Source organism: Trichomycterus rosablanca, chromosome 3 (genome assembly GCF_030014385.1).
Source record: "Trichomycterus rosablanca isolate fTriRos1 chromosome 3, fTriRos1.hap1, whole genome shotgun sequence".
Lineage (NCBI taxonomy): Eukaryota > Metazoa > Chordata > Actinopteri > Siluriformes > Trichomycteridae > Trichomycterus > Trichomycterus rosablanca.
The window spans coordinates 40,062,225-40,164,480 of record NC_085990.1 but is presented as its reverse complement, the minus strand read 5'-3'; the positions used below and the strand labels follow the sequence as shown (position 1 = coordinate 40,164,480).

The 102,256-nt window shown below is 38.9% G+C and overlaps 3 protein-coding genes across 3 annotated transcripts; 2 read left to right on the top strand and 1 right to left on the bottom strand.

Annotated features, from left to right (window-relative positions):
- Positions 1-679: 679 nt before the first annotated feature.
- lars2 (leucyl-tRNA synthetase 2, mitochondrial) lies at positions 680-77,554 on the bottom strand. Its single transcript, XM_062992108.1, has 21 exons — positions 77,513-77,554; positions 69,479-69,719; positions 65,954-66,085; positions 60,289-60,380; positions 57,205-57,265; positions 56,053-56,142; positions 53,772-53,915; positions 43,780-43,887; positions 42,530-42,689; positions 41,190-41,294; positions 36,945-37,057; positions 35,399-35,679; positions 26,735-26,833; positions 23,883-24,020; positions 22,754-22,857; positions 20,468-20,650; positions 19,163-19,332; positions 12,911-12,988; positions 11,703-11,814; positions 5,075-5,202; positions 680-1,176 (listed from the first exon to the last, which is right to left on the bottom strand). The coding sequence occupies exons 2-21, from the start codon at positions 69,710-69,712 to the stop codon at positions 997-999; spliced, it is 2,712 nt and encodes a 903-aa protein (XP_062848178.1). The 5' UTR covers positions 69,713-69,719; positions 77,513-77,554; the 3' UTR covers positions 680-996.
- A 15,486-nt stretch (positions 77,555-93,040) lies between these two features.
- Positions 93,041-93,940, top strand: LOC134310504 (transmembrane protein 158). Its single transcript, XM_062992107.1, has one exon. It carries the CDS (start codon positions 93,114-93,116, stop codon positions 93,777-93,779), a length of 666 nt encoding a protein of 221 aa, XP_062848177.1. The 5' UTR covers positions 93,041-93,113; the 3' UTR covers positions 93,780-93,940.
- Positions 93,941-98,669: 4,729 nt separating this feature from the next.
- On the top strand, positions 98,670-101,203 carry LOC134310679 (uncharacterized). The gene is made up of 10 exons (XM_062992307.1): positions 98,670-98,795; positions 99,328-99,408; positions 99,504-99,602; positions 99,702-99,749; positions 99,835-99,915; positions 100,009-100,146; positions 100,294-100,343; positions 100,432-100,501; positions 100,581-100,667; positions 101,138-101,203. The coding sequence occupies exons 1-10, from the start codon at positions 98,670-98,672 to the stop codon at positions 101,183-101,185; spliced, it is 828 nt and encodes a 275-aa protein (XP_062848377.1). The 3' UTR covers positions 101,186-101,203.
- Positions 101,204-102,256: the final 1,053 nt, after the last annotated feature.

Below are 102,256 nucleotides of genomic sequence, written 5' to 3'. Positions count from 1 at the left end.
AGACACAGCAGTGCTGCTGGAATTTTTAAATACCATGTCCACTCACTGTCCACTCTATTAGACACTCCTACCTAGTTGGTTCACCTTGTAGATGTGAAGTCAGAGATGATCGCTCATCTATTGCTGCTGTTTGAGTTGGTCATCTTCGAGACCTTCATTATTAGTCACAGGACGCTGCCCACAGGGCGCTGTTGGCTGGATATATTTTTGGTTGGTGAACTATTCTCAGTCCAGCAGTGACAGTGGGGTGTTTAAAAACTCCATCAGCGCTGCTGTGTCTTATCCACCCATACCAGCACAACACACACTAACACACCACCACCATGTCAGTGTCACTGCAGTGCTGAGAATGATCCACCACCCAAATAATACCTAATCTGTAGTATATAATGTATAATGTAACAGCAGCTCCAGTTCCTTCCTTCATTCGCCCAAGATGCGACAAAACGTGCGCCTCACGCATCGGCCTCTTCAGTCACCAGAGGGCTTGTAAAAGCTGAAATCATCATTCTTTCCATGATCCTCACATGCGAGGAACCAGCCATCATCATCACCATCATCATTATATAAGTAATATTTTTATAAGGTTATGTAAGGTTATTTTTATAAGGTTACTAATATTATATAAAATGTCACAAAGAATCAATAGTAAGCATAATTTAAAATAAATGTGCTATAAACATTTATTCATTCCATTTAACACAAGAAAATGTTATTTTCATACATGACTCCATGGCAGGTTTCCAAAACCCGCTAGATTAACAATGCTAAAGCAGCACAATTATCCTTATTTGCTTGTTGGGTATTTACACTGTATAAAATAACTGTAGCTGTAAAAATAGTCGCTGCATCATCTTCCTCTTAATTTGAAAACAGCTGCATCATTCTTCATCAACTCTTCAAGTGCAACATCTTTAGCTCCTCACTTATTCTTAAGTCTGAAGCTTTAGCAGCTCTTTCACCTATTCAGATCAAGACGCATTAGTCTTTCAATGTTTAATCTTCTACCAGGAAGTTGATGAGAGCAGTCCTAGGAGAGAGTATAGACTTCTTAATGACCCTGTCAGCAAGGAGTTTCATGCCCAAAGGGCTGCCTAGCACCAGTTCCCGCACCTTTTCAGCATCCTGAGCTACTTGTCGAGGTACAGTGACACTTCCACATGCCTTATTGTTAATCTGTCGAAGAGAGAGATTAAAACTTAAATTAAAATTTAATTATAATTAAAAACCATTTACAGAATACATATATGTTTGTAAGAAGTGTACAATAATGGTACATAGCATAAAAAAAACATGAAACATTTTAGATCAATTTAAAAATAAAGACATTTATTTATTTATTTAATTATTTTTCCATTTTTCTCCTGACTTAGCGTAGTCAATCTGTCTTCCACTGCCTCCCTCCCACCCGTGAGCAGTCCCTAGCGGACCCTTTCTTTTTCACCCATGCACTCTGCACATGCACCTCCATCTGCTAATCAGGGCCCTTGCACAGCGTTAGAAGATCCCACCCACATAGCCGGTCATCCTGCCTAGCTGAACGGTGGCAACGGCGAGTTTCGAAACAAGGAGTTCGGAATCTCGGCGCTGGTGTGCTAGCGGAATATCCCGCTGTGCCACCTGGACGCTACTACTCATTTTCTATCTAAACTGAGTTTCTGCATTAGGCTTTTCCCACCTTGACAATAATTGCTTGATAATGTAATACCAACATTCCAAAAAAAAAAACCCCAAAAAAACCAACCCAAAAACAGTTTTATTTCAGGAAGCTCAGGTGGTGCAGCCGTAAATCATGCTAGCCTATTACTGCTGAGATCCAGGGTTCAAATTTCAGCAGTGCTTTCGGACGGTCAAGCATATAAACAGAGAAAGGGAGGATAGGGAATGGTCAAAAAGCCTAGACATTGATAGGTGCACTTGTCAATCGCTCTCAGTGCTAGTCCCAAGCCCAGATAAAATAAGGAGGCTTGTGTCAGAAACGGCATCGATGTAATAACTGTGCCAAACAGGGTATATGAACGAGAATTATCCTCTGTGGTGACCTCTATACGAGAGCAATCGCAAAAAATAACCAAATAAATAAATATATATTACCAAATTAAAATGTTCTATAAGAACCACAGCAAATAAAATATGAAGCTGTCCCTTGACTGTACATAATGATTAAAATATAAGTCATTGTGATTTGAAAATAATAACTGTAGAACCTGACTGTTTATTTCTTTTTACTGCTTACTGTGATTAGGTAATTATTACTATTATTATTATGTTATAACTAATGGCCACAGTTATGAGCAACGCAAACTGTAATTATAGTTATATGCAAACAATTGTGCTAAACTACAGTGTTAAAATATATTGGCACACGGCTCATTCCTGTCATTATAGGTTATAAACTTCCTGCAGACACACAGGGGATTCCCAAAATACCACAGTAATCACACCCAAATGCCAACAGTGCCAGCTCACCTCATTCAGCAGGTTCAAACAGGGCAGAGCTGAAGGGTGGAGGGTATCTCAGCATGCACAAGACAGAGTGTTTAAAATTATGGCGGTAAAAACTACAAAATGCAAAATAAGCTGTCCTTCATATATATGTAAAGTCATTATGACTTTCAGGCTCTGATTTAATACATTTCCTAACAAACACTACAAATAAATGCAGTCTAATATAAATGAATCTGTAGAAAACATAGCCTAAATTAGGTTTGGTTTCTTCTAAACAATCATGGCAGATTTGGACATGGCAAAAAGACAGCAACCTGTTACAGCAAGTGCAAGTGGGGCAAAAAAAGCCATGATGCAAAATGTGCAGCAGTTTAGTGTCTGCCCTTAAGATGAATTTATTTCATGCCCTTGTGACTTTCAGGCTCAGTAAACTATGAATGCAGCAGCTTTGTGAGTGATATCAAATTTGCCAATATCTTTTTAGTCCAATAAGGCCTATGTGGTGTTTGATATAAAAATGTGAAAAAGAAGGAACTGATCTACATAATAGAAAAGAGAAATGAAAAGCAGCTGCTGTCTCAATATTTGCTCTGCTTATTCACCCATGGGTGCCAAGAAAACATTTTACATTTCAAGTTCAGGTTTGGCTTTTGGATTTTGACCAGTTATAAATCAATTCATATCAAAATCCATGTGTCTGTAATGCAGCGGTTTAAAGGGATAAATAAGAGACAATACAAATGACAAACATAAATGAAAATATTCTTTTTTTCTGATACTGTGTGAAAAATGTAGAAAGGCATTTCTCCTCTTAGTGTCGGATTTAAATCAGTGAAATATAAACATTGTGGTTTCTGTGGCACCCTTGTACAGATGTTGCAACATACAGATTCCCTCCCTGAAGCAAACACCTGAGCTAAATGACATGCAAAGAAGCCTCTATTATTTAAATAACCTAAATTGTGTGATTATTCACATCTGTTATTGATTGTTTTCATAGAGATAGATAGATAGATAGATAGATAGATAGATAGTTAGATAGATAGACAGATAGACAGATAGATAGAGTTAGATAGTTAGATAGATAGTTAGTTAGTTAGTTAGATAGATAGATAGATAGATAGATAGATAGATAGATAGATAGATAGATAGATAGATAGACAGATAGATAGTTAGATAGATAGATAGATAGATAGATAGATAGATAGATAGACAGACAGACAGACAGACAGACAGATAGTTAGATAGATAGACAGACAGATAGACAGACAGATAGATAGATAGATAGATAGATAGATAGTTAGATAGACAGACAGATAGATAGATAGATAGATAGTTAGTTAGATAGATAGATAGATAGATAGACAGACAGATAGACAGATAGATAGATAGATAGTTAGATAGATAGTTAGATAGATAGATAGACAGATAGATAGATAGACAGATAGACAGATAGATAGATAGACAGATAGATAGATAGATAGACAGATAGACAGATAGATAGATAGATAGATAGATAGATAGACAGATAGATAGATAGATAGATAGATAGATAGATAGATAGATAGATAGATAGATAGATTTTATTGTCATTGTAGTTATACAACAAAACTTTGTTTGGTAGCTCTCAGTGAGACCAGCAGCAATAATAAAATAAAAATAAGATATTAAAATACATAAGAAACAACAAATATGAGCTAAAACATCAGGCAGATTTCTTATGCAAGTGCTTCATATATAAATACTAAGCTAGTAATCCACCTCCTGCCGAGAGTAACTGTAGAAAGCTTGACAATGTAACCTATCGATCCATATACATCCTATTTTTCACCTTTGGAAAAGGATAGCCCATTCTGAAGCCAGGCTGTAGAGATAACTTTCATGTATTTACACACACTTGTAAGCCTTTTTGGTTTGAACTGGATCATGGGCAGATGAATTCCCCCATCTGTCTAATGAAGAATTCAAAAAAGTCTGTAACTACTGTTGATTCATCAAAGTGAATGAAAGGCAGGGCCCTTCACCCACCCAGATAAATTACAGACATGTTATAAGAAGACATAGAGTCTCGTTAGGAGGAGACAGATTCGCTTCCTGCATTCCAACAGTCTCTAGAGGATCACACACTCTTGTGTTACTGAGTTTATGTAGAGATATTTAGTGGCTCAGCGGTGATGAAGTAGAACTTTGAAAACACAAGATTATATCGAGCTGGCTGGAGATCTCACCTCTTAGTCATCCTCAACATTTTTTATCCAATCTTTTTAATCTAACCTTTATATCTAGCATCTGCGGCATGTGGAATGTTAGTAGCAACAATAATTGTAACTTTTTTTTTGTACTTTAAAATAATGAAAACAGTACTTCACTACACAACATAGGGTCTTAGTTACAAATCTTGCACACTTTTTTAAGCTGACTTCCCCTTATTTGTGTGACCCTTACTTAGTTCCATATGCAGGGGGTAGAGAAGTACAATCTGCATCCTGCAGCATACGTTACATAAACTACCCCCATCAGGCCCGTGTAGTAGTTTCATACATTTCACTAAAAGCTACAGTTGCAGAATGAGGCCTGACTGCATCAGCTTAATGTCGTGTAACATAACACATTTAGAGTCTCTTACCCGTACTACCACCTCGAGTGTGTCTGGAGTCTGCAGGTACTCAGGATCCACAGTAGGCCAACGCTGCTGCAGCACGTCTCCATTACCAAACTGTGCAGAGTTGAGAGGGTTTTGAATCTGAGACAGTCCTGAGAGAAAGTGGGAGAAAGAATAAAAAAATCAAACAAAGGTAAAAAAAGAACAAGATATAGAGAACTTTGAGAGTATTGTCAGCAACAGATAATCTGTTATCACTGACTAGTGTCCGGATTTAGTTCTTAGACTAGTTATTAGTTGTACTGCAAAAGAGTAAGTCCTCGTTTGGCAAAAACTGGTTCCATTTAGCACCAAAATACAACTGGTTTAAAAACGTAAGCCAATTCATTGATTTAAACACCATGGAAAATTATTTAGCATCTCAAGCTGTTTGATTGAGCCCACTCTGCAAGGTAATTGTTTGGGCGTCCAAATGCATTTGGCCCTCAAATAAAGAGCGATGTTTTGAACCCTGTCTATGCCATAGCCAGCTGTGTCTAGGATGTCTAGGAGTTTCTAGATTAAAACGATTAAATTTATCAATGGTAGTTAATGATCTTTCCAGTAGCATTTATCTAGCTTTAAAATGGTTAAAATTGCTTTAAAATTCATCGTCCAAGATTGGAATTTGTCAAGCAATTCGTCAAACAATTTGGGAAACGTACTTGGTCGCTGATATGTATTTACTAACAAAAATGCAAAGAAACCTTAAAAATGAGTTTTTCTGTAAATATACTAAATCTAAATCTAAATGTAATGCCTGCCACATGTTCCAAATAAATTGGGACAAATGCACGTTAGCAACTGTGTTACATCACATTTTAGCACCTTCTTGGTGGCCTTAAAGATGTGCAAGCTACCCTTGCTATGGACAATACTCTACCACCCCATACTCTGTCTTTTAAACTTCACGCTGGTATCAATTCAGATCGTCTTTTTCTTTGCAAGTCAAGTAAGAGGAGAGATAAGTCAGCTGTGTTTCTGAATATTGTTAAACAGCTGTGCTAAGTACAACTCATAGGGAAGTTCCAAAACCTAACGTAGTGTTTGATCCTTCAACAAACTTCCCAGTCATACACTGCCTCTATCCTATCCTCTGTGGACTACTGCAACTCCCACCTGGCAGGTGCTCCTATGTCCTATTACTATTAAACGCTTGCAACTCATTCAAAATGCAGCTGCTCGCCTGTTTTTTAACCAACCTAAACACTGCCATATCACCCCACTGCTGTGTTCGCTTCACTGGCTTCCTGTAGCTGCATGCATTCAGTTTAAAACACTGATGCTCGCCTACAGAGCCAAAAATGAACCAGCCCCAAGCTACCTTCGAGGTCTAATAAAACCCTGATCTGTACCACGCAACCTCCGAGCCACTAGTCTCGCTCGACTTGATCCTCCACCCAGAACTCGAGGAAGACAAGCATCAAGGCTATTCTCTGTACTTGCATTCCAAGTGGTGGAATGAACTTCCCTTGTCTGTCCGAACATCTGAGTCTCTCGCTGTCTTCAAAAGACGACTAAAACCCACCTCTTTACTAAGCACTTAAGCTGACATGTACTTATTAATGCTCTTATTTATTTCTTGCATTAAGAAAAAAAATCCTTTGGTTCTAACAGGGTTTTAGCAGATTTGTATTCTTGGAATGTTGTCTACTTAAACTAGAGTAAGGTAATGTTCACTATGGTAGCACCTCTGTACGTTGCTCTGGATAAGAGCGTCTGCTAAATGCTGAAAATGTAAATGTAAACGCAACCATCAAATTAGTGTTAGCATAGAATTCTAAAAATCAATAAGGTTGATCAGTTAAAATTTTTCTGTTTTTATTGATTTATTTATTTTTTCATACTGTCCTTAATTGTGAACCTGATTATATACAATGTGTTAGAAAATATGAAAAAAACTAAAACAAAAAAGGTAGTAGGTGAACAAACAAATAAAATAATAGACTGCAACCATAAAACAACTAAAGAGTAAGTAGTTTTACTGACAGCTACAACACACTAAATAGAAATTACACCGTAATCCTGAAGTTTAATCTTAAAAAAGCTTTCTCGTTCAGAATAAGCGATTACTTACAGTAAAATGTGTAGGTCTTGTATTGGGCAGAGCAAATGTGTTAAGCAGATTTCTTCTTTTAACTAGAATGGTCTATAACAACAGTACATTTTGATTCAATTGTAATTGTGCGCTCAGGTAGGGCAGTGCTAAATCATTCTAGCCTGCTACAGTTCTGATCAGGGTTTGAATCTCAGCAGTGCTATTAGACATGATTGGCTATATCTGAGAGGTGGTTGAATGGCCTAGGCATTGAATGGTGCACTTGTCAGTGTGCTCTCAGTACCAGTCCCAAGCCCGGACAAAAATAAGGATAGATGCATCCAGCGTAAAAACTGTGGCCAATCAGGTATGCGGATCAGAATGATCAGCTATGGCAACACCTAAATATGAATAGAACGCCTTTGTTTGTCATATATACATATACAGATGTACAGTACAACAAAATTCTTTCTTTGCATATCCCAGTTTGTTTGGAAACTGGGGTCAGAGCGCAGGGTCAGCCATTGTACGGTGCCCCTGGAGCAGAGAGGGTTAAGGGCGTTGCTCAAGGGCCTAACAGTGGCTGCATGGCAGAGCTGGTATTCGAACTCTCAACCTTTCAGTTGATAGCCCAAAGCTCTACCCACTAGGCTACTACTGACTCAAAGCATGGAAGCAGCCGAAAGAAAAAAAGGCCTTATTTAGTAAATTAAGCTGCCATCCATGACAAATGTTAATTATAATATATTTTTGTTGGAAAAAGTTTACTGCAAAATCATACTTGTGATTATGTAATGATTTGCAATAAGCTGGGAAAACACACACAAAAAAGAATCACTGTTCCATGAAAGAAAGCTGGCAGCAGCACAGGATCAGAAGTGAAAAATAGGGGAATGTGTGGCATGTGATTAGATTCACATTAAGAAACACAGTGCTTTGGCTGGGCCCTCCCCCTCTCCTGGGATGTGATAAAATCAGCTGTCTCTTTCTGACCCACAGCATAACTGCAGGAAGGATATGTGTTTCCTCTCAACCTTTGTCTTACAGGGTTTGTGTGGGACATGTTTAAAACAACTGGACCTTAAGCGTCAGACATGTTGCTCAGGCTGGACGACTTGTTTTGTACTGAGTACCAATAACAATGATAAAAACACAGGTGTACATGCTCATCTCGCACACACTCACACACACACACACTTCCCGTCTCTTCCTTCCAATCCGTCACCATGCTTATCAGTGTGATAGTGGGGATGTATTCATGCTGAGAGTAATACAGTAATCTTCTGTTCACACTACAGTGTACATGTTTGACAATAGCTGGATGTGCTGGACAATTGCTTCCTGTGATTCTTTCTGTGTTTTCCACAGCTCTTACCTCTTCACCTACAATTATTCTCATTACAAAACAGAGTAACGTGGCTATTTTGCACATACTCATTTTTATGGCATTGTTGAATTGTGCTGGAACCACAAATGTTGTTTATCGAGCCTCATGATCGACTAAATTTAATATAAGACAAAGATAACCAATGCTAACACAAGGATTTATTAAAGGAATAAAGTTTGTCATCAACAGCCCTGTGTGAAATAAATTACCTCCCTTTTCCCATTAGACTAAACACGACCAGGTTGAATTACTGCCAGCCTTACTGAATCTAAACATTACTTAAACCGAACCTTTCCAGCAATGCCAAGCAGCTAAATGCTCCCAAGATGCAGCACACTGTGCTGCAAAAGGGTTGTAAAGCAATTTGTCTGGAACTCCAGCAAATCACAGTAGGAGCCATATGGGATAAACGGTGAGAAATCTTCCCAAATGTTGTCAGGTCTTCCAAATATTCTTTAAACCCACTTAGACTACAACTTCAGGAAGTCATAACAAACCCAGATAAACATCTAAGTACTGCCGGTCTCTGACACCTCCGAAAATTTATGATTCCATTATAGAAGAGAGACCGAGCAAAAATGTTACTCATGGAAGTTCCAAGGCAGAAAAACACTGCTAAATAAGATAAACATAAAAGTTTAATTACATTTGCTAAAAACCATATTGATGAACCCAGAGCCAACTGATGTGTAAATCTGGCACAACATTACATAGTAAAACACAGTGCGTTCTTGTGGGGATTCTTGTCAGTCTATAAAGTGAAGCTCCAGCACAAGGGTAAGTCCACATTTAAACAGCTTAAAGGAAACAAAATTAAGGTTTTCAAGTGACCATGTCAAAGGCATAATTTATTTATTTATTTATTAGGATTTTAAAGTCATGTTTTACACACTTTGGTTACATTGATGAAACCAGAAACGGTAGTTACTCATTACACAAGATTCATTAGTTCAAGTTTAATATCAAACACAGTTATGGACAATATAGTGTCTCCAGTTCAACTCACTTGCATGTCTTTGGACTGTGGAAGGAAACCGGAGCTCTGAGAGGAAACCCACACAGACACAGGGAGAACATGAAGACTTCACACAGAAAGGACCCGGACTGCCCCACCTCAAAATTGAATAGCATCTATCAGAATAGCATGAATGCTCAAATAAGGCCACATCTGATGATTGGGGCCCATTACAAAATGAACAAATTGTGGCCATAAAAAGATGCACACAGTCAGCAGCAATACTCACAGCAGCAGGCTGTGGCATTCAAATAATGTTCAACTGGTGCCAATAAAACATTTCCCACACATTACACCACCAATATCATCAGCCTGTAGTGTTGACGAAAGATGTTGGGTCCATTGATTTATTTGTGGAACTGCAGCTTACTGGATGCTTTTTGTCTTTCCAGCCATCCTGTGTAAACTTTTATGTGTTAAAATAGCATGAAATCAGCAATTAAACCAACCTGACCCTAGCAACAATGCCACCAACCAAAGTCAACCAAGTCTGACATTTAGTCCCTTGCATTCCGATGATTAATGTGAACATTAACAAAAGCTCCTGATACAAGTCTATGATTTTATTCTGCTGCTACAACCCCAAATCAGAAAAAAGTTGGGACAGTATGGAAAATGCAAATAAAATAAAAGTGCAGTGTTCCTTACATTTTCTTTGACTTTTATTTGATTGCAGACAGTTTGAACCTGAGATGTTTTGTTTGCTAAAACTTCATTTCATTTGTTAATATACCTCCATTCCTGCATTTCAGGACTGCAACACATTCCAAAAAAATTTGGGACAGGGGCAATTTAGGACTAGTAATAAGGTGAAAAAACTAAATAATGATGTGATTCCAAACAGGTGATGTCAACAGGTGATTGTAATCATGGTTTGGTATAAAAGCAGCATCCAGGAAAGTCTGAGTTGTTGATGAGCTAAGATGATCAGAGGATCTCCAGTTTGTCAACAAATGTGTGCGAAAATGATTGAAATGTTTAAAAACAATGTACCTCAAAGAAAGATTGGAAGGGATTTGCATATTTCTCCCTCTACAGTGCATAATATCATATCAAAACATAAAATATCTCAGGTTCATACTGTCTGCAATGAAATAAAAGTCAAAGTAAATGTAAGAAACAATAAATGTTTTTTATTATTTGCATTTTCCATGCTGTCCCAACTTTTTCTGATTTGGGGTTGAACATGACAAATTTATATATTATGTGTAGAGATGCCTGAACCAGTAGATTGGGAAGCACAGACACATGGCAAAGTGTCCATGCTAACTTCTGTCCACCACTGATAACATCCACAGTGGGCACAGAGACATCAGAACTGCATATCAAAGCAATGGAAGAAGGTAAACTGGTCACACCAATCCTGTTTTCTCCAAGATCATGTGGATTGGGTACATTTACCCAGGAAGAAAATGGCACCATTATGCACTGTTGGACTATCCAACTGACAAAGTATGGTTACCTAGTTGTCATGTACAGTCCACGTCTCAGCAGGTCAGTGCTGTTTTGACAGCATATTATGTGTGTATATACACCGATCAGGCATATTGTGTTGGTCCCCCTTTTGCTGCCAAAACAGACCTGACCCGTCAAGGCATGGACTCCACTAGACCCCTGAAGGTGTGCTGTGGTATCTGACATCAAGATGTTAGAAGCAGATCCTTTAACTCCTGTGAGTTGTGAGGTTGGGCCTCCATGGATCAGACTTGTTTGTCCAGCACATCCCACAGATGCTCGATTGGATTGAGATCTGGGAAATTTCCTTGGACCACTTTTGACAGCTACTGGCCACTGCAGACTGGGAACACCCCACAAAAGCTGCAGTTTTGGAGATGCTCTGACCCAGTCTAGCCATCACAATTTGGACCTTGTCAAACTCGCTCAAATCCTTACGCTTGTCCATTTTTCCTGCTTCTAACACATCAACTTTGAGGATAAAATGTTCACTTGCTGCCTAATATATTCCACCCACTAACAGGTGCCGTGATGAAGAGATAATCAGTGTTATTCACTTCACCTGTCAGTGGTCATAATGGTATGCCTTGTCGGTGTATTTAAATAATGTTAAAACATGTTAAGCTTATTGATGTTAAGATTGAACTGGGTGATACATCACATTTACTGTTAAATGGGATTTTTATCAATATTTTATTGCTTAACAGCTTGCACATACCTGCCCAAAGCTCTGAGGCCAGGTGTGGGGCCATGGGTGCAGCCATCACACAGAGAGAAGCCAGCGCCTGCTCAAACTCCACGCTGTGCAGAACCACACGAGGAGAAGCTTGCTGTGGAACAGAACAAATACATCTATAAACATACTTACAGATGAAAGCAGAGTAAATAAAACATTGTTAAACTATATCTGGCAGGAGTGCTTGATGACCTGGTCCCTGCACACCCAGTGTCTGCATTTCCTATGACGGCTGAAAAGAGCACATCTGAATACATCAATCCTTAACATTTTTTATTGAGGTACCACAGAGAGTGTTTTGAGCAGCTACATTTCTCTGTAGTTTGAGGGATGTAATGCCTCAGACAGAAAAGCCTTGAGGTGAGTGGTAAGGACAGCGGAAGAAATGATTGGCACCATGCTCCTAACTAGGCCAGAAAATGCCACCTGCTAAGATCCACTAGCATCATGACAGGTTCCACCCACTTCTGTCACAGCCTGTTTTCCCTCCTACACTCGGGTAAGAGATACTGCAGCTTGCGATGCAGTACTGCCAAAGCTTTTACCCAACCACCATTAGATTCTTGGGGCCATGAGTTTGACTGGCTGCTTTTAACTTCCACTTGCTGTGTGTAAATGTGATAACCTGCAATTAATTACAGCCCTATACAAGGTGTATTCAATTGCCCCAAGCTTTTGAGTGAGTGGCATTGGACCTACTGCAACTCTGATCAGGTTTATACAGTGGGTAAGATGAAAGTAAAATTTTGAACGTTTATAACCTGAAAACATACAAAAACTAAACTGCGCTGCTCAAGTGGCACAGCGGTAAAAAACACACGCTGTTCACCAGAGCTGAGATCCCGAATACATCGTATCGAATCTGAGGCTGAGTGGCTACATGAAAAACGATTGGCCTGTTGTTAAGATAACCTCGTCCTCCCCAATCAGGAGCAGGGACCAGCATTAGTGAGAGGATGATTGACAGGTAGAAATTGGATGCGCTAAAGTGGGAGAAAAAGGGGTAAAAAAAAAAAAAAAAAAACTACACTGCAGGTGTGCAGAACCAACACTACCATGCTGTGCTGTCTAACGTCAGACTTCAGTTCTCTCATAGACTGATTATGTAAAAACGTGCCACGTCTCAAAACTCAAAATGCATTATTAACTAAAGACATAGACAAATTAGTGAATGTGTATGGGTGACTCACTGAGAGTGTGTTGGTCAGGCCCATTAACCTTGAGATCGCTGCATTCAGCAGGAAGTCTTCTGTCAAGTGAGTGGTTACCTAACAATCAAAAGATAGAGATACGCATTCAACACAATGTTCTGTAACAAAGTAATCACTTTTATTTATCTAAAGCGACAGTACTGTGACAGTATATTGTCTAAGCAATTGGGCCCAACAGTGGCAAACTGGCAGTGGTGGGGCTTGAACCAGCAACCTTTCGATTACTAGTCCAGTATCTTAACTACTAGGCTAGAAACTACTTCCACTTTCATAAAAGTCAATTTATTTATTTATTTATTTATTTATTTATTTATCTTTGTTTAACCAGGAAGATCTCATTGCGATTAAGAATCTCTTTTTCAAGAGTCCTGGCCAAGAATGGCAGCAGCACACAAAAGTTTCAAGACATAAAACATAAACAATTTTCTCAGCACAGATAATAGAAACCATGAATAAACGCCCCATAAATAACTGGTTGCACCGCCCTTAATACGATTACACATTTGCTGTAACTTAATAATAATGTTTTACATTGCTGTGAAAGACATTTAGCCAACTCTTCTTCATTGCATAAAATACCCTGCTAGATTTTTGGGCATGAACTGAATTGGGGCATGGAATTGATTCTGTATTTTGGCTCATTGTGTTGCTGTATAACATATTTATGCCCCAAAACACAAACTGATGACTCTACATTCCAGACCTTGATGCAGTAAAGCCATGATTGACTGCTATAATGTTCTTATTATAAAGAAGTGTATGTGCCTTTCACCAGAACAAATTACATATTTGTTGTACAAATAGTTAAAAATTTAATAGATCTGTCCCTAGACCATTATGCCAAGTTGTTTGGGGATCAACCAAGGGCAATTTTTCTACAAAGCGTCTGAGAAGAATAGACGCTTCTTTTGTTCTTTCAGTAATTCAACTGTGCATAGTTTTGTATTTAAGCACCCAAACTGAATCTAAATTCTTTAGATGTTTTATTGGATTTTTTGTGACTATCAAACCTTTGGAAAATATTAAGCAGCCACTCCTGGGTAGATTTTCATAATTTACAGACAATCTAGCAGGTGCCTTTATCCAAAGTGACTTACAATTGTTAATAAATAAAATCCAAGCTACTGATTAAAGGTTAAGGGTCCAACAACAGCAACCTGGCTGTAGTGGGGCTTGAATCAGCAACCTTCTGATTATTAGTCCAGTACCCTAACCACTAAGCTTCCACGGTCCTGATTTAACTGTGGTTCGGTGGACTTTTAGTCTAAGAATGGCTGTGTAACCCTTTTTAGACCTACAGATTTGAACTAACTTTCTCAGCATCTCTGAAATAGATAGTAGCATAATGCTAGTAGGCACTTTGTTTAAGTAAACAATAAAGAAGCTTAAACTACAAACATTGTACATTCTGAAATAAAAGTATAAAGTAAATAAAAATAAATCCTATTTAATTACCACATCTCATTCGCCATTGAAGTTCTTTTGAACATTTTTCTTCTATCACAATTGTTCAGGCGTAAACCAATGAACATACAAAGTAAGAAATCCAAATGCTGGGTCAAAGGCTGTGGCACAGAACATATAAATCCCATGTCACACTGATGTTCCCCTGCACATATTTCTGCTAATGAAAGAGGACAAACAATGTGAACATTATTCCCTTTAATCCAACTGGAAAGAATGGGGCCCAGAGGGTGAGGGCGAGGGATTGTACCCAGATCTTAAAGTAGCACAGTGTCTGGTTGGGTTACTGGGCTAACAACAGCTTTTGCAAACTGTAGGTGTCCACATACATTTTTACACTGTCAAGGATATGATTAACGACCAAGGTTTTTTGAAGGATGAGGATCAAAGGGACAGTGTGGCTTAATGGCTAAAAGGGTTGGATTTAACACAGGCCGGGCCACATAACCGGTCCAAGCCTCTTGAGAAATCAATCTCAGCCAGACGCTATTTATAATGCACTAAAGCATCAGCCGCTCAATTTAACATCACTTCTCCACACCCTTGCTGTTCCCCTTCAGGCATTAGGATCAGGTTACTGTTCCCAGACCAAAAACAAAAAAAAAGTCTATCAGGACAGTCTCGCTCTGGACATTATTGATGTTTTTTTTTGCGTATAATTACAATGCTTTTCAGAGGTTCGATTGGAGCACCTAGTAATTTTGTCAAAAAAATGCAAGTTGGCGGCTGAGATCACTGGCACGTATCGAGTTGCCTGTTTATTTTGGTTATTCCAACCTCTGGCTAATATGCACCTTTTTACCACTGCAGTGTGTTATTAGGAAAACTAGGTGTTAAACTGGCACAACTTGAAAGCGTCCATCATATTATCAGGAGATTGAGAGTTTTAGCCACATAGTCCATAGTCATAACTCTGTAGTCACCTGTCTCTGGGAGACAGTCTTAAAGAGTGTACAATATCTAAAAATCATGCCTGCTGTTAATGCAGCAAGCAAAGAAGAAAAACTAGACCACTAAGAAGTGAAAAAAGCAGTTATTTGACACTACAGGGAAAATATTTTTAAGCAGCTTTCTTTGGCTAGTTGATGCTGTTGATCTACAGCCGTCTGAATCACTTGTCTGCTGGTCCAGACAGGAAAAAAACCTCTGCAATAGCTTTCCCTTTTTAAAAATTTATTCAAGCATTTTAAAGACACACTTTCATTGCTTTACATATTTATTAGTTAGCTACTCAAATTCCCAAGCAGTTGGTAATGTCGTTATCATTGTTTTAACAGCTCTAATACTTTCCACACTAAAATGATGTCACCAAAGTGAGCACTTGAGAGAAGAAGCACTGGGCTTTCAGAATTGTTTGATTTCTTCACAGGCTTTGAAATACTGGGACTGAGCAAGCATATTAGAGATCCAAATAGTTGGTGGTGTAGCTACTGATTTTTCAGCTAAAGCCAATATTACTTGATAGAGTTCAGCTCTAACAACATGAGTCAATGAAGCAATGTATTATAGTTTGGTATGAACACTGCAGGTTGATTGTAGCAGTGTGACAGTGTGAGGAATTTTCTCTTGGCACACACTGGAGCCTCTAATACCAAATGGAAAATATTGGAACAGATCACGACCCTAAGGATTATCTTTGGGATGAGGTGAAAAGGGCTGTTCAAAACTGTGTAACCATGTAATCTGCAGCTATTGTGCAACAACCATTTCCTCATGGTACATAATTGACTGTACAACCAGCATGATGCTGTCCTGTGTGTATGTACATACACTGATCTGCCATAACATTAAAACCACTTCCTTGTTTCTACACTCACTGTCCATGTTATCAGCTCCACTTACCATATAGAAGCACTTTGTAGTTCTACAATTACTGACTGTAGTCCATCAGTTTCTCTGCATGCTTTGTTAGCCCCCTTTCATGCTGTTCTTCAATGATCAGGACTCTCCCAGGACCACTACAGTGAGTGGACATGGTATTTAAAAACTACAGCAGCGCTGCTGTGTCTGATCCACTCATACCAGTACAACACACACTAACACACCACCACCATGACAGTGACACTGCAGTGCTGAGAATGATTCACCACACAAATAATACCTACTCTGTAGTGGTCTTGGGAGAGTTCTCACCATTGAAGAACAGCATGAAAGAGGACTAACAAAGCATGCAGAGAAACAGATGGACTACAGTCAGTAATTGTAGAACTACAAAGTGCTTCTATATGGTAAGTGGAGCTGATAAAATGGACAGTGAGTGTGGAAACAAGGAGGTGGTTTTAATGTTATGGCTGATCAGTGTATATATATGGCATGGTGGCTCAGTGGGCCTTTATATATAAATTCAAGTTGGGTGTACCTAATAAACTGGCACTGGTATCTTCTATCTGGAGTTGTTTTTTGTTTAGATTTTTTTTCCAGTGTTACACGTTGTGCCCCTTGTGGGATGCAGTGTATCCACTACCAAGAAGAGTATTAACAGTATACAGTTTTTTAAAATTGTTTTCTAAATAAGACAGATTGTCTCTTAGCGGATTGATAGTTCTGTAAATGTTTAACAATGCTTTAGATTTTTCTAGATTTACGTCTCTCTACAATTGTCCCTCTAAAATTTGGTTTGATCAGGATGTGCTTAATATAAACTGGAGCAGATTTAGACATGTGGGTAACTTTTTTTAATAGAATAGGGAACCTCTACAAACTGTGAGTGTGTTATTAGTTTAGGCAAAATGTGTTTGTCCATTATAATAATACAGATCACAGCACATTCTTTTTACCAAGTCTATATTTTATAATATTTACATTCAAATTGTTTGGAATTGGAATAACATTAAATGGACATTAAATGGAATAACATTAAATGGACATTAAATGGAATAACATTAAATGGTATTGGAATAACATTAAGTAATAAAGGACAGTGGTAGATCACTGGTTAAGGTAATGGACTGTTGTGAGTCGCTTTGGACAAGAGCATCTGCTAAATGCTGCAAATGTAATTGTAAAAATGCAAAGGTAATAATTAGGGCTGTCGAAGTTAACGCGATAATAACGCATTAACGCAATCTCAATTTAACGCGATTATAAAAATTAGTGCCGTTAACGCAAATTCTAGTTCATGTTGAGACTTGACTGGTAGAACAAACGTTTTAATTTCGGACTTGCCACCGTTTTTTATTTGCGGTTTGTTAACATAATGTTACCGAGCGTGGTAGTGTCGTAGTAATGCACTTGCATAATAAAGAAGCTGCCAGTCCTCCATTCACGTAACGCTAGGATGGACACTTCAAAATCCTCCTTTTGGAGTGAACTGGTTTCATTTTTGATCAATATTATTTACCATTGGCTCAGGTACATGTCGAAACAAATGCTTTGTATTTCATTGGTTTAACAGCCTCATTTGACTCCTTATAGAGCTACCACTGGCCAATCGGAGAAGGTCCGCCCTCTAAATGCTAGTCTGTGATTGGGTGGTTGAATTTCGCCCGCCCTCTCTGTTTTGTAAACACCGCGCTACCTGAGTCAATCACTCAGCTCTCATGATCAGGAACGCGGTGAAAATGCCAAAAAGTAAACTTTTGAGGCAGCGATGAACGGACCTAAATATGAAAAGACACAACATTTAGTGAGTAAAACAGTCATTTGTTATATAATTCTTGCTTAAATTGGTCAAAAACTCTGTTATATGGGTTCTGGATTCATTCTGTGTGTTGCAGTAGCATGTCCCCCTGTTCCTAATAAGATGTCCGGCTTTTTGGGGTGTAATGAATTTTTTTTGTTACTATGAATCTGGCCACCCTAGTCTAAACACACTCAGTTCGTGTAGAAACGTCCATTAAACCACTGGATAGTATTACTGCCTAGTATGTGAGTGAATAAAACTCCCTTACAGTTTTCTCTTGTCCCAGCAGTTTTTAACATTAGTACATATAGCATAAAATGTGTTCACCATTGTAATTGTAACATTTCACTTAAAAATCCTTGTTTTCTATAACATTTACACAGATTTTTTTAAATGCGATTAATCGCGATTAACTATATGAAATTCTGAGATTAATCGCGATTAAAAATTTTAATCGTTTGACAGCCCTAGTAATAATATAAATAATAACCTGTATGCACAGGTTTGCTTGCTGTATGGCTATGATGACAATTTTTGGACCGAAAAAGCACAAACAAATACTGAAATACTGATGTTTTCTATTCTAAAATATTAAGTATATCTGGTGATAAAAAGTACTCCTATCCATTTAAAACTATTTTACAGTTTAAAAAAAACATTTACAATGTAAAAAAGTAATAAATGACAACACTAGATAGATCTAGGTTTTAGTTATAAATAGGTGAGTGGATGTGTCCTGTTGCTTTTTGCATTAGAAACTTATTTTTAACCTGCAGAATTACAAATTTACCAGGTCGATTTCACATATTTTCCCTGCTCCCAAAACTTGTTACTGCAAATTTTTCTGTAATAACCTTTGGACACAAAAACTTTAGACACAACTAATTATTAATATTAAATAGAAAAAAATAGTTAAACAGTTAGGGTATATTTATAATGATTAAAACCCTGATAATCAGTTGTCTTGTTTTCTATAAATGTCATGTTTACATTCATTAAAATCTGAATTAATGAAAATGTTTTTTTGGTAAGAAATTAGTGGCCCTTATTAGTGGCGACACCAAGTGGTCAGGGAGAGCAAATTATGACTCAATAGCATCAGAATGCATGATAACTGTGGTTATAGTGAATTTACAGTCTCTGACCTGTGCAATGGCATGATTCTTGTTCTCCCAGATCTTTCGGGCCTCTGCACGCTCTTTTTTGTTTAGGATGGATGGGGTGGGGGTTTCACCGGCCTCACGCGCCTCCCTCAGCTTAGTGACGAGTCCCCAGAGTCGAGACTGCCAACGCAGCACGCCCGGGAGAGCATCCGCTACACACACACACACACACACACACACACACACACACACACACACTTAATGAAACATTCATCTTAGACGTACATTTACTATATTTACCTATAAAAATCTTTATGCTTTAATGCCATATTCATACTGTCACATATGTAATCTGGATTATTAGTTATTTTCTAGAGACAACTAAATCAAATACAACTATACTAACTAGTATCATTAAATTAGTTCAATAAAAATGAAAAACATGAAAAAAAAAACACAACTGGGGTCTCCAAACCTTTGTCAATGATGCCTGGGATGTAATATTAAAATAAAGGGCTGGCTGCTCTGAACAATATTAAGCCACTATCAACAAAATATATTAAGTTTATATTTTAATGTAATAGTTTTTCCACACTTAATATCAGCGCAAAATTAGCAGAATAAACAACTAGCATGAGTAAAATGTTGCATATTAAAATAGTTTCACAATAAACATTATTTATTTAAGATCAACACTAAAATTTGTCATGCATGACAAGGATGCAAAAGATACACCGGTGCACAAAATCTACTGGCAGAATAAATCCTGAAGTCTTGAATTCTGAAGCCCTGTTCATGCCGTTCATTCGCTTTTTTTTTATTTATGTAAATTTTGCATTGACGCAGACCTTCTGGCGCAGCGGGATATTCCGCTGCCACACCAGCGCTGAGATTCTGAACTCCTCTGTACGAAACTTGGCGTTGCCACCGGTCGGCTGGGTGCCATCTAGGGCATAATTGGCAGTGCCCGCAGCAGACACGTCTCTGTTAGGGCGGGGTGACCGGACTATGTGGGTGGGGTCTTCAAAGGCTGTGTAAGGATCCTGATTAGCAGATAGAGAGGCGCCTGTGCAGAGTGCATAGGTGAAAAAGGGTTCCACTAAGAGCTGCGTGTGGGTTGGAGGAGGCGTGAGCAGCAATATACCCACCTCAACTGCAATCAGGGATCCCCAGCAGCGGAAGACAAATTGACTACACTAAATTGGGAGAAAATGTCCATCTGCTAATATTCGAAAACAGTTTATCAACGAATAATGAAATGAGCTAAAATAATCAGGGAGTCGTGACTGTCGCGACAGCCTTTACTTGTCTTTGCAGTGAGGAAATGAGAAAATGCAGGGGTCTTACTCTTCACATCCCACAGGATGTCCTGCTCTGGTGGAGCGGCGTACAGGATATACAGGCGCACCGTGTCAATGCCATACTGCTGCACCACCTCCTCAGGGTCCACGCCATTGTGCTTGGACTTGCTCATCTTCTCCCAGCTCACCTGCAGCTTCTTTTCACTTTCACGCAGCACCGGCTCAGGACCTGCAGGGATAACTGGATGATTACACATAAAAAGCTCGGCTAGACATTAGACTAAATAGCTGAGACAAACCGAATGGAAAAAATGTTAATAAGTGAAGGAAAAGTTCAATTTGAGGGGAAGTTCTAATTCTGTTTTGAAAAGATAGTGTGCAAGAAGTGCAAGTGTAAATGATTTCCTCTACCACACATACAGCATTCATGGTAGTTTACAAATAGTCCTCACTAACACTGGAAGTTATCAGAAATCCTTCGATAGAAATATTACAAGAAGTCCAGGCTGAAATTTCTTGTTTACCTAGTTGCCTGGCAACACTTCAGTCATATAACCTTAATATTCAATAAATAGAGAGATCAGGAGAGAAGGACCCGAGGAAAAATGAACATTTGTACAGCGTTTGTCTCAGTGGCTTTTACGACTAAGCAGCTGTTGGGCTGCAATATGAGGCTTAATCTATTTTAAACCACAGCAACAGGCAAAATATAACCAGTTTAGCTAAGAGAAGTGAAATAAGACCTCTAAGCACTATGGCTGGATAATATGAGAGTAAAATATCAGTAATGTCAGCTGAGATCATTTTAGTGTTTAGAATAAAACACCTAGATTTAGTAGAACAGTAGAAGTCATTTTAGAACAATATAAATATTAGATATGCATATAAATGTACATTTGCATTTACGGCATTAAGCAGACACTTTTATCTAAAGCGATTTACAATTGTGATTGGTTAAGGTCCTGGTGGTAGAGCTAGAACCAGCAACCTTGTAAATACTAGTCCAGTACATTAAACCACTTAGCCACTACTGCTTTTGAATTTAATATACAGTATGTAGATTTTTTTTTCCCTTTTCATCAACCATTTTTCCTGTCAAGGGTCGTGGTGGGCCAAGTTCCACTGGGTGCAAAGCAGGAAAACCCTGGACAGGGTACCAATCCATCACACGGCCCAAACTCACATCAACGTTATAAAGTCATTTTAGAGCAATATAAATATTAGATATGTGTACAACTTCACATTTTACAGTGACCTCGAATTGTGACCGGTTAATAGCCTCACTCAGAGGCCCAACGATGACAACTTGGCAACCGTTTTTCTGGTAAGGTTCGCGGTTGGCCCGGTTCCACTGATGCAAGGCAGAAATACCCTGGACAGAGTGCCAAACAATCGCAGGGCCCAAAGTCAGATAAATGAAGTCAGTTTCAAACAATATAAAATATGTATTTAAATTTACATTTACAGCATTAAACAGACACTTTTATCAAAATTGTGATTGGTTAAAGACTTGCTCAGGGGCCCAACAGTGGCAACTTGGAGGTGGTGGGGCTTAAACATGCAACCTTCTGATTACTAGTCCAGTACCTTAACTGCTGAGAAACCACTGCTTAGGAATTATATATACACAATACGTAGGTTTTAATTATTTCCCTTTTTATCAACCGCCTTGTCTGGTTAGGGTCGTGTTAAGCCTGGTACCACTGGGTGCAAGACAAAAATACCCTGGACAGGGCACAAATCATTGTAGAACAATACAAAAATAAATAAAATAAGTATCTAAATTTTCATTTATGGCACTAAGCAGACACTTTTATCTAAGCAGATCACTTTTAATCTTGCTCAGGGGCCCAACAGTGGCAACTTGGCGGTGTTGGGGATTAAACGGGCAACCTTCTGATTACTAGTCTAGTACCTTAACTGCTGAGCTACTACAGCTTATAAATTATATACACAGTATGTAGGTTTTAATTTGTTCCCTTTTCCTGGAGGGCCCGGTTCCACTAAGTGCAAGTCAGAAATACCCTGTACATGGTGCCAATCCATTGCTGGGTTTAATAACCCACAATAACAAGTCACCCAATAAATGACAGACATTTTTCCTTTTAATTTTATACACCAGAAATTACAGGCAAGGTAAGAAGAACCCAAGATGGCACACTAAGCCTCTATTAGTAAAAAACAATCTTTTAGTACTGTCATTTCTAAAATTAGACCCTAAAACACTTCAATTATTAAGGTGAGCTAGATCAGTTTCTGTTAAAGAACATCATGAAATACATGATGCTGCATGTACTAAAAGCTCATCTCTGCTAAAAGCTCAAATATTTACCTGTAAAATCAATATCTTCTTTCTTCAGATACTGCCCGCTGTCAGCTACTCGAAAGGTCTGGCCTTTTATGAGACCCTGCACCAGCAGCTTCTGAAACGGCTCCCTACAGAAGAAAAAAAAGGTTCAGTCAAAATATAACACAGCCTTCGTCAAACATCACAAAAGGTGCTTCAGGTTCTTAGGCACTAATTATATCAGCTTATCTAGAAATAATGTCATTTGCTGTGATGACCACTCAGTGTGTAAGATTTAACATTCAATTTACTGTCATTCTATGTATTAAAGTAAATACATGCATTAATGAGTTTTTGGACACAGTGACAAAACAACAGCTTCTATAGTTTCTTAATAAAAACGAGTGTTTACTTGCCATCTACTATTTAAAATTAGAATAACCAGTTGATCATTTTTACACTGCTGATATTTAAAGCAATCATTTGGCATAATAATTCCTACTAGATTCTGACTTTGCAGTGGACATTCTGGGTTAAAAACATCTTTTGGTTCCAAATATAAATCTACCTGCATGTAGGAAATATAATAAAATTGATTTATTAGATCATATTTTTTTTATTGCTGAAGGTTCTTGGTTTATTCAACTTTGCATATTTGCCTTTGATTAAAAAAATGAGACTGAATGGAAGATCTGCTCTGAATTCTAGGTACCATTTGACTACATTGGTACTGTGTTAGTTGCTTTAATATGCTGCTTTGACATCTCACATATTGTCAGAGGCCTTTTATAGCTAGTACTGTTAATGGAACTTGCCTGAGCATTCAGTCATTGTTTTACCACCGCTTTATCCTATTCAGGGTAACGGTGGGTCTGATTACTGGGCGAAAGGCAGAAAGCACACACGCACACACACACACACCTACCTAGGGGGACCTTTGTAGCTCCAGATAACCTGACTGCATGTTTTTGGACTGCGGGAGAAAACCGCAGCATCCGCAGGGAACCCACACAGACACGGGGAAAACACACAAACTCCACACAGAAAGCACCCGGACCACTCCATCTGGGAATCAAACCCAGGACCTTCTTGTGTAAGGCGGCAGTGCTACCCACCGAGCCGCCCTCGTACCTGAGCAACTGTTTTAAATAGTGACTTTTTACAACTGATGTACCTGTGTGAGATGAAGCCTTGGTCCTTGCAGAAGTGACTAAGAAAGCGTGCGTAGTACAGGTGCATAACCGCATGCTCTTTTCCTCCTATATAAACATCCACAGGCATCCAGTGGTCAGCCACAGATCGATCAAAAGGCCTGTAGTGAACATGACAGGACAAAATCTGTTCATCTGGTAATCAAATTGCCTGTATTGTTAATGATTAATGTTTAGGTATGCACTAAGGGGCAGTGGTAGCTCAAGGGTTAAGGTACTAGACTAGTGATTAGAAGGTTAGTGGCTCCAGCCCCAACATGACCAGATTGCCAGTGTTGGGCACCTAAGCAAGGCCCTTAACCCTCAATTGCTTGCTTCGTATACTGTCACAATTGTAAGTACCTTTGGATAAAAGCGTCCGCTAAATGTCTTAAATGTAAATGCAAACACATACAGCCATTTGTAAAAGAATACCCAGGTTCTGTTGATTTTCTAAACAATTTTATAATCATAGGAAATATAAAACAAAAGTAAACTTGGGATGTGCAAAAGTAAAGGCACATTTTAGATTTTTGTATTATGTTTTTAATGTTAAATTTAACAAACAAAGAGAAAACTAAAATTTCTAAGAAATTTCATCCTTTTTTTTCTTATAGAAGATGTGCTATGCCATTTTTTACATTTTGTACTTAGAAAATGAACAATCAGGGTGTTTTTAACGATAAACAAACTTTAGATAAAGACTATATACGTACCGCCACTAGAGGGCGACCGTGCACAGTCATTTTTACTTGAGAATTCTGCTACACTATAAGCTCAGAGCTATTTAGAATGGATAATAACAGCTGCACGGACACAGAAGTTCCATACTCATTTAAACCAATATTTAATGAATTCTAAGTATTTTTGCACTAAGTATGTGTAAGTTGTCACCGTCTTACACAATGGTACATTTTTTTTGGCACCATTTTTATCAAATGAATTCTTTATTCCTCTGCAGTACAAGAAATATCAAGGATTTGGTTTATGGCACTAAACGATGATTGGCGACCCTTTAAATAGTGAATTTTACAAATGCCTATACACTTCCCCTGTAACTGAAGTTTGAGTCAACTGGTTCTGTGATTACTTGAGTTCCCGAGAGTAAACTATATATTTAAAACGTTGTGGGAACTTTACTCTCACTGCACATGGGTCAAACAGATCAAGTGGAACTCGCTGCTGGAATATTAATTTAATGTCAAAAGAACTAAAGTGGCTAAAGTCTTATTTAACTGGTCTTTCTCTCTCACTTTCTATGTCCCATGATTTCCCTTATGTGAAAAGCTCAAACAGCATCATAGATTTGAGAAATAAAAGCCCCTTTAGGTCTCCCAATATGTGAAATAACTGGGATATTGTGCAAAATCCAGTAAAAACTAGAATCTGATGTGGTAATTCTCTTACATTTTTATTTAACTGATAAAATTAGAAAAGTTTTTCAATGGTTTCACTGCTAAGCTTCATTGTATTTTGTAAATAGAAACATTTATAATTTGATGCCTGCAACACACTGCAAAAAGTTAAAACAGAGATGTGTTTGGCACTGTGTTCCATCCCCTTTCCTATAAATGTGACTTCAAGTGGAATTTTTGTCCATTCCTGCTATGAGACTGCGAGTCTGTAAAGGTTAATAAATATTCAACAGAATAAACAAACACAGAACATTATGTAGTACTGTGTTTTCACAATGTCCCAACTTTTCTGGAAATAGGGTTGTACAGCCCACATTATGTAGTATTACAACCTGAAACTAAAACATAATTAATTTGAACTGTCATGAACCTACACAAAAATCATCTGTTAAAGTGGGAAATGTTTTATTTAGTTTGCAAAATCAGTAACAAATAAGAAACAAAAAAAGTTGTAATAGAATTAATATTCATCCCTGTTGCTATGAAACACCTAAATTAATTCAGGTGCAAATAGTTGATATCAGATGTCACATAATTATTAAAATAGGGTCCACATGTGGTTTCAAAACAAATGCCTGAACAAATTACCCAAAAACACCAAGACGCTGTCAAAACATGTTCAGAAAAAATTTCTACAGTATTCATTAGGGTTTAACTTTAAACATCTTACAATGCACCCTTAAATCCATTATTTAAAAGGTAAAAACTGTAGGGCACAAACTGAACAGTGCCTAGTGAAAGCTGTTTATAAAAACTTAGTGATGGTAGAGGGGAATGAAAGAATCAGTGTGTACATCAGATAGCATTATTCCCAATTAAGTCATGAATGTGTGGAATTCCAATAGACACTGGTCTTTTCAGATTGTGGTACTGCTTTTGAGTCTCAGTTTTAAGCCGTCTGACACTCTTCTAACCTTGATAAGGCTCTACCTCTACTAGATAGTTTACTGGGTTAGTGAGAGACTTTATTCAGACTTTGCTGCATGTACTCATTTCATAGTAAAGCACTTATTAGTAAGTATAATCACTAAATTTAATCAGTTTGATTCATTTTCAATTCATTTAATTTTCATGTTTCACTGCCGCTTTATCCTGGTTAGGGTGGGGTTGGGTCTGGCTTTCCCAGGATCACAGGGCACCAATCCAATCTGCCAGTAGTACCACCTTGGCCATCCATCCAGGACGCCACTTGTGGGGCCTCGGCTATCCATCAAAATCCCCTCCGAGACATAGCCAATTGTGTGCAGTTTAGAATGATTAGAATTTCTGTATCTGTTCTTTAGCCAAGCTGTTCCCGAATGATAGAAAACACTCACAAATCTGGACTGTTTCAGCTCTCTGTAAGCTCCTGTTTCATAACAGCTCACAAATTACAAACACAACATTTTAAACCAAGTATGACTTTGGGATGATGGACTTACCTCACTGAATTATGTGGGTCTGTGTACCTGAAATAGTACCAGGCAGAATCCACAAATGTGTCCATGGTATCGGTCTCTCTCTGAGCAGGGCCTTTACACCTGACCAACAAAACTGAGTGTTAAAACCAAGCTTACAGTAGAGGCACATGACATAAAGGCAACATGACTTTACTACATATAGCCAACCAGGTATGAGACATTTACACCTACTATATCCTGCAGTCTCATCCTAGGAGACTTTTTTTTCGGTTGTTCTTGTTTGTAGTACAAACAAGCTAGAGCTTAAGTATGTCATTCAGTAAAAACCCTGTTAAAAAGCAGTATTGGTAAGAAAAATTAAAGTAGGAGTCAGTGATCATACAAATATTAAATAGAGAAATTTATCCTTAGTCACTAACTGCAAGACATTCAGCTGATTGCAAATGTTTATTCCACCCCAGGTGCCAGTACAGAAACTAGTCATTAAAAAATACACTACTCCATAACATCCCACAATCACCCATTCACACATAGACGTAGACGGTAGCTTTAAATTGAGCCTAGATGTAAGTAATTAGTTATGTGTGGCGCTCTGCATTAAAATGTCACCCTGACTCTGAACTGGTTTTAAATCCTTTTATACACTGATGCAAGGCGGTAATACACCCTCATCATGACACAAATCCATCAATCCATCACTCAATTCAATTCTCACTTACATACATTAAGCTAATTGATTATCAATGTTATTAAGTGATAATGTCATTTACCTCAAGAGTAGCACTAAATAATCTTTAGTTTGGAAACATTAGCAGGTTGGCTAATCCATTCCAGTCACTTTACTATTTTTTGTTGACACACTATCTGCCATTCGCTACAGCAGTGAGCACCACTTGCCAACCCCAGAGCTGTGTACATGTGCCCATGTATTTGTGTTGCAAGTGCTACACAAACCACATTTCTCATCCAATGCAAACAGAGCTTTACCCAATCTCTGTGAGCCAAAAATCTAAACTGTACCAGTATAGTCAATCGGTCTGTAAACAGACTAAAGAGTGCAAGACAAAAAAGTGTGTCATAACTACTGCTCCTGTAGCAAATGCTTGAAGCCTATTACGTTCTCCCAGACGCAAAGATGGTGAAATTCTGCAACCTTAAATTGTTGGATGTAAGGTATCTCAGTTATTTACCAATTTGTGTACAGACGTAGCCTAAGCTATTACAAAAAAACGCCATTTGCTTCTCACTCACTTTCTTAACTGCTATTCCAATTGGGGTGGGGGGGGGGGGGGGGGGGGGGGGGGACTGGTGCTGAAGCCTATCGCAGCTTTTCAATGGGTGCAAGGCACACATTAACACCCTGGACGGGGCGCCAGTCCATCGCAGGGCAGACACACATACACACACACCCATTCACTTATAGGGCAATTCAGTGTCTCCAATTAACCTGACTGCATGTTTTTGGACTGTGGGAGGAAACCCGAGCTCCTGGAGAACACCCACACAGACACGAGGAGAACATTCAAACCCCCCACAGAAAGGACCCGGACCGGCCCGCCTGGGGATTGAACCCAGGACCTTCTTGCCGTGAGGCGACAGTGCTACCCACCGAGCCATTGTGCCGCCCACCATTTGCTTCTCAAAGTATTCAAATTTAAACACCTTTTACTTTGCACTGGAACAAACCAGATAGTTTGATGGTCATATAATAAACAATGAAACCTTAGAAACACATCTAAAATAAAGCTGAATGTACAAAAGTTTTAAGTCGTAACATTCATTTTTTAATGCAAATGGGCTTCATGGTAGAAGACCCAGATGGACACCACTCCTAAACCACAAAATTGCCCAACTGGACTGTGCCAAAATGCTTGCTGACACAAAAATAAATGACAGGAGAACATCAGACCATGACAATCATTTTCAATAATCAATTTATTCTAATCAGAATTTCTAGCACAAAAAGAATAATTCCTTTATTTGTCATATATACATATTCAGGTGTACAGTACAATGAAATTCTTTCTTCACATATCCCAGCTTGTTTGGAAGCTGGGATCAGAGCGCAAGGTCAACCATTGTACGGCGCGCCCCTGGAGTAGACAGGATTAAGGGCCCAACAGTGGATGCATAGCAGAGGCTGGCTTTGAACCGACAATCTTCCAACTAATAGCCCAAAGCTCTACCCACAAGGCTACCACTGTCCACCAGGAGACACACCACCCTCACTAATTTACTCCCCATTTCTGCTTTGGTTTTCTTTTTGGTACTCTGGTTTTTGCCACAGTCCAAACATCCCAGAATATGAATCTACCTGAGGTAAATCCACCTACTGGAATATTTTGGATAGTGAAACCCAAAATACAGGAAGGAAACCCAAGCAGAAATGGGGAGCGCATTCCAAACTCTCCAGACAGTGAGTGGTAGTAAGGATCAAACTAAGGATTTTGGGATCATAAAGCTGTCTGGCATCAACACTACCTGTGCAGTGTCACTACTGCATCCAGTATAAAAGCCTTAGAGCAGTGGCCCCAACCACCGGGCCGTGGACCGGTACAGGTCCGTGGGTCATTTATGACTGGGCCGCACAGAAAGAATAAATAATTAGAGATCGCTTGAAAAGCAGTTTTCACTGCTTATATTTCAGGTGTTATTGTTTCATATCACCCCTAGGTGGGAGCAGTGTCTCACTGCAGTGAAAAAAGCTAATTTTACATAATTTGTGAGCAGTATAATTAAATTCTCCCTCCCCCACTGGTCCGTGAAGTTATATCTTATATGAATCCAGTCCGTGGTGCAAAAAAGGTTGGGGACCGCTGCCTTACAACCCAAGAAAAGAAGTTCTAACCTGCAGTATTATGTCACAGTTTGTGACAGATAGAGGGGCGACATGGACCTTATTATTTATCTTCCAAATCAGATTTTGCTAATGGCTGCAACCAAGATAAAAACAGTGATCTAGAAACATTTCTTGTCTCGGACATTTACAATTACATATCAATAATGTCTTGCCATTTTGTCTTGGCCAGCTTAAAGGCCAGTCATCAGCTCATGACCCGACATCCCTAATCTGGGGGGAATATAAGCAGCCAGCTCAGCAGTGGCAATCAGCTACGTTTGCCTGCTCACTCAAGGATGCCCAAACTACACTCACAGTTAAAGTCTGGAGCCAATTCATTGCCTAGCAACCGGCTGAAGGTGTAGCGGGTTAATTCTTTAAAAGCCAGGTGCTCTTTCAGAAGATGAAAAACCCCCATGTGAGATATAATAAAATGCTACTTTGCAGCAGTGACTGACATGCATGAAAAGGAGAATCCATAACGCTTAAAAAAGGGCATGTCATTTTCTGTGGATTTTAAAGTCATTTTATTTTCTGTTATGCGAGTGTGAACGTGTAAGTGTACTTACAGAATACTTCAGTGCATTAAGGTACCACGTTGAAGTAATATGTCTGTATCCGACTGGGATAATGGCAGTTTTTTGTTCACTGAGGAGATGAGAGTTGCCATTAGGTGTAAGAAGGGATTGTCACATAGAGCCTAGTGGCTCTTTGTATGTGATTTCTTTGTGTGGGAACCCAATACTGGCAGGTGATAAGAAGTGGCCACAGATTGGCCATGTGTTGAAGCAGCAGCAGATTCACAATCGGGACTTGGAGATGACTAGTTAAAGGGTCAAATCCAGATTAAAAAACAAGAATGTTGAGGATACCTAGAGTATATTAAAAAAAAAAAAACTAATGTTGGGGGTGGGGTAAAGGGGGCACACTTGGCAATGTTTCAATCTGAACATACATATAACACAATAACAAACATGAACTGGGCAGCATGGTAGCTCTGTGGGTAGCACTGTCAGCTCACAGCAAGAAGGTCATGGATTTGATTTCCAGGTGGAGCGCTCCAGTTTCCTCCCACAGTCCAAAGACATACAGTCAAATTAATTGGCATTACTAAAAATTTACCTTCTGTGAGTGTGTGTGTTCAACCTGTGATGGACTGGTAACCTGTCCAGAGTGTTTCCTACCTTTCACTCAGAGAATCAGATCCCAATGTGACTCCACATAGGATAAAGTGATGGTAAAACATAAAGTGATAGTAAAACATGCCCTAATAGGATAAAGTGATAGCAAAACATGCCCTGATAGGATAAAGTGATAGTAAAACGTACCCTGATAGGATAAAGTGATAGTAAAACATACCCTGATAGGATGAAGTGATAGTAAAACATGCCCTGATAGGATAAAGTGATAGTAAAACATACCCTGATAGGATAAAGTGATAGTAAAACATGCCCTGATAGGATAAAGTGATAGTAAAACATGCCCTGATAGGATAAAGTGATAGTAAAACATGCCCTGATAGGATAAAGTGATAGTAAAACATGCCCTGATAGGATAAAGTGATAGTAAAACATGCCCTGATAGGATAAAGTGATAGTAAAACGTACCCTGATAGGATAAAGTGATAGTAAAACATGCCCTGATAGGATAAAGTGATAGTAAAACATACCCTGATAGGATAAAGTGATAGTAAAACGTACCCTGATAGGATAAAGTGATAGTAAAACGTACCCTGATAGGATAAAGTGATAGTAAAACATGCCCTGATAGGATAAAGTGATAGTAAAACGTACCCTGATAGGATAAAGTGATAGTAAAACGTACCCTGATAGGATAAAGTGATAGTAAAACATGCCCTGATAGGATAAAGTGATAGTAAAACGTACCCTGATAGGATAAAGTGATAGTAAAACGTACCCTGATAGGATAAAGTGATAGTAAAACATGCCCTGATAGGATAAAGTGATAGTAAAACATACCCTGATAGGATAAAGTGATAGTAAAACATACCCTGATAGGATAAAGTGATAGTAAAACATGCCCTGATAGGATAAAGTGATAGTAAAACATGCCCTGATAGGATAAAGTGGTGGTAAAACATACCCTGATAGGATAAAGTGGTGGTAAAACATACCCTGATAGGATAAAGTGATAGTAAAACATGCCCTGATAGGATAAAGTGATAGTAAAACATGCCCTGATAGGATAAAGTGATAGTAAAACATGCCCTGATAGGATAAAGTGATAGTAAAACATACCCTGATAGGATAAAGTGATAGTAAAACATACCCTGATAGGATAAAGTGATAGTAAAACATACCCTGATAGGATAAAGTGATAGTAAAACATACCCTGATAGGATAAAGTGATAGTAAAACATGCCCTGATAGGATAAAGTGATAGTAAAACATGCCCTGATAGGATAAAGTGATAGTAAAACATACCCTGATAGGATAAAGTGATAGTAAAACATGCCCTGATAGGATAAAGTGATAGTAAAACATGCCCTGATAGGATAAAGTGATAGTAAAACATGCCCTGATAGGATAAAGTGATAGTAAAACGTACCCTGATAGGATAAAGTGATAGTAAAACATGCCCTGATAGGATAAAGTGATAGTAAAACGTACCCTGATAGGATAAAGTGATAGTAAAACATGCCCTGATAGGATAAAGTGATAGTAAAACATACCCTGATAGGATAAAGTGATAGTAAAACATGCCCTGATAGGATAAAGTGATAGTAAAACGTCCCCTGATAGGATAAAGTGATAATAAAACATGCCCTGATAGGATAAAGTGATAGTAAAACGTACCCTGATAGGATAAAGTGATAGTAAAACATACCCTGATAGGATAAAGTGATAGTAAAACGTACCCTGATAGGATAAAGTGATAGTAAAACATGCCCTGATAGGATAAAGTGATAGTAAAACGTACCCTGATAGGATAAAGTGATAGTAAAACGTACCCTGATAGGATAAAGTGGTGGTAAAACATACCCTGATAGGATAAAATGGTGGTAAAACATACCCTGATAGAATAAAGTGATAGTAAAACATACCCTGATAGGATAAAGTGGTGGTAAAACATACCCTGATAGGATAAAGTGGTGGTAAAACGTACCCTGATAGGATAAAGTGGTGGTAAAACATACCCTGATAGGATAAAGTGATAGTAAAACGTACCCTGATAGGATAAAGTGATAGTAAAACGTACCCTGATAGGATAAAGTGGTGGTAAAACATACCCTGATAGGATAAAGTGGTGGTAAAACATACCCTGATAGGATAAAGTGGTGGTAAAACAGACAATGAGCCAATTAATTGAAACTAATTTTAGATTTATACTAATCACAGCAAAAATCCACAGCAGGGCATCAAACAATTAAAAATGTACTCACTCGTACCTAGAGGGAATTTGCAGTTACCAATCTAACATAATGATGGCATGATGGGGGTTGGGGGAACCAGAGTGCCCAGAGAAAAAACAGGCAGACACAACATATGAAGCTTCTCACAGACAGTGACTGGAGTTGAGCACTGAATCCAGGTCCTCAGGACCCACTTTACCATCTGTGCAGCTGTGCCGCCATAATCTAAAAATATGCATGGTACAATCTGCACTTTGCAATTGTCCATTGAAGCAGGGACTGGAGAGCTTTGCATGATTGAACAGTCTGGGTAAAAAAGAAAATGCAGCACGGTGGCGATAAAACCAGACTCAAATATTTTCAAAAACATGATTATTAGCTATCACAAGTAGTCCTTTTGCTAAGGTCATATTGGTCTTCTATTATCACAAATAAAATACATCTATTAAAATGAGAAAGACTGTTACAGACTGTTACTGTTCCAATTGCCCAGCTGCGTCATGTTTCCTCTCCACCAATGCCGATCCCTGCTCTGATTGAGGAGAACAAAGCTAACCCACGCCCCCTCCAACACGTGGGCAGCAGCCGTATGCATTTTGTCACCTAAAAACTTTGACGAGTGCATATGCAGATCAGCCCTGTGTTGCAGAGGTCGTAATTGCATTCGTTATGAGAGAGTTCCTATCCGGCTTTTAATATCCCACCCCTATCTGATCAACAGGCCAATCATTGTTTATGTGGCTGCTCAGCCCAGCCGGCAGGCAGAGCTGAGATTCGATATGATGTATTCGAGATCCCAGCTCTGGTGTTCCAGCTTGTGTTTTACCTGAGCGGCCTGCGTACAATATAATTAATTTAAAACAAATATAGCAGTGTTCAAAATGTAACTCTAGTTCCAGGAGTGTTCATGTTTCACTAAGTATACTACAAGGGATCTTCAAAAAGTTTAAGCACTTTTATATTTTGGTTGGAAATGGTGAGGGTGGGAGGAGCAGTAATTGGTCGTGTCTGAGAGACTGAGAGAGAGAGCTTATAGTCCGGATGTAGCATCATCTGATTTATACCTTTTTGGATGCTCAGAGAAGCTTTAAGGAGAAGAAGATTTATGTGATGATGAAGTGAAAGCAGGGCTGCATCAGTGGCTACACACTCAATTAAAAACATTTTTAACTGATGGCATTAAAAAGTTGGTACGACGCTGGGAAAAATAAATCTGAAGGTGACTATGTAGAAAAGTGATGTAATTTGTTTTTGAAATTCTTAATTAATAGAGTTAAAAAAAAAGTGCAGAAACTTATATGACTAAAAGCATGTGGGTACACCTGCTAATTACTCATTTTAGGTGTTTAACCACATCTCTTGCTGACAGGCACTTCCCTGTTTTAGCATTACAGCGACAGGTGGAGGTGATTCTATCTTCATGACCATGGTCACAACAAGCACATATGTCCTCACACTTTTGGCCATATGGTGTATATAAAATGTATCTGATGCATTTATCTGATGCAATACTGGTGCTCCGATACTCCCCAACCTTGGTCGTGAGCAGTAGTTTCTCTAAGCAGGACAGAGGATGGTTTTATATGCATGGTGATCAGCAACCGGATTTCAATTAGCTCTCTGTTTGCTAACAGCAAGACCAGATAAAAACAAGATCACTGCTCAGGAAATGACTTGCAGCTTTTTTTAGCTTCTGCAAGGACCCGGCTGATAAGCCCTATCTTCCACTCCATCGTGCACTCGACTCAACTTCATGGACTGCCTGATTGGATTTGGGAGGATCATTTAAAAAACTGAAGTGATGTTTCTCAGACAGATAAGGGACATTTATTTTCTCCATAACTACACTAATTTATCAACCTTAATGCCAGCAGTGATAAACCCTCTGCCTTTAAGGACAGCCTGTCAGATAGGATTCAAGTAGGATTCAGAAATGGTAGAACATATTGCATATGTACACTGGATTCTGGAAAAAAACAGGGACATAATGTCAGGAATACGGGGATACCAGAGAATCATATTGTTCTAATAATGAAACTCTACACTGATCAACAAACCAGAGTCCTGACAGATGATGAACAGACTGGTTCCACATGGGCAAGGTTGCATTCTGTCACCAGTCCTATTTAATCTCATAGCAGAAAATCAGAAAGACCTGAAGGCCCTTATAAGGAAAGTCAACAGCATGAAAAGATGAGACTTCAGCTTAATATAAAGAAGACAAATGTCATGACAACCGGATAAAATCACTAACTTTAACATAAATGGAGATGATATCAACAGAGAACTTTAACTACTTGGATTAAGTATTAACAGCAAAAAATCAAGCAGTCAGGAAATACGACACAGCCTGGCACTTGGCCGAACAAGAAGAAAGGAACTGGAAAAGATCTTCAGATGTAATGATTTCTCTCTGCAGTCCACTATTTGATGACATTTTAACAGAGTAAGACACAGAACTGAAGAGTTGTACCTTGGACATGAGCAGTTGACCCATTCCTGAGCAGATTTCAATGGTGACGATCCTTTCCCAGTTAGTTCAACTTTAGGCAGCACGACTGGCAACTCTTCCACAGGAACAGGCACAGGACCACATGAGCTGCAATGCACTATGGGAATCGGTGTACCCCAGTACCGCTGCCTAGAGATCAACCAGTCTCTAAGCTTTGAACTGGTGAGGTAACCACCCACATTCCTCTCTTGAGCTTTTTGAGTGATGGATTTGAAGGCTTCCTCTTGTGTTTGACCTGTAAACTACAGACCAAATAGTCATTAGGTCTAACATTCAGTAAGGCAGTTTTTAGGAAATAAAAGTACTTTATGATTTGCAATAATTATATTTGAATACTTAGGGCCAAAACTACAACCCCAAATCAGAAAAAGCTGGAACAGTGTGGAAAAAAATGTGTGTGTGTTTCTTACATTTACTTTGACAGTACAAACTTACATCATTTGGTAATATACTGTACATCCACACATCCAGGTATTACTATTATTATTTTTTTTACCTCATTACTAGCACTAAATTACTAAACTTTTAGGAGGCCTAAAATGCAGGAATATGCAGATGTATATTTACAAATGAAATGAAGTTTTTAATTTTTTAATAAAATATTTTTTATTTCATTACAAACCCCAAATCAGAAAAAGTTGGGACAGTATGGAAAATGCAAATAAAATAAAAATGCAGTGTTCCTTACATTTACTTTGACTTTTATTTGATTGCAGTCAGTTATATCATGTTTTGTCTGCTGAACTGTCTGCTCACATTACAAAAGCATGGCTGCGGAAGAAGAGGTGTTTTATCAGGTGTTGGTGGGTTATTCTGGTGTGGCCGATTCTGCACCTTGTGTGTATGACTTGGTCTTTGTGTTGTCCTTGGTTTAACGTTGATGTTTGAGGGTATTTCATGAAGTTTGTTGGTGGTCTGAGCGTTTTATTGTTTGCCAGTTTTCCTTAATGTAGATATTTATTAGTGGTTTTATATCTGTTGAAGAGATTTTGATGTTCGTAGTATTTAGCTTTTTTACCTTAACCACTGAGCTACCACTACCCTCAAGACTGAAGAACACTATGCGTAATACAGTATATTTTAATATTCTCACTCATTTTAAGTATTTTTACAGAATGTTTCTAAAAACACAACACTTAAGACCAGGAATCAGACATTTGGAGCTTTTCTGTAATGGAAAGTCAACATCAAACACAGTCAGAAAATCAAACTGACTTTGCCAAAATGAACTCATCTGATATTTACAGTTTAAAGAAAAGAGAGAAGAGTAAAATATGAGCATATTTGTTATTTTCTTTAAAAAAAAATTGATGATTCAAGGTAAAAAGTGTGTGAGTGGGCTGAATGGCTAGGGGACACTGAATGGAAGCCATGGGACATTATATTTGCGTGTGTGTGTGTGTGTGTGTGTGTGTGTGTGTGTGGGTGGGCAGCCTCCCAACTGGGGACATGGTGCACATTGTGTGTATGTGTAGGTGTGTGTGTGTGTGTGTGTGTGTGTGTGTACCTCAGCAGAGTTGATTACAGTGAGAGTTTCACCTTCACGCTGCAGTACTGCTTCCCAACTCACACCCAGCTCCCTTGCCACACATGCATCCTCCTCACTGCTGTCAGGGATACCTGCAGCAAGCACATGCACATACAAACATGCTTGAAAAAAATGATTTTATCATGATTACCATAGATACTGTCAATGTTTATCATGATCATCATCAAACCTAATTTTCTATGCATAAATGCATAGAAAAGCACATAATGACACATACATGCATTCAAATTCACTGACAGCACTTTTCTTCAAGAATGGCACTGGTGCCAAAAAACCAAAACAAAGTCACAGGTTCTTGACCAGAAAAAATAGCCACAAAATCTAGCTGTCTGGCACCAACAAATTGCAACGCAAGCAGCCGGTAGGTGGGGGTTTAGGTAATCGGGTGTGTCTACTGTCAACATAGTAACATTGTTTACTGGCAAAAACAGCAGTTATGAATTATCATTGGTCCGTGGAATAAACACGCTTTTCTTGCAATTTGGTCCTCATGAGAAAAACAAGATAAACTAAAAAACAGCGCAGCCACATAGGCTGATGTGTACGACCACACGTAACATGCATAAAATGCTTGTGCACATAAACAGAAGTCACAAAATTTTACCATGACGGATGTCGGTGCAACATTCTGTACACAATAATAACAGATAAAGCTAACAAAGCACTCGCCTTTCGTCTTGCACGTAATAATTACTTATTTAATTTAATTTATTAAATGTAATTATTTTGGACAGTTTCATAACATATTTTAACGGCTCATTACTTTCTTGGTTAATTGTGCAATTACCCATAAAATTTTCCTTAAAGTATTCAGAGACAAAAGTGTAGTAAAGGGAGTACTTCCAACGGCTTGCTTTATTGAGGGAAAGGGTTAGTCAAACAGTGTACACGGACTAGGCATAACATTATGACCATTGACAGGTGAAGTGAGTAACACTGATTCTCTCTTCATTACAGCACCTGTTAGTGGGTGGGATATATTAGGCGGCAAGTGAACATTTTATCCCCAAAGTTGATGTGTTAGAAGCAGGAAAAATGAACAAGCGTAAGGATTTAAGAGAGTTTGAAATGGCCCAAATTGTGATGGTTAGACGACTGGGTCAGAGCATCTCCAAAACTGCAGCTCCTGTGGGGTGTTCCCGGTCTGCAGTGGTCACTATCTATCAAAAGTGGTCCAAGAAAGAAACAGTGGTAAACCGGCGACAGGGTCATGGGCGGCCAAGGCTCATTGATGCACGTGGGGAGCGAAGGCTGGGCCGTGTGGTCCGATCCAACAGACGAGCTACTGTTGCTCAAATTGCTGAAGAAGTTAATGCTGGTTCTGATAGAAAGGTGTCAGAATACACAGTGCATCACAGTTTGTTGTGTATGGGGCAGCAAAAGGGGGACCAACACAATATTAGGAAGGTGGTCATAATGTTATGCCTCATTGGTGTATGTAAAAGTTTTTTTTTTTAATCTGTAAAATTGATTTATAATAACTATAATTAAACAGAATAAAAAGACCTCTCTGTTTTGTTTTTTTATTAAGTCTGAATAATTACTGGCACAAACAGGGCATTGTTACTCTGGCTTGTTTGCAATGATGGCAGAATGGGGAGTAAGTAAAACATCAAGATCTTGCAAAGCAATGTTTTTGTGACCGTTTATAATCAAGTGCTCATTTTATTGTATAATTATAACATATATACCAGGTATACCAGAGCAAGATGTCAACAATACTGCCCCTTTTCCACTGCATGACAGCCCATGATACACAGTTCTTAAATCTGTGACCACTTTCGTGGTTGTTTCCATTGCCAAGTAACTCGTACTGTACCTAAGTACCCCTGCTAAGTTTGTTAAACCCTTCTTGGCCAGGGGGTAAGCACAAAGACGCACGTTATATGAGTGGAGCAAAAAACAGTGCCAATTATTGATTGGTCAAATGCATTTACAGAATCTCCAAGGGGGTGAGACAATACAAGCGCCATATTTAAAACCCAGGGTTGAAAGAAAATTAAGGACCACAACAACTGCAACTGACTGCTGGAGTCATGGCAGATTAACATCAGCATTTGGTATCATAAGCCAAATGTTATGTATTCATCCAATGTGGAAAACAAGTTACTGTAGATCGGGGTGTCAAACTCACGGCCCGCGGGCCAGATCCGGCCCGCCACGTCATTTTATGTGGCCCACGAGAGGTTTAACGACTGTACGATTGTTGTGATGGTTCGAGTCGTTACAGAGACGCGCTTATAATTTAACGGGACTCCTGCGCCTTTAAAAGACAACCGTGACATCGTAGTCATGGCAACTAACTTTAACCTTCGCTAAGAAGCCATGTGACTTTTACGGCAAAGAGAACGCGAAGTAGCGTAGTTAGTAATGTAAACAATAATAAATAAATATAAATAATTATCTTGCAGTATAATACCAAAGCATCGTCTGTAAGTAGTGGCGTTTATATTCTCAGTTGTTAGTAAATGTTTAGTGAGTATATCACAGCGTTTTAGTTACAAATTTACCGTAATTCAATACTGTTGTTACTGTTACTATAGCAATTAGTATCTTTACACAAAATTTTAACTCGTTATTTTACGTTTGGTTAAATCTCATATTGTACCAGATGTAACACTTGACTACAGCTGTGTGCTTTTACTGTATTAGGTTCTTTATTGTTTTTATTGTTTGTATTTTTACTTCATTTTGATGCACACAGTGTATCACACAGCTGGGAAGCAAATAAACCGACTGTATTCTGAAGGGAGCTGTCTGTCTGTCTGTCTGTCTAGCTGGGAAAGGGGGATAAACTATTAGTAATGATTGTCTTAAAAATACACAAATCCTAACAAATCCTAAATAAACTGCATCTTTCAAAATGCAGGCTTATTTTGTGACCTGCAAAGTGACACAGCCCACCAGTAGATGATGTTACACATATTTACACATGATCCTAAAATGTACAAGAAGATAATTAAGAAAATTAAGCATAAGGAGGAAATTTAATGAAAGTGAAAACAAGTTTGTGCTTCAGGAAGAGTAACCGGTGCGTCTCTTGTGTTATGAGACTGTGTCTGTGGTAAAGTAGAACAATATAAATGCAGAATTCGGCCTCCAAGAAAAACAACAGACTGCAATCACAGCAGGATACGTTACAATCGGCCCTTTGAGGGCCACCATAATGCTGATGTGAAAATGAGTTTGACACCCCTGCTGTAGATAATCAGATTTAACATGAGATGATTATCATAGTCCGTTGGCTTTACCCTGCAGCCAGCACTTCTTTGCTACTCTTGTCAGATCTGTGGCAATATAAAGAATGCACGAGGGTTCTTCAAAAAGTTTCCACACTTTTTAAACTCTATTTATTAAGAATTTCAAAAACAAATAACATCACTTTTCTACAGTCACCTTCCTGTACGATGCATTTTTCCCAGTGTTATACCAAATTTTTTATGCCATCAGCAAAAGTGATGTTGTTTGAGCGCGTAGCCACTGGTACACTGCTGCTTTCACATCATCATCACATGAAAATCTTCTTCCCCTTAAAGCTTCTCTGAGCATCCAAAAAGCTGAAAGTCAGATGGCACTAAATCCGAACTATAAGCTCTCTCCCAGTCTTTTAGACATTACCAATTACTACTCCTCCCACCCTTACCATTTCCAACCAAAATATAAAAGTGTGGAAACCTTTTGAAGATCCCTCGTATATAAAACTCAGTAAACCATTACAATAATAAATATTATTAAATGTTAGAATTTTCAAACATTAATAAATGAGGGAGGGGTGTATAGAGCCTCCCATCTCCCCAGCCAGTGTAGGAGTGCTACAAATGGCAAGAAAATTACAATAAGGAAACTGGCAATTATTAGACTTGAAGAAATATGTGGGAATGGCAGGAAGCATTATTACCACTGAATGAATAATTTATAGTTTAATGGTGGTGGTAATTGTTGTTATGAAGCAATAATTACTTACTATTATTTTAATATTAATGATTTTACTTAGAGCTGACTGTAACATTGGAACTGTAACATCACAGAGAGCTGTGCTGCAACTGCTAAACGAGACTACCAAGGGACTGAGGTGATGCAGTATGCAGAGCATGCTGGGAATTGGCAGCATGTTTATCACTGTATAGTGAGATCATAAACAGGCCTACCACAGAGATGTATACACGATTCATATGGAAACTTAACACAAACACAAAGACTCACCTATTACAGTGTCGAGATGTCCCTGAAACTCAGTCTTCGCAGAAACAATCACGGGAACCTCACGGCCAGTAAACACATTGAGTGCGGTGACCTCACTGAGCGTGTCTGCAGGACAAAGGGCAACACCTAAAATCTAATAGTAAAGTGTTAACTGTCTCTTGGTAGCTTATTAGCAACAACCGCTCCTCAGAGAGATCAGCTGCACACAAGCTTCCCAATTATAATGCATGCAAGATTGAGCCCAGTAAAATGGCACTTTTAAACAGACACAAGATCGAGAGGACTCACTCACACAACAGTAAACAAAACATACTAGCAAAAGCATTCACCATATAAACAGTAAACTCCTCTTCTTTTTGTCAACTAACAACCTTAGACCAGAAGCCAGAGGGTCAAAACTTAGATGCATTTGGATGTTCCAATATGACCATGACCCAGAACACACAAAAGCAGTTTGGAATGGTTAATTCAGGTAAAAATTAAGTTTTTAAAACAGCCGTTTTGAAGTCTTGACCCTCAACCCTATCAAGAATATGTTGACTGTGCTTAAATTCAAGGCCTTGGGCAAAAAAACCCAAACCATCAAATGCAAGTGGTAAAAGATCCAACCAGATGTGCTAAATGCTTGGTAATGACTAAAAAGTGGCAAATCATGGTAAAAAGAACTAAATAATATATTTATTTGTCCCCTTATTAGTTTATAACACTAAATATTATATATTTCAATTCACAGAATGAGCACAGAGGTGCCAGCACACCATCAATGGGAATCTGAACTCTCAGGGCGCATTCAAATGAGAAGCAGCAAAACCGTTCGTCTCATTGGAGGCACCTTGAAAAGGTCAGCGGCAAACTGAATAAAAAGTGGTTGTTGGACTGCACAGACATCTGTGTTAGCTTAGTAAGCGAAAACTACGGTGATGTACTCACTGTCTAAGTAGTGCGTCTAAATAACCTGCCTTAAAAGTTCAATGTCTTATTAGAATCCTTTCTACTTAGGCAGCTGCCTAGGTAAGCAGTGGGCAGCAAAGCGGCTCACTAGGTTTTCAGACAGACCCACTGTCTTGAATTTGTTTGTGGTTAAAAACCAATTAAAAGTTCGCAGGATGTGATTTTTGTCTTGACATTTTTACCTATGATTACTAATTTTAAAGACAACTTCAGCCACCACTGGACCAAAAGTAATCTGCATGGCAGTAAAACTAACAGGTTCTTACACATCACCATATTCACTCAGCATGTTGATTTAGCTCATTCTTAAAAATAAACATTGAAACAGTAGAGATGATGTGATAACTCGGTGTATATTGATGCATGTGTGTTAAATGTGTCTGTCTCACTTTTCCCATAATTAAGGGCTCTGTGCAGGGCAGGTCCAACCGGACTGGAGCCGTGAAGAAGTCGATGAGAGGGCAGAATGGAGACAAACGCTGCTCCAAACACAGCTTCAGGAGAGGAGGTATAGGCAGCCAGCACCTCACCTGTCTCCTTTCCTTCCAACTTACAGAAAGAGACAGAACATATAAAAGAATATATCAGATGCAGATTTGCTTTCAGTATTTACTGATTGCGTCAGCATATAATCCAACCGATGCTTAACAGTTAATCAGATTCTTCAAAGTACCGCTGATAACTGTGGCCAAAAGTTCTATTTTGGTCTTATCAGTTCACAGCACTAGTTTTGGAAATGTCATTGACTGATCTAGTTGTTGTTGTGTGTACTTGAATTTGCAGATGTGGAATTTGTGATAAGGTAGCATGGAAAGGTTTTCTTCTGAGGACCTTTTTTAGGCAGATCATGATCAAGCTAAGGTGCACAGTAACAGTGCAACACCACCACTTGTCAGCTAAACCTTCCTTTCAGGCCAACATAAGAGTCGATTTTTTTCTTTGGTTTCTTAAGGATATGCATTTTAAGCAGCAATTTATTTAGTTTCAGGTCCTTAGTCAGTTGCTTAGAGGAGTCCATGGTTGTTTAAGGCAAGGTTTTAATTATTAGCTGACAAATCCAACAGACAAATTATTGACATTTGGAAAAGGTTCCAAAAAACCTATTTAGGCCTACAAGTTTGTAGACTTTACAATTAAAAGATTATCTAATATTTTGCGCACCCCACAACTATTATTTTAATTATATATATTTTAATTATTTGCATAAAATTAAAAGTAAATACTAACATTAAGATAATCTGCAGATGTCCAGACTTTTGTATATGACTTTAAAAAAGACATAAACTAACCAAGCAAAGTAATATATTATTAAATAAACTTGCAGTGAGGCAATAATGAATAAAGCATGCTCAGCCTTAAGCCGGCACTGACATGAAATAAAAATGCACAAAATTCAATAAAAGATTTAAATGCATTCATGCAGAATCTAAAGACAGCAGCATACTGATAAAAAAAGATACGAGCAAAAAAGAAAAATCTAATTAAATCCCCCTCTCTTCAGACATAGCCATTTACACCCAACCAGCCAATAGCCGGTCATGGCTAGCGTATTTTACTCCTGCGCCACCCAAGCACCCGATTAAAAAAATTAAAGTAAAAAAAGCAAACCAAAGGCAACATTTAGGAGTAAAAGGCTTACCTTCAACACATGGTCGAAATAGCAGCCTGTGCATTCCCCAATCCAGTTGGCCTGCATCCCTTTCACACCATACCACTCCGGGAGATCTGCCAAGGCATCCAAGAGAGGCTGCAAAAGAAACCACAGCAATATTCAGGACAGTTTAGATAAAATAAAAACATTACTGTACATTTAAACAGAATTTGTTAAACCCAATTTCACATAATTAAAATGTCTGTAGTAGATTTATCTCAATATGAGACACCTAAACCAGTTCCAAATAGGCCAAATGGTGTGTAATAAGCTGCATCTGCAAATTGTTTATTATGTAATGCTTTAAGTGGAACACTATTACAAGTCAGTTTTGCATGTGGTGCGGGGGATAAAAAAAAACCACAATGATGTGGCTGCATAAATTTGCACACCCTTAAACAAACACCTTATTGAATCACCGTTTGATTTTATGCCAGCATTTAGTCTTTTCGAGTACGAGTCTATCAGCATGGCACATCTTGACTATGCAATCTTTGCCCGCTCTTCCTTGCAAATGTGCTCCCAGTGTGTCAGATTGTGAGGGCATCTCCTGTGCCCAGAAGTCTTTAGGTCACCCCACAGATTTTTTATTGGATTAAGGTCTGGGCTCTGGTTGGGCCTTCTTCTGGTGAAGCCATTCTTTTGTTAATGTGATATGCCTTGGTTGTTAAGTGTTGCCACTAATCAGATCCGTTGCTATGTACTCAAGTCCTATTTCAAATTACGTCACGGTGGCTGAGTGGGTAGCACTGTCGCCTCACAGCAAGAAGGTCCTTGGTTCGATCCCCAGGTGGGGCGGTCCGGGTCCTTTCTGTGTGGAGTTTGCATGTTCCCCCCCGTGTCTGTGTGGATTTCCTCTGGGTGCTCCGGTTTCCTTCCACAGTCCAAAGACATGCAAACGAGGTGAAATGGAGACACTGAATTGTCTATGACTGTGTCTGATATAACCTTGTGAACTGATGAATCTTGTGTAATGAGTAACTACCATTTCTGTCATGAATGTAACCAAAGTGTGTAACACATGACGTTAAAATCCTAATAAACAAACAAATTATAGGAGAAGACTATTAGAGCAAAAAAACATATCATTTAATATCCATGTCCATTTAATATACCGAATAAATGGACAAGAAATAGAGGAGAATTTTTTTTCATGCATTTTTCTCCCCTTTCTCTCCCTTTTTAGCGCGTCCAATTGCATCATGCTTCCTCTTCACCTATGCTGATCCCTGCTCTGACCGAGGAGATCGAAGCTAACCCACGCCCCCCCACGTGGGCAGCAAGTCGTATGCATCTTATCACCCACACATTGACGAGTGTTGTGCCACCTAGCGTTGTGTATGGAGAGACACACCCTAAGAGCACTCTTTCCTCATCTGTGTGTAGGCGCTTCTAATCAGCCAGAGCTAGAGGTCGTAATTGCACCAGTCTGACAGAGAGAGACCCATATCCGGCTTAGTCCCGCCCATCTGATCAACAGGCCAATCGTTGTTCATGTGGCCGCTCAGCCTCGGCCGGCAAGGCAGAGCTGAGATTCGATATGATGTATTCGAGATCCTAGCTCTATTTTCAGCATGTGTTTTTACCGCTACACAAACTAAGCAGCGATAATTTTTTATATACACACTAGTTTACTGATTTTTTGACAGTTGCTAATATTTGTGGAGGGGGCTGTATATAGCTGATATTGTGTAAAGAATAAACTCATATTTATTTACTTAAATTGTTATGACTACATTTGCTTCAGTATTTTCTTTGAAAAACAGTAATTTTACCCCAGTAAGGCACTTTTGCTAAAGAAAAGAGGCGGATGGGCACATATTCTAAACCAACCAAGCCAAAAAAGACTTCCAGAAGAAAAGAAGGGCATGGCAGGCTGGTAGGAACTAAACTTTGGCACGGGTAAATAACAAAAAGAGAGCTATGCATAATAACGACGACGGGGGCCAAGAGGCTCATCTGGGCTAAGAGAAGAAAGAAACGGATATGACCACTCAATGCTGCCTGGTGTGATCTCTCTCCCCTCTCTGTCACTCTCCATTAGCAGGACGGACCCTGAGTGACTCGGCTCCCCAAAGAGAAAGAGAATACAAAACAACTGAATGGACGCTACCACTCATTAATGGACCCAGCATGCTCTCTCAGAGGTAGTCCAGACCAGCAATATCACACGGAGAAATATTAGAATCAGAACAGAGTGGAGTGACTGGCCTTGCCAGGAGAGATGGAAAATGGATGTAGATCGTCCAACTATTCTCGCCAATTACTCCAAGTTGGCAGATTAAGCTCTCCATGGAGACTAGACACACACTTTTCTATTATGTAAGCTATTGCTTCTGCTCAAGCTAAATACAGACACTAGTTATAACCTAGAAACCTCAAAACTAGAATGTAGACTTAACACGTCACTGTATTGATTAAAATTAAAATTGATAAAGATTTAAAATAGAAATATAAAACACAAACTCATGTGACTTATGTGACAATGACATTTACACAACATGCTTATTAGTTTGATAATAACAACTAATCATATTCAAAATCATGTACTGTATGTAGTAATTAGTTCTCTGATGCTATGTCAGCGTCCACCCTTCTAGAAGAGCTTTGTACTAGATTTTGAAATGACATCTGGGAATTAATCAGGCAGCACACTGCATAATTAACCATGTCTAGAAGTGGCATCAAGTTATCTGGGCTCAGAGGCATCTGGGATGGACCATCACACGGTGAAAATGGAACACAGTGGTATTGTGGTCAAACTAATCAGTATTCCAGGTCTTTTTTGGAAAAAACGGATACTGTGTGCTGTGGACCAAAGTCGAAAAGGACCATCCAGTCTGTTATCAGCAACAAGCCCAAAAGTCAGGGTGTCATGGTGTTGGGTTGTGTCAGTGCCCTTGGCAAAGGTAATGTACTTTTAACTTTTGTGATGGCAGCATTAAATCCTGAAGTACACTGAGATTATAAAGCAAAATGACATCTTTTCCAGGTACGTCCATGCATTTTTTAACAAGAGAATGCAGCAGAGAATGTGTGAAGAATTTCAAAACAAACAATGCAACAACAACAACCCCGTACTGTTGTACACCTTAAGACGTGTTTGCAGGAAGAGTGTGATGAAATAACACCTGAAACACTTCATCAGTTGGCATCCTTGCTGCCAAAACGTCTTTTAAGTGTTGTGAGAAGGAATGGCAGCATTTCAAAGTGGTAAATGATTGACCATCCCAACTTTTTTGAAATGTGTTGCAGGCCTAAAATGCACAAGTGGATGTACACTGATCAGCCATAACATTAAAACCACCTCCTTGTTTCTACATTCACTGTCCATTTTATCAGCTCCACTTACCATATAGAAGCACTTTGTAGTTTTACAATTACTGACTGTAGTCCATCTGTTTCTTTACATACCTTTTTAATCAGCTTTCATCCTGTTCTTCAATGGTCAGGACCCCCACATGACCACTACAGAGCAGGTATTATTTAGGTGGTGGATGATTCTCAGCACTGCAGTGACACTGACATGGTGGTGGTGTGTTAGTGTGTGTTGTGCTGGTATGAGTGGATCAGACACAGCAGCGCTGCTGGAGTTTTTAAATACCGTGTCCACTTACTGTCCAATCTATTAGACACTCCTACCTAGTTGGTCCACTTTGTAGATGTAAAGTCAGAGACGATCGCTCATCTATTGCTGCTGTTGAGTTGGTCATCTTCGAGACCTTCATCAGTGGTACAGGTCGCTGCCCATGGGGTGCTGTTGGCTGGATATATTTTTGGTCGGTGGACTATTCTCAGTCCATCAGTGAAAGTGAGGTGTTTAAAAACTCCATCAGCGATGCTGTGTCTGATCCACTCAAACCAGCACAACACACACTAACACACCACCACCATGTCAGTGTCACTGCAGTGCTGAGAATGATCCACCACCCAAATAATACCTACTCTGTAGTGGTCCTGGGAGAGTCCTGACCATTGAAGAACAGCATGAAAGGGAGCTAACAAAGCATACAGAGAAACAGATGGACTACAGTCAGTAATTGTAGAACAAAGTGCTTCTGTATGGTAAGTGAAGCTGATAAAATGGACAGTGAGTGTAGAAACAAGGAGGTGGTTTTAATGTTATGGCTGATTGGTGTATTAACAAATTATATGAAGTTGACCCAAGAAAACATGATTATCTTGTGTTCATATACTGTCTGTACTGAAGTAGTATTAAAATTAGCATTTTCCTTTTTCCATACTGTGCATTTTTGAGGTTGCACATTTTTTTTTACCTTAACTGTAACCATGGCATAAACTGGCAAGGAAGAAAACTAGAAAGTTGCCTTAAATTTAACAACATCTTTGCAATTTCAATCTCATTTCATTATAAGGAAGCAGATCCTTAACAAACAGACACTTTAAAATCTGGCAGGTGGTTATGTCTTAAGCATAACAATGCCAAGCAAACTGTATTATTACAAACAAATAAACAGCAAACTAGGCAGAGGTTGGTAACTAAGTAAGATGCTGATCAAACAAGCTTTTAGTTCTGGCTAAATAAGAAAACTGGCATCTGAGATGCAGAATCAATTCAAACAAAACCAAGCCTTTCTCAGTAGCCTCGAACCCAGAGCACAGGAGCAATCTTGATCTTTGTCTCTCTCATAATGAACGAAATCTACACCTTCACATAAAGCATCTCCAGTTGGGATTCACAGCCCACCTCTGAGACGGCAAAACTGTTGCTATAGCAACACACAAAGCTATTAGGCACAGCTGAATGGGGCCACACTGTGGCAAGTGCAAGAGTTCAGCTACAAAGTCACAGACAGGAGAAGCAACATTCAGCAGGTAAGAAGTATGTATGTGAGTCATTTACATGTACAAATTAATCTACCAAGGACAAATACTGTATTACATTTATCCAGTGGTTTTACCTTCACAATTGAATAATCTGGAAAAATAAGGAATCTCAAAATCTATAACATTGCCAGCAACAAGATTTGTCTTACGTCTCACTTTGCTTTAGAAGGTAACAATTTCAACAGCCTATCCACCTTCTGCATGATTTTACATTTATTTATTAGGATTTTAACGTCATGTTTTACACTATGGTTATATTCATGACAGAAACGGTAGTTACTCATTACACAAGATTCATCAGTTCACAAGTTTAATGTCAAACACAGTCATGGACAGTTTAGTATCTCCAGGTTACCTCACTTGCATGTCTTTGGACTGTGGGAGGAAACCGGAGCTCCCGGAAGAAACCCACGCAGACACGAGGGAAAAACGGGACTACATGGGAATCAAACCCAAGACCATCTTGCTGTGAGGAGACAGTGCTACCCACTAAGCCACCGTGCCGCCCAGTACTATAATAAACCAATGCAGACAGAGCTGAGAACATGCTTTTAACAGACAGTGATTGGTGTCAAAGAATCAAAGGACATTTAATCATATATTGTTGGTTTACCACCAACCGATCCTATTCAAAGTCACAGTTGGTTCGACAACAAAAGGTAGGACACACCCCAGACAATTTTAGTAGCTTCAATTCACCTCACTTGCATGTCTTTGGACTGTGGAAAGAAACCGGAGCTACCAGAGGAAACCCACACAGAAAAGACCCGGACCGCCCCACCTGGGGATCAAACCCAGGACATTCTTGCTGTGAGGCGACAATGCTACCCACCGTGCCGCCCGCATGTTTTTAACCCTCTACTGCACAGCATTGCCCTCAGGCAACAGAAAGTTTTCTTAAGTTCCATGTCCAGTGCATGTTTTTTTAAATGATTGCAACCAACCAGAATGGTCAAAAAAATATTAAAAAAAACAATCTAATAAGGTTTGAGATTCTCCATCAAGCATTATTTTAAGGTGAGACTGCCTTTTCTGACACATGGTAACAGGAGTATAAGAAAAACATTAGATTTTTTCTTTATTAATCTTATTTAAAATAACTTGGACTGTAAATAAAAAATATGTGCACGTGTATGAAGGTGTAAAGAAGTTTTATGAAGTTTATTTTATATTGCATATTTAGAATTCTTTTTTCTTTTCAATGCCTCAGGGCAACGTTGTGAATTAAGGGGTACTTTTCAAGGATGTTTTTGCTGACCATGTTTTAGGATGTTATCATGTATTATCACATGTATTTGTGTACAGTATAAGCTCTGAATTCAAATGTGTTTTCTTCTCCTTTAAATTAACTTATGTTCATACTTTTTGATAAAAAATGGACATAAGGGTGTTTCATGGAAGACAGGAACAGGATCGCCATGTTAGGCCAATGTCATCTAATAGTGAAGACAGTGAGATAGACAGCAATGACAATGAGGAGGAGTGGAGTGTAGAAAAAGGTTTGAGCAGTAATGAAAATATAGGGTTTTAATTTCATACAGCAGACAACATACAAAACATAGCTGAGGAATATTGGAGCAATATCAAGCTGTGGCAATAATTGTTTTATTATTGTGTTTTTTTTGGCATTGGAAATATACTCAAGACAGCAGTGAGGAAGAAGACGAGGATGACAATTTGTCAGAAGAAGACAGTAGTTCTTTCTAAATCCCTTGATGGAAAACACACCTTTGCCTCTACAGTACCCCCTGAATGGCTACACATTTCTCCATCAGCCAGTGAAATGTTAGCATGTATACAGATAGTATTGTGCTAACAATGGCATCATAAGAAGTGACCACATGCATCTTTATGTCTTTAAGTCCCAGTTTGCACATACAGTAGTTTGTGCAATTACAAATAAGATGTCAGGAAGAAAGAGCGACCCAGTGGTGGGATTTCCCAACAGTATTAGAAAAAGAGGGGGAAGCAGGGGCCCAGAGCACCTATCCCTAACCAACATATCAGAAGGGGCAATATCTCACACTGGCCAATAATGTGTGACAAAAAGGGAAGATACAGGTTTCCTGGGTGCATAAGAATGCCCAAAGTTATGTGCAAAAAGTATAACATACACCACAGCAGAGAAGAACTGCTTTTTGAAGTTTTATGAGCAAAGTCTTAGTGCATGACACAACACACTACATAATACAAACCTACAAAAATACACGTTTCTAGTGCTTTTTTCTTTTCTAGTGCTTTTTTCTTATTCATCATTTTCTCTGAGAATCTGTGCCATTGTTGCACAACGTTGCCCTTAGGCAACAAAAAAAATATTTTGTCATGGGGGGTCATAAAAATAAAAAATATATATTTTATCAATAAATTGTCACAAAATAAACCAAAATGTGTGCAGTAGAGGGTTAAAAGGTAAAAAAAAAAAGAAGTACTGGAATAAAAACCCACGCAGACAGAGCTGAGAACATACTTTTCACAGACAGTGAATGGTGATAAAGAATCAAACCCCAGACCAGGTGTACCATAAAATTATTTAGGCATAAAAGTCATTATATGAAATGAATCATATGCTAGCAACTTTGGAGAAAGTGGAAAAGTGGAATTCCCTTTTCTGTTTTTGCACAGAGGCCAGCACAAAACACTGACCTTAACTACCTAAAACAGCTTTGTGCTAATCTCTAAAGAAATGAAATACTTTCAACCGCAAGCCAGAGCTTTTCATTCAACCTCACTGCCTTACCTCAGAAATCTGTTTAGTTTTTTTTAACTGAATGATCACAAATCCAAAAGAGACATTTCACAATCTTATGAAACATATTAATGTCTGTGGTTTAGGAACAGGATGCCCAAGGAGCTCATGGTCAGGTGTCCACCTACTTTTGGCCATGTAGTGTATGTACACCATAGACAACTCCAACCTACAAATACTGGATAACCTGTGAGACTTGCAATCAGAAAACATGACCTAACAGAATCAGCCAGCTACTGTGAACGATCCAAAGCTGGCAGGGATGCTCAGAGGAAATACAGAGCTCTGATTAATCAGGCTAGGCAGAACAGAACTGCTGAGTAAAGAGTCGACCTGTGTGAGCCACACCGTTGCCTTTGATTACAGGAATAAATTTAGGCTGCTGCTGCTGCTTCTGCTGATGAGCTGTAAGAAGTAAAGCCACACTGCTCTCTGTCATTTCATCCTAAACAGACTCACTTCTGTTTAGTAAAGAAGCATAGCTCTGTTCTTTTGCATTCTTCCTTCCAATCTAGTCGTATCCAATTATCCGATTGCATTATGCTTTCTCTCTACTGATGTTGATCTCCGCCCTGGTTGAAGAGAGCTGAAACTAACACACGCCCCCTCCGACAAGTGTGCAGTAGCCGACTGCATCTTTTCACCTGCACGAGGCTAGTTCATATGCGGATCAGCTTTGTGTACGGAGAGCCACACTCTGATCAACTCATTATCCCTCATCTCTGTGCAGGCGCCATCAACCAGTCAGCAGAGGTCGTAATTGCATCAGTTATGAGGTCCAGATCAGTGTTCATGTAGGTTAGGACGAGTCATGTAGGAACCGACGAGTTCAAAATGTCAGCTCTGGTATTACCATTGCGCCATCTGAGTAAGTATTTTTTTAAACTTTTTTTTAACAGAGAAAGAAATCGATCATGAGAACCAGTGAAAAGCAATCAGCTGATGTTACAAAACAAACTTTACATTTCAGGGCACTGAGCTGTTTATTTGTATTTGTTTTATTATCAGATACTCATTTTGGTCATGGCTGTGGTGCATCCTTCAAACACTAGTCAAAGGCAGAAATACACCCTAGACAGGGCATCTGTCAATTGCAAATTTCCAGTAGCCAATTACCCTAATGGCATGGCTGTAGGGCAGGGTTACAAAACAGAGTACCTGGAGGAAACCCAAGTGGGAAAATATCTACTCGACTGGAGCATTATTATGCTAGTCACTGGCTTTGTCGACTGCTTCACAGACATAATTGGCATTGTCTGAAGATGAGAAGGCTGAATGGGGATTCACTTAATTGCTGCATGTTCCTCTATGCATGTTATGACATGTAGGAATCCGCCGCTGGCTAGTGGAAAGAAGAACCTGATTAGTGTCACAGTGAGACTGTGCTAGTGTGCATGCCTCCTTGGTCAGATCATGCATGAGGTAGGGGTTGACACTGACAAGTCATGTGACACTGATGTTAGAAATGTGTAAATTATACAAATAAAAAATTAAACATGTTGAACAAATAGAGATGCAGTCAGTATTTTTTCTTTTGGCTTTTTCCGTATTTATGGGTCATCACAGCAGATCATTCTGGTCTGTATACCCGATTTACATGGTGCAGTTTTTATGTGGAAGGAATCCTGGATGAAACAGCCTAAATGAGCTTGAAACTGACACTATGACTTTATCGGCTCAGGTATGTCTGGTTTATTTCTCCAAAAAATTTATTATAGGCCAATAATGACTTTTTTTTCCCCCACTTTGGCATTACACAAATGATAAAAATATTTGTAATCACATGCCCCCTCCAACAAGAGTGCAGTACTGACCACATCTTTTCACCTGCATGAGGCTGGTTTAAATAGAAATCCATATTGTGCATGAAAAGTCACACACTGATCTCTGTTATACCCCATATCACTGTGCAGGCGCCATCAATCAGCCAGTAGAGGCAGTAACTGCAGCAGTTATTAGGAATTTCTGCTCTACCATTGTCCCACCACTTACAAACAGCCAATTGTGTGTTTGTAGGTGGCCGATTGTTAGAAGTTGTCACAGAGGATCATTCATCTCCATCTTGCCTTGTCCAGAGCATCCTCTACTGTAAGAGTCCTCCCTCACCACATCCATAAACCTCCTTTTGACTCCTCTACTCCTCCTAAATGGTGGGTCCATTCTCAGCACCCTTCTCCCAGAACTCTCATCCCTCCTCTGCACACGCCCAAACCATCTCAATCTCACCTTCCTAAGTTTGTCTCCAAAACCATCTTAATAACCGCCTTAAATAAACCTGATATATTTTAAAGCAGGTTTTCTGAAACACAAGCAACCTTTTGTCCTCAAACTAAAGCTTCTTTAGAGCTGCTGGTGGTTGAGATAAACGTGTTGTGTGATATCTTACCTTGGCATAGTTGGTAGTTTTAATGAACCACTGTTTGAGTAGCTTCTGCTCAACGAGGGCCCCAGAGCGCCATGAGCAGCCATTCTCATCCACCTGCTCATCAGCCAATACGGTCTGATCCACAGGGTCCCAGTTCACCAGAGCCTAAAAAACACACACAAACGGCTGACTCTGGAACACTGGATGAAGTGGCTGTACTTGCAGAAATCTGAGGTTGAACTGAATACACACTACATGTGTGCAAGTGACACACAGCTCACTTAGATGTAGAAATGTTAAAAGGCTTGAAGGAAAGATTTCTCATTGACTCTTCAGGTAAAAGCTTCACTTTCTATACACTAAATGTTTGGACAGTATGATGCTTATTTTACACAAACATGTAAAAACTGATGGCATGGTAACTCTGTGGGTACCACTGTTGCCTCACAGCAAGAAGGTCCTAGGTTTAATTCCCAATTGGAATGATCCGGGTCCATTCTGTGTGGAGTTTGCATGTTCTCCCTGTGACTGCGGGGGTTACCTCCAGGAGCTCCGGTTTTCTCCCACAGTCCAAAGACATGCAAGTGACGGGAATTGGATATACAAAATTGTCCTTTTTTTTTTTTAAACGAGGGCAGAGTGCCATGTCACCCCGTGCAGTGCCTTTTTAGTATGATTTGATATAGTTTGTTTGGATGTGGGATGGGGGAAGGGTTATACTCCTATACAGGTTGCTCCAAGCCTAATATACTGTAGAAGGGAAGTAAGGGTCAGCTCACCCTCACCTCCTTCATGACCGTGTTTGATATTGAACTTGAACTGATAAACCTTGTGTAACCAGTAAAACATTTTAGGCGTCAGTCATATTTCATACTACTATTTACCCTGCATACATACAGCTCATGCAAGCAAATAATTTGCATAAATTATTGTTTACAATAAACACATTTTAATTGCTTAACAATTGCTTACCTTCCTATTATGTTAATTTTGTGAGACATTTAATTAACCAAATTAGAAAAATCGCGTTGCTTTGCTGATGTAAAAGAGTTTCACAGTGAAATTTTAAAAATAGTGTGCCGCTCAGGTGGCGCAACGGTAAAACATGCTAGCACACCAAGACCTGACATTTCGAACTCATCAGTTCGAAACTCAGCTCTGCCATCCGGCTGGGCTGGGCAGCTACATGAACAATGATTGGCTTGTTCATACAGGGTGGGAGCCAGATAGGGACCCCATAACTGATGCAATTACGACCTCTGCTGGCTGACTGATGGCACCTGCATAGAGTCGGGGAATAATGCGTTGATCAAGGTGCGGCTCTCTGTACACAAAGCTGATCCGCATATGAACTTGCCTCGTGCAGGTGAAAAGATGCAGTCGGCTACTGCACACATGTCAGAGGGGCTCTCGCTCTCCTCAATCAGCAGTGGAGATCAGCATCAGTAGAGAAGAAGCATAATGCAATTGAGTAATTGGATACGACCAGATTGGGAGGAAAATTGGGGAAAAATGCAAAAAAAAGGGTGTTATACTAAGGTCATCAGATCCAAATGGCAAATAAATAAAGGACAAATGCTTCACATTTACCTAAAAGCTCATTCATCGACTGTGTTCAAATGTTTTCAGCACGTTTCCAAACTATCATTTTTTTATTACACGTAGAGAGGTGCGATTCTCATGCTGGTCCATGGATCTCACACAGCTTTGTTGAATAAAACCAATCTGACCAGACATGTCTGTACAAATAAGCTAAAACTGAACTGAAAAGCCAAACTATTTGTCACATTTGTGTGACCTGGGTTAATTGTCAAATTTTACCAGGCACGTTTGATAAATAAAGATTAACTTCACAGCAAGAATCTGACTTACCATGTTCAACTGTACTGTATAACGCCCACACAACTCTTCACTGCTAAATCTGTTTACAATCCTCATGTGTACCAGTCCCAGTGTTCAGCTAAACAAACAAACTCATTCCCAGTTTTATGATGATTACTGCACAATATTCTCAATTAAGCAAATAAGCATAATAATGAACTGACTGAATTAATGTGAGCTGTAATTGAAGTGACTTAATGCAGGCATATTAAAGTAGAGGCAGTCAATAAACCCCCCTTAGTTACAAATGTATGATGTTTGTGTTTTGCCATTATTGGCTTATTTTTATTTAAATGAGATATATAATCTGTTAAACTCATAACACTGAACAGATTCAGTGCAAAAACAATTAAAATTGAGTAAATATATAGACTAAGCAAACAGTCAGATTAACCACTATTATTATAAGAACCTTTCTTACCTCTTTCTGATAGGCAAGTCCAGCTTCATATAGCTTTACAAACAGGTATTGGGTCCACTTGTAATAATCTGGCAGGCAAGTAGTGACCTCCTGTAACAAGATTACTAAGCACGTTCAAACACTTTTACATTTAAGTAATAATAAACAAGGTAACAGTAAACGTATAAACATGATTAAATCCAGCAAACACTGCTAACATTCATTTGATTATTATAATAGTAAAGCATAGTACATAAAACGATCATTATTTTATACATTATGTTGACGTGCCATTTAATCAGTTTTATTTTTTTTTATTTACTGCTTCATTCTTGTCAGGGTTGCAGCAGATTTGTAACCATGCAAAAGCAGTGGACACTAGACTGAAATACGGCCAGTACAGGGCACTGATCCACAGCCGGGCAACACACACTCACAGCTATGGGCAATGTACAGCAGCCAATCCAATACTCAAAGTAAACCCATGATACTGCTGGAGTGCTCATGACCAATGTTGTTTAGTAAACCCTATACTACAAGCTGCACTATCGTGCCAGGTCAAGACTGCAATGTTTTGCTTCAATGAACACAAAACACTTTTGGGCAAATGTTTGGATTGTTTGAAATAATCTTCAGACGTGCCGCTCAGGTGGCGCACCGGTAAAACATGCGGCTCTTTTCAGCCAGGGTGGAAATCAACATCAGTAGAGAGGAAGCATAATGCAAGTGGGTAATTGGATACGACTAGATTGGGAGCAAAATTGGGGAAAAATGCAAAAAATGAGAACCCACTTTTTTTTACTGAATATCAAAGACAGTTATTAAAAATAAATGACTTTTAGCCACTTTTCACATCACAGCAGCCAGGTGAATGCTGGGTAGGTGTAATTATCACCATTATAAAACACATCCTCCCAAAATGTGTTCATGTGGAGGTTGACAGTGCTAGAAAATGGGATTTTTCTGTCATTACTGAAGAAAACAGCAAAATGTTCACATGGCAACCAGCTAATAGCACAAAATGCAATGACAAAGCATCAGCGCAACAATAACACAAAATTTAAGCATCAGTATTTGCACTGATGGAAGGTTGGCAGTTCCATGTGTGCTATAACAGAAGAGCCACCCACACCTGAAAAGAAGTCCAAACATGACAGATTTGTTCCTACTCACCCTGTCCCAATTAAAGCAGAGCCCCAGGCTATTCAGCTGCTCCCGCATGGACACGATGTTACTGTAGGGAGGGAGAGACAGGAGGTGTTTTGAGAGGACAGGACTGAGAGTGTAAAGTAGAGTGAGGTGTAAGTGGGTGCATGGGTCCTCATGTTCAGTAAAAGTGTGTGTATAATAGTATTAGTGTTTGCTTTTACACAGAGCATCCTTCACACCACACCAGCTTGTCTTGGTTTGGTAGCAAAACAACTCTGACCTAAAACGGTAGATTAGTATCAGTACCTCCTCTAAGATCACACATTTTGTGCCACTGTGATAATGTGCATGAACGCAGCATGACGACTGTTAAAAAGCTCTGCCCAATCATTGCTTAATCATTGTGGAGGAAATTAGTATTCATTATTTATGACTATTTATTACATTTATGACAGGACAGGTAATTACTGGTTACACAAAATTCATCAGTTCAAGTCTTTATTGTCAAACACAGTCATGGACAATTTTCTATCTCTAATTCACCTCACTTGCATGTCTTTGGACTGTGGGAGGAAACCAGAGCCCCCAGAGGAAACCCACACGAACACGGGGAGAACATGCAAACTCCACAGAGAAAGGACCCGGACCGCTCCACCTGAGAATCAAACCCAGGACCTTCTTGCTGTGAGGCAACAGTGCCACCCTCTGAGCTACAGTGCTACCCTATTGTGGAGGAACACTTGGAATGTTTTACGGGTATAAACAAAGAGTCTTCAAATCACATGTTAAGCAATACATGAGGCACATATTAACCAAACTCAATGACTGATAAATCACTTGGGTAAAAACCTGTAAGTTGATATTAAAATATTTATTATTGGTAACTATTAGAATAGAATTAATATAATGAATGCCTTTATTTGTCATATATACATTTACAGGTGTACAGTACAATGAAATTCAGCTTTAAAAGCTGGGGTCAGAGCGCAGGGTCATCCATTGTATGGCTCCCCTGGAGCCCAAAAGCCCAACAGTGGCTGCATAACCTTTCAGTTGACAGCCCAAAGCTCAACCCAGTAGGCTACCACTGTCCCTATTATGCATGCACGACTGCAATAGACCAACAAAGGAATCAACCAATTTCTGCCTCAAAACCAAACTGGATTACTTAGTTGTGTTCTGGCCAATGGGCATGTGTAATGCCCTGCAACAGATGTCCAGGGAGTATTCCTGCTTCGCAGTGTTGCAGACAGGCACTGATGAATGTAATATGTTGAATGAATGAATATTGGCCAGTATTTGAATAAATCAAATAAATAACCTGTCCTTAATACAGTTTTATTAAGTGTTTTTAACTATTATTATTATTACAGTATATTTACTGTTCCAGCATGACTGTACCAGTGCACAAATCAAGGTTCATAATAAAATGATTTGTAAAGTTTGGTATCAAGAAAATCCAAAGGCCTACACAGAGCCTAGACCTCAATTAGACCCTCCAAAATCTTGAGCAAAGCTTTTTTTTTTGGCTGTTCTAATTGCAGGGATGCAAGTTTATTGCCAGATATCCAAATACTTTTAACCACATTAGTGCAGCTTGTTCAACATTTTTTAGCAGATGTTTAGCACTTTAGTTAGCAAAAAATAAGCCACTGTACTCATAGACTGTGCAATTATCTTTATTACCTCTCACATTACATGAGATTTAAAAAAAATATCCTTTCCTACACATTGTGCGATATTTTATGCACTCTGTGTCATATTGTACGATCAGATTCCTCAAGAAGAGACCTGCAATTAAGCTGTCATGTTACAACATTTTTCACAAAACACACTGGTTTAACCACGGTAAAATGAATATGCTTTAATAAAACATTGAAATGCAAAATGGGAAGTTTTAAACAAATTGTGGCTGGGTAAAATAGGACCACATTGAATTCTTTAAAGAGAACATGAGGTATATAGAATATTTTACCACAGGTTCCTGTGTATGCTGGTACAGTGGTACCTAGAAACTCAACATTAATTGGTTCTGGAAGTGGCGTTGAGTTTAAAAGGCATCGAGTTTCAAGGTATTTTTTTCCATAAGGATGTATGGGAAACCTGTTAATGAATTCCATGGTCCCGTGGACTTGCATATATTTTAGGCTTATGTAAAATAATGGGGTTGTTTTTGACACTGATACACTGAAAATAACACAAATATTATATAAAATACTGAAATAAAAAAGCTGATTCTTACAATTTCTCAGAACCACGAGCTGTAACACAAGTTTAAAAGTGAAACAGTGAGAGAGATCCAGATAAACACAGATACATGTGGAGCTTTCAGAGTTAATTTGACGGTTATTCCACACAAATGCAGATTCGTCTCATATTCGCACTTTGATGACATTTTACCGCACCGCTCAAGCCGAGCGCTGAACAAAGCCCCTGTTTATTGTTAATTTGAAATTAAACAAATACATTTTTTTTTTTAAACTGCACATGTTGAGTTTAAGGGAAACATTGACTTTAAGGGTACACATTTCTCAACAAAGGGTGTTGAGTTTCAAAGATTTTGAGTTTAGGGGACGTTGAGTTACAAGGTACCACTGTATAAACTAATCTGAGTAATTAAATTATTTTAAATGGTCGCTTATTCAAACAATACAAAGTCATAGTGTTCCATCCATACATAGTTTGTCACCCTCTGCTGTCCTCCTATAGGTCTATTTTTTATATTTATAGTTTAATAACTTTGTTCCTTCTATAAATAATATTGTGTTATATAAAATGTGTTGTTTTTACAAGGTTACTTTGTGTAACATGTTTAATGATTTAAAATCATCCAGTGTGACAAACATTTGCAAGAGGTAATTTTACTTTTCCACATTGTAAAAATGTCCTCAAATACCATATGATATTCTTGCCATATCACCTACCAATTGCTGAAGCCACACATTTGCAAATCATTGTGTACACACACACTGCAAATATTATCAAAGCATACAAAACTGTGCAAGCAATCATGGAACAGCAAACTGTATTAAAATGCAGAACAAACAATGTTGATGAAATAAGAGTGAAAGACTGAAGTGTAGAGAAAAAGAGAGCATGCATATTTACCTTTTAGTCCAGTGTTCAGGGTCGAGACCACGTTCAATGGCAGCATTTTCAGCAGGAAGCCCGAAAGCATCCCAACCCATTGGGTTTAGTACCTGTCATTACAATGCAAAACAGAGCTTGTTATAACCAAATTATAGAAAATTCAGGCTGCTCTGTTCTGCAGGGTTTTGATTTAGGACCAGTTCTATAGTGCTGGTAAATAGGATTGCTGCAATACGCCTGCAAAAGATTAATTCATGCAGTTTTATCACACAGTATTTTATTATTATGGAGTCACAGAGGAGTAACATTCTGCATAATAAAAGTCTTTATTAAAAAACATTAATTTACATAGGGCACAGCAATGTAATAAAAACATTACTTGTTAACAGCAAGTGTTGCTGCACACAGTACTACTACAATAGAATACCATTCTATACTCAACAACATACACAGTATTAGTCATAAAGGTGTACTGCACCAAGCTCCTGGAGACCTAAGTGTAATTATTGCCTCCAGTGGCAGTCTGGGGTTCTCTGTAGGACTTTGCTCCTGTTTGGCTAAAAACTGTCCCATATTTTTAAATTTTATGCATTAAAAAATAGCTTGCACCAGCTGCACTGTGGATAGACCAAGCACTGTCTGACAAATGTAGCTGGTGCTAATCACATCAACATTGTCATTACTAAAACATCAGCAACATTTCCCAACACAGATTTCACAGGAACTGGTCATGCCATCAGACAAATCGGTAAAACACGCTAGCACACCAGAGCTGGGATTCCGAACACATCGTTTTGAGTCTCAGTTCTGCCATCCGGCTGGGTGCCTACATGAACAATGATTAGCTGTTGTTCACACAGGGTGGGAAAGCCAGACCAGGGTTCCTCATAACTGATGCAGCTACGACCTCTGCTGGCTTATTGATGGTGCCTGCACAGAGTTGAGGAATAATGCTGATCAGGGTGTGGCTCTCCATACACAAAGCTGATCCAAATATGAACTCGCCTTGTGCAGGTGAAAAGATGCAGTCGGTACTGCACACGTGTCGGAGGGGACGTGTGTCCGTCTTCAGTCAACAGTGGCGGGTGGTATTGGTACAGAGGAAGCGTAATGCAATCAGGGCTTTATTTATTTACGACTTTATTATGGAGAAAATTGGGGGAAACATTGCAAAATTAGGGGAAAAGATAAATCGGTGGTAAAACAGACAATGAATGAATGGTCATGCCTTACACATGCTGTAAACAAAGGCCTTGTCTCAAGTAACAACTTATGCCCCAAAGATATGCACCTTAGTAAACAGTTTTATCAAGATGCAGCCTTATCAATGTCACAAATATGTAAAGAGTATTAGGACACTGCTTCAAAACATTAGGAAGGATTTCTCCAGAGTGTTTACTAAATGTAAATATCAAGAGTATTGATAAAAGCTTTTAATAGCTGTAATCCATACTCTAATTTTACCATTAAATGTACCCTTAACATTGTCATGTCTTCTTTATTTAAGCTTTTTTTTGTTTATAGTTTTATTTATGCAGGAAAAATATCACTAATGTAAAATGTTGATTGTAATGAGCCCACCGGCTGTGAAGATTGGCAGTGTGGGTCGATTATGTCAGCGGACCCCAACCTATTTTTCACCATGGACCGGTTTCATAGAAGATATAATTTCGCAGACCGGTGGGGGCAGGAGGATTTAAAATAAAATTATACAACGAGCATAATAAAAAACAGAAAGTGCATAACAATACTATGTGCCAGTGATGGTAAATTAGTAGGAACAGTGAGCTTTTTTAGCTTAAAGTAGACGCTCCCACCTAGATGTGTTAGGAGACAATAACACCCGAAGTGTGTCTCTTACATCCGTCACTGCAGAAAATCCCGCTTCCCAAAGTCAGGATGTTGGAAATGGAAGCAGTGTTTACATTGCTTTTGTAGCGATTTCTAATTATTTATTCTTTCTGTGCAACCCGGTAATAAATGACGCACGGGCCGTTACCAGTGGTTGGGGACCACTGGATTATGGAATCATGTCCCTCTGCCTTGCTAAATATGGCCCACAGATGAGCATGTAATAACTGGCAGTCCCCTGTGCCTCATTGAGCATTAATTTGCTCCAGGTGGAAGTGTTTCTATTTATCAGTTTTCAGTAAGCATACATTGTCAGCATACCTTGTGTCTTTTTGCGAACTCAGCCAGTGTAGCTGCTCTATTCAGGTGTTACAAAGGAACCACCCTGAATGAGCGGGCTTCCCCAGACGTGGCGTGATGGCTCTTTGCCAGAGAGGACCCTACGTTTAGGGCCCTACACTTTGCCATCTGCTGGAGTGAGGTGTCGCTTGGATTTTGTCTGCGGGTTTCTGAGGTTTTCTTTCTTTACTCTATTTCCAAAAACTGGGGTGTCACAGGTGCTCTGAGAAACCTGCCATATTGTGACAACAAGTTTTTATTTCTGCCCTATTCCTGTTCTATCTATTTTCTCAACTGAGGGATGCAGATGCTTCCGTGCCGTTAATTTTATTGTTACTTTGTTTCCTTTATTTTGGCCACTTTTAGTTTTCCATACTTTTTTTGTTTGTGGCTTTCTAGTCATAGTTTTATTCTACCGTGCAGAGCTACACCTGTAACCTACACCTTAGTGATAAGGCAAGATCTGTCCTGTAACACTTTATGCTACAGAAATTGAAAAATAATATTACTACAGAATATTACAGATTTGCCCATGGTATCGAATGCATTTATTTAATATCAATTAGACCATTCAGTGACCTCTAATGTACTGTGGATGAGAGTATTGCCATCCTGGAGGACAGTAGTTCCAACAGAATGAAAATATTCCATCAAACTGATCAAGTAATAATTCAGAAGTGCATTAAGTTGCATTCTCTCTAAGGGGTCAAACTGACTCAAATCACCCCTAAATTGCTTTCCATGGCATCTACATTCACAATGATCCTACATTTATTTAGGTTTTTTATTAAGGCACTTGTATGTTTCAGACTTATTAAATCTCATGAATCTTTTATTACTGCAGCTGGGTATAGCAATCGCAGTATACACCCCCACACGTCTCTCTATTACTGAAAGTCTTTCACTCCATGACCAGCACATTTTTTAACTAGTTTTACAGCAATTAACTCTGGATAATAGGAGTGAACATTTCTATTTTTACTTCTGTTAATCCAAACAGACAGAGAGCAAAAGGACAGAAAGAGAAGAAGGTGATAAGGATGAAGAGATCTCGTCTGTGTTTTCCGCCCGTGCTGAAGCTGAGGAGAAGCGGTATCCTTGGTAACTGGCTGCACCTCATTTGTTAAGCAAAGTGTTGGACGCTGTAGGGCCGAGATAGTGTTAACACTTCACTGTTCGCAAACTTGGAATGATGAACAACAAAACAGATACTTATACAGCACAATGTGAAAGTGCTAATTAGATTACTGTGTACATCTATGAGAGGGACGTTCTGCCACTTTTCTACCACTGTGATGATGGCAGCACCAGCACGACAGGCTCGTTAGGAAAAGAAACTGCCAATTCCAAACATGAAGTCATGACGGTTTGTGCCACCTGCTACAAAAAGCAACAGAAATGCCATGTAGCCCAGTCTTCAAATTTACCCTAAATTCTAACACAGTATAACACCTTAGTATGCATATATACTTTCTGATTTTTAATGGACTGGCCATTCAAACACGGAATTTGAACACATTTATCACATTTATTTATAATAATAGAGAGCCTTTATTGCTGCCCTCTATCCTTCCTTAATAAGGTTACCTGACTGTGCAATAATACTGTTATTTGTACATGTGCAATACCTCTACTGTAGAAAATCTCCCATTTTTCTCCCGATTTAGCATAGTCAGTTGGTCTTCCACTGCTGTGGATCCCCTATTGCATTCGAGGAGGTTATGTTGCTGCTCACGCCTCCTCCGACATGTGTGCAGTCCTGGTGGACCACTTCTTTTCGCCCATGCATTCTGCACAGGCGCCTCTATTTGCAAATCAGGGTCCTTGCACAGTGCTTGAAGAGCCCACCCACATAGTCCGGTCATCTCGCCCTAGCAGTCACGGTGGCCAATTAGTGTCTGCTGCAGGCACGGCCAATTATGCCTGCTGGATGACGCCCAGCCAACCGGTGGCAACGTTGACTTTCGAACCGAGGAGTTCAGAATCTCGGCGCTGGTGTGCTAGCGGAATATTCCACTGCACCACCTGGGCGCATATATACACTTTTTATATACTTTTAATAAATATTTTGATTTATTTATTATACAGTACTTTTATATCCTAATATTAAAGGACTTAAGTGTTGTGTGTATGTCACCCTTACATTTCTCCACTAGCGCACCAGTGCTGGGATTCTAAACGCCCAAGTTCAAAACTCAGCACTGCTACCCGTCTGCTGGGCACCCCCAAGCCGGCATAATTGGCAATGCCTGCAGGAGACAAAAAAAGTTGGCCATTAAGTCCATAAAGACTGGACCGAAAAGGTGGGTGGGATCTTCGATGCTGTGCAAGGACTCGGGTTGGTAGCCCGAGGGGTCTGTACAGGAAGTGCAAATTTACCAAAATTGTGGGCAAATAAGAAGGGTTAGGGCTGCGCATGCGTCAGAGGGAGCGTAAGGCAAACAACCCTCCTCAAACACAACCGGAATCTCCAGCAATTAAAGACGAATTGAATATGCTAAATTAGGAGATTCATTAATTCATTCATTCATAAACACTTTAAGCTCCAATACAATTAACAGCATGGTTCTACTGCTGCTGCCACAGTGACCGTGCCATCACCAAGCTAAGGTTCATCAAAGCATCACCTTCACTAAACGCTGCGCTTACAAACCCCCATCAGCAGCCGCTAGTCCCCCGGACAAGTAGTGGATTAGTCATAGACAGGACAGTGATGCATGATGGGATGATTCAACTCGCACACTGAGGTAATGGAGGCAAAACAGAATAAGAAACTGACTCAGACAGACAGATAGAAAAGAAAAGCAAGGGAAGAAAGAAAATAATAAGATATAGAAACAAAAAGTTGGGGAAACTGAGCTAAGTGAAAAGAGCATAGCAGCATCAAACTAATATTTGTTCTGTGGTACAAAACAACAGTCTTAAATTTTTTTTCAGCACTTTTTCATTTTTCTGTCTGTTGGTACTGTACCCAGCATGCAATATGCAAATCCATCATACAATCACTGTGCAAAAAAATTGCATCTTTTGAGTTTACAGTTTAGCTAACTAACAGCCCCCAACTGTTATTTTTTACCCCTTTTTGGGGAGGTACAAGTATTAAATAGTAGGGTCTGACACCTCTACAATCCCCCTGATTAAGTTCCCATACTTCTGGACAATAATGTCTCAATCCAAAGTGCTAACATTATTTACGGTTGGTTTGATAAACAACAGAATTGAATTGAATCCAGTGTCTCTTATTTTTTGCTTTAACAGCCGATTTAAACTTTAGAAGTAGTTCTGGGCAGGGACTGTTTTTTTAATGTATTAATTTTTCAATTTTTTTAATCCAATCTGGTGTTCACATAGTTCTCTACAAGATTCTGTTGCCTCTGTCACATAATAATTTAGCTTCCTAAATTTATGCACAAGGGGATTTTGTGTGTGTGTGTGTGTGTGTGTGTGGGTGTGTGTAAATACATGTAAAAAATAGCAGAAATTCTCTGGATACCTTATGACCCCTCATGCGCTGAAAGTGGGCGATGGTGTCACTAATAGTGTAGACTCTGACGTGGCCCATGTGCAGACGTCCAGAAGGATACGGAAACATAGAAAGGACATAAAACTTCTTCTTCTCCAGTCTCTAAAAAACAAAAGAATAACCGAAGCATTAACAACGACTTTTTAGTTCTCATTTTAAATAAGCTAAAATTAAATTCAAAAGGTTTTATGGTGATGAACACATGGAGATGAAGGCTGTATTAGAATAGTGGTGTTAAAACTGGTGGTTGTTTGTCTGTGTGCTGTCTATTTTTCTAAGAACGTTATTGCAGTCTATACTCTCTGGCCAATAGGGAGTGCTGTAAATAAACTGAAAGTAAGCGATTATTGACCAGGTCTAGCTTCCCAAAAGACTTCAGTATTGCATCAGTGCTTGAATTCAATGCACCTGATGCAATCCAGGCTGTTTTTCTTCTTTACAGTGGTGCAAAGTTGGTGCAAAACACCTGAAGTTATACAACTGTCTGAAATATTTCTCATCATTGTGGCCAAACAGGTGGAAAGTGCAGTTGTCATTGCCCTGTCAGTCCAAAGCCTAGATAAAACAAGGAGGGTTGCATCAAGAGGGGCATTCAGCTATAAACTGTGCAAAATACGATATGAAGACCAGAATGATCCGCTGAGGTGGCCAGTAAACATGGAAGCAGACAAAAAAAGAGAAAAAATAGCTGGTCTTACATGTCTGGTACTGACAACCTGCAGCCACTTCAACCCTTTGTGGGGAAAAATGGAAAACCCTGCTTTACAGTGAGTGGCTGTGGTTTGTTATTGCATGATGACGAATATTTCCCGATATTATTAAGAGGGATCTTTGAAATGTTTTCGCACTTTTATATTTTGTTGGAAACAGTGAGGGTGGGAGAAGTAGTAATTGGTCGTGTCTGAGAGACTGAGAGAGCTTATAGTCCGGATTTAGTGCCATCTGATTTCCACCTTTTGGATGCTCAAAGAAGCTTTAAGGGGAAGAAGATTTTCATGTGATGATGATGTGAAAGCAGCGGTGCATCAGTGGCTACACACTCAACCAAAAACTGATTTTTTTGCTACCAGCATTAAAAAGACACTGCTTTACAGTGAGTGGCTTTTGTTTGTTTTTGCATGATAATGAATATTTCCCGATATTATTGTTCATAAATGTGCTCCAGTCTCACTCATAATTAGGACTAACAACATGACAGTACAAAACACTTTTAGAATGACTGGAGCAGGACCAGTTCTAAGCATACCATTCTAAAAATCCAGGACCTGCTAGGACAAAAGTTCAGAAAAAGTTTCTCTAATAAGCCTAACCCACCAGAAATAAAACTTCAGGTCGAAAAACATTTTTCTTTTATATAAAGTCATTTAAATACTTTAAACCCAGATATTGTAGAGCTGAACCATGTAAAGCTTCAGCAAACGTTTCATATTAAACTCAGAGCATAATACACCAAAGAAAATTTACCTACTTCAGATTTTTTTCTTAAAGAGTGAATAAAATGAGCAGCAGCAAAAACCCAGACAGTATTTCATTAAAAAACTTTGAAATGGAATAGTAAAGCCAAGATAATAAAAAAGCAGACAAAGCAAACATACTGAGATTCAACGAGCCTCTCATAAAACCTCTCACAAAGTTCCACCATCAGTTATTATCATCTCTTCAGTTTATATTCGTATAACCCTTGAATTATTTAAAATTATTATTGTTTATTTATTGTTTCAGGTTGCACATTTCAAATACAGTAAAATGTAAAAAATCTAATTTGCTTAATTAGTTTCATTTTTCTGCAACACATTACTTTACCAGCTCACTTACTCTATAAATCCTAAATCTGTATAAGAAATCTGTGCATGTATGTTTTAGCTATTTAACAACAAGACTTTGTGAGGTCTATCAAGATGATAAAGAAAGATAAATAGTACAGAGGCGCCCAGGTGGCGCAGCGGGATATTCCGCTAGCACACCAGCACCGAGATTCTGAATTCCTCGGTTTGAAACTCGGCGTTGCCACCAGTCGGCTGGGCGCCATGTAGCAGGCATAATTGGCGGTGCCTGCAGCAGACACGTCTCTGCTAAGGCGGGATGACCGGACTATGAGGGTGGGGTCTTCAAAAGCTGTGTAAGGATCCTGATTGGCAGATAGAGAGGTGCCTGTGCATTGTGCATAGGTGAAAAAGGGTTCCACTAAGGGCTGCACACAGGTCGAGGAGGCGTGAGCAGCAATATACCCACCTCGAGCACCCAGAGTAAACCCACGCAGACACAGGGAGAACATGCAAACTCCACACAGAAAGGACCCGGACTGCCCCACCTGGGGATCAAACCCAGGACCTTCTTGCGAAGGAGAATTGGTAAAAGTGGTTACTGTGACTCTACAAGTTGCAGTACACCAACATTACCAACATTACCAACATTTTGGCAGACCGTTTTAAGAGTTTTGTAAGAAATGGTCCACAATTAACCCTTCCTTGCAAAGTTATTTGAGATTTATATTTTAAATAAGTATCTAAATAAAAAAGAGTCTGACATTTACTTGTGAGAAAAAAATGTTTAGTGTTGAATAATTCTTAAGAAGCCGTATATAATAAAGCACAACCCGTGACAGATACGCATACAGACACTCTTTTAGTTCAGATCTTTAATGATTCATAAGGAATTGAAGTCGAATGGTTCTGGAAGCATTAATCAGCTCAGGTCAAGAGACGCCTGAATTATTCACACACTGCCAAAATGACAGAGTAAATGTTCCACCATGACTACTCCATAAGCCTCATGCTAGATTTACCACGTCTAACTACATGTGACGTATAGAAAACCTTTGTAAAGTTGAGTTGGTTGTGGATGAAAGTCAGAACAAAGATCTACAGTGATTTATTTAGAAAGTGAAGAACAAGGAAAAACCAAGCACAGATAAAAATAGGAAGCTTACGTCAGGATGGGAATCCAATGTAAAAACTGTGCCAAATTTGGTATGTGGACCAGATTGTCCCTTGAGGCCGCTCAGGTGGCGCAGCTGTAAAACATGCTAGCACATCAGAGCTGACATTTTAAACTCGTCGGTTCGAAACTTAGCTCTGCCATCCGGCTGGGCTGGGTGGCTATATGAACAATGATTGGCTTGTCATTCATACAGGGTGGGAAGCCGGATAGGGACCTCATAATTATTATGACCTCTGCTGGCTGATTGATGGCGTCTGCACAGAGTTGGGGAATAATGCTGATCAGGGTGTGGCTTTCTGTGCACAAATCTGATCTGCATATGAACTCGCCTCGTGCAGGTGAAAAGATGCAGTCGGTACTGCTTTTTTTTACCCCATCCTACTTGTGCTCCCATAAAGAAGCCTGTCTCAACTGTTAGATGAACGTTTGTGTATCAGTAAACAAACTGCTTCATTGCTGTTTTCTATACATTTTTATACCTGGTTATTCGAGGACACTATTTTAAGTTCCAATCTTGATTGAATTTTAAACAATCATCACCATAACATAACTCACATGTTCCTTCATTTCCTTGTGCCATTGGTCCTGGATGCGTGGATGCCACCAGCTCTCAACCTTGCGCCTGGTCTCTGCCCTGTAGTCTCTCTCCCATATGGCACTTTCACTAAATGCAGTCCGAATGACGGCTCTGATGGCAGGTGTGACCCGGGTAAACGGAGAACGGTGGCATCCTTGTCGGCTCAGGCTGCCAAAAGAAGAGACAGCGAGTCTACACATGCTCATCTGCATCTTTCACCTGAAAGAGAAACAAAATGCCATTACAACTCTAAACACTTAGTGTAAGATGAAAATACAACTAAGGGACACAACAGACTTTTCCATTTATCTAATCACTTAAACTTAGGGGCAAAACTTAGTGCCCCCATTTCAATGCTTTCTTGGATTTAGATGTGGTGACGTAAGGCTTTTGAAGTATTTGTCTATTAAGGTTGTACATAATAATAATAATTATTATTATTATTATTATAAACCAATTATTGATATTTATTTATATTAATTTATCATATATAATAATTCACATATATTTATTTACCTCTTATGTGTTTAGACTCATATACATATACACTGCCTGGCCAAAAAAAAGGTCACACACTCTAATATTTGGTTGGACCGCCTTTAGCTTTGATTACGGCATGCATTCGCTGTGGCATCGTTTCCACAAGCTTCTGAAATGTCACAACATTTATTTCTGTCCAGAGTTGCATTAATTTTTCCCCAAGATCTTGTATTGATGATGGGAGATTTGGACCACTGCACAAAGTCTCCAGCACATCCCAAAGATTCTCAATGGGGTTCAGGTCTGGACTCTGTGGTGGCCAATCCATGTGTGAGAATGATGTCTCATGCTCCCTGAACCACTCTTTCACAATTTGAGCCCGATGAATCCTGGCATTGTCATCTTGGAATATGCCCGTGCCATCAGGGAAGAAAAAATCCATTGATGGAATAACCTGGTCATTCAGTATATTCAGGTAGTCAGCTGACCTCATTCTTTGGGCACATAACGTTGCTGAACCTAGACCTGACCAACTGCAGCAACCCCAGATCATAGCACTGCCCCCACAGGCTTGTACGGTAGGCACTGGGCATGATGGGCGCATCACTTCAGCTGCCTCTCTTCTTACCCTGATGCGCCCATCACTCTAGAACAGGTTAAATCTGGACTCATCAGACCACATGACCTTCTTCTATTGCTCCAGAGTCCAATCTTAATGCTCCCTAGCAAATTTAAGCCGTTTTTGCCGGTTAGCCTCACTGACAAGTGGTTTTCTTAAGGCTACACAGCTGTTTAGTCCCAATCCCTTGAGTTCCCTTCGCATTGTGCATGTGGAAATGCTCTTACTTTCACTATTAAACATATCCCTGAGTTCTACTGTAGTTTTTCTACCATTTGATTTCACCAAACGTTTAAGTGATCGCCGATCACGATCATTCAAGATTTTTTTCCGACCACATTCCTTCCTCGAGGATGATGTTTCCACACTGTCCTTCCACTTATTAATAATGTGTTGGACAGGTCTTAACCCGATTTTAGTAGTTTCAGCTTCTCCTTAGACGTTTTCTCTGCTTGATGCATGCCAATAATTTGACCCTTTTGAAACAGATGAACATCTTTTCCACGACCACAGGATGTGTCTTTCGACATGGTTGTTTAACAAATGAGAAACTACTTACTGCATCAGTTAGGGTTAAATAACTTGTTGCCAGCTGAAACATAATCAGCCATGCAGTAATTATCCAATGGGAGGCTCTTACCTATTTGCTTAGTTAAATTCAGGTGGTGACCTTTTTTTGTATATACATACATATACTATAACATATAATATAGTAACAATGCTGATATTTGCACTACGGGTAGATGCATTTCATTTCCTTGAACTCATATCTATCTATACTATGTAGATATCATATATATATATATATATATATATATATATATAATAATTAATTAATGTAATAAAATAATTAGCATCATTTCTGCCAATCAAAAATAAATGTTCCTCCAGTTAATCAATAGGGAGCGCCTGAAGACTGCACTGCACTGTAAACACTTCACCATCATAGAAATGTCAACACACCTAACAGGCATCAAACACAGGCTCATAACTGTGTGTGTCACTATGGCAACATAAGATAACTGTACAGGTAATATTAAGCAATCATCTTGGAAACTGGAAATTAAATTAAGCTGAAACAACTATTTAAAATAGCTTTAACACATAACAATACAGTATAATAAACTACTACCATGACCTAACAATAGAATATGGAAAGTGTTTGTTTGTGATGTGGGGCATAGCGCCTGTGCACTACAGAAATATTTCAGATAAAGTATAAAAACATTCACCTGGTGCAGTTTCTGCCAGTCGAATCTTTAGAAGTGACTAATTTATAGAACAAACACTGTTTGCTGGCTTTCGACTGGCTATTGGCCTTGCCGATTTCAACAGCACTGAATTATTGAGGATAAATGATAAATGCAGCACCAATTCTCAGACGCCCACATGCTTTGATTCCCAGCTCTCGATCACAACTCAGGAGTACAGAGCGTTTCTGTCACACTGAGAGGGAGGAGAACAGGGTGAAATAAAAAAGAAAATCTAATGTGTGTATGCAAGACAGAATTGCTATGGTTACAGAGCTTTATAACAATAATTAATAGTTAATTCTAGCCTACGGGTTATATTTATTTATTCATTTCTTTGTAGTGACCATTTTTCCTGATTAAAATAGAGGAAGGATTCTCAGCTTGTCCCAGAAACCCTGAGTGCAAAGTGTGTGGGAACTCTGAACAGTATGCCAGTCCATCACAGTGCATCACATGTTTATCTACTTGCTCACTTGGGGTGATTAAGAGCATGGCACGGTGGCTCAGTGGGTAGCACTGTTGCCTCACAGCAGGAAGGTCCTGGGTCCAGGTGGGGCAGACCGGGTCCTTTCTGTGTGGAGTTTGCATGTTCTCCCCGTGTCAGCGTGGGTTTACTCCGGAAGCTCCGGTTTCCTACCACAGTCCAAAGACATGTAAGTGAGGTAAATTGGAGATACAAAATTGTCCATGACTGTGTTCGATATAACCTTGATAACCTTGAACTGATGAATCTTGTGTAATGAGTAACTACCGTTCCTGTCGTGAATGTAACCAAAGTGTAAAAACATGACGTTAAAACCCTAATGAAACAAACTACAAAAACAAAGGGAGAACATACAAAATGCTACATACAGAAATTAAAGGGAAGAATTAAAGGCAGGTTTATGAAGATGTTTGGCACCAACACTACCTGCTTTATTTTGATTAGGGTAAGTGTGAATCTCTAACCCATCCAACACACACACACACACACACACACACACCTGCATCTAGGGGCAACATAGCTTTAGTAAAAATGATGTATGTTTAAGTGATGTTTGTTTGTTCATTAGGATTTTAATGTCATGTTTTACACCTTTGGCGACATTCATGACAGGAACGGCAGCCACTCACTACACAAGGTTCATCAGTTATATCGAACACAGTCATGGACAATTTAGTGTCTCCAATTCACCTCACTTGCATGTCTTTGAACTGTGGGAGGAAACCGGAGCTCCCATGCAGACATGGGAAGAACATACAAACTCCACACAGAAAGGACCCGGACCGCCCCACCCGGACCTGGGGCTCGAACCCAGGACCTTCTGGCTGTGAGGCAACAGTGCTACCCACTTAGCCACCGTGCCGGCCATGTCTAAGTGAAAAAATGTGCCAAACTTAATCCAGACAGTAATATAAGCACAGGATCAAACCAAAGATTGTGGGGCTGATTGTATTGTAATCAGTATCAACACAGTAACATTTTTGGAAATTCGTAGATGTGCAAAAAATATCAATAAAACTAGCATAGCATATGAAAGTAGGTGAATTGGCTTCTTTAAATTGGTGCCACATGATGCCCTCCCTGCAAAAGACTGGTACCCTGCCTGTCCAGGTGGCACCAAACCCATTGCATCGCCAATCAGGACAAAGCAGCTATTAAATAGTAATAAAACTGTTGTAGGTTCAGCAGTAATGCAAGTAAGTGGATTGACTTCTTCTAATTGATTCAAGGTGCCACATGATGCCCTGTAAAGCACTGCACCAAGTTACCAGTTGGCACCAAATCTACTGTAACTTCAATCAGGATGAACCAGCTTTTAAAGATAAATAAATGAATAAATGAATGACTTTTGATTAAAAAAAACACAGTATCAGCAAACTGTAAGATTATTATACATACTTCAAAAGAACATGTATTTAATATAAGGTAATAAATATCTGAAAGTCTGAATAAATGAATAAATAAATAAATAAATAAATAAATAAATAAATAAATAAATAAATAAATAAATAAAGCCTCACAATGCAAATAACAGCAATACGCTTAGAGCTAATGTTAGATTTTTATTGACCTGTATGATAATCAACAACAGTGATTCTCAACCAGGGGGCCGAGGCACCCTAGAGGGCCTCAGTGAGCCTAGATTTAATTAAGAGCAGTAAGAACACTCTTAAGTGCACCCAGGTGGCGCAGTGGGATATTCCGCTAGAACAACAGCGCTGAGATTCTAAACACCCCAGTTCAAATCTCAGCTCTGCTACCGGCTACAAAATTGGCCATTAAGTCTGCTGGGTGGGAAAAGACCGGAGTAATAAAATGGGTGGGGTCTTTAAACGCTGTGCAAGAACGCTGGTTAGCAGCCCGAGGCACCTGTGCAAAAACCTCATGTGTGAATCCACCGAGGCATTGGCGAAAAAAAGGGGTCGGGGACTGCATCGGAGGGAGCATGGAGCAGGCAAATATACCCTCCTCAGACACAATCGGGATCCCCAGTAGCAGAAGACTACCTGGCTACGCTGAATCAGAAGAAAAACGGGAGAAAGTGCATTAAAAAAAAAATAAATCACATGTGATGGGGTGGGAAAATCAAAAGGCTATTGGCTTATGAGTTTGCTTGTGATGTCATATAGATCTATTTTAAACTGCCTATAGTCTACGTTGGGTCTTTGAGAATGGACACATCACGAAAATGCAAAGGTCAACAGACAGCAACTACAAAAGATTCCGATTCAGTTGTAAATGCAGATCCCACTGAAGCAGACCCAGGTGAGAAAGCTCCCACCACCAACTTACCTGAAGTAATCCCACTACATCAACCAAAATCAGAAAATACCTAGACATATACCTATATTATGGCTCTTTGAAGGGAGCCGGATCTTTTGGCTCCGTTCCTTTCGCTATTTTTTTTCAGGCAGCGGAAGGCACTACTGGGTAACTATAAGATCCGATATTAACGTCAATGATGAACAATCAGGCAAATTTTGCTACCTTGTCTTAAATGTAGGCCTAATTCAAACACTTACAGTGCCTTGCAAAAGTATTCAGCCCCCTTGAACTTTTCAACCTTTTGCCACATTTCAGGCTTCAAACATAACGATATGAAATTGTAATTTTTTGTGAAGAATCAACAACAAGTGGGACACAATCGTGAAGTGGAACGAAATTTATTGGATATTTTAAACTTTTTTTAGAAATAAAAAACTGAAAAGTGGGGCGTGCAATATTATTCAGCCCCCTTGCGTTAATACTTTGTAGCGCCACCTTTTGCTGCGATTACAGCTGCAAGTCGCTTGGGGTATGTCTCTATCAGTTTTGCACATCGAGAGACAGAAATTTTTGCCCATTCTTCCTTGCAAAACAGCTCGAGCTCAGTGAGGTTGGATGGAGAGCGTTTGTGAACAGCAGTTTTCAGCTCTTTCCACAGATTCTCGATGGGATTCAGGTCTGGACTTTGACTTGGCCATTCTAACACCTGGATACGTTTATTTGTGAACCATTCCATTGTAGATTTTGCTTTATGTTTTGGATCATTGTCTTGTTGGAAGATAAATCTCCGTCCCAGTCTCAGGTCTTTTGCAGACTGCAACAGGTTTTCTTCCAGAATGGTCCTGTATTTGGCTCCATCCATCTTCCCATCAATTTTAACCATCTTCCCTGTCCCTGCTGAAGAAAAGCAGGCCCAAACCATGATGCTGCCACCACCATGTTTGACAGTGGGGATGGTGTGTTCAGGGTGATGAGCTGTGTTGCTTTTACGCCAAACATAACGTTTTGCATTGTGGCCAAAAAGTTCGATTTTGGTTTCATCTGACCAGAGCACCTTCTTCCACATGTTTGGTGTGTCTCCCAGGTGACTTTTTATAGATATCTTTGAGAAATGGCTTTCTTCTTGCCACTCTTCCATAAAGGCCAGATTTGTGCAGTGTACGACTGATTGTTGTCCTATGGACAGAGTCTCCCACCTCAGCTGTAGATCTCTGCAGTTCATTCAGAGTGATCATGGGCCTCTTGGCTGCATCTCTGATCAGTCTTCTCCTTGTTTGAGCTGAAAGTTTAGAGGGACGGCCGGGTCTTGGTAGATTTGCAGTGGTCTGATACTCCTTCCATTTCAATATGATCGCTTGCACAGTGCTCCTTGAGATGTTTAAAGCTTGGGAAATCTTTTTGTATCCAAATCCGGCTTTAAACTTCTCCACAACAGTATCTCGGACCTGCCTGGTGTGTTCCTTGGTCTTCATGATGCTCTCTGCGCTTTAAACAGAACTCTGAGACTATCACAGAGCAGGTGCATTTATACGGAGACTTGATTACACACAGGTGGATTCTATTTATCACCATCAGTCATTTAGGTCAACATTGGATCATTCAGAGATCCTCACTGAACTTCTGGAGTGAGTTTGCTGCACTGAAAGTAAAGGGGCTGAATAATATTGCACGCCCCACTTTTTAGTTTTTTATTTCTAAAAAAAGTTTAAAATATCCAATAAATTTCGTTCCACTTCACGATTGTGTCCCACTTGTTGTTGATTCTTCACAAAAAATTACAATTTCATATCGTTATGTTTGAAGCCTGAAATGTGGCAAAAGGTTGAAAAGTTCAAGGGGGCTGAATACTTTTGCAAGGCACTGTAAATGAGAAAAACAAGATTTATTTCAAAAGTATATTTTAATAACAATAGTTAAACAAAAATAGTTTTAAATAATTGCAAATAAATAAAGCTTGTATCATCTGTTGTATAACTTGTAGCTGGGTTTACATTTCAAGCATAAAAAAACATTAGAAACACAAAAACAATTTTAGTAAAAAAAAAAAAAAAAAAACAAGCTCTCTGACTTTTGAAGGTTTCAAGTGATAGGAAAAAAAACTACAATGAAGAGCCATACTGTGGTTGCATTGCATTAGGTTTCAGAAAAATCCTCTCTTGTGCAGATATGTGCCTGTGTTTGTTTCTGCTTTTAAACATAAGCACCATTAAAGAATCAGATTTAACATAATTAAACAAGTTTATTTCTCAATTATTTGTCCTTATACTACTAGCACTGCTCATTTTCTGCATGTTCTCTCTGTAGCTCGGTTACGTTTCTCTCTCTCTCTCTCTGCGATAATAAAAGTGTTTTCTGATTTGAATTTCGACAATAAACAGCTCTCATTATGACTGATTGATTCCCTCTACTGATGCGAAGTGGAATGGGTGGATTACAGCTGATAAGAACTGCGCAGAAATAAAAATATATATAGCGGCTCCCAGAGGCGCGACTCGGGTTCCTTTCGTTCATTTTAAAGAGCCGTTCAATAGAATCGGATCGTTCGCGAACGACCCATCACTACTCAGCTTTTCTCAACCAGGGTTGGAGATCAGCATCAGTAGGGAGGAAGCGAAATGCAATTGGGTAATTGGATACAACTAGATTGGGAGGAAAACTGGGAAAATTAAAAAAAAAATTCCCATGAGCAAAAACACAATATATTTTATCATCCTTTTTAAAAGCATAAGAATAATATCATAAACCATGCCAAGGGGTCCCAGATTTTTTTTAACACACAAGGGTCTAAGGGAAAAGAGGTTGACAACCACTGATCAAAACATTAATTCAAAACTCTTATGGATTGCCAGAGAGCTGTTTTGCAAGAACATAAACGTGTGTTATTTACAAGCCTTAAACAGTGACTACTCACCTATAAGTTAATTGATTTTAGAGCAAATCTGGAGCGTGATGACTTTAAGGATCAGTCACACAGCTATCATCTCACATCATCTTTATAGATCAGCTAGTGTCCTCTCATTCTGATCCTGAAGTATTAGGTCAGTATTCCACACATCGTTGTGTTTTACTGTAGAGAACACATCAGTATTACAGAATGACAGGTCTGTATGTAGCTACTTAGATGACACACACTGAATGACAGGAACACAGCACCATTTGCTAGCTAGCTATAGCAGAACTCAATCAAAAACAAAGCTAGATAAAACAATCGCTGCACTAACAGTATCGGCAGATCAGTCGGTCAGTAAGCAGCCGATTGTGCTGAATAATGTAGGTAATAATACTTCATTTATAACCACTCCATATTACTCTTAATTCTTATTACTCACTACACTGACATAACAGACACGACTGCACACCGCTAACAGGGCGCCGCCATCTTGTTCAAATCCAACTTTATTAGTTTAGTTACAAACACAAACTCAGCGTGGCGCCTCTCTTCCATCCCTGAAACGCTGAAAGGGTTTAGTCAGTACTGAGATCACTAGTTTTGCTAAACTAGAGATTTTCGCAAAAACTAAACACAGAAGTCTAGTATCTGCTGTATTAAACAACATTTATTTAGAATAAGCAAATTCATATACAGCAAAAATGGTCAAGACAAAAGCATTTACCCAAAACACAATACAACACACAGTATTGATCAAAAACAGAAATGCTAGCACAAAAACAACTGCTAGGGAATTACTGGTCATTTTCAAATTTGCAGTAGATAAGAGCAAACTAAACTAGTGACTTTTATGTAAACTAAACACAGAAGTCTAGTACAGTGGTACCTTGTAACTCGACATCCTCTAAATCTTTGAAACTAGACGCCCTTCATCAAGAAATTTGTACCCTTAAACTCAACGTTACCTTAAACTCAGCATGTTCAGATTTTTAAAAAAGTGTATTTCTTTAATTTCAAATTAACAATGAACAGCCGTTTTGTTCAGCGCTCGGCTTGAGTGGTGCAGTAAGACGTCATCAAAGTGTGAATATGAGACGAATCTGCATTTGTGTGGAATAACCGTGAAATCCACTCAGAAAGCATCCACATGTATCTGTGTTTAGCTGGATTTTTCTCCTGGTTCACTTTTAAACTTGTGTTATAGCTCGGGGTTCTGAGAAATTGTAAGAATCAGCTTTTCCGAGAGTCTAAAATGCTTATCGTTACAAAAAGCTTAACGTGACTTAATGTATTAACAGAACGACAGAGAAACACTAAACCTCTTTTAATTATTACTGCTCATAAATTCTCTCCACTAATGAAATTCCTCGCTCGTTGTTTTAATACATAGGAAATAATGGCACAGCAGCGCAAAAGCTATTGTGCCACTTCTTATGTAAATGTGAACGGAATACGGAATTCCAAGATCAAGCATCTCCACAATTAAAAAGCATAAGGAAACAATAAAAGAGTAAAGGTAAAGTGCAGGTTTTATTGTATTTTTTATTGATTTTAACAGTTTTTCAATTTTATTTCAGTGTTTTTTTATATTATATTTGTGTTATGTTCAGTGAATAAGTGTCAAAAACAGCCTCGATATTTTACACAAGTCTAAAATATATGCAGTTCCACAGGACCACGTAATGCATTAACAGGTTTCTCATACACCCTTATCTGAAAAAATACCTTGAAACTCAATGCCTTTTAAACTCAACGCCACTCCCAGAACCAACTGATGTTGAGTTTCAAGGTACCCCTGTATCTGCTGTATTAAACAACATTTTGATATAATAAGCACATTTCATATACAGCAAAAAAGATCAAAACAAAAGCATTTAACCAAAATACAACACAACACACAGTATTTATCCAAACCAGACATTGCTAGGAAATTCCTGGTAGTTTTCAAATTTGCAGTAGATCGTTTACCTTCTTGTTTTTAGGCGATAGGAGTAAACCAGGGGTAACAAATGAAACTAAGGACATAGAAAGAACTTGTAAATGTCTTCACAGAACCTGACCAGAGACCAGAATCAAACCTATGTTGCTAAGTGGCACCCAAGGAGGTAATCAGAATATATATTGGAGGGGACATGCTCCCCATCCCCCAATATTCGGATATACTCTGATGCATATAGTTAATGAAAACTAAAAATAGAGCCACAAATTACCACTTAGTACAACACCTTCAGACCAGGATATTTTCACTAATCAAAACTACAACCTATGCTACAATTCTATTCAAAAGACATAAATTTACTTTCCCCACCCGCTGGAAACATGCCGCTAGCCCCCACTTCCTTGCGCTGGCCTAGGAGGGCTGAGACTGTCACGTGCCTCTTGCTAAACACATGTAGTCACCGGCCACATCATTTCACCTGTCTACAATGGAGACACAGAGAGAGCTGCATCACATTCAAAGAGACACACTAGGCCCTCCACATAATTCATTGTTAGAGCAGGTGCCACAGACAGCAGGGGTCACAACTGTACAGAGACAATACATTTTCAACCTTTTTTCTACACAGTATGGGTGTCTGACCATTTGATAGCACAGCTGAGGTTCAAACTTTGATCTCAGCAGTGATGTCATTATATTTTCAAATGTTACACAAATGCTCATAATATGAATGTCCTACAGTTTGATAAAGTTGATTAATTGTGGAGTGGTTCTAGGGACAGTCTTGGTAAATGTTGATAAATATAAATTTTTTTGGAAATGTCACATATGCTTTAAAATACTGAATTCAAGCTGATGTTTCCAGCCAATGTGTGCAAGCTCTTATGTTTTTGTTTGTGTGAATATAAGCCTGAATATAATTTTACAGTTAGCTGTTTCTATATATAGATAACACTGATTATCACTGGATTTCTTTCAGCAGCTAAGTCCAAATATATCTTGTTTGTTAAGTGAAGAATGCATGATTGATCTCTCACAAATACAACTTTCTCAGATGTATTTCATGTTCATCAAAGTGTGCTATCTGTCAGCAGTGAAAATCCAGCACTGGACATTTTGGCCTGTTACCTTAGCAACCCTTTTATCATGTTCAACACCAGACTGTTTTCAATTGAAGGATTTAGATTTGCTGGAATAAGGCGAACACATACAGTATTAGCAAAAGCCAAGGACATTCAACACATATAAATGCATCATATAATCGTTTCTGCCACCATGATCAGAATCTTGGCTGTTTAAATGAAAGCTATAGAAATTTTTTGAAATTTTTGAAACAGGTCGCCAATACATCAGGGGGCTTCAGCCATCACCCCCAGACATAGCCAATCATGTTTCTATTTAGATGCCTGACAAAACCACTGGGAATGTGAACCCTATCACCAAATGGCAATAGTTACCACACAACATTAACATGTCAAATGTAATGCCTCAAACCCAGGACCCACGACCTTCTTTCTATGAGGTGACAGTGCTACCCACTGAGCCACTGTGCTGCCCAAGATCTAACGTAGATTTGAACTCAGAAGCAGTTTACTTTACATTGTACTTCAGGGTCGGTTAGGAAAAGATGAAGCCTAATTAAAAAACTAAAGCAATCACAAATCTTGTGCAGTGATGAAATTATAATACTGGCAAGGAATAAAGCAGTAAATATGTGTTGATAAAATACAATTATTGACAAACACTTTCTTACTGTGTTGATTAGCTGTCTCACGGTTAGGTACGAATAAATATAAATAGAGGGTATGAAAAAGCCAATAATGTATTTTGGTTTAAGGTTTATCTTTATTTTTACTAACCACTTCATCCTGTGCCACCCCAGAATAAACTGGGTGCAAGTCAAGAAATCACTGCAGACCGAGCACTAATCCATTACAGGGCAACACACAAAGACATATTTACTTACACCTCCAATCCATCTTCTGCATGTTTTTAAATGGTGGAAGGAAACCAGGGTACTGAAGAGACTCAGACAAGCATGGAGAAAACATGCAAAATATCTTACAGTAGGTTCTTAAAACCCAAGTTGCTGTCAGACACCCACTCTACAGGTGCACCATTGTGCTGTCCTATATTTGATTATGTAATTTAACAGAATTTACAATAAAACCATTTCCCTCATTACTCATCTTCCTGATAACACTCTCTCTGAAGAGACTGCATCCTCTTCAAACTCATTATGAATTTCCTCTGTGATGATGACTACTTGATGAGCAGCAGGCTGCCACCACTTCATCACCCACCTCTATTCCTTCACATCAGATCAAATGCTACTCTATAAAGTACTGTGCCTAGGCATGTCCTCTATACACACTTTTTTCACCAGCAGCACATCTTAAATCTGTCTCAACATGTCTTCTGAACTGCGTCTATTTACAGGGTCACATAGTCCTTAAATTAAATAATTAAATAGTTTTAATATTTATTTTGTTAATATTTAAAACAATTACATTTACTTAAGCAGAGTGTAAAAATTTTATTTTATTTTTTAGAATGTAAATAATTTGTGTGATTTTACTACTCCTATCTTTTTCTCTACTGCTGCTACTACTTCTATTGGAGAGATGCCATTTGAAATTTCATTGTACCTGTGTATAGTGACAATAAAGATTCTGTTCTATTCTATTCTAAATCTGAACACAGACTACAGTATGTTTTTAAAAATCTAATAGATTAAATTTTAACAGGTCCACCAACAGTATAGTTTAGCAGGGGCCGAGGGTAAGGCCTACCTGCCTTGTCATGCCATTATACATTAGCTAAAGCTGGGAGCTCTTTAAATACTGGCTTTGTTAGCCACCTCACTATAAGTTCATTGTATTGTGCTGTATGGTGTTTGTGTGTTTCCGACACCTGCATTCAGCTTATGCCAGCATTTTCATGATTTTTGGCATTTAGTGATGCTTTTCTCCAAAGTGACCAAATTGTGACCACAATTGTGACCAAAAACAATCTGAAAAATTAAGAAAGAAAGTTTAAGGGTCCAGCACTTGTAGGGGTTAAACCAGTAAACCTTTAATGGCTAGTCCAGAATCCTAATTACTATACTACCAGTAGCCCACAAATAATTAGTGCACCTGAAGCGGGATGGTTGAGGCTTTTAGTGATTGAAAACATAGATAAAAGCTGAATTTTGTATCTTATATATTAAATATGCTTTACTGTGTTAGACCTATACAGGCCCTCAGCATTTCATTTCTATTATTTCACTTTATTTGAAATAATCCTTAAAAGAATAAAGTACTTCTGAGTAATATACGATTATGGCACTACATGTTTTAGAAATACTGGATGTTCTATTGTTTTTATCTACAAGCTTCAGTTTATCACTTAAAAAAATCACTGGGACTTCTGACATTGGGAAAGTCTGTAAAATTCTGTTTTAAGTTTGCTGTGATTACATTAATTTAGAGGCATTTGTCTTACATTGAGTAACAAAAAATTGTTATTGGCATTGCAGATTAAACATTAGAATCATCCAGTCATTTGTGCAGTCCTCCATTGACATCAACCCGACTTGATTGAATCTAGCAGTGAAACTGGGTTCCTGGGTCTCTCAGAGCGCACGTTACACTATCACCTATGGGTATTATAAAGAAACTAATCTACCATCTTAATATTCTACCTTTTTCTGGAGCTGAGAGGAAACCAGACTACTTAAAAAAAGTCAGACAGACACAGGCAGAACATGACAAGCTTTACAGACAGTTACCATAGGCAGGGATCAAACCTATGTACAGCGAACCCATGTTACTGTGCAGCACCACCTTTATTCTCTGATCCACCTTGCCACTTTTGGACCTCTAAGAAGTCCAATTACCCACAAGAGGATCTATCCTCAACAAATGAATTAAGTTTCACTAACAACTTCATCACTGTCAATGTTGCATGGAACCAGTGCCAACAGAAACACTGGAAGAAAGGCGGGCATTCACATTCATTCATGGTCTGTTTTACCACCGCCTAATCCTGGTCAGGGTCGTGGTGGGTACAATTCATTGGGTAAAAGGCAGTAAACACCCCGGAGAGGGTCAGCAACAGTCCATCACAGGGCAGACATACACACAGGCACACCACATTTTTAGTAGCTCCAATTGGGAGGAAACCTGAGCACAAAATGAACCCTGGCTGCCCAGCTGAGGAAACAAACCCAGGTCCTTCATGCTGCTTTACTTGCAGCAAAGCAGTCATGTCAATCAAACCTGTTTTTTTATCATATCAGAATCAAAACAACAATTTCTGTGACAGTGTAGGTTGGTGCTGAGTTTAGTTCCCCCTCTTCTACAGTCTTGGTAAGACATCTTATTTTCATGTTGGTTTTATTCTAAGACCCTTATTGTCAGGGTGTAACAGTAAGTGGACAGGTATATGATCGATGTCTAGTGATGGATAGGCCCTGTCAAGAGTGTATTTCAGCCTCACTTCTAATTACTTATTTTATTAATAGGTTTCAGATCCTTATCTGTAGAAATTCCTTGTAGTCTTCCTGTTCTTCTCTCTAGAGGATGCTTATAAGATTAAAGCAGACCAATTGTCATTGTTTAAATGTTTGAGCAACATGTTTGTTGTCACTTTTCACTGTGAGTGCTGTGATGATTCATGCAACTGACAGCTCTATACGTCTCCTGTTATAGATCACGACTTCCACAGTACTTATTTCTTTCCGCTCCCCTCTTGCTCCATCCTTTCCCGCTGTCTGCCCCTGCAGAGCCCCTATCGCTAATTAATATTGCTAATTAGTGCTATGATCCATTGGCTGCCTGAAGGAAAGTGTGGGAAGAGTTGGAGTACAGAGACTTTGTCTCAGAATCTGTGACCCAGCTTAGTTTGTCTGCATATCTATGTCAAGTGTGTTGTGTTGACAGCGTAAGGCTGCAAAGGCTTGTTATTGCTTCTAAAGAGATGCATAAAACAATTTCTACAGTTATATATAAAAGGCTTCTTGAAAAGGTAGACACATCCAACCTGTTAGTGATGTGACCAGGTGAACTGGCTCACCTTGCTGACTATATTCCTGTGTTGAAGAGATACTTCAATTAGTACCTGCAATTAAAGTAGGGCTGTTTTTCAGTTTCTAGTAATCCGATTAAGCCATCTGGATTTGATCTCAGTAATCAGGTTATCAAGAGATTTAACTTTGTTTATTCATTTCTATTAGATGTCTGCAACTGCGCATGTGTGAGGAAACACAGGTGGTTTGTGTCAGACACAAGTAACTGACCAGAAAAGACATGCAGCTTCTCAGTATGTTTCAGAAACAAACATTTTCAAAAATATAAAATAATTTCTGTTTTTTTTTTTCAATTCCAATGTATTAATATCTACAGCTATATCTATCTATAATATATATCTATATTTGTCTAAACACCAAATGACCAAACATATACTTGTATACCTGATCATGAGCTTGTTGGACATCCCATTTCAAAAATAAATGGTATTACAATGGAGTGCCTTTTGTGATATTTTTAGCTATGACAAAAGCCACTCTTCTAAGAAGGCTTTTCACAAGACACAAGACAAGTTTATTTGTTAAGCACTGTTACTAAATAATAATAATACAGTGGTACCTTGTAGCTCAACGTCCCCTAAACTCAAAATCTTTTAAACTCAACACACTTCACTGAGAAAGTTGTACCCTTAAACTCAACATTTACCTTAAACTCAACGTGTTTAGTTTGTTTTTAAAAAATGTATTTATTTAATTTCAAATTAACAATGAACAGTCGCTTTGTTCAGCGCTCGGCTTGAGCTGTGCGGTAATACATCATCAAAGGCACACAGGAACATCCTGGATGGGGCGCCAGTCCATCGCAGGGCAGACTCACACACACACACACACCCATTCAGCTATAGGGCAATTCAGTGTCTCCAATTAATCTGACTGCATGTTTTTGGACTGTGGAAGGAAACCGGAGCTCCCAGACGAAACCCACGCAGACACGGGGAGAACATGCAAACTCCACACAGAAAGGTCCCGGACCACCCCGCCTGGGGATCAAACCCAGGATGTTCTTGCTGTGAGGCGACAGTGCTACCCACCGAGCCACCTTGCCACCCAGCCACCCACTTTTATTTCAGTGTTTTTATTATATTTGTGTTATTTTCAGTGTAAAAGTGTCAAAAACAACCCCATTATTTTATATATCCCTAAAATGTATGCAAGTCCACGGAACCATGGAACACATTAACAGGTTTCCCATACATCCTTATGGGAAAAAATACCTTGAAACTCAACACCTTTTAAACTCAACACCACTCCCAGAACCAATTGATGTTGAGTTTCAAGGTACAACTGTAAATGTTTATGTATATGTTTGCCTACAAATAATTAAATAAAATATCACTTTTTAAAAATTCTAACTTTGATACTGAACTTGCAAATGTACCAAATCGGCTGGTACATATAGCCTACTATAATATAAAATAAATAATATAAAATAAATAAATAACTAAAATAAATAAATTAAAATAAAAAAATAATGGAAAATGCAAAAGAAAATGAAGGCTTTTTTAATTTGTATGTTTAATATTTAAATACAATAAGGCTTAAGCCACAAATAGGTTTTTTTTGGCATTACAAAAAGCATACTCAACTAATTATTATATTACACAAATTAACATGGGCTTGCATCTCAGCTCCCGTCACTGTTTGTTAGGGGTTGGTCATGTTCTTACCGTGTCTGTGTGGGTTTTCTTTGTGTACTGTGGGAGTCTCCCCTTTTCCAAAACATGCAATAGGTAGATTGTCTGTTTCTAACTGTTCCTAGGTGTGAGTAAGTAAAGCACTGTGTACTCACCATGCTCTTAGTTTTAGGATAGGTTTAAAAATTCACTGTCATCCTGACAAGGATTAAGCAGTGAAAATCAGCAAATGAATACAAATTATGAGTCAAAACACTTGAAATAAGAAATTGATAAATAAATTATTAAATACTTTTGATTTTACAAATGATGTTGTCATGAAGCTACAATGGAGTTTGTGAAACTAGCGGTAAAGAAAATCAATAAACTTCCAAAGCCTCATTTAGATTGAAGAGTAAGCTTCAGAAATGTCAGACAAAGCCACCCAGTAACCTAAATGGTGCCCATTTAAAATGAATGAATGAGTGGGAGTTGCTCACCAGTCAGAAACCAAGTCAGAGGCCATGAGGTCCTTTTTTCATAAAAGCAGAACTACATTTAGGAAAATGAATCTTTTATATGCTCTTGACACAAGAGACTTTTTATCTCTGCTCCATTAGCATTTTTGGCACTGAACCAATTTACATTTTTATAGCATAATTAATGAACAAGAAAGTCATTTAAATTTCTTTCTGTCTGCTGCCACAGCGTGAGCACACTGTGTCTGGTATTTTTGTGAGGCTGGTACTGGGAGTTTGGACAGTGTATGTAAGGTATTGGAGGAGAGGTTAAGAAGGCAGGAAGGAAAGGACTAAGATAATGAATAATGAATACTAATTTGATAAACAACAGGGAGGGATAGACAGGAGAGTCTCTTTTAGATGTAAATGGAAGGCTAATGTGACCTGTGTCTTTCATATCAATTGGCCCTAACATCAAACGATGGAAGGCAGGACTACAGCACAAATTAAGCCATTTAATATAATTTAAGCAGCATTGATGAAAACAATTCACATGGGTGTCATACATATTCCTCAGACAACATGAAAGGTAGAGCCATGGGTATTGCTTTTCTTTATTAATGAGGAGTACAATGAAAGAAAGCTCAGGGCTTTGTTGTGTTTTTATTCTTGGTGGTTTAATCTGTGTAATAGCTGTGGGACGGTGTTAAATTTTAATAATTTTATCACCACTTCATCATTTACATTTACATTTTTGGCATTTAGCAGACGCTTTTATCCAAAGCGACTTACAGTGCTGTGACAGTATAGAGTCTAAGCAATTGAGGGTTAAGGGCCTTGCTCAAGAGCCCAACATGGGCAACCTGGCAGTGATGGGGCTTGAAATGCTTTGGATTACTAGTCCAGTACCTTAACCACTAGGCTATAAAGTCATCATCCTGGTCAGGGTGGTGGAGGATCTAAAGCCTAGCAGAAACATGCATGAAATATACCTTGGATAATGTGACAGTACACACTCACTTATTCACACCATAGGGCAGTTTAGAGTAGCCAGTCATTCTACTGGCATGTATTTGGGATGTTGGAGAAAAATGAAGTACCTGGAGAAATATAACAAGGAAAACAAGTCAAACTCCATTCATACAATATGGACTTTTGCATTAGCTTTTTTGCATTAGCTTTTTTGCATAGGGCAGTTGTAGCCTAGTGGTTAAGGTACTGGACTAGTAATCAAAAAGTTGCTGGTTCAAGCCCCACCACTGACAGGTTGTCATTGTTGGGCCCTTGAGCAAGGCACTCAACCCTCAATTGCTTAGACAGTATACTGTCACAGTACTAAAAACAGTGTCAGCTAAATGCCGAAAATGTAAATGTAATGCTATTAAACAGCCACTTAATTTCACTATCATAAAACAATTAAGGGTCAAGGGCCTTGCTCAGGGGCCCAAGAGTGGCAACTTGGTGGTAGTAGGGATTAAACCAGCAACCTTCTGATCATCAGTCCAGTACCCTAACCTCCGAGCTACCACTACTTCATTAAAGTAAGAGATGTGGAGTTTTGAAGGGCTGCTGGTATATTTCTAATACCCCTTTTCCACCAAAAAAAACATGGTTCTGTTCAGGTTTCTTAGAACTCTGTTCTGTAGAGAACCGACCCGCGTTTCCACCAGTTTTTGAGAACCAAGCCTGCGTCATCAACAGTGGGCGTAACTTAACAAAAGTTATAAAACGGATAGTTCCAGTCCTAAAATCTGATTGGCTGAGCCACGTTCGAAGCCGTTGTAAAATCCCCGATAAACGCACACCTATGACCACCTCACATCATTCCATATTAATACACCACTGAAAAGAAAAAGTGAATGTTATGTTCGCCCTCATGTTGCCTAGCAACACTGTTAACGAACTACCTGGGGTTACGGAAGAATGCTTTTTGTAAGTGTTTTTGCAAATAAAAACATTTATAAACTGAACATTGTTGTATTTTATTAGATTTTATGTTGACCGCCGTTTTATAAAAGCAATAAACCACTCGAGGCCGTGCGTTACTGCTATGATTTTATCACGGGGAAAGAACCAAAACAACCTTCCCCATGATAAAATCGCAGTAACACACGGTCTCTCGTGGCTTATTGCTTTATTAAGAGTAGTAATATCATGGCGGAGTGTGTAGATTATGTGTGAGCATTTGTGCTTTTGTTACAGATGTTCGTTTTTATGCAAAAAGCATCGATCAGCTGTCGGTGATAAGAAGACGTGACGTGTTTGTCTCAGTTGTTGTTTTCTTTAGTTCATTGACGTGAGAAGCATTTTGCGCTTCGGTTTCACCGCGACTCTTGGCTCAAATAGCCGATTTACTCAGCACTCGATAAAACATCATTAAAGTTGATGAGCGATAAAACATCATTAAAGTTCCACAACACGAACATCCATCTGTGTGAAATAACCATCAAATCCACTCTAAAATACCACATGTATCTGTGTTTAGCTGGATTTACTTCACGTGTGTTTATGCAGCTCGGGGAGTTGAAAAAGCTTCACGCTTTATTTTTCACGTTAAGCGGTGTTCGTTCTGTCCGGATCACTTTTATCACGTCATATCGCACAATTCACCTTTTTAAAGGTGCTTTGAGAATATCAGTGGCAAACTGGCTCAAAATTTAATCAGGTGAACTTTAAAAGATAAAAATGCAGCATTAAGCTCCATATGAGACTCCAGCTGACGCCATTGTTGCTGTCGCTATGCTGTACAACATGACACGCCCACAGGTTACGTCACGGTTCGCGCTGAAAAACCAAGTATTCTGTGGTGCCAGATTGGCCCGCTAGTTCGCTGTCTGGAACCTCTTTTTTTCGGTGGAAACACGCGGAACCGGTTCAAAGTCAAGTTCGGGGTGTAAGTGGCCACCTGCTCTACTCTAATTGAGTTTTGGCAGCATTTATGATAAACCGATCTTTTTAACATACTCTTGCACAAAGAAACAACTTTAACCAGGTCATTTACAGATTGAGGTCATCTGACCTGACATCTGCACAGATGAAATCATTTTAGCACCTGCTTTGAAGGGATACTTGGCTCTTCCCAGAGTTCCTAATTATGGCTCCAGTAATTACAGCAAATTCATATGCACATGTATGTACAATATGATAATTTTGAGGAAATCCATTGACCAGTTCTTGAAAGGGAGACCAGATGTTACAGCAGAGCCTCCCCTCTGCAATATCAGCTTATTTAAAACTGCTTCTGCGTAATGACAAAACTGAAAAGTTTTTTTTTCCTGTAATGAATGGGAACTGGAAATAGATTGCAAATGGTGAGCAAGTCTCCTCCAGGACAGAGGTGGCTCAGTACTAAAAACAAATTATGTTTTTATGTTTTGTCTGTATTTGCAAAAAATGCCATTGCGCCATCATGTTCTCCAACTGTTGTACTAATTAAGCCCTAATTGTCTGATTTAATGAGAGCATGAAATACATATTACGAAGGATCTTCAAAAAGTTTCCGCACTTTTATATTTTTGTTGGAAACGGTGAGGGCGGGAGGAGTAGTAAGTGGAGTGGTCGTGTCTGAGAGACTAAGAGAGCTTATAGTTCGGATTTAGCGCCATCTGATTTTCACCTTTTGGCTGCTCAAAGAAGCTTTAAGGGGAAGAACATTTTCATGTGATGATGTTTGTTTGTTTATTAGGATTTTAACGTCATGTTTTACACTTTGGTTACATTCATGACAGGGCAGGTAGTTACTCGTTACACATGATTCATCAGTTAATTCGTCACAAGTTAATGTCAAACACAGACATGGACAATTTAGTATCTCCAATTCACCTCGCTTGCATGATTTTGGATTGTGGGACATGCAAACTCCACACAGAAAGGACCCGGACCGCCCCACCTGGGGATCGAACTCAGGACCTTCTTGCTGTGAGACGACAGTGCTACTTACTGAGCCACTGTGCCGCCTCATGTGATGATGATGTGAAAGCAGTGGTGCATCAGTGGCTACATGCTTAACCAAAAACATGCATCACCAAGGAAGGTGACTATGTAGAAAAGTGATGTAATTTGTTTTTGAAATTCTTAATAGAGTTTAAAAAGTGTGGAAACTTTTTGAAGAACCCTTTTATAATCTACTTTAAAAGAATCAGTAATAACATATGAAAATAGATGCATGTAACACAGAAAGTACTACCGCCTACTACAACCACAAAGGTTAACAGCTGGTACAGTGTTGTTGGGTTGGAATGTCTTTTCTCTTTTTCTCCTACAAACATACTTCAGGTCACTGTGGTCAAACAACTCAGCCTTTGTTTCATCTGATTACGAAGTGCTTTCATTTTACACACTTGAGGAAGCCTTTTCTTTGGCCATGTGTTTAACAACAATCTCCTGTTAGGCTTTAAGACACTGATTTTAAAGCAGGGGCTGCTTTCTTGCACAGAAACTCCTTATTTGTTTGTTGGTTCTTGGATTACAGCTGACCAACCTGACAAATTTCCTCCCAGCATAAGCTGACAGTTTGGGATTTCTTCCAGAATTTGGCAAAGCAACCGCTGACTGATGTGCTTTCTACTTATAAACAGTTGATTGTATTGATGATTTGGGGACAAAAACTTGTTTTAAAAATCTATAATCCCATAATGAGATCTGTACAGAGCTATCAAGAATTTCATATTGTAAAGATTGTTGTTATAATGAAAGATGCATTAGGTGGCTAGTCTAAAATTGTGCCAGATGTGAGTGGGCGATGAGTGCTGCACAGGCCTGCAGACTAATGCCTTGCAAAGTGTCTGGTTCTGCCCTGTGCCTTGTGGTGATCAGTGGCAGCAGTCCAACCTGTACTTGTTTTATTTTGTTAACATGAGGCTTGAAATTGGTGCATCACTGTGGCCCGGTGGGTAGCACTGTTGCCTCACAACAAGAAGGTCCTGGGTTCGATATCCAGGTGGAGCAGTCCGAATCCTTTCTGTGTGGAATTTGCATGTTCTCCCCATGTCTGTGTGGGTTTCCGTCCACTGTTGAAAGACATGCAGTTAAGTTAATTGGAAATAGTAAAGTCCCCATAGGTGTGAGTGTGTGTGTGTGTATGTGTGTGTGTGTGTGTGTGTGTGTGTTCGCCCAGTCAATCAGACCCACTTTCCCTGAATTGGATGAAGCGGGGGTAAAACAGACAATGATTGAAGGCTTGAATTTAGGTAAAGTTACCTATATTTAAAAAGCTAATTTACTTATATTGGAGTGAACTGCCAGATGAAACTGGGTAAGCATTTTGTAGCAATTGACTGCTATGAAAAAATGGTCATATAGGCTAAAGCAATCTAGGAAAATTGCTAATGGCCATATGGACATACACTGATCAGCCATAACATTAAACCACCTCCTTGTTTCTACACTCACTGTCCATTTTATCAGCTCAACTTACCATATAGAAGCACTTTGTAGTTCTACAATTACTGACTGTAGTCCATCTGTTTCTCTACATACTTTTTTAGCCTGCTTTCACCCTGTTCTTTAAGGGTCAGGACCCCCACAGGACCACTACAGAGCAGATATTATTTAGGTGGTGGATCATTCTCAGCACTTCAGTGACACTGACATGGTGGTGGTGTGTTAGTGTGTGTTGTGCTGGTATGAGTGAATCAGACACAGCAGTGCTGATGGAGTTTATAAATACCATGTCCAATCGCTGTCCACTCTATTAGACACTCCTACCTAGTTGGTTCACCTTGTATATGTAAAGTCAGAGACGATCGCTCATCTATTGCTGCTGTTTGAGTTGGTCATCTTCTAGACCTTCATCAGTGGTCACAGGACGCTGCCCACGGGGCACTGTTGGCTGGATGTTTCGGTTGGTGGACTCTTCTCAGTCCAGCAGTGACAGTGATGTGTTTAAAAACTCCATCAGCATTGCTATGTCTTATGTACTTATACCAGCACAACACACACTAACAAACCACCACCATGCCACTGTTACTGCAGTGCTGAGAATGACCCACTACCCAACCAATACCTAATACCTACTCTGTAGTGGTCCTGGGAGAGTCCTGACCATTGAAGAACAGCATGAAAGGGGGCTAACAAAGCATGCAGTGCTTCTATATGGTAAGTGGAGCTGATAAAATGGACAGCGAGTGTAGAAACAAGGAGGTGGTTTTAATGTTATGGCTGATCGATGTATATGGAGTTGCTTTGGCTCTGTGGAATAGATGGTGTTTTGTGGATTTGTACGATTCCTCCTCCTCCTGGGAGCGCGCTCTGTTTCACACACACACACACACACACACACACACACACACACACACAGTGTTCATCACTGGAGTAACCATTGAAACTATGGAGCGCTTTGGGCTTACACGACTGGACGCACTGGTTTTGCGCAGACGGGAAGCGCAGCAAGAACTCGTGTAGGATAGAATCATGCTACTTCACCCTGGCACGTCCGCGTGTGTGCCCACTTGCCACCTGTAAGTCAGACACTGAACCCTGGCAGTGGGTAGAGAAGCATGATGAAGGCGGATTTGTTGATGTACCAGCAGGTTTCGTCATGCTGACCCACTCGGCTGCTCTCGTGTTCACTCTGAGCGCAGTGGCCGGTTTGGTTCCGCGCTCCCGAGCCTGGAGCGAGGATAAGCTCGTGCCCGCACCCCTCAACTCAACCGGTGGGTTCCCGGCTAGTTTGGAACTGGGATTCTCGAAGCGATCCGTGGCTGAGAGCGAGGACGATCCTGTATCATCCAGGTGCAACGTGAGCGTGGAGAGGCTGCCGGCTAAACTGGTTGCGCGCTGGGATGTGGAGCTGGGTTTGCGCTGTGATGTGATGGTCTACACCACTAACAGTCATGGGAAAGCGTTTTTCTCCGCCGCCTTTAACCGAGCAGCATCTCCCGTGTTTATCGAGCATGTGGGAGTCGCAGGAGCACAGCAGGAGTTCAGACTGTGCATCGGATGCGGACTATCCCGGTTCAGACGCTTTGGGAGATCCAGACCAGACATAGCTGATAGTGTGCATTTCTGTTGCATAGACTTTGCCTTGGACGAACTCAAAGGAGATCGAAGCTGGAGACTAAACCGTAAACCCATAGAATCCACGCTGGTCGCCTGCTTTATGACTCTGGTTATAATCATATGGAGCGTAGCTGCCCTCATCTGGCCGGTACCCATCATTGCCGGCTTTCTTCCCAACGGCATGGAGCAGAGGAGACCCAGATAAATCAATTTTATTATACAAACTTGCCTAATGTGTGTATATTTTGTGAGTTTAACTAACCAGTAGTCTGTTATTATCTAGGGGATAACACCTGGTAAGCTGTCCTGTTGTAAGAAAGTGGAAGAGGTGTCTATAGTTTGTTTTATTTATTAGGATTTTAACGTCTAATTAACGTTTAATTAGGTTTTACACACTTTGGTTACATTCATGAACGATGTAGGTTCATGGTAGTTAAGTTTAATGTCAAACACAGTCATGGACAACTTTGTATCTCCAATTCACCTTACTTACATGTCTTTGGATTGTGGGAGGAAACCGGAGCTCCCGGAGGAAACCCACGCAGACACAGGGAGAACATGCAAACTCCACACAGAAATGACCTGGACCACCCCATCTGAGGATCAAACCCAGGACCTTCTTGCTGAGGTGACAGTGCTACCCACTGAGCCACCGTGCCACTGCCTTGTGTCCAGTGTTGTGTCCAGGTGGAACCAGAACATCTGCCACCCTGGCCAGGATCGAACCCAGGACCTTTTTGCTGTGAGGCGACAGTGCTACAGTCCTAGTTTGTTATAACATACACTTATAAGGGACTAGAATGTCATCACAGACTTCTGCAGTTGTTTTCTTATCTCTGATTAAATTATTGGAACACTTTTTTGTCTACAACCAGCCAAAATCTAAATAATAAGGATACACCATGTATAGGGCACCAGTTCATTGCATTGCCACCTACTGCCACCCAGTACATCTTTCTCAGTGTTTGACTGAAACCAATAGATTAAGTCACAACCACTATAGTGGATTTTTTTTGTTTTGACAGATCTGTATAGATCTCAGAAAGCGAATTATACACTGCCAAAAAGATCATCAGTACAGTTTACATAAGTTTAAGTACATGGAACAGTGGTCTCTTTGCCAAGGTTAGGAAGACAATCCAGAAGTTTTTAATCATTTAGTCACAGAAGATGTAAAACAGTTGCAAAAAATCTCAAAATGTTGATGTTGAGGTTGCCATTATACTGTATACATATTATATGTAATCATTGATCTGAACTGTATTATTTTCCAGTTCAAGTACAGTTCAGAGAATGTTATCACACTTATACCATGGCAACATTTTAATCTAAATATATACACATTTTCTTATAACTGAAAAGTATGAAAATAGTAAATATATTATTTTGATAGAAAGGTTGTATAGTCACTTATCACAACATTATTGTTCCTATGGTTTCAAAATAAAGGCTTTATAATGCTGCATTCAGGTTCACTTAAATTTTCACATCCTGTAGACTGTACTAAATTATCAAATATTATGCATTAATAGCTTCGTTTTATTGCAATATTAACATTAGTCTCAATATATACAAGGTGATAATAACACTGAAAAAAAGGTCTTATACTGAAGAACAATAAAAACATGTTTGCCTTGATTACTGATAAGTTCAGGTGTGATGTTTAGGGATGTAGCAGGATCTGTTACCTAGTGAGGGTTCATTTTTTTTCCAAGAGAGTCTTTTGGAGTGGTTGATGCTTCTACTCTTGTCATATTTATACCTTCATCTGTTAATACCTTATTGTTGCTCTTTTGTCAGTTCCTTAGTTCTAATTCTGCTGCATTTTATTCCTTTCATTTGTGTGCTTTGTAAACACAATAAAACTAAGGTTAAAATCCATTTTAGTGATGCAATAGCAACATGCCAATGTAGATCTAATATCAGTGTTATTTACATACTTGTAATGATCACATAGATTTTAAACTGTGATAAAAAATCTGACTGGATCTACTTTAGAGCTGTCCAGTAATGTGGAATAAAAAAAGATTTAGGCCATGGTATAAGTTTAAAAAGAGTCCTATTTATACATTATATACAAGTTAATACTAGTCAGTGTGTTTTATAAATCTGTAGAGAGTAAATATAAGCCTATATTGTACTCAAATGTGTCTTGAAATGTTTGTATTGTTTTTTACCTTTATACTGGTAAAAAAAAAGGTTTTAGAAATGTTTATTAAATGTAAATAAGTACTTTTTACTCCAGTAGCAATTATCTGCTATTATTATATCTGTATTTATATTTGTAATATAGCAAAACATTGTGTACATAAACAATATGTATCATATCATATTTAAGTTTGCTAATGTCATATGTTTCTAATATTTTTCCCCACACTAACAAAAATATTATTAAAAAAAAAAGAGCCCCATGTAAAACCCCTTTAGACAGATATGTTGACCTTATCTGTGTAGATTCCCCTAGACATCAGTACATCTGTTAGTTGTTATTTTTGAGCAAAAAGACTCATAACATCATCATAATAATGACAACATAATAATTCTCATGTTTATTATGGAGCATACTTGAATATTATTTTATGTTTTTATTAAAAACAACATTAACATTATTTAAAGAAAAAACTGGGAATTTAATCATTTTGCCTATTTTCATTTTACTGAATGCATTTCATGAAGATGAAGATTTTCTCTTATTCACCAATGAACCAGCATTATACCAATACCACCTCATTTAATCTTTAATGTTTTTTTTTACTGTACATTTTACTTTTTTTTGCAACACTGAACTGTTGTTTGTGTTACATAAACAGCAGCACAGTGGCACAGCAGGTTATGTTGGATCCATCCTCCAGGCTGTCTGCCCAAGAAAAAATGAGTCACTTTTAAGTCTTGGTCTTTTCAAGGTTTCTTTCTCAGAACATTCAGGGAGTTTTTTTTGCCATCTTCACTACTGGCTTTCTCGTAAAGGGTTTTGAACCTGGATCTCTGTAAAGCTGCTTTAAGACAGTGTAAAGGAGCTTTATAAGTACGTTTTTTTTAAAGGCAATTGCTAAAATTTTTTGATTAAATTGACACAACAGTACTTGATATGTAACAAATACTTTAAGTTAACTGATGTAGCTCACGTAAAGATGGTATTGCCTTTTGTACTGATTAATAAAAGTGTTCATACATTAAAGTGTCCATACATTAAATATGGCTTAATAAAACAAATGACAACTAAACACCATGAAATATATATAGTTATTTTTATTGGAATATGGCAAATTTTTACCTTTCTAAACCCTTATAGCCTACTTGTATGTTAAAGTGCATCACAGCTTGCTGCAAATGGGTAGACAGAGGCAATGTGATGCTCTGGACAATCCTCTGTTGTGAAAACTTGGGTCCTGGCATTCATATGGATATTACTTTCACATATATCACCTACCTTAACATTGTTGCAAAACAAGTACACCTCTACAAGACCACAGCATTCCCTAATGCCGTGGCCTTTTTCTTTTAGCAGAATATACTGTAAATAAGGTTTAATCCATTACTATCCAATATATTTACTGGCATGTTTTTAGAACTGTGCATGCATGTGTTTGTAGTGTGCATATGATTTATTGTTAGTCAATGTGTCTGTGTGACTTTGTGAGTGTGCAAGTGTGTTTATGTATGTGTGTGTGTTCATATTGTGCACATGATTTAGTGTTAGTGTATGTGTCTGTGTGTGAGTTTGTGTGTGCATGTGTGAGAGTGTTTGTATGAGTGTATATATGTGTGAGTGTAATTGTGTGTCAGTGTGTGTGTGTGTGTATGTATGTGTGTGTGTGTCCGTGTGCATCAGTTCAGTTCAGTTCGGTTGAGCAGTCTGATGGCTTGTGGAAAGAAACTGTTGCACAGTCTAGCAGTGTGGAACTGAATGCTGCAGTACCTTCTCCCAGATGGCAGGAGAGTGAAAAGTCCATGTGATGGGTGTGATGGATCCTCCACAATGCTGAGAGCTTGTCATAATGCAAAGATGCAGAACTTGTCGTAAATGTCCGTGAGAGATGGAATAGAGACTCTGATAATCTTTTCAGCTGGCCTAACTACTCTGGAGAGTCTTGCAGTTGGATAAGTGCAATTCCAAAACCAGACAGTGATGCAGCTACTCAGGATGCACTTGATGGTTCCTCATTAAAATGCTTGATTTGGGAGTGACTTAATTAGATATACTGACCAAAGACAGCTGCACAGGTAAGTTCTATTAGACTTATTGTTTTTTTCACAGCATGTTTCAACTAGAAAGCACTTTGATTTGTGAAACTGTAAAGCAATATGGCGTAAATAAAAAAAGTTCCAAAAAGGCCAAATTACTTAACCCAAAACAAAAAAAGGCAAATGATTTAATGTTTCACAAAGGAACAGTCATGGCAGCGTAGTATGTCAAACATGGACAGCAGCATCAGCAAAGGGTAAGAGTGGTCACATATAGAGGCTCACTCACTGATTGGCAATCACTTCACAGGATGAATGATAAACAGCTGAGAAATGGTGATTTTCGAATAATACTGAAATCTAATAGATACATAAAAAAATAAATAAATTAGAGAGCAAAGTATATTTAAGTTACTTTTAATTTACATTACATTGCATTTAAGTTTTTTTAATGTCTTTGAACTGATAGTCCTGTTTGGCAGTTCGGAGGAATCGTTTGCTGAACTGAATACTTTCGGTGAGGAATCGTTCGCTGAACTATTCGAATGGAATCGAGGTCGGACCGATTCCTAGAATCAAACCAATTATTATTTTTTATTATTCGTTTTTATTTGTTTTCAGTATTAAAAGTCTACTTTTTAAGAAGTTTTTAAATGTAACATAATGTCTAAAATTAAAAAAATATACATATATATGAATTCTCATTTTATTAAACGGATATGGATCTCCTAGATAATAAGCACATATCACAGTCGGTGGCAACGAGTTTCATTATTGTTTCTGCGTCGCAACCGATTAGACGTGTTTCTCTATGCTCCACAAAAGTGCCTTTAAAAAACCAAATAAACACAACCAACTCAGGGACCTTGGTGAATTTCTGCCCGGTCTTACTGAAAAGACTCTCCGGAGGATGGCGTGCGCTGCCGGCTTGATTGCTATAGGCTCGGCCGTCTACTGGGCGTACTGCCGCCTCCGGAGAAGAACCGATCCGCCAACTGAGCTCCCTCAGCCGGACTCACATGGTAAACAAAGCCCGGTCAGCTTAGCTGTTAGATAATGAGCTTTGTGCACTTTGGTTGGCTGGAGTCAGTTCTGTACCGAAGACTGTAATTAATAATTAAATAAATAAATACATTAAGTAATTAAATAATTAAATAATTAAGTAGTTGTAAATAGCTGCTTTGTATATAAAGTGTAGCATGAACACGCCTGTTTTCAAAACACACCAAATGTCGATACACAACACAATGCACAGTCCATTTCTAACGCGCCTTTATTTCAGAACACACCCTATTTCAGAACAGGTAGCTCTATCATGCTCATATCTATTTTACTGCTCCACTTGCTTTAACAATATTTAATTAAAATTAAGATCATTATTTATCACACATTATTACTAAACAAGGTAATTAATTCTGAAGAAATTGGAAATTTGATCCACCACGGCACGGACTAACATTGGTAACCCTCCTATCTCCATGTTTAATTGGTTAGACTGTTTGATGTATAGTATAACTGCTTTAAATAACAAAAAAACATTTAGGATCTTTGTGCTGTACTTTTTACAGCTTTGTGGTGGCCGTGAACTGAATAGCACCTGCCAAATAATTCAGTTCCTTTCTTATGAATCCCGCCACTCTCAGTCAGAGGTATACAAAAAGTGAATGAGTAATGTGGCAACTGTAACACAAATATACCTTCTAGTTTATAACTACTAATCTATGCTTTTGTGTTTGTTTTATAGTCAGAGGAGATCAGGAGATACTTTGTATCTATGACTAAAGGGTCAGAGATTCAGCAGTGGTGGTTTACCATCACAGAGACCTGCCACTTGAATCATCTTGTAAGATCAGACTAGCTCTTCACATCCAGCTTCATTTTAATTATATGAGTGTTTGTTTGCAGTTGTAGGTCTTGCGTTTAAGTGGATTTTCTTTTGCAGGGATTCCCTTACTACACCTCAAGTGAGGATTCCTTTACCGGCATTCAGGTGAGAGCTTGTTTTTGTGGCATCACAAAATTCTGCTAAGTGCAAATTTTTGTCTAAATCTGTCAGATCCAATTTTTTCTTTTAGAGCGTTTCTGGGAGGATGATGGAAGTTTTATCCTGTTGCCGCCTAGATACTTTTGTCAACGTCCCGCTGGAGGACTGTGTGGTAAATTCATTGCACTTTCCTGATTTGATTACAGTGCTGTACTGCATTTTGTCTCTGGTTTGTCTACAGTCTTGATATTTGTTATATTCGCAGCAAACCTTCTACGAGGTGACCAGAGATTACTGGCGCATGCGGGCTGAGGGTCATGAAGATGCTGCCCATTGGGTGAAGACATCCACCTTTAATACATCAGGCAGTGATTCTGAGACCTTATCTGAGTCAGACTCTGAGGTATTTCAACATCTCAGTGTTAATGTACAGTGTACTCTCTTAGTCTACAATGTACACTGTACCTGAGCATTGTTCCCACAAGTTCCAGGCTTTACTGGAAAAGTACTGATTCATTAAATTTTTTTTTTTAACCTGTTGTCACTGCAGGAAAGTGAGGAAAGTCACTCTGTTGAGGAGAGTAAGCTGCCCTTTATCAGGTTAGATAATATTCAGGTCATTTCAGTAGTGTTTTGTAAATGGCAAACTATGTATGACAGAAGGGTTCAATTTAACTTTGTTCCTTAGCTGCCACCTTGCAGACTGTGACATTGCAGATGTCGCCCTCAAGCTGCCTGCTCTGCGTGAGGTCTTCTCTGTGAGTACACCTTAAAATACATTCTTCATTCAAGCCACAATGAAATTGTAAGAAAGTTTCTTATTCTTCTCTTCCAAAGATTGAAAGAGGATTCCTGGACAAAATCGTCAACTGGGATGTTGAGAGCTGGGAACCTGCAGCAAAGCAGTGTTTCATGGTTCTTATTGTAAGTTTTGAACATTTCTTTTGACTCTATAATACTGATCATAAAGAATAGTTTTTATTCTCAGTAACATCATGTTGGAACTGTTAGTTTTTTTTATTTAATAGGATCAGCTGACTGCTTTTGTAGAGCTGTTGTTCCCTCAGCCTCTAGAGCTCTATGGAGATGTGGAAGGCTTGGCTGATGTGGTATTGGGCCTCCTTAAACAACATGTGCAGCAGCTGCTGAAGGCCATAAAGAAATTCTGAGCAACCTTCCACTCTTTTATTCTGCTACCTCATTTTTCTTAAGAGGCAGTTTGTGAAATTAGTTATATATAAATCAAATTATTCTGCTTTCACTTCTGTTTTTCCTTCTTTCCACTGCCACTTTTTAATTTATTTTGTGTTGCTCAGGTTTTTCGAAGGTAAGTATAGGGTCATTACATATTATCATTATTAACCACTAACTTTATTATTTCTTTTCTTTTACAGGTTCATCAGATCAGAGAATTAAACAGCTCTTGTTTTATTCTTGTTTAATTAACGCTTCACTACCACTGATGATAATACTAATATTTTGACAATTTTAGTGTGATTTATATTATTATATGTTATGTGAATTTTAAATATTTTGACAATTTTAGTGTGATTTATATTATTATATGTTATGTGAATTTTAAATATTTTGACAATTTTAGTGTGATTTATATTATTATATGTTATGTGAATTTTAAATATTTTGACAATTTTAGTGTGATTTATATTATTATATGTTATGTGAATTCTAAATTTCTTGACATTTTGAATGAATTATTATAAGATGTGTTTGTCTTCTTATTCTATTCAGGTTTGCGGGTGGGTCCTATTTACTAGGCGAAAGGAAAGACATTAAACACCCTTGATAGGTTGCCAGTCCATCACAGGGCAAATACACGCACACACACACACACACACACACACACACACACACACACACACACACACACACACACACTCACACTTACTCATACCTAAAGGGACGTTTTAGTATCTTTAGGTTAACTAAGTGCATGTCTTTGACTGTGGGAGGAAACTGGAGCACTGAGAGGAAACCCACGTGGACACGGGGAGTACATGCGAAGTCTACACAGAAGGGACCCAGGCTGCTTCATCAGGGAATCCAAGCCAGGACCTTCTTGCTGTGAGGCGACATGTACATTCATTTCTTGATTGCTAATGTGTATTTTAATTATTAAGTTAAATACATTAATTTAAAAACAATGTGTTCTGGGTCTCATTTTTATTGACAAAGTTTGGTGTTAGAATGTTGGTATTTTTTTACATGCTTTGTACACAATGTACCTTACAATTTTTACACATAAAAATCTACATATATGCATAGCGTTACTAAAATATGTGAACAGCTCTCTGGCTTGTATTGTTGAGCTCGGTGACTTCAGAAACAGGACTTGTTGCATAGTCGCACTTATCTCTAATGGTTCAATTAAGTGAATCCAGCTCCTTATTAATTCCCCCAGTATTGGTTGTAAATGTAGTATATTAGAATTTGTGTCAGTCCTGAATTCTTTATTTATGGATGCCTTATGTATATTACATTTAGCAAGCCGCAGC

Bases quoted from the DNA above. Each gene is read 5' to 3' on its own strand.
- lars2 (XM_062992108.1), bottom strand. From the start codon at position 69,712: ATGCAGATGAGCATGTGTAGACTCGCTGTCTCTTCTTTTGGCAGCCTG. The intron at 42,690-43,779 runs GTAAGCCTTTTA...TCTTTCTGTAAG, and splicing joins ATTTCGACCATGTGTTGAAG to TTGGAAGGAAAGGAGACAGG. The intron at 26,834-35,398 runs GTACAACTCTTC...TTTGTTGGTCAG, and splicing joins GTCAACTGCTCATGTCCAAG to GTGTAAAGGCCCTGCTCAGA.
- LOC134310504 (XM_062992107.1), top strand. From the start codon at position 93,114: ATGCTGACCCACTCGGCTGCTCTCGTGTTCACTCTGAGCGCAGTGGCC.
- LOC134310679 (XM_062992307.1), top strand. From the start codon at position 98,670: ATGGCGTGCGCTGCCGGCTTGATTGCTATAGGCTCGGCCGTCTACTGG. The intron at 98,796-99,327 runs GTCAGCTTAGCT...TACTTTTTACAG, and splicing joins CACATGGTAAACAAAGCCCG to CTTTGTGGTGGCCGTGAACT. The intron at 99,916-100,008 runs GTAAATTCATTG...TTATATTCGCAG, and splicing joins TCCCGCTGGAGGACTGTGTG to CAAACCTTCTACGAGGTGAC.